This window comes from Pseudophryne corroboree, unplaced genomic scaffold (assembly GCF_028390025.1).
Source record: "Pseudophryne corroboree isolate aPseCor3 unplaced genomic scaffold, aPseCor3.hap2 scaffold_297, whole genome shotgun sequence".
Classification (NCBI taxonomy): Eukaryota; Metazoa; Chordata; class Amphibia; order Anura; family Myobatrachidae; genus Pseudophryne; species Pseudophryne corroboree.
The window spans coordinates 1-140,114 of NW_026969640.1; the positions used below are offsets into that span (position 1 = coordinate 1).

The following is a 140,114-nucleotide window of genomic DNA, read 5'->3' on the forward strand; positions in this document are numbered from 1 at the left end:
CTTTAAAATTTTCTTTCTAGTGTCCTTCGTTTGGGAGAAAAATGCAATGGTACAAGACAGCTTTTCCTTGCCAATATCTCTCTTTTGCAAAGAGCTGCGCATTGGAAAATTCAGGGCTATGTCGTGTAGATGATGGCCTAACAGGAGGCTTTAAAATGTTCTTTCTAGTGTCCTTCGTTTGGGAGAAAAATGCAATGGTACAAGACAGCTTTTCCTTGCCAATATCTCTCTTTTGCAAAGAGCTGCGCATTGGAAAATTCAGGGCTATGTCGTGTAGATGATGGCCTAACAGGAGGCTTTAAAATGTTCTTTCTAGTGTCCTTCGTTTGGGAGAAAAATGCAATGGTACAAGACAGCTTTTCCTTGCCAATATCTCTCTTTTGCAAAGAGCTGCGCATTGGAAAATTCAGGGCTATGTCGTGTAGATGATGGCCTAACAGGAGGCTTTAAAATGTTCTCTCTAGTGTCCTTCGTTTGGGAGAAAAATGCAATGGTACAAGACAGCTTTTCCTTGCCAATATCTCTCTTTTGCAAAGAGCTGCGCATTGGAAAATTCAGGGCAATGTCGTGTAGATGATGGCCTAACAGGAGGCTTTAAAATGTTCTTTCTAGTGTCCTTCGTTTGGGAGAAAAATGCAATGGTACAAGACAGCTTTTCCTTGCCAATATCTCTCTTTTGCAAAGAGCTGCGCATTGGAAAATTCAGGGCTATGTCGTGTAGATGATGGCCTAACAGGAGGCTTTAAAATTTTCTTTCTAGTGTCCTTCGTTTGGGAGAAAAATGCAAAGGTACAAGACAGCTTTTCCTTGCCAATATCTCTCTTTTGCAAAGAGCTACGCATTGGAAAATTCAGGGCTATGTCGTGTAGATGATGGCCTAACAGGAGGCTTTAAAATTTTCTTTCTAGTGTCCTTCGTTTGGGAGAAAAATGCAATGGTACAAGACAGCTTTTCCTTGCCAATATCTCTCTTTTGCAAAGAGCTGCGCATTGGAAAATTCAGGGCTATGTCGTGTAGATGATGGCCTAACAGGAGGCTTTAAAATTTTCTTTCTAGTGTCCTTCGTTTGGGAGAAAAATGCAAATGTACAAGACAGCTTTTCCTTGCCAATATCTCTCTTTTGCAAAGAGCTACGCATTGGAAAATTCAGGGCTATGTCGTGTAGATGATGGCCTAACAGGAGGCTTTAAATTTTTCTTTCTAGTGTCCTTCGTTTGGGAGAAAAATGCAATGGTACAAGACAGCTTTTCCTTGCCAATATCTCTCTTTTGCAAAGAGCTGCGCATTGGAAAATTCAGGGCTATGTCGTGTAGATGATGGCCTAACAGGAGGCTTTAAAATTTTCTTTCTAGTGTCCTTCGTTTGGGAGAAAAATGCAAAGGTACAAGACAGCTTTTCCTTGCCAATATCTCTCTTTTGCAAAGAGCTACGCATTGGAAAATTCAGGGCTATGTCGTGTAGATGATGGCCTAACAGGAGGCTTTAAAATTTTCTTTCTAGTGACCTTCGTTTGGGAGAAAAATGCAAAGGTACAAGACAGCTTTTCCTTGCCAATATCTCTCTTTTGCAAAGAGCTGCGCATTGGAAAATTCAGGGCTATGTCGTGTAGATGATGGCCTAACAGGAGGCTTTAAAATGTTCTTTCTAGTGTCCTTCGTTTGGGAGAAAAATGCAATGGTACAAGACAGCTTTTCCTTGCCAATATCTCCCTTTTGCAAAGAGCTGCGCATTGGAAAATTCAGGGCTATGTCGTGTAGATGATGGCCTAACAGGAGGCTTTAAAATTTTCTTTCTAGTGTCCTTCGTTTGGGAGAAAAATGCAAAGGTACAAGACAGCTTTTCCTTGCCAATATCTCTCTTTTGCAAAGAGCTACGCATTGGAAAATTCAGGGCTATGTCGTGTAGATGATGGCCTAACAGGAGGCTTTAAAATTTTCTTTCTAGTGACCTTCGTTTGGGAGAAAAATGCAAAGGTACAAGACAGCTTTTCCTTGCCAATATCTCTCTTTTGCAACGAGCTGCGCATTGGAAAATTCAGGGCTATGTCGTGTAGATGATGGCCTAACAGGAGGCTTTAAAATGTTCTTTCTAGTGTCCTTCGTTTGGGAGAAAAATGCAATGGTACAAGACAGCTTTTCCTTGCCAATGTCTCTCTTTTGCAAAGAGCTGCGCATTGGAAAATTCAGGGCTATGTCGTGTAGATGATGGCCTAACAGGAGGCTTTAAAATTTTCTTTCTAGTGTCCTTCGTTTGGGAGAAAAATGCAAAGGTACAAGACAGCTTTTCCTTGCCAATATCTCTCTTTTGCAAAGAGCTGCGCATTGGAAAATTCAGGGCTATGTCGTGTAAATGATGGCCTAACAGGAGGCTTTAAAATGTTCTTTCTAGTGTCCTTCGTTTGGGAGAAAAATGCAATGGTACAAGACAGCTTTTCCTTGCCAATATCTCTCTTTTGCAAAGAGCTGCGCATTGGAAAATTCAGGGCTATGTCGTGTAGATGATGGCCTAACAGGAGGCTTTAAATTTTTCTTTCTAGTGTCCTTCGTTTGGGAGAAAAATGCAATGGTACAAGACAGCTTTTCCTTGCCAATATCTCTCTTTTGCAAAGAGCTGCGCATTGGAAAATTCAGGGCTATGTCGTGTAGATGATGGCCTAACAGGAGGCTTTAAAATTTTCTTTCTAGTGTCCTTCGTTTGGGAGAAAAATGCAAAGGTACAAGACAGCTTTTCCTTGCCAATATCTCTCTTTTGCAAAGAGCTACTCATTGGAAAATTCAGGGCTATGTCGTGTAGATGATGGCCTAACAGGAGGCTTTAAAATTTTCTTTCTAGTGTCCTTCGTTTGGGAGAAAAATGCAAAGGTACAAGACAGCTTTTCCTTGCCAATATCTCTCTTTTGCAAAGAGCTACGCATTGGAAAATTCAGGGCTATGTCGTGTAGATGATGGCCTAACAGGAGGCTTTAAAATTTTCTTTCTAGTGACCTTCGTTTGGGAGAAAAATGCAAAGGTACAAGACAGCTTTTCCTTGCCAATATCTCTCTTTTGCAAAGAGCTGCGCATTGGAAAATTCAGGGCTATGTCGTGTAGATGATGGCCTAACAGGAGGCTTTAAAATGTTCTTTCTAGTGTCCTTCGTTTGGGAGAAAAATGCAATGGTACAAGACAGCTTTTCCTTGCCAATGTCTCTCTTTTGCAAAGAGCTGCGCATTGGAAAATTCAGGGCTATGTCGTGTAGATGATGGCCTAACAGGAGGCTTTAAAATTTTCTTTCTAGTGTCCTTCGTTTGGGAGAAAAATGCAAAGGTACAAGACAGCTTTTCCTTGCCAATATCTCTCTTTTGCAAAGAGCTGCGCATTGGAAAATTCCGGGCTATGTCGTGTAGATGATGGCCTAACAGGAGGCTTTAAAATGTTCTTTCTAGTGTCCTTCGTTTGGGAGAAAAATGCAATGGTACAAGACAGCTTTTCCTTGCCAATATCTCTCTTTTGCAAAGAGCTGCGCATTGGAAAATTCAGGGCTATGTCGTGTAGATGATGGCCTAACAGGAGGCTTTAAAATTTTCTTTCTAGTGTCCTTCGTTTGGGAGAAAAATGCAATGGTACAAGACAGCTTTTCCTTGCCAATATCTCTCTTTTGCAAAGAGCTGCGCATTGGAAAATTCAGGGCTATGTCGTGTAGATGATGGCCTAACAGGAGGCTTTAAAATTTTCTTTCTAGTGACCTTCGTTTGGGAGAAAAATGCAAAGGTACAAGACAGCTTTTCCTTGCCAATATCTCTCTTTTGCAAAGAGCTGCGCATTGGAAAATTCAGGGCTATGTCGTGTAGATGATGGCCTAACAGGAGGCTTTAAAATGTTCTTTCTAGTGTCCTTCGTTTGGGAGAAAAATGCAATGGTACAAGACAGCTTTTCCTTGCCAATATCTCTCTTTTACAAAGAGCTGCGCATTGGAAAATTCAGGGCTATGTCGTGTAGATGATGGCCTAACAGGAGGCTTTAAAATTTTCTTTCTAGTGTCCTTCGTTTGGGAGAAAAATGCAAAGGTACAAGACAGCTTTTCCTTGCCAATATCTCTCTTTTGCAAAGAGCTGCGCATTGGAAAATTCAGGACTATGTCGTGTAGATGATGGCCTAACAGGAGGCTTTAAAATTTTCTTTCTAGTGTCCTTCGTTTGGGAGAAAAATGCAATGGTACAAGACAGCTTTTCCTTGCCAATGTCTCTCTTTTGCAAAGAGCTGCGCATTGGAAAATTCAGGGCTATGTCGTGTAGATGATGGCCTAACAGGAGGCTTTAAAATTTTCTTTCTAGTGTCCTTCGTTTGGGAGAAAAATGCAAAGGTACAAGACAGCTTTTCCTTGCCAATATCTCTCTTTTGCAAAGAGCTGCGCATTGGAAAATTCAGGGCTATGTCGTGTAAATGATGGCCTAACAGGAGGCTTTAAAATGTTCTTTCTAGTGTCCTTCGTTTGGGAGAAAAATGCAATGGTACAAGACAGCTTTTCCTTGCCAATATCTCTCTTTTGCAAAGAGCTGCGCATTGGAAAATTCAGGGCTATGTCGTGTAGATGATGGCCTAACAGGAGGCTTTAAATTTTTCTTTCTAGTATCCTTCGTTTGGGAGAAAAATGCAATGGTACAAGACAGCTTTTCCTTGCCAATATCTCTCTTTTGCAAAGAGCTGCGCATTGGAAAATTCAGGGCTATGTCGTGTAGATGATGGCCTAACAGGAGGCTTTAAAATTTTCTTTCTAGTGTCCTTCGTTTGGGAGAAAAATGCAAAGGTACAAGACAGCTTTTCCTTGCCAATATCTCTCTTTTGCAAAGAGCTACTCATTGGAAAATTCAGGGCTATGTCGTGTAGATGATGGCCTAACAGGAGGCTTTAAAATTTTCTTTCTAGTGTCCTTCGTTTGGGAGAAAAATGCAAAGGTACAAGACAGCTTTTCCTTGCCAATATCTCTCTTTTGCAAAGAGCTACGCATTGGAAAATTCAGGGCTATGTCGTGTAGATGATGGCCTAACAGGAGGCTTTAAAATTTTCTTTCTAGTGACCTTCGTTTGGGAGAAAAATGCAAAGGTACAAGACAGCTTTTCCTTGCCAATATCTCTCTTTTGCAACGAGCTGCGCATTGGAAAATTCAGGGCTATGTCGTGTAGATGATGGCCTAACAGGAGGCTTTAAAATGTTCTTTCTAGTGTCCTTCGTTTGGGAGAAAAATGCAATGGTACAAGACAGCTTTTCCTTGCCAATGTCTCTCTTTTGCAAAGAGCTGCGCATTGGAAAATTCAGGGCTATGTCGTGTAGATGATGGCCTAACAGGAGGCTTTAAAATTTTCTTTCTAGTGTCCTTCGTTTGGGAGAAAAATGCAAAGGTACAAGACAGCTTTTCCTTGCCAATATCTCTCTTTTGCAAAGAGCTGCGCATTGGAAAATTCAGGACTATGTCGTGTAGATGATGGCCTAACAGGAGGCTTTAAAATTTTCTTTCTAGTGTCCTTCGTTTGGGAGAAAAATGCAATGGTACAAGACAGCTTTTCCTTGCCAATGTCTCTCTTTTGCAAAGAGCTGCGCATTGGAAAATTCAGGGCTATGTCGTGTAGATGATGGCCTAACAGGAGGCTTTAAAATTTTCTTTCTAGTGTCCTTCGTTTGGGAGAAAAATGCAAAGGTACAAGACAGCTTTTCCTTGCCAATATCTCTCTTTTGCAAAGAGCTGCGCATTGGAAAATTCAGGGCTATGTCGTGTAAATGATGGCCTAACAGGAGGCTTTAAAATGTTCTTTCTAGTGTCCTTCGTTTGGGAGAAAAATGCAATGGTACAAGACAGCTTTTCCTTGCCAATATCTCTCTTTTGCAAAGAGCTGCGCATTGGAAAATTCAGGGCTATGTCGTGTAGATGATGGCCTAACAGGAGGCTTTAAATTTTTCTTTCTAGTGTCCTTCGTTTGGGAGAAAAATGCAATGGTACAAGACAGCTTTTCCTTGCCAATATCTCTCTTTTGCAAAGAGCTGCGCATTGGAAAATTCAGGGCTATGTCGTGTAGATGATGGCCTAACAGGAGGCTTTAAAATTTTCTTTCTAGTGTCCTTCGTTTGGGAGAAAAATGCAAAGGTACAAGACAGCTTTTCCTTGCCAATATCTCTCTTTTGCAAAGAGCTACTCATTGGAAAATTCAGGGCTATGTCGTGTAGATGATGGCCTAACAGGAGGCTTTAAAATTTTCTTTCTAGTGTCCTTCGTTTGGGAGAAAAATGCAAAGGTACAAGACAGCTTTTCCTTGCCAATATCTCTCTTTTGCAAAGAGCTACGCATTGGAAAATTCAGGGCTATGTCGTGTAGATGATGGCCTAACAGGAGGCTTTAAAATTTTCTTTCTAGTGACCTTCGTTTGGGAGAAAAATGCAAAGGTACAAGACAGCTTTTCCTTGCCAATATCTCTCTTTTGCAACGAGCTGCGCATTGGAAAATTCAGGGCTATGTCGTGTAGATGATGGCCTAACAGGAGGCTTTAAAATGTTCTTTCTAGTGTCCTTCGTTTGGGAGAAAAATGCAATGGTACAAGACAGCTTTTCCTTGCCAATGTCTCTCTTTTGCAAAGAGCTGCGCATTGGAAAATTCAGGGCTATGTCGTGTAGATGATGGCCTAACAGGAGGCTTTAAAATTTTCTTTCTAGTGTCCTTCGTTTGGGAGAAAAATGCAAAGGTACAAGACAGCTTTTCCTTGCCAATATCTCTCTTTTGCAAAGAGCTGCGCATTGGAAAATTCAGGGCTATGTCGTGTAGATGATGGCCTAACAGGAGGCTTTAAAATGTTCTTTCTAGTGTCCTTCGTTTGGGAGAAAAATGCAATGGTACAAGACAGCTTTTCCTTGCCAATATCTCTCTTTTGCAAAGAGCTGCGCATTGGAAAATTCAGGGCTATGTCGTGTAGATGATGGCCTAACAGGAGGCTTTAAAATTTTCTTTCTAGTGTCCTTCGTTTGGGAGAAAAATGCAATGGTACAAGACAGCTTTTCCTTGCCAATATCTCTCTTTTGCAAAGAGCTGCGCATTGGAAAATTCAGGGCTATGTCGTGTAGATGATGGCCTAACAGGAGGCTTTAAAATTTTCTTTCTAGTGACCTTCGTTTGGGAGAAAAATGCAAAGGTACAAGACAGCTTTTCCTTGCCAATATCTCTCTTTTGCAAAGAGCTGCGCATTGGAAAATTCAGGGCTATGTCGTGTAGATGATGGCCTAACAGGAGGCTTTAAAATGTTCTTTCTAGTGTCCTTCGTTTGGGAGAAAAATGCAATGGTACAAGACAGCTTTTCCTTGCCAATATCTCTCTTTTACAAAGAGCTGCGCATTGGAAAATTCAGGGCTATGTCGTGTAGATGATGGCCTAACAGGAGGCTTTAAAATTTTCTTTCTAGTGTCCTTCGTTTGGGAGAAAAATGCAAAGGTACAAGACAGCTTTTCCTTGCCAATATCTCTCTTTTGCAAAGAGCTGCGCATTGGAAAATTCAGGACTATGTCGTGTAGATGATGGCCTAACAGGAGGCTTTAAAATGTTCTTTCTAGTGTCCTTCGTTTGGGAGAAAAATGCAATGGTACAAGACAGCTTTTCCTTGCCAATATCTCTCTTTTGCAAAGAGCTGCGCATTGGAAAATTCAGGGCTATGTCGTGTAGATGATGGCCTAACAGGAGGCTTTAAAATTTTCTTTCTAGTGTCCTTCGTTTGGGAGAAAAATGCAAAGGTACAAGACAGCTTTTCCTTGCCAATATCTCTCTTTTGCAAAGAGCTGCGCATTGGAAAATTCAGGGCTATGTCGTGTAGATGATGGCCTAACAGGAGGCTTTAAAATGTTCTTTCTAGTGTCCTTCGTTTGGGAGAAAAATGCAATGGTACAAGACAGCTTTTCCTTGCCAATATCTCTCTTTTGCAAAGAGCTGCGCATTGGAAAATTCAGGGCTATGTCGTGTAGATGATGGCCTAACAGGAGGCTTTAAAATTTTCTTTCTAGTGTCCTTCGTTTGGGAGAAAAATGCAATGGTACAAGACAGCTTTTCCTTGCCAATATCTCTCTTTTGCAAAGAGCTGCGCATTGGAAAATTCAGGGCTATGTCGTGTAGATGATGGCCTAACAGGAGGCTTTAAAATTTTCTTTCTAGTGTCCTTCGTTTGGGAGAAAAATGCAATGGTACAAGACAGCTTTTCCTTGCCAATATCTCTCTTTTGCAAAGAGCTGCGCATTGGAAAATTCAGGGCTATGTCGTGTAGATGATGGCCTAACAGGAGGCTTTAAAATTTTCTTTCTAGTGTCCTTCGTTTGGGAGAAAAATGCAAAGGTACAAGACAGCTTTTCCTTGCCAATATCTCTCTTTTGCAAAGAGCTGCGCATTGGAAAATTCAGGGCTATGTCGTGTAGATGATGGCCTAACAGGAGGCTTTAAAATGTTCTTTCTAGTGTCCTTCGTTTGGGAGAAAAATGCAATGGCACAAGACAGCTTTTCCTTGCCAATATCTCTCTTTTGCAAAGAGCTGCGCATTGGAAAATTCAGGGCTATGTCGTGTAGATGATGGCCTAACAGGAGGCTTTAAAATTTTCTTTCTAGTGTCCTTCGTTTGGGAGAAAAATGCAAAGGTACAAGACAGCTTTTCCTTGCCAATATCTCTCTTTTGCAAAGAGCTACGCATTGGAAAATTCAGGGCTATGTCGTGTAGATGATGGCCTAACAGGAGGCTTTAAAATTTTCTTTCTAGTGTCCTTCGTTTGGGAGAAAAATGCAAAGGTACAAGACAGCTTTTCCTTGCCAATATCTCTCTTTTGCAAAGAGCTGCGCATTGGAAAATTCAGGGCTATGTCGTGTAGATGATGGCCTAACAGGAGGCTTTAAAATTTTCTTTCTAGTGTCCTTCGTTTGGGAGAAAAATGCAAAGGTACAAGACAGCTTTTCCTTGCCAATATCTCTCTTTTGCAAAGAGCTGCGCATTGGAAAATTCAGGGCTATGTCGTGTAGATGATGGCCTAACAGGAGGCTTTATCTACACATGGGAGGCCAGAAGGCTGCCTAATACTGAAGCACCCCCAAACAACAAACCAAATGCAACAACTAGTGCAAGCATTCCTTGGGGAAGGCCTGCAGCAGATTGATTTGCATATGGTAATGCCATCCAAGCAGTGGGTCAAAGTTGGCTTCAACCCTCGTCTGCATATCAAAAAAGAGAAAAGGGGCGTGCAGGGCATGGCGGCCTTTTGCGGCGCTTGGATGACCCCTAGTTCGCATTAAACACCTCCACCCTCCTTCGGTGTGGGGCTCATGTTGGCTATGCCCCAGCCCCTGAAGCATTCAAGCTGATTTCTTGCAGCAGCTGGGCACTGTAACAGCTCCAGAGCTGCTCTGTAAGGCAAGTAAAAAAGGGTGTGGGCCCTGCAGCACTACCTGTAGTTTGCATTGTGCATTGGAAGGCACAAAGTAAGCAGACGGGAGAAGTCAGGATAGTGCACAAGGGCATAGAAGGGAGCGGCTCAAGAAAAGAGAAGGGGAAACAGACAGCAAACTAGGCTGGAGAGAGACCTGAGACAAAGAGATCTGAATTATACGAGAGCCGACCAGGGGAAACACAAATTATGCAGTCAAGTGTCCCACATTTGGGGAAATTGCAGGTGTAGCACACCCAGAGTGCAATGGGTGAGCCTTGCCCTGGGAGAAGCACCTTCATGATCATAGTATCTCACCTGGCAGGTAAGTAGGAGTTGGGCTAGAGCTGGGGAGGGTCGATGCTCGGGCACCCCCCTGTCAAGTGAAGGAGATCCAACTGAGGCAGCACTAGGGAACTCTTGAAAGAGGAACAAGGCTAGAGGAAGATCTGAGACAAAGAAATCTGACTTTTACCAGAGCTGACCAGAAGAAAGCACAAACACAGTCCCCCACTACCACAAATAATGCAGTCGAGTTTCCCACATTTGGGGAAATCACAGGGGTCAGCATACCCAGAATGCAATGAATGAACCTCACCCTGGGAGAACAATCTTCATGACCATGGTATCTCCTATGCAAAATAAGTATGATTTGGGATAGGGCTGGGGAGGGCCGCTGCCCAGGCACATCTCTGTCAAGTAAAGGAGATTCAACTGAGGCAGCACAAGGGAACTCTCATCTGGGGACAACAACTGCAGGGAGAACACATATTTTCAGATGAACATGGGAGGGCAGAAGGCTGCCTAATACTGAAGCACCCCCAAACAACAAACCAAATGCAACAACTAGTGTAAGCATTCCTGGGGGAAGGCCTGCAGCAGATGGATTTGCATATGGTGATGTCATCCAAGCAGTGGGTCAAAGTTGGCTTCAACCCTCGTCTGCATATGAAAAGAAAAAAGGGATGTGCAGGGCATGGCGTCCTTTTGTGGCGCTTGGATGACCCTTAATTCGCATTAAACATCTCCACCCTCCTTCGGTGTGGGGCTCATGTTGGCTATGCCCCAGCCCCTGAAGCATTCAAGATGATTTCTTGCAGCAGCTGGGCACTGTAACAGCTCCAGAGCTGTTCTGTAAAGCATGTAAAAGGGTGTGGGCCCTGCAGCACTACCTGTAGTATGCATTGTGCGTTGGAAGGCACAAAGTAAGCAGACGGGAGAGGTCAGGATAGTGCGCAAGGGCATAGAAGGGAGCGGCTCAAGAAAAGAGAAGTGGAAACAGACAGCAAACTAGGCTGGAGAAAGACCTGAGACAAAGAGATCTGAATTATACGAGAGCCGACCAGAGGAAACACAAATTATGCAGTCAAGTTTCCCACATTTGGGGAAATCGCAGGAGCAGCACACCCAGAGTGCAATGGGTGAGCCTTGCCCTGGGAGAAGCACCTTCCTGATCATAGTATCTCACCTGGCAGGTAAGTAGGAGTTGGGCTAGAGCTGGGGAGGGTCGCTGCTCGGGCACCCCCCTGTCAAGTGAAGGAGATCCAACTGAGGCAGCACAAGGGAACTCTCGAAAGAAGAACAAGGCTTGAGGAAGATCTGAGACAAAGAAATCTGACTTTTACCAGAGCTGAGCAGAGGAAAGCACAAACACAGTCCCCCACTACCACAAATAATGCAGTCGAGTTTCCCACATTTGGGGAAATCACAGGGGTCAGCATACCCAGAATGCAATGAATGAACCTCACCCTGGGAGAACAATCTTCATGACCATGGTATCTCCTATGCAAAATAAGTATGATTTGGGATAGGGCTGGGGAGGGCCGCTGCTCAGGCACATCTCTGTCAAGTAAAGGAGATTCAACTGAGGCAGCACAAGGGAACTCTCATCTGGGGACAACAACTGCAGGGAGAACACATATTTTCAGATGAACATGGGAGGGCAGAAGGCTGCCTAATACCGAAGCACCCCCAAACAACAAACCAAATGCAACAACTAGTGCAAGCATTCCTGGGGGAAGGCCTGCAGCAGATTGATTTGCATATGGTAATGCCATCCAAGCAGTGGGTCAAAGTTGGCTTCAACCCTCGTCTGCATATGAAAAGAGAAAAGGGGCGTGCAGGGCATGGCGGCCTTTTGCGGCGCTTGGGTGACCCTTAGTTCGCATTAAACACCTCCACCCTCCTTCGGTGTGGGGCTCATGTTGGCAATGCCCCAGCCCCTGAAGCATTCAAGCTGATTTCTTGCAGCAGCTGGGTACTGTAACAGCTCCAGAGCTGCTCTGTGAGGCAAGTAAAAGGGTGTGGGCCCTGCAGCACTACCTGTAGTTTGCATTGTGTGTTGGAAGGCACAAAGTAAGCAGACGGGAGAAGTCAGGATAGTGCGCAAGGGCATAGAAGGGAGCGGCTCAAGAAAAGAGAAGTGGAAACAGACAGCAAACTAGGCTGGAGAGAGACCTGAGACAAAGAGATCTGAATTATACGAGAGACGACCAGGGTAAACACAAATTATGCAGTCAAGTTTCCCACATTTGGGGAAATCACAGGGGCAGCACACCCAGAGTGCAATGGGTGAGCCTTGCCCTGGGAGAAGCACCTACATGATCATAGTATCTCACCTGGCAGGTAAGTAGGAGTTGGGCTAGAGCTGGGGAGGGTCGCTGCTCGGGTACCCCCCTGTCAAGTGAAGGAGATCCAACTGAGGCAGCACAAGGGAACTCTCGAAAGAGGAACAAGGCTAGAGGAAGATCTGAGACAAAGAAATCTGATTTTTACCAGAGTTGACCAGAAGAAAGCACAAACACAGTCCCCCACTACCACAAATAATGCTGTCGAGTTTCCCACATTTGGGGAAATCACAGGGGTCAGCATACCCAGAATGCAATGAATGAACCTCACCCTGGGAGAACAATCTTCATGACCATGGTATCTCCTATGCAAAATAAGTATGATTTGGGATAGGGCTGGGGAGGGCCGCTGCTCAGGCACATCTCTGTCAAGTAAAGAAGATTCAACTGAGGCAGCACAAGGGAACTCTCATCTGGGGACAACAACTGCAGGGAGAACACATATTTTCAGATGAACATGGGAGGGCAGAAGGCTGCCTAATACTGAAGCACCCCCAAACAACAAACCAAATGCAACAACTAGTGCAAGCATTCCTGGGGGAAGGCCTGCAGCAGATGGATTTGCATATGGTGATGTCATCCAAGCAGTGGGTCAAAGTTGGCTTCAACCCTCGTCTGCATATGAAAAGAAAAAAGGGATGTGCAGGGCATGGTGTCCTTTTGTGGCGCTTGGATGACCCCTCCTTCGGTGTGGGGCTCATGTTGGCTATGCCCCAGCCCCTGAAGCATTCAAGATGATTTCTTGCAGCAGCTGGGCACTGTAACAGCTCCAGAGTTGCTCTGTAAAGCATGTAAAAGGGTGTGGGCCCTGCAGCACTACCTGTAGTATGCATTGTGCGTTGGAAGGCACAAAGTAAGCAGACGGGAGAGGTCAGGATAGTGCGCAACTGCATAGAAGGGAGCGGCTCAAGAAAAGAGAAGTGGAAACAGACAGCAAACTAGGCTGGAGAAAGACCTGAGACAAAGAGATCTGAATTATATGAGAGCCGACCAGAGGAAACACAAATTATGCAGTCAAGTGTCCCACATTTGGGGAAATCGCAGGAGCAGCACACCCAGAGTGCAATGGGTGAGCCTTGCCCTGGGAGAAGCACCTTCCTGATCATAGTATCTCACCTGGCAGGTAAATAGGAGTTGGGCTAGAGCTGGGGAGGGTCGCTGCTCGTGCACCCCCCTGTCAAGTGAAGGAGATCCAACTGAGGCAGCACAAGGGAACTCTCGAAAGAAGAACAAGGCTAGAGGAAGATCTGAGACAAAGAAATCTGACTTTTACCAGAGCTGACCAGAGGAAAGCACAAACACAGTCCCCCACTACCACAAATAATGCAGTCGAGTTTCCCACATTTGGGGAAATCACAGGGGTCAGCATACCCAGAATGCAATGAATGAACCTCACCCTGGGAGAACAATCTTCATGACCATGGTATCTCCTATGCAAAATAAGTATGATTTGGGATAGGGCTGGGGAGGGCCGCTGCTCAGGCACATCTCTGTCAAGTAAAGGAGATTCAACTGAGGCAGCACAAGGGAACTCTCATCTGGGGACAACAACTGCAGGGAGAACACATATTTTCAGATGAACATGGGAGGGCAGAAGGCTGCCTAATACTGAAGCACCCCCAAACAACAAACCAAATGCAACTACTAGTACAAGCATTCCTGGGGGTAGGCCTGCAGCAGATGGATTTGCATATGGTGATGTCATCCAAGCAGTGGGTCAAAGTTGGCTTCAACCCTCATCTGCATATGAAAAGAGAAAAGGGGCGTGCAGGGCATGGCGGCCTTTTGCGGCGCTTGGATGACCCCTAGTTCGCATTAAACACCTCCACCCTCCTTCGGTGTGGGGCTCATGTTGGCTATGCCCCAGCCCCTGAAGCATTCAAGCTGATTTCTTGCAGCAGCTGGGCACTGTAACAGCTCCAGAGCTGCTCTGTAAGGCAAGTAAAAGGGTGTGGGCCCTGCAGCACTACCTGTAGTTCGCATTGTGCGTTGGAAGGCACAAAGTAAGCAGATGGGAGAAGTCAGGATAGTGCGCAAGGGCATAGAAGGGAGCGGCTCAAGAAAAGAGAAGTGGAAACAGACAGCAAACTAGGCTGAAGAGAGACCTGAGACAAAGAGATCTGAATTATATGAGAGCCGACCATGGGAAACACAAATTATGCAGTTAAGTTTCCCACATTTGGGGAAATCAAAGAAGCAGCACACCCAGAGTGCAATGGGTGAGCCTTGCCCTGGGAGAAGCACCTACATGATCATAGTATCTCACCTGGCAGGTAAGTAGGAGTTGGGCTAGAGCTGGGGAGGGTCGCTGCTCGGGCACCCCCCTGTCAAGTGAAGGAGATCCAACTGAGGCAGCACAAGGGAACTCTCGAAAGAAGAACAAGGCTAGAGGAAGATCTGAGACAAAGAAATCTGACTTTTACCAGAGCTGACCAGAGGAAAGCACAAACACAGTCCCCCACTACCACAAATAATGCAGTCGAGTTTCCCACATTTGGGGAAATCACAGGGGTCATCATACCCAGAAAGCAATGAATGAACCTCACCCTGGGAGAACAATCTTCATGACCATGATATCTCCTATGCAAAATAAGTATGATTTGGGATAGGGCTGGGGAGGGCCGCTGCTCAGGCACATCTCTGTCAAGTAAAGGCGATTCAACTGAGGCAGCACAAGGGAACTCTCATCTGGGGACAACAACTGCAGGGAGAACACATATTTTCAGATGAACATGGGAGGGCAGAAGGCTGCCTAATACTGAAGCACCCCCAAACAACAAACCAAATGCAACAACTAGTGCTAGCATTCCTGGGGGAAGGCCTGCAGCAGATGGATTTGCATATGGTGATGTCATCCAAGCAGTGGGTCAAAGTTGGCTTCAACCCTCGTCTGCATATGAAAAGAAAAAAGGGATGTGCAGGGCATGGCGGCCTTTTGCGGCGCTTGGATGACTTCTAATTCGCATTAAACACCTCCACCCTCCTTCGGTGTGGGGCTCATGTTGGCTATGCCCCAGCACCTGAAGCATTCAAGCTGATTTCTTGAAGCAGCTGGGCACTGTAACAGCTCCAGAGCAGCTCTGTAAGGCAAGTAAAAGGGTGTGGGCCCTGCAGCACTACCTGTAGTTCGCATTGTGCGTTGGAAGGCACAAAGTAAGCAGACGGGAGAAGTCAGGATAGTGCGCAAGGGCATAGAAGGGAACGGCTCAAGAAAAGAGAAGTGGAAACAGACAGCAAACTAGGCTGGAGAGAGACCTGAGACAAAGAGATCTGAATTATACGAGAGCCGACCAGAGAAAACACAAATTATGCAGTCAAGTGTCCCACATTTGGGGAAATCGCAGGAGCAGCACACCCAGAGTGCAATGGGTGAGCCTTGCCCTGGGAGAAGCACCTTCCTGATCATAGTATCTCACCTGGCAGGTAAGTAGGAGTTGGGCTAGAGCTGGGGAGGGTCGCTGCTCGGGCACCCCCCTGTCAAGTGAAGGAGATCCAACTGAGGCAGCACAAGGGAACTCTCGAAAGAAGAACAAGGCTAGAGGAAGATCTGAGACAAAGAAATCTGACTTTTACCAGAGCTGACCAGAGGAAAGCACAAACACAGTCCCCCACTACCACAAATAATGCAGTTGAGTTTCCCACATTTGGGGAAATCACAGGGGTCAGCATACCCAGAATGCAATGAATGAACCTCACCCTGGGAGAACAATCTTCATGACCATGGTATCTCCTATGCAAAATAAGTATGATTTGGGATAGGGCTGGGGAGGGCCGCTGCTCAGGCATATATCTGTCAAGTAAAGGAGATTCAACTGAGGCAGCACAAGGGAACTCTCATCTGGGGACAACAACTGCAGGGAGAACACATATTTTCAAATGAACATGGGAGGGCAGAAGGCTGCCTAATACTGAAGCACCCCCAAACAACAAACCAAATGCAACAACTAGTACAAGCATTCCTGGGGGAAGGTCTGCAGAAGACGGATTTGCATACAGTGATGTCATCCAAGCAGTGGGCCAAAGTTGGCTGGAACCCTCATCTGCATATGAAAAGAGAAAAGGGGTATGCAGGGCATGGCGGCCTTTTGCGGCGCTTGGATGACCCTTAGTTCGCATTAAACACCCCCACCCTCCTTCGGTGTGGGGCTCATGTTGGCAATGCCCCAGCCCCTGAAGCATTCAAGCTGATTTCTTGCAGCAGCTGGGCACTGTAACAGCTCCAGAGCTGCTCTGTAAGGCAACTAAAAGGGTGTGGGCCCTGCAGCACTACCTGTAGTTCGCATTGTGCGTTGGAAGGCACAAAGTAAGCAGACGGGAGAAGTCAGGATAGTGCGCAAGGGCATAGAAGGGAGCAGCTCAAGAAAAGAGAAGTGGAAACAGACAGCAAACTAGGCTGGAGAGAGACCTGAGACAAAGAGATCTGAATTATACGAGAGCCGACCAGAGGAAACACAAATTATGCAATCAAGTGTCCCACATTTGGGGAAATCGCAGGAGCAGCACACCCAGAGTGCAATGGGTGAGCCTTGCCCTGGGAGAAGCACCTTCCTGATCATAGTATCTCACCTGGCAGGTAAGTAGGAGTTGGGCTAGAGCTGGGGAGGGTCGCTGCTCGGGCACCCCCCTGTCAAGTGAAGGAGATCCAACTGAGGCAGCACAAGGGAACTCTCGAAAGAAGAACAAGGCTAGAGGAAGATCTGAGACAAAGAAATCTGACTTTTACCAGAGCTGACCAGAGGAAAGCACAAACACAGTCCCCCACTACGACAAATAATGCAGTCGAGTTTCCCACATTTGGGGAAATCACAGGGGTCAGCATACCCAGAATGCAATGAATGAACCTCTCCCTGGGAGAACAATCTTCATGACCATGGTATCTCCTATGCAAAATAAGTATGATTTGGGATAGGGCTGGGGAGGGCCGCTGCTCAGGCATATCTCTGTCAAGTAAAGGAGATTCAACTGAGGCAGCACAAGGGAACTCTCATCTGGGGACAACAACTGCAGGGAGAACACATATTTTCAAATGAACATGGGAGGGCAGAAGGCTGCCTAATACTGAAGCACCCCCAAACAACAAACCAAATGCAACAACTAGTACAAGCATTCCTGGGGGAAGGTCTGCAGAAGACGGATTTGCATACAGTGATGTCATCCAAGCAGTGGGCCAAAGTTGGCTGGAACCCTCATCTGCATATGAAAAGAGAAAAGGGGTATGCAGGGCATGGCGGCCTTTTGCGGCGCTTGGATGACCCTTAGTTCGCATTAAACACCCCCACCCTCCTTCGGTGTGGGGCTCATATTGGCAATGCCCCAGCCTTCAAGCTGATTTCTTGCAGCAGCTTGGCACTGTAACAGCTCCAGAGCTGCTCTGTAAGGCAAGTAAAAGGTTGTGGGCCCTGCAGCACTACCTGTAGTTTGCATTGTGCATTGGAAGGCACAAAGTAAGCAGACAGGAGTAGAAGTCAGGATAGTGCACAAGGGTATAGAAGGGAGGGGCTCAAAAAAAAAGAAGTGGAAACAGACAGCAAACTAGGCTGGAGAGAGACCTTAGACAAAGAGATCTGAATTATATGAAAGCCGACCAGTGGAAACACAAATTATGCTGTCAAGTTTCCCACATTTGGGGAAATCACAGGGGCAGCACACCCAGAGTGCAATGGATGAGCCTTGCCCTGGGAGAAGCACCTTCATGATCATAGTATCTCACCTGGCAGGTAAGTAGGAGTTGGGCTAGAGCTGGGGAGGGTCGCTGCTCGGGCACCCCCCTGTCAAGTGAAGGAGATCCAACTGAGGCAGCACAAGGGAACTCTCGAAAGAAGAACAAGGCTAGAGGAAGATCTGAGACAAAGAAATCTGACTTTTACCAGAGCTGACCAGAGGAAAGCACAAACACAGTCCCCCACTACCACAAATAATGCAGTCGAGTTTCCCACATTTGGGGAAATCACAGGGGTCAGCATACCCAGAATGCAATGAATGAACCTCACCCTGGGAGAACAATCTTCATGACCATGGTATCTCCTATGCAAAATAAGTATGATTTGGGATAGGGCTGGGGAGGGCCGCTGCTCAGGCACATCTCTGTCAAGTAAAGGAGATTCAACTGAGGCAGCACAAGGGAACTCTCATCTGGGGACAACAACTGCAGGGAGAACACATATTTTCAGATGAACATGGGAGGGCAGAAGGCTGCCTAATACTGAAGCACCCCCAAACAACAAACCAAATGCAACAACTAGTGCAAGCATTCCTGGGGGAAGGCCTGCAGCAGATGGATTTGCATATGGTGATGTCATCCAAGCAGTGGGTCAAAGTTGGCTTCAACCCTCGTCTGCATATGAAAAGAGAAAAGGGGCGTGCAGGGCATGGCGGCCTTTTGCGGCGCTTGGATGACCCCTAGTTCGCATTAAACACCTCCACCCTCCTTCGGTGTGGGGCTCATGTTGGCTATGCCCCAGCCCCTGAAGCATTCAAGCTGATTTCTTGCAGCAGCTGGGCACTGTAACAGCTCCAGAGCTGCTCTGTAAGGCAAGTAAAAGAGTGTGGGCCCTGCAGCACTACCTGTAGTTCGCATTGTGCGTTGGAAGGCACAAAGTAAGCAGACGGGAGAAGTCAGGATAGTGCGCAAGGGCATAGAAGGGAGCAGCTCAAGAAAAGAGAAGTGGAAACAGACAGCAAACTAGGCTGGAGAGAGACCTGAGACAAAGAGATCTGAATTATACGAGAGCCGACCAGAGGAAACACAAATTATGCAGTCAAGTGTCCCACATTTGGGGAAATCGCAGGAGCAGCACACCCAGAGTGCAATGGGTGAGCCTTGCCCTGGGAGAAGCACCTTCCTGATCATAGTATCTCACCTGGCAGGTAAGTAGGAGTTGGGCTAGAGCTGGGGAGGGTCGCTGCTCGGGCACCCCCCTGTCAAGTGAAGGAGATCCAACTGAGGCAGCACAAGGGAACTCTCGAAAGAAGAACAAGGCTAGAGGAAGATCTGAGACAAAGAAATCTGACTTTTACCAGAGCTGACCAGAGGAAAGCACAAACACAGTCCCCCACTACCACAAATAATGCAGTCGAGTTTCCCACATTTGGGGAAATCACAGGGGTCAGCATACCCAGAATGCAATGAATGAACCTCACCCTGGGAGAACAATCTTCATGACCATGGTATCTCCTATGCAAAATAAGTATGATTTGAGATAGGGCTGGGGAGGGCCGCTGCTCAGGCACATCTCTGTCAAGTAAAGGAGATTCAACTGAGGCAGCACAAGGGAACTCTCATCTGGGGACAACAACTGCAGGGAGAACACATATTTTCAGATGAACATGGGAGGGCAGAAGGCTGCCTAATACTGAAGCACCCCCAAACAACAAACCAAATGCAACAACTAGTGCAAGCATTCCTGGGGGAAGGCCTGCAGCAGATTGATTTGCATATGGTAATGCCATCCAAGCAGTGGGTCAAAGTTGGCTTCAACCCTCGTCTGCATATGAAAAGAGAAAAGGGGCGTGCAGGGCATGGCAGCCTTTTGCGGCGCTTGGATGACCCCTAGTTCGCATTAAACACCTTCACCCTCCTTCGGTGTGGGGCTCATGTTGGCTATGCCCCAGCACCTGAAGCATTCAAGCTGATTTCTTGCAGCAGCTGGGCACTGTAACAGCCCCAGAGCTGCTCTGTAAGGCAAGTAAAAGGGTGTGGGCCCTGCAGTACTACCTGTAGTTTGCATTGTGCAATGGAAAGCACAAAGTAAGCAGACGGGAGAAGTCAGGATAGTGCGCTAGGGCATAGAAGGGAGCGGCTCAAGAAAAGAGAAGTGGAAACAGACAGCAAACTAGGCTGGAGAGAGACCTGAGACAAAGAGATCTGAATTATACGAGAGCCGACCAGGGGAAAATCAAATTATGCAGTCAAGTTTCCCACATTTGGGGAAATCGCAGGAGCAGCACACCCAGAGTGCAATGGGTGAGCCTTGCCCTGGGAGAAGCACCTTCATGATCATAGTATCTCACCTGGCAGGTAAGTAGGAGTTGGGCTAGAGCTGGGGAGGGTTGCTGCTCGGGTACCCCCCTGTCAAGTGAAGGAGATCCAACTGAGGCAGCGCAAGGGAACTCTAGAAAAAAGAACAAGGCTAGAGGAAGATCTGAGACAAAGAAATCTGACTTTTACCAGAGCTGACCAGAGGAAAGCACAAACACAGTCCCCCACTACCACAAATAATGCAGTCGAGTTTCCCACATTTGTGGAAATCATAGGGGTCAGCATACCCAGAATGCAATGAATGAACCTCACCCTGGGAGAACAATCTTCATGACCATGGTATCTCCTATGCAAAATAAGTATGATTTGGGATAGAGCTGGGGAGGGCCACTGCTCAGGCACATCTCTGTCAAGTAAAGGAGATTCAACTGAGGCAGCACAAGGGAACTCTCATCTGGGGACAACAACTGCAGGGAGAACACATATTTTCAGATGAACATGGGAGGGCAGAAGGCTGCCTAATACTGAAGCACCCCCAAACAACAAACCAAATGCAACAACTAGTGCAAGCATTCTTGGGGGAAGGCCTGCAGCAGATGGATTTGCATATGGTGATGTCATCCAAGCAGTGGGTCAAAGTTGGCTTCAACCCTCGTCTGCATATGAAAAGAGAAAAGGGGCGTGCAGGGCATGGCGGCCTTTTGCGGCGCTTGGATGACCCCTAGTTCGCATTAAACACCTCCACCCTCCTTCGGTGTGGGGCTCATGTTGGCTATGCCCCAGCCCCTTAAGCATTCAAGCTGATTTCTTGCAGCAGCTGGGCACTGTAACAGCTCCAGAGCTGCTCTGTAAGGCAAGTAAAAGGGTCTCTGTGGCGCAATCAGTTAGTATGTACGGCTATTAACCAAAAGGTTGGTGGTTCAATCCCACCCAGGGACCTAATTGACCTTGTTATCAGATTTTGGTGATCTTAAAGTAGACAAGTCAAAATTTCAAACCCCCTGTTATGGTGTAGGGTACCTGGCCTTCTCTGATGTAAACAGAGTTAGATTTGATTCAGTAATTTTAAAAAAACATCTAGGAAGCACAATTTAGCAGTGGGTTGCAGAGAAAAAGAAATATGCTGGCAAAAAAATCAAATTGTGTGATTAAACAGCTCTTCATTTTCTGGCTTTATTTTTATGCTAACAAATTTGTTCTCTGAAAAGTGTCCACAAAGCCAAGTCTCTGATTAACACCTTTGTAGGGATGGTTTTTCACCTATTACTAAATTAAACTTGCTTCATTGGAAAGGCAGCAAGATGCATCCTCATTTCAATGTCTACTGAAATAATACAGGTTGACACCAGGAAACATTAACGCCACTGCATCCTTGCTGCTTTCTCATGTGGAAGTCTGTTTAATGTGAAAACAAGGTGATATCTAATTAGCACACAGGTAAGAAATTACGAAAATCTTTATTTAAGGGTGAAGATGTTTCTCACAAAATTGTTGCCCCAATGCATCATTGAAATTCAAGCTGGAAAGATGATTTTAATATATCACTTGTACATTTTGTATTGCTCTTCTGGTGACAATGTAGTTTTTTTTGTCAATTACCATTTTAATAATAGGGTAAAGAAAATTAAGTGGATTTTTGAAAGAAAACTATACTGTCAATATACTATTAAAACAAATTAAAATGGTAAAAGTTATTGTACTTTAAGTAAAAATAAAAGAGCAAAAATATCAATCCCAGTTTTGATTACTTAAATTAACAAAAAAAAATGCATATAGCAAAGGATAGTTTCAATCTGCCTACCTCTGGGTTATGGGTCCAGCATTCTTCCATTGCAGTACTCTGCTGCACATGTAAGTGCAAGAGATCCTGAAGCACTCACTCATCATGGGAAAGTACCAATGTGTTTATTCATTGGTTGATGGAAGAAACATCTTACAAAAACTCTCCAGATTATTGATTTTTTAATGTTTTTCTAGGAAACGTTCTAGATGTATGCTTATTAGCCTTTGTCAGTATGTACTGTTTGCAAAGTGTCTCTGTGGCGCAATTGGTTAGTGTGTTTGGTTTTTAACCAAAAGGTTGGTGGTTCAATCCCACCCAGGGATGTAATTGACCTTGTGATCAGATTTTGGAGATATTTAATTAGACAAGTCAAAATTTCAAACCTCCTCTTATGGTGTAGGGTACCTGGCCTTCTCTGATGTAATCAGAGTTAGATTTGATTCAGTGATTTTATAAAAACCAGCTAGGAAGCACAATTTAGCAGTGGGTTGCAGAGAAAAAAAATATGCTGGCAGAAAAATCCAATTGAGTGATTAAACAGCTCTTCATTTTCTGGCTTTATTTTTATGCTAACAAATTTGTTCTCTGAAAAGTGTCCACAAATCCAAGTCTCTGATTAACACCTTTGTAAGGATGGTTTTTCACCTATTACTAAATTAAACTTGCTTCATTGAAAAGGCAGCAAGATGCATCCTCATTTCAATGTCTACTGAAATAATACAGGTTGACACCAGGAAACATTAACGCCACTGCATCCTTGCTGCTTTCTCATGTGGAAGTCTGTTTAATGTGAAAACAAGGTGATATCTAATTAGCACACAGGTAAGGAATTAAGAAAATCTTTATTTAAGGGTGAAGATGTTTCTCACAAAATTGTTGACCCAATGCATCATTGAAATTCAAGCTGGAAAGATGAATTTAATATATCACTTGTACATTTTGTATTGCTCTTCTGGTGACAATGTAGTTTGTTTTTGTCAATTACCATTTTAATAATAGGGTAAAGAAAATGAAGTGGATTTTTGAAAGAAAACAATACTGTCAATATACTATTAAAACAAATTAAAATGGTAAAAGTTATTGTACTTTAAGTAAAAATAAAAGAGCAAAAATATCAATCCCAGTTTTGATTACTTAAATTAACAAAAAAAAATGCATATAGCAAAGGATAGTTTCAATCTGCCTACCTCTGGGTTATGGGCCCAGCATGCTTCCATTGCAGTACTCTGCTGCACATGTAAGTGCAAGAGATCCTGAAGCACTCACTCATCATGGGAAAGTACCAATGTGTTTCTTCGTTGGTTGATGGAAGAAACATCTTACAAAAACTCTCCAGATTATTGACTTTTTAAAGTTTTTCTAGGAAACGTTTTAGATGAATGCTTATTAGCCTTTGTCAGTATGTACTTTTTGCAAAGTGTCTCTGTGGCGCAATCGGTTAGTGTGTTTGGCTATTAACCAAAAGGTTGGTGGTTCAATCCCACCCAGGGACGTAATTAACCTTCTGATCAGATTTTGGTGATATTTATGTAGACAAGTCAAAATTTCAAACCTCCTCTTATGGTGTAGGGTACATGGCCTTCTCTGATGTAATCAGAGTTAGATTTGATTCAGTGATTTTATAAAAAACAGCTAGGAAGCACAATTTAGCAGTGGGTTGCAGAGAAAAAAAATATGCTGGCAGAAAAATCCAATCGAGTGATTAAACAGCTCTTCATTTTCTGGCTTTATTTTTATGCTAACAAATTTGTTCTCTGAAAAGTGTCCACAAAGCCAAGTCTCTGATTAACACCTTTGTAAGGATGGTTTTTCACCTATTACTAAATTAAACTTGCTTCATTGGAAAGGCAGCAAGATGCATCCTCATTTCAATGTCTACTGAAATAATACAAGTTGACACCAGGAAACATTAACGCCACTGCATCCTTGCTGCTTTCTCATGTGGAAGTCTGTTTAATGTGAAAACAAGGTGATATCAAATTAGCACACAGGTAAGGAATTAAGAAAATCTTTATTTAAGGGTGAAGATGTTTCTCACAAAATTGTTGACCCAATGCATCATTGAAATTCAAGCTGGAAAGATGATTTTAATATATCACTTGTACATTTTGTATTGCTCTTCTGGTGACAATGTAGTTTGTTTTTGTCAATTACCATTTTAATAATAGGGTAAAGAAAATGAAGTGGATTTTTGAAAGAAAACAATACTGTCAATATACTATTAAAACAAATTAAAATGGTACAAGTTATTGTACTTTAAGTAAAAATAAAAGAGACTAAAATTTCAATCCCAGTTTTGGATTACTTTAATTAACAAAAAAAAATGCATATAGCAGAGGATAGTTTCAATCTGCCTACCTCTGGGTTATGGGCCCAGCATGCTTCCATTGCAGTACTCTGCTGCACATGTAAGTTCAAGAGATCCTGAAGCACTCACTCATCATGGGAAAGTACCAATGTGTTTCTTCGTTGGTTGATGGAAGAAACATCTTACAAAAACTCTCCAGATTATTGACTTTTTAAAGTTTTTCTAGGAAACGTTTTAGATGAATGCTTATTAGCCTTTGTCAGTATGGACTTTTGCAAAGTGTCTCTGTGGCGCAATCAGTTAGTATGTACGGCTATTAACCAAAAGGTTGGTGGTTCAATCCCACCCAGGGACCTAATTGACCTTGTTATCAGATTTTGGTGATCTTTAAGTAGACAAGTCAAAATTTCAAACCCCCTGTTATGGTGTAGGGTACCTGGCCTTCTCTGATGTAATCAGAGTTAGATTTGATTCAGTGATTTTATAAAAACAGCTAGGAAGCACAATTTAGCAGTGGGTTGCAGAGAAAAAAAATATGCTGGCAGAAAAATCCAATTGAGTGATTAAACAGCTCTTTATTTTCTGGCTTTATTTTTATGCTAACAAATTTGTTCTCTGAAAAGTGTCCACAAAGCCAAGTCTCTGATTAACACCTTTGTAAGGATGGTTTTTCACCTATTACTAAATTAAACTTGCTTCATTGGAAAGGCAGCAAGATGCATCCTCATTTCAATGTCTACTGAAATAATACAGGTTGACACCAGGAAACATTAACGCCACTGCATCCTTGCTGCTTTCTCATGTGGAAGTCTGTTTAATGTGAAAACAAGGTGATATCTAATTAGCACACAGGTAAGGAATTAAGAAAATCTTTATTTAAGGGTGAAGATGTTTCTCACAAAATCGTTGCCCCAATGCATCATTGAAATTCAAGCTGGAAAGATGATTTTAATATATCGCTTGTACATTTTGTATTGCTCTTCTGGTGACAATGTAGTTTGTTTTTGTCAATTACCATTTTAATAATAGGGTAAAGAAAATTAAGTGGATTTTTGAAAGAAAACAATACTGTCAATATACTATTAAAACAAATTAAAATGGTAAAAGTTATTGTACTTTAAGTAAAAATAAAAGAGCCAAAATATCAATCCCAGTTTTGGATTACTTTAATTAACAAACAAAAAAATGCATATAGCAGAGGATAGTTTCAATCTGCCTACCTCTGGGTTATGGGCCCAGCATGCTTCCATTGCTGTACTCTGCTGCACATGTAAGTGCAAGAGATCCTGAAGCACTCACTCATCATGGGAAAGTACCAATGTGTTTCTTTGTTGGTTGATAGAAGAAACATCTTACAAAAACTCTCCAGATTATTGACTTTTTAAAGTTTTTCTTGGAAACGTTTTAGATGAATGCTTATTAGCCTTTGTCAGTATGAACTTTTGCAAAGTGTCTCTGTGGCGCAATCAGTTAGTGTGTACGACTATTAACCAAAAGGTTGGTGGTTCAATCCCACCCAGGGACCTAATTGACCTTGTTATCAGATTTTGGTGATCTTTAAGTAGACAAGTTAAATTTCATACCCCCTGTTATGGTGTAGGGTACCTGGCCTTCTCTGATGTAATCAGAGTTAGATTTGATTCAGTGATTTTATAAAAACATCTAGGAAGCACAATTTAGCAGTGGGTTGCAGAGAAAAAGAAATATGCTGGCAAAAAAATCAAATTGCGTGATTAAACAGCTCTTCATTTTCTGGCTTTATTTTTATGCTAACAAATTTGTTCTCTGAAAAGTGTCCACAAAGCCAAGTCTCTGATTAACACCTTTGTAGGGATGGTTTTTCACCTATTACTAAATTAAACTTGCTTCATTGGAAAGGCAGCAAGATGCATCCTCATTTCAATGTCTACTGAAATAATACAGGTTGACACCAGGAAACATTAACGCCACGGCATCCTTGCTGCTTTCTCATGTGGAAGTCTGTTTAATGTGAAAACAAGGTGATATCTAATTAGCACACAGGTAAGGATTTAAGAAAATCTTTATTTAAGGGTGAAGATGTTTCTCACAAAATCGTTGCCCCAATGCATCATTGAAATTCAAGCTGGAAAGATGATTTTAATATATCACTTGTACATTTTGTATTGCTCTTCTGGTGACAATGTAGTTTGTTTTTGTCAATTACCATTTTAATAATAGGGTAAAGAAAATTAAGTGGATTTTTGAAAGAAAACAATTCTGTCAATATACTATTAAAACAAATTAAAATGGTAAAAGTTATTGTACTTTAAGTAAAAATAAAAGAGCCAAAATATCAATCCCAGTTTTGGATTACTTTAATTAACAAAAAAAAAAAAAAGCATACAGCAGAGGATAGTTTCAATCTGCCTACCTCTGGGTTATGGGTCCAGCATGCTTCCATTGCAGTACTCTGCTGCACATGTAAGTGCAAGAGATCCTGAAGCACTCACTCATCATGGGAAAGTACCAATGTGTTTCTTCGTTGGTTGATGGAAGAAACATCTTACAAAAACTCTCCAGATTATTGACTTTTTAAAGTTTTGCTAGGAAACGTTTTAGATGAATGCTTATTAGCCTTTGTCAGTATGGACTTTTGCAAAGTGTCTCTGTGGCGCAATCAGTTAGTATGTACGGCGATTAACCAAAAGGTTGGTGGTTCAATCCCACCCAGGGACCTAATTGACCTTGTTATCAGATTTTGGTGATCTTTAAGTAGACAAGTCAAAATTTCAAACCCACTGTTATGGTGTAGGGTACTTGGCCTTCTCTGATGTAATCAGATTTGATTCAGTGATTTTATAAAAACAGCTAGGAAGCACAATTTAGCAGTGGGTTGCAGAGAAAAAAAATATGCTGGCAGAAAAATCCAATTGAGTGATTAAACAGCTCTTTATTTTCTGGCTTTATTTTTATGCTAACAAATTTGTTCTCTGAAAAGTGTCCACAAAGCCAAGTCTCTGATTAACACCTTTGTAAGGATGGTTTTTCACCTATTACTAAATTAAACTTGCTTCATTGGAAAGGCAGCAAGATGCATCCTCATTTCAATGTCTACTGAAATAATACAGGTTGACACCAGGAAACATTAACGCCACTGCATCCTTGCTGCTTTCTCATGTGGAAGTCTGTTTAATATGAAAACAAGGTGATATCTAATTAGCACACAGGTAAGGAATTAAGAAAATCTTTATTTAAGGGTGAAGATGTTTCTCACAAAATCGTTGCCCCAATGCATCATTGAAATTCAAGCTGGAAAGATGATTTTAATATATCACTTGTACATTTTGTATTGCTCTTCTGGTGACAATGTAGTTTGTTTTTGTCAATTACCATTTTAATAATAGGGTAAAGAAAATGAAGTGGATTTTTGAAAGAAAACAATACTGTCAATATACTATTAAAACAAATTAAAATGGTAAAAGTTATTGTACTTTAAGTAAAAATAAAAGAGACAAAATATCAATCCCAGTTTTGGATTACTTTAATTAACAAACAAAAAAATGCATATAGCAGAGGATAGTTTCAATCTGCCTACCTCTTGGTTATGGGCCCAGCATGCTTCCATTGCAGTACTCTGCTGCACATGTAAGTGCAAGAGATCCTGAAGCACTCACTCATCATGGGAAAGTACCAATGTGTTTCTTCGTTGGTTGATGGAAGAAACATCTTACAAAAACTCTCCAGATTATTGACTTTTTAAAGTTTTTCTAGGAAACGTTTTAGATGAATGCTTATTAGCCTTTGTCAGTATGAACTTTCGCAAAGTGTCTCAGTGGCGCAATCAGTTAGTATGTACGGCTATTAACCAAAAGGTTGGTGGTTCAATCCCACCCAGGGACCTAATTGACCTTGTTATCAGATTTTGGTGATCTTTAAGTAGACAAGTCAAATTTCATACCCCCTGTTATGGTGTAGGGTACCTGGCCTTCTCTGATGTAATCAGAGTTAGATTTGATTCAGTGATTTTATAAAAACATCTAGGAAGCACAATTTAGCAGTGGGTTGCAGAGAAAAAGAAATATGCTGGCAAAAAAATCAAATTGCGTGATTAAACAGCTCTTCATTTTCTGGCTTTATTTTTATGCTAACAAATTTGTTCTCTGAAAAGTGTCCACAAAGCCAAGTCTCTGATTAACACCTTTGTAGGGATGGTTTTTCACCTATTACTAAATTAAACTTGCTTCATTGGAAAGGCAGCAAGATGCATCCTCATTTCAATGTCTACTGAAATAATACAGGTTGACACCAGGAAACATTAACGCCACTGCATCCTTGCTGCTTTCTCATGTGGAAGTCTGTTTAATGTGAAAACAAGGTGATATCTAATTAGCACACAGGTAAGGAATTAAGAAAATCTTTATTTAAGGGTGAAGATGTTTCTCACAAAATCGTTGCCCCAATGCATCATTGAAATTCAAGCTGGAAAGATGATTTTAATATATCACTTGTACATTTTGTATTGCTCTTCTGGTGACAATGTAGTTTGATTTTGTCAATTACCATTTTAATAATAGGGTAAAGAAAATTAAGTGGATTTTTGAAAGAAAACAATACTGTCAATATACTATTAAAACAAATTAAAATGGTAAAAGTTATTGTACTTTAAGTAAAAATAAAAGAGCCAAAATATCAATCCCAGTTTTGGATTACTTTAATTAACAAACAAAAAAATGCATATAGCAGAGGATAGTTTCAATCTGCCTACCTCTTGGTTATGGGCCCAGCATGCTTCCATTGCAGTACTCTGCTGCACATGTAAGTGCAAGAGATCCTGAAGCACTCACTCATCATGGGAAAGTACCAATGTGTTTCTTCGTTGGTTGATGGAAGAAACATCTTACAAAAACTCTCCAGATTATTGACTTTTTAAAGTTTTTCTAGGAAACGTTTTAGATGAATGCTTATTAGCCTTTGTCAGTATGAACTTTTGCAAAGTGTCTCTGTGGCGCAATCAGTTAGTATGTACGGCTATTAACCAAAAGGTTGGTGGTTCAATCCCACCCAGGGACCTAATTGACCTTGTTATCAGATTTTGGTGATCTTTAAGTAGACAAGTCAAATTTCATACCCCCTGTTATGGTGTAGGGTACCTGGCCTTCTCTGATGTAATCAGAGTTAGATTTGATTCAGTGATTTTATAAAAACATCTAGGAAGCACAATTTAGCAGTGGGTTGCAGAGAAAAAGAAATATGCTGGCAAAAAAATCAAATTGCGTGATTAAACAGCTCTTCATTTTCGGGCTTTATTTTTATGCTAACAAATTTGTTCTCTGAAAAGTGTCCACAAAGCCAAGTCTCTGATTAACACCTTTGTAGGGATGGTTTTTCACCTATTACTAAATTAAACTTGCTTCATTGGAAAGGCAGCAAGATGCATCCTCATTTCAATGTCTACTGAAATAATACAGGTTGACACCAGGAAACATTAACGCCACTGCATCCTTGCTGCTTTCTCATGTGGAAGTCTGTTTAATGTGAAAACAAGGTGATATCTAATTAGCACACAGGTAAGGAATTAAGAAAATCTTTATTTAAGGGTGAAGATGTTTCTCACAAAATCGTTGCCCCAATGCATCATTGAAATTCAAGCTGGAAAGATGATTTTAATATATCACTTGTACATTTTGTATTGCTCTTCTGGTGACAATGTAGTTTGTTTTTGTCAATTACCATTTTAATAATAGGGTAAAGAAAATTAAGTGGATTTTTGAAAGAAAACAATACTGTCAATATACTATTAAAACAAATTAAAATGGTAAAAGTTATTGTACTTTAAGTAAAAATAAAAGAGCCAAAATATCAATCCCAGTTTTGGATTACTTTAATTAACAAAAAAAAAAAAAAGCATACAGCAGAGGATAGTTTCAATCTGCCTACCTCTGGGTTATGGGTCCAGCATGCTTCCATTGCAGTACTCTGCTGCACATGTAAGTGCAAGAGATCCTGAAGCACTCACTCATCATGGGAAAGTACCAATGTGTTTCTTCGTTGGTTGATGGAAGAAACATCTTACAAAAACTCTCCAGATTATTGACTTTTTAAAGTTTTGCTAGGAAACGTTTTAGATGAATGCTTATTAGCCTTTGTCAGTATGGACTTTTGCAAAGTGTCTCTGTGGCGCAATCAGTTAGTATGTACGGCTATTAACCAAAAGGTTGGTGGTTCAATCCCACCCAGGGACCTAATTGACCTTGTTATCAGATTTTGGTGATCTTTAAGTAGACAAGTCAAAATTTCAAACCCATTGTTATGGTGTAGGGTACTTGGCCTTCTCTGATGTAATCAGATTTAGATTTGATTCAGTGATTTTATAAAAACAGCTAGGAAGCACAATTTAGCAGTGGGTTGCAGAGAAAAAAAATATGCTGGCAGAAAAATCCAATTGAGTGATTAAACAGCTCTTTATTTTCTGGCTTTATTTTTATGCTAACAAATTTGTTCTCTGAAAAGTGTCCACAAAGCCAAGTCTCTGATTAACACCTTTGTAAGGATGGTTTTTCACCTATTACTAAATTAAACTTGCTTCATTGGAAAGGCAGCAAGATGCATCCTCATTTCAATGTCTACTGAAATAATACAGGTTGACACCAGGAAACATTAACGCCACTGCATCCTTGCTGCTTTCTCATGTGGAAGTCTGTTTAATATGAAAACAAGGTGATATCTAATTAGCACACAGGTAAGGAATTAAGAAAATCTTTATTTAAGGGTGAAGATGTTTCTCACAAAATCGTTGCCCCAATGCATCATTGAAATTCAAGCTGGAAAGATGATTTTAATATATCACTTGTACATTTTGTATTGCTCTTCTGGTGACAATGTAGTTTGTTTTTGTCAATTACCATTTTAATAATAGGGTAAAGAAAATGAAGTGGATTTTTGAAAGAAAACAATACTGTCAATATACTATTAAAACAAATTAAAATGGTAAAAGTTATTGTACTTTAAGTAAAAATAAAAGAGACAAAATATCAATCCCAGTTTTGGATTACTTTAATTAACAAAAAAAAATGCATATAGCAGAGGATAGTTTCAATCTGCCTACCTCTGGGTTATGGGCCCAGCATGCTTCCATTGCAGTACTCTGCTGCACATGTAAGTGCAAGAGATCCTGAAGACATACATAAACATGTACATACGTGTATTTGTGTATACATGTATATACATGAGTGTGTGTGCATATATATATATATATATACAGCCAGTTCCCAGGAACAAAAGTCCTCCCCCGCTTCCGCTAAGTCCACAGCATGACGCTGGGGCTCCACTGGTGGAGCCAGGTGCGGTGGGGGCCCATCTCAAGTGCTTCAGCAATCAGTGGGCTTGCTCACAGGTGGATCCCTGGATTCTACAAGTAGTGTCTCAGGGATTCAAGTTGGAATTCGAGACGTCTCCCCCTCGCCGTTTCCTAAAATCTGCCTTGCCAACATCTCCCTTGGACAGGGAGGCTGTGATAGAGGCAAATTCACAAGCTGTATTTGCAGCAGGTGATAGTCAAGGTACCCCTCCTTCAACAAGGAAGGGGTTACTATTCCACAATGTTTGTGGTACCGAAACCGGACGGTTCGGTGAGACCCATTTTAAATTTTAAATCTTTGAACACGTATATAAAACGGTTCAAGTTCAAGATGGAATCGCTCAGGGCGGTTATCTCAAGCCTGGAGGAAGGGGATTACATGGTATCACTGGACATCAAGGATGCTTACCTGCATGTCCCCATTTACTCTCCTCACCAGGAGTACCTCAGATTTGTGGTACAGGACTGTCATTACCAATTCCAGACGCTGCCGTTTGGTCTGTCCACGGCACCGAGGGTGTTTACCAAGGTAATGGCCGAGATGATGATACTCCTGCGAAAAAAGGGAGTTATAATTATCCTGTACTTGGACGATCTCCTGATAAAGGCGAGGTCCAAGGAACAGTTGTTGATCGGAGTAGCACTTGCTCGGCAGGTGCTACAACAGCACGGCTGGATCCTGAATATTCCAAAGTCGCAGCTGGTTCCTGCAACACGTCTATTGTTCCTGGGGATGGTTCTGGACACAGAACAGAAAAGGGTGTTTCTCCCGGAGGAGAAGGACAAGGAGTTGTCATCGCTAGTCAGAGACCTCCTAAGACCAAAACAGGTGTCGGTGCACCACTGCACGCGAGTCCTGGGAAAGATGGTAGCTTCTTACGAAGCAATTCCGTTCGGAAGGTTCCATGCACGGATCTTTCAGTGGGATCTGTTGGACAAGTGGTCCGGATCGCATCTTCAGATGCATCAGAGGATAACCCTGTCTGCAAGGACCAGGGTGTCTGTACTGTGGTGGCTGCAGAGTGCTCATCTTCTGGAGGGCCGCAGATTCGGCATACAGGACTGGGTCCTGGTAACCACGGACGCCAGCCTTCGAGGCTGGGGAGCAGTCACACAGGGAAGAAATTTCCAGGGACTATGGTCAAGCCAGGAAATGTCCCTACACATAAATATTCTGGAACTAAGAGCTATTTACAATGCCCTAAGTCAGGCAAGACCCCTGCTTCAAAGTCAGCCAGTACTGATTCAGTCAGACAACATCACGGCGGTCGCCCATGTAAACCGACAAGGCGGCACGAGAAGCAGGATGGCGATGGCAGAAGCCACGAAGATTCTCCGATGGGCGGAAAATCACGTGTTAGCACTGTCGGCAGTGTTTATTCCGGGAGTGGACAACTGGGAAGCAGACTTCCTCAGTAGATACGACCTCCACCCGGGAGAGTGGGGACTTCATCCAGAAGTCTTCCGGCTGATTACAAACCGATGGGAATGGCCACAGGTGGACATGATGGCGTCCCGCCTCAACAAAAAGCTAGAAAACTATTGTGCCAGGTCAAGGGACCCTCAGGCGATAGCGTTGGACGCTCTAGTGACACCGTGGGTGTACCGGTCGGTTTATGTGTTTCCTCCTCTTCCTCTCATACCAAGGGTGCTGAGGATAATAAGAAGGAGAAGAGTAAGAACTATACTCATTATTCCGGATTGGCCAAGAAGAGCTTGGTACCCAGAACTTCAAGAAATGATCTCGGAGGACCCATGGCCTCTACCGCTCAGACAAGACCTGCTGCAGCAGGGGCCTTGTCTGTTCCAAGACTTACCGTGGCTGCATTTGACGGCATGGCTGTTGAACACCGGATCCTGAAGGAAAAGGGCATTCCGGAGGAAGTCATTCCTACGCTGATCAAAGCCAGGAAGGACGTGACCGCAAAACATTATCACCACATATGGCGAAAATATGTTGCTTGGTGTGAGGACAGGAAGGCCCCAACGGAGGAATTTCAACTGGGTTGATTCCTGCACTTCCTACAGTCAGGGGTGAATATGGGCCTCAAATTGGGGTCCATTAAGGTCCAGATTTCGGCTCTGTCGATTTTCTTCCAAAAAGAACTGGCTTCCCTGCCGGAAGTTCAGACTTTTGTTAAAGGAGTGCTGCATATTCAGCCTCCTTTTGTGCCTCCAGTGGCACCTTGGGATCTCAACGTGGTGTTGGATTTCCTTAAATCACATTGGTTTGAGCCACTTAAAACCGTGGAGTTAAAATATCTCACGTCGAAAGTGGTCATGCTATTGGCCCTGGCTTCGGCCAGGCGTGTGTCAGAGTTGGCGGCTTTGTCATGTAAAAGCCCTTATGTGATTTTCCATATGGATAGGGCGGAATTAAGGACTCATCCCCAATTTCTGCCTAAGGTGGTTTCAGCGTTTCATTTGAACCAACCTATTGTGGTGCCTGCGGCTACTCGGAACTTGGAGGATTCCAAGTTGCTGGATGTAGTCAGGGCCCTGAAAATTTATGTTTCCAGAATGGCTGGAGTCAGGAAAACTGACTCGCTGTTTATCCTCTACGCACCAAACAAGATGGGTGCTCCTGCTTCAAAGCAGACTATTGCTCGCTGGATATGTAGCACAATTCAGCTTGCACATTCTGCGGCGGGACTGCCGCATTCTAGATCAGTAAAAGCCCATTCCACGAGGAAGGTGGGCTCTTCTTGGGCGGCTGCCCGAGGGGTCTCTGCTTTACAACTTTGCCGAGCTGCTACTTGGTCGGGGTCAAACACATTTGCAAGATTTTACAAGTTTGACACCCTGGCTGAGGAGGACCTGGAGTTCGCTCATTCGGTGCTGCAGAGTCATCTGCACTCTCCCTTTGATATAATCCCCATGGTCCTTACGGAGTCCCTTGAGGAGGGGTCAAGGAACCCCTAAAGCCAGGTTTCTGAGGAAATTCCCGAAAAAATGCCCTCTTGAGCCTCGGGGCATGAAGATCCTTATCCAGGACCCAAGACCTTTCCTCCGGACCATAGCCTTTCCAGTGAACCAGAAAATACAGCCGATCCCGGGACAATTTGGAATCGAGAACCTTCTCTACCAAGAACTCCTGTTGTCCCTGTACATCCACTGGAGATCTACCCTGAGAGATCTTCCGAGGAAATCTACTGGAAGAAACGTATTGTTTCAACAGGGAACAATGAAACGTATTTCCAATCCTGAGAGATCTTGGTAAACGTAACCGAAAGGCAACTGGGTTGACTCTTTTAATAATAAGAAATGGCCCAATAAATTTGGGTCCCAGTCTAGCTGAGGATTGTCGAAGCCTGATGTTGCGAGTCGACAACCACACCCTATCTCCCACCTTAAAAGTGCAAGGACGTCGGAGCCTGTCAGAAAATTTCTTCTCTCGAAAGGCCGCTTTTCTGAGAGCAAGGTGTACCTTTTTCCAAATGGCTCTGAGATGGGAGGTTAAGGTAAGCGAGGAGACTGAGGAATGATGAAAAAAAGAATTAGCTCTGGGGTGAAAACCAAAAACTGAAAAGAATGGAGACTCTTTAGTGGAGGAATGACAAGAATTATTGTAAGCAAATTCAGCCAACGGAAGAAACTCGGACCAATCATTCTGGAGTTTGGCTGAATACAAGCGCAAATATTGTTTCAATGATTGGTTAACTCGTTCGGTTTGCCCGTTGGATTGTGGGTGGTAACCGGATGTTAACGACAATTTCATCTTCAATGAGGCACAAAAACATTTCCAGAATTGTGCGATGAATTGTGGACCCCGATCAGAAACAATATCAGTAGGCAACCCATGAAGCCTGAATACATGGCGGAGAAACAAAACTGCCAACCCTTGGGCAGAAGGCAATCGGGGAAGAGCAATAAAATGAGCCATTTTACTAAAACGGTCCACTACCACCCATATGACTCGGAATCCGGCTGAAAGGGGAAGGTCAACCACAAAATCCATGGAAATATGAGACCACGGCCTGAGAGGAACATTTAAGGGCATAAGTTGCCCGATGGGCAAGGAACGGGGAACCTTATGCTGTGCACAAACCTGACATGAATAAACAAATTCCTTGACGTCTTTAGAAAGACCAGGCCACCATACTGAGCGAGAGACTAACTCCAATGTCTTAGAGACTCCTGGATGCCCTGAAACTTTGTTATCATGGAATTCCGTTAAAACAGTAACTCTCAAAAACTCAGGGACGTAAAGACGACCAGCAGGAGTAATTCTAGGAGCTTGGTGTTGAAGCTGTTTTAACTGGGTAAATAAATCTTGTGTGAGGCCCGCCCAGATGACCGAAGATGGAAGTATGGGGGTAACAGGATTGTTATTGTGAACCGGAAGAAAGCTATGTGACAGGGCATCAGCCTTAGTATTCTTGGAACCAGGCCTGAAAGTGATTATAAATTTGAAACGCGTAAAAAATAATGCCCAATGTGCCTGCCGGGCATTAAGCCGCTTAGCCGATTCAATGTATTGCAGGTTCTTATGGTCAGTCAATACCGAAATAGTATGTTTTGCTCCCTCCAGCCAATGCCTCCACTCCTCGAAAGCCCATTTTACCGCCAGAAACTCCCGATTACCAACGTCATAGTTGGATTCAGCGGAGGAGAATTTCCTGGACATAAAGGCACAAGGATGTAACTCCAGAGACTCCGGATCCTTTTGAGAAAGGATAGCCCCCACTCCAACCTCCGAGGCATCAACCTCCACCACAAAGGGCAATTCCGGATTAGGATGTCTAAGGACTGGAGCCGAGACAAAGGCTTGTTTCAAGGCCCGGAAGGACAACTCAGCTTCACGCGACCAGTTGGTAGGATCCGCTCCTTTCTTTGTCAGAGCTACAATGGGAGCAACCAGGTCAGAAAAAGAATGAATGAACCTCCTATAATAATTCGCAAACCCTAAAAAACGCTTAATAGCTTTTAAATTGGTGGGTTGCGCCCAACTAAGGATGGCCTGGAGTTTCTTTGGTTCCATGGAAAATCCCTGAGGGGAAATTATGTACCCTAAAAAAGATACTTCCGTGACATGAAACTCAAACTTCTCCAGCTTGGCATATAAATGATTCTCACATAACTTTTGAAGAACCAGACGCACCTGGGTAACATGTTGTTCCATTGATTTAGAAAAAATCAGGATGTCGTCTAAGTAAACGACCACGAATTTCCCTAGGAAGTCACGGAGCACATCGTTAATGAGGTCTTGAAAAACTGCCGGAGCATTGGACAGGCCGAACGGCATCACCAGGTATTCGTAGTGACCCGACTGAGTACTGAAGGCCGTTTTCCACTCATCTCCAGATTTAATTCGGATGAGGTTGTACGCTCCTCTAAGGTCAATTTTAGAAAAAATCACAGCAGAACGTAACTGATCAAAGAGTACAGAAATCAACGGCAAAGGATAGGTGTTTTTAACTGAGATCTTATTCAGGGCTCTAAAATCAATGCAAGGTCTAAGCGAGCCATCCTTTTTCTCCACAAAGAAGAAGCCTGCACTTAAAGGAGATTTTGATGGTCTAATAAATCCTTTCTCAAGGCTCTCCTTTACATAATCATTCATAGCCGCAGTTTCTGGCCCGGATAATGCATATAATCTTCCCTTTGGCAATGCGGCACCAGGAATTAACTCAATAGCACAATCATAAGGCCGATGGGGAGGCAGAATGTCCGCATTGCCTTTGGAGAAAACATCAGCAAACTCCTGGTATTCCACCGGAATGAGTTCTGGAATGATAGCTGCTACTCTGACTGGAAACGTGATACATTCCTTATCACAAAAAGTACCCCAATGTGAAATCTCCCCCGACCGCCAATCAATGGTGGGATTATGAAAGGCCAGCCAAGGGTGACCCAGAACAACTGGAACTGCTGGGCAATGTGTAAGAAAGAACTCGATTTTCTCAGAATGTAGAGCTCCTACTGTAAGTAGTACAGGGGGTGTACGGAGAGAAATAATCCCATTAGACAGCGGACTCCCATCTAAGCCATGCATGGTGACACACCTACCCAAAGGTAACTGAGGAATGCCTAAGGCCTTAGCCCAAGTTAAATCCATAAAGTTTCCTGCAGCTCCACTGTCGACAAAAGCCGACACCGAAGAACTGAGGCTGCCAAAGGAAACTTTAACTGGGACTAAAAGGGAGTTATTTGAGGAGATAAGCTGCAGACCTAGGTGAACCCCCTCACAATTCACCTGGTCAAAGCGTTTCCCGACTTGTTCGGACAATTACGAGCAAAATGTCCCTTACCCCCACAGTACAGACAAAGACCAGAATTTTGCCTTCTGGCTCTTTCTTCAGGAGACAGCCGGGAGAGATCCATCTGCATGGTCTCCTCTACGTCTTCAGGAATGGAATATACACACGGACTTGACCTTACAGGTGCTCCTTTTTCAGCCCTCCGCTCTCTGAGACGACGATCAATCTTAATAGAAAGCTCCATGAGTTTATCAAGAGTCTCAGGAGCGGGGTACTGAAGGAGACTGTCTTTTATAGACTCTGATAAGCCGAGGCGAAACTGACTGCGCAGGGCTGGGTCATTCCAGCCACAGTCGTTCGACCAACGGCGAAACTCCGTACAATAAACCTCTGCAGGATTTCTACCCTGTCTGAGAGCGCGCAACTGACTTTCAGCGGACGCCTCTCTATCAGGGTCATCATACAAGAGCCCTAAAGACTCAAAAAAAGCGTCAACTGACAACAATGCCGGATCCTCTGCTCTTAAACCAAATGCCCAGGTCTGAGGATCCCCCTGGAGCAAAGAAATAATAAACCCGACCCGCTGAGATTCAGTACCCGAGGAAGTCGGTCTTAAACGAAAATAAAGTTTACAGGATTCTTTAAAATTAAAAAACTCTTTTCTATCACCAGAAAAACGGTCAGGCAAATGCATCTTTGGTTCAGGGACTACCCTTGGGGAAGCTCGCAAAAGATCTTCCTGCGACTTCACCCGAAGAGAAAGATCCTGAACCATCTGAGTAAGTTCTTGAATCTGGCTGACTAAGAGCTGACCAGGATTTGGCCCTAAACCTGTTGGATTCATGAGGCCGATAAACTCTCACAAAACTGAATGAGAAAAAATTAAACCCCGTTTAATTTTAAGTTTTGGTATGGCCGGTAATAATGTTATGATTCCAGCACTCTGGTCAGAGAAGATCTTATGGCAAGGACTGGAGCACTGGAACGGAATGCTGGGGAAGGGAGCAGGACAGGAAAATAGCCCCTGGCGCCCTAACTCTGTTGTCTCACCCGTGTTGTCAGAAATCCCCTGCGAGACTATGGTTTCTTGAGCCCTTGGCAGCCGCGTTTGAAGGGCGGATTATGTCTGCCCAACTTCGATGCCCCCCGGTCTTAATGAGAGACAAAGGGAAACCCGAGACAGGGTGATAACAAGAGGCCCTCTAACTAAACAACCAGGCCCGGGGCTAAGCAAACTCAAAACTATAATATGTGCGGAGAAACCGCCAGGAAAAAGGACAACCAAAATATCCACTTGTCCAATTCTCCTAACCGGCACCGCCAAGTACCAGAGAGGACTTGTGGAAGCGGAACCCTCCGCAAATGCTCCAAACACAAAATATAAAAGGTAAAGCGGCTGAGCCGCAACACACGGCAGAGCCGCAACTCACGAACACCACTGGATACAAAACGGTGATCAGTCAGGACTCCAGGGAACCAAACGACCTCTTGGGATGAGATGACAACTCCCGAATACCGGACTTCTGCGGACTGGAATGACCGGATACAGCAGGACTGGAAACAGACTCTCAGCAAACAAAGGCAGCATGCAGGAAGCTATTACCGGCGTCTGTGAGAAGCCCTGGGAGTGTATTTAACAAGGAGTCCTCCAATCAGCTGCTAAAGGCTGATTAGAATAAATGCCGTGCAGCTGCCTTGCTGCACGGCCAGAGAGCAGGTGAATATCTTAATTTCCTAAAGCCTAGCAACGGGGAACGCGGTCCGCCAGTGGCGTCCCCGTTGCTAGGGTCTGTGCGGCTCAGCGCGCCCGTCGTCTAGCGTTGCTAGGGAGCCGGTGGCTGTACGTGCACGGCGTCTCTAGTTGCTAGGCGCCGGGCAGCGCAGACCATCAAGCGGACCCCGGCGCCTAACAGTATGACTCCCAAAAACAACAACCGCGTCATTGGGACCAACTGCGATTTTGGCAAGTTTAGGAGCCAACCATGTTGTTGAAGAACTGTCAGGGAGAGTGCAATGTTTTGCACCAACTGGTCCCTGGATCTCGCCTTTATCAGGAGATCATCCAAGTACGGGATAATTGTGACTCCTTGCTTGCGAAGGAGAACCATAATTTCCGCCATCACCCTGGTGAAAATCCTCGGAGCCGTGGACAGACCAAACGGCAATGTCTGAAATTGGTAATGACAATCCTGAATTGCAAACCTTAGGTAGCTTGAGGCAGTGGATAAATGGGAACATGTAAGTAGGCATCCTTTATGTCTACCAAAACCATGAAATCTCCGTCCTCCGGACTGGAGATCACTGCCCTGAGAAATTCCATCTTGAAATTGAATTTCTTTAGGAAGAAATTGAGGGATTTCAGATTTAAGATTGGTCTGACTGAGCCGTCCGGCTTCGGGACCACGAAGAGGCTTGAAAAAAACCTTCTCCCTGCTGACTAAGGCCAATTTGAACAATCCGTGAGGGGGAACGTCTTGAAACCCCAGTTTGTACCCTTGGGACACTATTTGTAAAACCCACGAGTCCAGGTCCGAATGAATCCAGAACTGACTGAAGAGTTTTAGACGTGCCCCCACTGGTGTGGGCTCCTGCAAGAAAGCCCCAGTGTCATGCAGTGGATTTGGCAGAAGCAGAGGACAATCTCTGGTCCTGCGATCTTGAAGAGGCTACAGACCTCTTCCTTTTCCTTCCTCTACCTGCAAAGAAAGGGGAATCTTAACTTCTTGCATATCTATTGGGCCAAAATGACTGCGGTAGATAATGATGCGTCTTCATCCGTTGAGAGGGAACATAGGGCAAGAAGGTTGACTTACCATTGAAATGAGGATGCATCTTGCTGCCTTTCCAATGAAGCAAGTTTAATTTAGTAATAGGTGAAAAACCATCCTTACAAAGGTGTTAATCAGAGACTTGGCTTTGTGGACACTTTTCAGAGAACAAATTTGTTAGCATAAAAATAAAGCCAGAAAATGAAGAGCTGTTTAATCACTCAATTGGATTTTTCTGCCAGCATATTTTTTTTCTCTGCAACCCACTGCTAAATTGTGCTTCCTAGCTGTTTTTATAAAATCACTGAATCAAATCTAACTCTGATTACATCAGAGAAGGCCAGGTACCCTACACCATAACAGGGGGTTTGAAATTTTGACTTGTCTACTTAAAGATCACCAAAATCTGATAACAAGGTCAATTAGGTCCCTGGGTGGGATTGAACCACCAACCTTATGGTTAATAGCCGTACATACTAACTGATTGCGCCACAGAGACACTTTGCAAAAGTCCATACTGACAAAGGCTAATAAGCATTCATCTAAAATGTTTCCTAGAAAAACTTTAAAAAGTCAATAATCTGGAGAGTTTTTGTAAGATGTTTCTTCCATCAACCAACGAAGAAACACATTGGTACTTTCCCATGATGAGTGAGTGCTTCAGGATCTCTTGCACTTACATGTGCAGCAGAGTACTGCAATGGAAGCATGCTGGGCCCATAACCCAGAGGTATGCAGATTGAAACTATCCTCTGCTATATGCATTTTTTTTTGTTAATTAAAGTAATCCAAAACTGGGATTGATATTTTGTCTCTTTTATTTTTACTTAAAGTACAATAACTTTTACCATTTTAATTTGTTTTAATAGTATATTGACAGTATTGTTTACTTTCAAAAATCCACTTCATTTTCTTTACCCTATTATTAAAATGGTAATTGACAAAAACAAACTACATTGTCACCAGAAGAGCAATACAAAATATACAAGTGATATATTAAAATCATCTTTCCAGCTTGAATTTCAATGATGCATTGGGGCAACGATTTTGTGAGAAACATCTTCACCCTTAAATATTTTCTTAATTCCTTACCTGTGTGCTAATTAGATATCACCTTGTTTTCACATTAAACAGACTTCCACATGAGAAAGCAGCAAGGATGCAGTGGCGTTAATGTTTCCTGGTGTCAACCTGTATTATTTCAGTAGACATTGAAATGAGGATGCATCTTGCTGCCTTTCCAATTAAGCAAGTTTAATTTAGTAATAGGTGAAAAACCATCCCTACAAAGGTGTTAATCAGAGACTTGGCTTTGTGGACACTTTTCAGAGAACAAATTTGTTAGCATAAAAATAAAGCCAGAAAATGAAGAGCTGTTTAATCACTCAATTGGATTTTTCTGCCAGCATTTTTCTTTTTCTCTGCAACCCACTGCTAAATTGTACTTCCTATCTGTTTTTTTATAAAATCACTTAATCAAATCTAACTCTGATTACATCAGAGAAGGCCAGGTACCCTACACCATAAGAGGGGGTTTGAAACTTTGACTTGTCTACTTAAAGATCACCAAAATCTGATAACAAGGTCAATTACGTCCCTGGGTGGGATTGAACCACCAACCTTTTGGTTAATAACCGAACACACTAACCGATTGCGCCACAGAGACACTTTGCAAAAAGCACATACTGACAAAGGCTAATAAGCATTCATCTAGAACGTTTCCTAGAAAAACTTTAAAAAGTCAATAATCTGGAGAGTTTTTGTAAGATGTTTCTTAAATCAACCAACGAAGAAACATATTGGTACTTTCCCATGATGAGTGAGTGCTTCAGGATCTCTTGCACTTACATGTGCAGCAGAGTACTGCAATGGAAGCATGCTGGGCCTATAACCCAGAGGTAGGCAGATTGAAACTATCCTCTGCTATATGCATTTTTTTTGTTAATTAAAGTAATCCAAAACTGGGATTGATATTTTAGCTCTTTTATTTTTACTTAAAGTACAATAACTTTTACCATTTTAATTTGTTTTAATAGTATATTGAGAGTATTGTTTTCTTTCAAAAACCCACTTAATTTTCTTTACCCTATTATTAAAATGGTAATTGACAAAAACAAACTACATTGTCACCAGAAGAGCAATACAAAATGTACAAGTGATATATTAAAATCATCTTTCCAGCTTGAATTTCAATGATGCATTGGGGCAACGATTTTGTGAGAAACATCTTCACCCTTAAATATTTTCTTAATTCCTTACCTGTGTGCTAATTAGATATCACCTTGTTTTCACATTAAACAGACTTCCACATGAGAAAGCAGCAAGGATGCAGTGGCGTTAATGTTTCCTGGTGTCAACCTGTATTATTTCAGTAGACATTGAAATGAGGATGCATCTTGCTGCCTTTCCAATTAAGCAAGTTTAATTTAGTAATAGGTGAAAAACCATCCCTACAAAGGTGTTAATCAGAGACTTGGCTTTGTGGACACTTTTCAGAGAACAAATTTGTTAGCATAAAAATAAAGCCAGAAAATGAAGAGCTGTTTAATCATCAATAGGATTTTTCTGCCAGCATTTTTCTTTTTCTCTGCAACCCACTGCTAAATTGTACTTCCTATCTGTTTTTTTTATAAAATCACGTAATCAAATCTAACTCTGATTACATCAGAGAAGGCCAGGTACCCTACACCATAAGAGGGGGTTTGAAATTTTGACTTGTCTACTTAAAGATCACCAAAATCTGATAACAAGGTCAATTACGTCCCTAGGTGGGATTGAACCACCAACCTTTTGGTTAATAGCCGAACACACTAACCAATTGCGCCACAGAGACACTTTGCAAAAAGTACGTACTGACAAAGGCTAATAAGCATTCATCTAAAACGTTTCCTAGAAAAACTTTAAAAAGTCAATAATCTGGAGAGTTTTTGTAAGAATTTTCTTAAATCAACCAACGAAGAAACACATTGGTACTTTCCCATGATGAGTGAGTGCTTCAGGATCTCTTGCACTTACATGTGCAGCAGAGTACTGCAATGGAAGCATGCTGGGCCCATAACCCAGAGGTAGGCAGATTGAAACTATCCTCTGCTATATGCATTTTTTTTTGTTAATTAAAGTAATCCAAAACTGGGATTGATATTTTAGCTCTTTTATTTTTACTTAAAGTACAATAACTTTTACCATTTTAATTTGTTTTAATAGTATATTGACAGTATTGTTTTCTTTCAAAAATCCACTTAATTTTCTTTACCCTATTATTAAAATGGTAATTGACAAAAACAAACTACATTGTCACCAGAAGAGCAATACAAAATGTACAAGTGATATATTAAAATCATCTTTCCAGCTTGAATTTCAATGATGCATTGGGGCAACGATTTTGTGAGAAACATCTTCACCCTTAAATAAAGATTTTCTTAATTCCTTACCTGTGTGCTAATTAGATATCACCTTGTTTTCACATTAAACAGACTTCCACATGAGAAAGCAGCAAGGATGCAGTGGCGTTAATGTTTCCTGGTGTCAACCCGTATTATTTCAGTAGACATTGAAATGAGGATGCATCTTGCTGCCTTTCCAATGAAGCAAGTTTAATTTAGTAATAGGTGAAAAACCATCCCTACAAAGGTGTTAATCAGAGACTTGGCTTTGTGGACACTTTTCAGAGAACAAATTTGTTAGCATAAAAATAAAGCCAGAAAATGAAGAGCTGTTTAATCACTCAATTGGATTTTTCTGCCAGCATATTTTTTTTTCTGCAACCCACTGCTAAATTGTGCTTCCTAGCTGTTTTTTATAAAATCACTTAATCAAATCTAACTCTGATTACATCAGAGAAGGCCAGGTAACCTACATCATAAGAGGGAGGTTGAAATTTTGACTTGTCTACTTAAAGATCACCAAAACCTGATAACAAGGTCAATTACGTCCCTGGGTGGGATTGAACCACCAACCTTTTGGTTAGTAGCCAAACACACTAACTGATTGTGCCACAGAGACACTTTGCAAAAGTGCTTACTGACAAAGGCTAATAAGCATTCATCTAGAACGTTTCCTAGAAAAACTTTAAAAAGTCAATAATCTGGAGAGTTTTTGTAAGATGTTTCTTAGATCAACCAACGAAGAAACACCTTGGTACTTTCCCATGATGAGTGAGTGCTTCAGGATCTCTTGCACTTACATGTGCAGCAGAGTACTGCAATGGAAGCATGCTGGGCCCATAACCCAGAGGTAGGCAGATTGCAACTATCCTGTGCTATATGCATTTTTTTTTTAATTAAAGTAATCCAAAACTGGGATTGATATTTTAGCTCTTTTATTTTTACTTAAAGTACAATAACTTTTACCATTTTAATTTGTTTTAATAGTATATTGACAGTATTGTTTTCTTTCAAAAATCCACTTAATTTTCTTTACCCTATTATTAAAATGGTAATTGACAAAAACAAACTACATTGTCACCAGAAGAGCAATACAACATGTACAAGTGATATATTAAAATCATCTTTCCAGCTTGAATTTCAATGATGCATTGGGGCAACGATTTTGTGAGAAACATCTTCACCCTTAAATATTTTCTTAATTCCTTTCCTGTGTGCTAATTAGATATCACCTTGTTTTCACATTAAACAGACTTCCACATGAGAAAGCAGCAAGGATGCAGTGGCGTTAATGTTTCCTGGTGTCAACCTGTATTATTTCAGTAGACATTGAAATGAGGATGCATCTTGCTGCCTTTCCAATGAAGCAAGTTTAATTTAGTAATAGGTGAAAAACCATCCCTACAAAGGTGTTAATCAGAGACTTGGCTTTGTGGACCCTTTTCAGAGAACAAATTTGTTAGCATAAAAATAAAGCCAGAAAATGAAGAGCTGTTTAATCACTCAATTGGATTTTTCTGCCAGCATTTTTCTTTTTCTCTGCAACCCACTGCTAAATTGTACTTCCTATCTGTTTTTTTATAAAATCACTTAATCAAATCTAACTCTGATTACATCAGAGAAGGCCAGGTACCCTACACCATAAGAGGGGGTTTGAAATTTTGACTTGTCTACTTAAAGATCACCAAAATCTGATAACAAGGTCAATTACGTCCCTGCTTGGGATTGAACCACCAACCTTTTGGTTAATAGCCAAACACACTAACCGATTGCGCCACGGAGACACTTTGCAAAATGTACATACTGACAAAGGCTAATAAGCATTCATCTAGAACGTTTCCTAGAAAAACTTTCAAAAGTCAATAATCTGGAGAGTTTTTGTAAGAATTTTCTTAAATCAACCAATGAAGAAACACATTGGTACTTTCCCATGATGAGTGAGTGCTTCAGGATCTCTTGCACTTACATGTGCAGCAGAGTACTGCAATGGAAGCATGCTGGGCCTATAACCCAGAGGTAGGCAGATTGAAACTATCCTCTGCTATATGCATTTTTTTTGTTAATTAAAGTAATCCAAAACTGGGATTGATATTTTAGCTCTTTTATTTTTACTTAAAGTACAATAACTTTTACCATTTTAATTTGTTTTAATAGTATATTGACAGTATTGTTTTCTTTCAAAAATCCACTTAATAGTATCTCACCTGGCAGGTAAGTATGAGTTGGGCTAGAGCTGGGGAGGGTCGCTGCTCGGGCACCCCCCTGTCAAGTGAAGGAGATCCAACTGAGGCAGCACAAAGGAACTCTTGAAAGAAGAACAAGGCTAGAGGAAGATCTGAGACAAAGAAATCTGACTTTTACCAGAGCTGACCAGAGGAAAGCACAAACACAGTCCCCCACTACCACAAATAATGCAGTCGAGTTTCCCACATTTGGGGAAATCACAGGGGTCAGCATACCCAGAATGCAATGAATGAACCTCACCCTGGGAGAACAATCTTCATGACCATGGTATCTCCTGTGCAAAATAAGTATGATTTGAGATAGGGCTGGGGAGGGCCGCTGCTCAGGCACATCTCTGTCAAGTAAAGGAGATTCAACTGAGGCAGCACAAGGGAACTCTCATCTGGGGACAACAACTGCAGGGAAAACACATATTTTCAGATGAACATGGGAGGGCAGAAGGCTGCCTAATACTGAAGCACCCCCAAACAACAAACCAAATGCAACAACTAGTGCAAGCATTCCTGGGGGAAGGTCTGCAGAAGACGGATTTGCATACGGTGATGTCATCCAAGCAGTGGGCCAAAGTTGGCTGGAACCCTCGTCTGCATATGAAAAGAGAAAAGGGGTATGCAGGGCATGGCGGCCTTTTGCGGCGCTTGGATGACCCCTCGTTCGCATTAAACACCCCCACCCTCCTTCAGTGTGGGGCTCATGTTGGCTATGCCCCAGCCCCTGAAGCATTCAAGCTGATTTCTTGCAGCAGCTGGGCACTGTAACAGCTCCAGAGCTGCTCTGTAAGGCAAGTAAAAGGGTGTGGGCCATGCAGCACTACCTGTAGTTCGCATTGTGCGTTGCAAGGCACAAATTAAGCATACGGGAGAAGTCAGGATAGTGCGCAAGGGCATAGAAGGGAGCGGCTCAAGAAAAGAGAAGTGGAAACAGACAGCAAACTAGGCTGGAGAGAGACCTGAGACAAAGAGATCTCAATTATACGAGAGCCGACCAGGGGAAACACAAATTATGCAGTCAAGTTTCAGACATTTGGGGAAATCACAGTAGCAGCACACCGAGAGTGCAACGGGTGAGCCTTGCCCTGGGAGAAGCAACTTCATGATCATAGTATCTCACCTGGCATTTAAGTAGGAGTTGGGCTAGAGCTGGGGAGGGTCGCTGCTCGGGCACCCCCCTGTCAAGTGAAGGAGATCCAACTGAGGCAGCACAAGGGAACTCTCGAAAGAAGAACAAGGCTAGAGGAAAATCTGAGACAAAGAAATCTGACTTTTACCAGAGCTGACCAGAGGAAAGCACAAACACAGTCCCCCACTACCACAAATAATGCAGTCGAGTTTCCCTCATTTGGGGAAATCACAGGGGTCAGCATACCCAGAATGCAATGAATGAACCTCACCCTGGGAGAACAATCTTCATGACCATAGTATCTCCTATGCAAAATAAGTATGATTTGGGATAGGGCTGGGGAGGGCCGCTGCTCAGGCACATCTCTGTCAAGTAAAGAAGATTCAACTGAGGCAACACAAGGGAACTCTCATCTGGGGACAACAACTCCAGGGAGAACACATATTTTCAGATGAACATGGGAGGGCAGAAGGCTGCCTAATACTGAAGCACCCCCAAACAACAAACCAAATGCAACAACTAGTGCAAGCATTCCTGGGGGAAGGCCTGCAGCAGATGGATTTGCATATGGTGATGTCATCCAAGCAGTGTGTCAAAGTTGGCTTCAACCCTCGTCTGCATATGAAAAGAGAAAAGGGGCGTGCAGGGCATGGCGGCCTTTTGCGGCGCTTGGATGACCCCTAGTTCGCATTAAACATCTCCACCCTCCTTCGGTGTGGGGCTCATGTTGGCTATGCCCCAGCCCCTGAAGCATTCAAGCTGATTTCTTGCAGCAGCTGGGCACTGTAACAGCTCCAGAGCTGCTCTGTAAGGCAAATAAAAGGGTGTGGGCCCTGCAGCACTACCTGTAGTTCGCATTGTGCGTTGGAAGGCACAAATTAAGCAGACGGGAGAAGTCAGGATAGTGCGCAAGGGCATAGAAGGGAGCGGCTCAAGAAAAGAGAAGTGGAAACAGACAGCAAACTAGTCTGGAGAGAGACCTGAGACAAAGAGATCTGAATTATACGAGAGCCGACCAGGGGAAACACAAATTATGCAGTCAAGTTTCCCACATTTGGGGAAATCGCAGGAGCAGCACACCCAGAGTGCAATGGGTGAGCCTTGCCCTGGGAGAAGCACCTTCCTGATCATAGTATCTCACCTGGCAGGTAAGTAGGAGATGGGCTACAGCTGGGGAGGGTTGCTGCTCGGGCACCCCCCTGTCAAGTGAAGGAGATCCAACTGAGGCAGCACAAGGGAACTCTCGAATGAAGAACAAGGCTAGAGGAAGATCTGAGACAAAGAAATCTGACTTTTACCAGAGCTGACCAGAGGAAAGAACAAACACAGTCCCCCACTACCACAAATAATGCAGTCGAGTTTCCCACATTTGGGGAAATCACAGGGGTCAGCATTCCCAGAATGCAATGAATGAACCTCACCCTGGGAGAGCAATCTTCATGACCATGGTATCTCCTATGCAAAATAAGTATGTTTTTGGATAGGGCTGGGGAGGGCCGCTGCTCAGGCACATCTCAGTCAAGTAAAGGAGATTCAATTGAGGCAGCACAAGGGAACTCTCATCTGGGGACAACAACTGCAGGGAGAACACATATTTTCAGATGAACATGGGAGGGCAGAAGGCTGCCTAATACTGAAGCACCCCCAAACAACAAACCAAAAGCAACAACTAGTAGAAGCATTCCTGGGGGAAGGTCTGCAGAAGACGGATTTGCATACGGTGATGTCATCCAAGCAGTGGGCCAAAATTGGCTGGAACCCTCATCTGCATATGAAAAGAGAAAAGGGGTATGCAGGGCATGGCGGCCTTTTGCGGCGCTTGGATGATCCCTAGTTCGCATTAAACACCCCCACCCTCCTTCGGTGTGGGGCTCATGTTGGCCATGCCCCAGCCCCTGAAGCATTCAAGCTGATTTCTTGCAGCAGCTGGGCACTGTAACAGCTCCAGAGCTTCTCTGTAAGGCAAGTAAAAGGGTGTGGGCCCTGCAGCACTACCTGTAGTTTGCATTGTGCATTGTAAGACACAAAGTAAGCAGACGGGAGGAGAAGTCATTATAGTGCACAAGGGTATTGAAGAGAGGGGCTCAAGAAAAAAGAAGTGGAAACAGACAGCAAACTAGGCTGGAGAGAGACCTGAGACAAAGAGATCTGAATTATATGAGAGCCGACCAGGGGAAACACAAATTATGCTGTCAAGTTTTCCACATTTGGGGAAATCGTAGGGGCAGCACACCCAGAGTGCAATGGGTGAGCCTTGCCCCGGGAGAAGCACCTTCCTGATCATAGTATCTCACCTGGCAGGTAAGTAGGAGTTGGGCTAGAGCTGGGGAGGGTCGCTGCTCGGGCACCCCCCTGTCAAGTGAAGGAGATCCAACTGAGGCAGCACAAGGGAACTCTCGAAAGAAGAACAAGGCTAGAGGAATATCTGAGACAAAGAAATCTGACTTTTACCAGAGCTGACCAGAGGAAAGCACAAACACAGTCCCCCACTACCACAAATAATGCAGTCGAGTTTCCCACAATTGGGGAAATCACAGGGGTCAGCATACCCAGAATGCAATGAATGAACCTCACCCTGGGAGAACAATCTTCATGACCATGGCATCTCCTATGCAAAATAAGTATGATTTGGGATAGGGCTGGGGAGGGCCGCTGCTCAGGCACATCTCTGTCAAGTAAAGGAGATTCAACTGAGGCAGCACAAGGGAACTCTCATCTGGGGACAACAACTGCAGGGAGAACACATATTTTCAGATGAACATGGGAGGGCAGAAGGCTGCCTAATACTGAAGCACCCCCAAACAACAAACCAAATGCAACAACTAGTGCAAGCATTCCTGGGGGAATGCCTGCAGCAGATGGATTTGCATATGGTGATGTCATCCAAGCAGTGAGTCAAAGTTGGCTTCAACCCTCGTCTGCATATGAAAAGAGAAAAGGGGCATGCAGGGCATGGCGGCCTTTTGCGGCGCTTGGATGACCCCTAGTTCGCATTAAACACCTCCACCCTCCTTCGGTGTGGGGCTCATGTTGGCTATGCCCCAGCCCCTGAAGCATTCAAGCTGATTTCTTGCAGCAGCTGGGCACTGTAACAGCTCCAGAGCTGCTCTGTAAGGCAAGTAAAAGGGTGTGGGCCCTGCAGCACTACCTGTAGTTTGCATTGTGCGTTGGAAGGCACAAATTAAGCAGGCGGGAGAAGTCAGGATAGTGCGCAAGGGCATAGAAGGGAGCGGCTCAAGAAAAGAGAAGTGGAAACAGACAGCAAACTAGGCTGGAGAGAGACCTGAGACAAAGAGATCTGAATTATATGAGAGCCGACCAGGGGAAACACAAATTATGCAGTCAAGTTTCCCACATTTGGGGAAATCGCAGGAGCAGCACACCCAGAGTGAAATGGGTGAGCCTTGCCCTGGGAGAAGCACCTTCATGATCATAGTATCTCACCTAGCAGGTAAGTAGGAGTTGGGCTAGAGCTGGGGAGGGTCGCTGCTCGGGCACCCCCCTGTCAAGTGAAGGAGATACAACTGAGGCAGCACAAGGAAACTCTCGAAAGAAGAACAAGGCTAGAGGAAGATCTGAGACAAATAAATCTGACTTTTACCAGAGCTGACCAGAGGAAAGAACAAACACAGTCCCCCACTACCACAAATAATGCAGTCGAGTTTCCCACATTTGGGGAAATCATAGGGGTCAGCATACCCAGAATGCAATGAATGAACCTCACCCTGGGAGAACAATCTTCATGACCATGGTATCTCCTATGCAAAATAAGTATGATTTGGGATAGGGCTGGGGAGGGCCGCTGCTCAGGCACATCTCTGTCAAGTAAAGGAGATTCAACTGAGGCAGCACAAGGGAACTCTCATCTGGGGACAACAACTGCAGGGAGAACACATATTTTCAGATGAACATGGGAGGGCAGAAGGCTGCCTAATACTGAAGCACCCCCAAACAACAAACCAAATGCAACAACTAGTGCAAGCATTCCTGGGGGAAGGCCTGCAGCAGATGGATTTGCATATGGTGATGTCATCCAAGCAGTGGGTCAAAGTTGGCTTCAACCCTCGTCTGCATATGAAAAGAGAAAAGGGGTATGCAGGGCATGGCGGCCTTTTGAGGCGCTTGGATGACCCCTAGTTCGCATTAAACACCCCCACCCTCCTTCGGTGTGGGGCTCATGTTGGCTATGCCCCAGCCCCTGAAGCATTCAAGCTGATTTCTTGCAGCAGCTGGGCACTGTAACAGCTCCAGAGCTGCTCTGTAAGGCAAGTAAAAGGGTGTGGGCCCTGCAGCACTACCTGTAGTTCGCATTGTGCATTGTAAGGCACAAAGTAAGCAGACGGGAGGAGAAGTCAGGATAGTGCACAAGGGTATAGAAGGGAGGGGCTCAAGAAAAAAGAAGTGGAAACAGACAGCAAACTAGGCTGGAGATAGACCTGAGACAAAGAGATCTGAATTATACGAGAGCCGACCAGAGGAAACACAAATTATGCAGTCAAGTGTCCCACATTTGGGGAAATCACAGGAGCAGCACACCCAGAGTGCAATGGGTGAGCCTTGCCCTGGGAGAAGCACCTTCCTGATCATAGTATCTCACCTGGCAGGTAAGTATGAGATGGGCTAGAGCAGAGGAGGGTCGCTGCTCGGGCACCCCCCTGTCAAGTGAAGGAGATCCAACTGAGGCAGCACAAGGGAACTCTCGAAAGAAGAACAAGGCTAGAGGAAGATCTGAGACAAAGAAATCTGACTTTTACCAGAGCTGACCAGAGGAAAGCACAAACACAGTCCTCCACTACCACAAATAATGCAGTCGAGTTTCCCACATTTGGGGAAATCATAGGGGTCAGCATACCCAGAATGCAATGAATGAACCTCACCCTGGGAGATCAATCTTCATGACCATGGTATCTCCTATGCAAAATAAGTATGATTTGGGATAGGGCTGGGGAGGGCCGCTGCTCAGGCACATCTCTGTCAAGTAAAGGAGATTCAACTGAGGCAGCACAAGGGAACTCTCATCTGAGGACAACAACTGCAGGGAGAACACATATTTTCAGATGAACATGGGAGGGCAGAAGGCTGCCTAATACTGAAGCACCCCCAAACAACAAACCAAATGCAACAACTAGTACAAGCATTCCTGGGGGAAGGTCTGCAGAAGACGGATTTGCATACGGTGATGTCATCCAAGCAGTGGGCCAAAGTTGGCTGGAACCCTCATCTACATATGAAAAGAGAAAAGGGGTATGCAGGGCATGGCGGCCTTTTGCGGCGCTTGGATGACCCCTAGTTCGCATTAAACACCCCCACCCTCCTTCGGTGTGGGGCTCATGTTGGCCATGACCCCAGCCCCTGAAGCATTCAAGCTGATTTCTTGCAGCAGCTGGGCACTGTAACAGCTCCAGAGCTGCTCTGTAAGGCAAGTAAAAAGGTGTGGGCCCTGCAGCACTACCTGTAGTTTGCATTGTGCATTGGAAGGCACAAAGTAAGCAGACGGGAGGAGAAGTCAGGATAGTGCACAAGGGTATAGAAGGGAGGGGCTCAAGAAAAAAAAAAGTGGAAACAGACAGCAAACTAGGCTGGAGAGAGACCTGAGACAAAGAGATCTGAATTATATGAGAGCCGACCAGGGGAAACACAAATTATGCAGTCAAGTTTCCCACATTTGCGGAAATCGCAGGAGCAGCACACCAAGAGTGCAATGGGTGAGCCTTGCCCTGGGAGAAGCAACTTCATGATCATAGTATCTCACCTGGCAGGTAAGTATGAGTTGGGCTAGATCTGGGGAGGGTCGCTGCTCAGGCACCCCCCTGTCAAGTGAAGGAAATCCAACTGAGGAAGCACAAGGGAACTCTTGAAAGAAGAACAAGGCTAGAGGAAGATCTGAGACAAAGAAATCTGACTTTTACCAGAGCTGACCAGAGGAAAGCACAAACACAGTCCTCCACTACCACAAATAATGCAGTTGAGTTTCCCACATTTGGGGAAATCATAGGGGTCAGCATACCCAGAATGCAATGAATGAACCTCACCCTGGGAGATCAATCTTCATGACCATGGTATCTCCTATGCAAAATAAGTATGATTTGGGATAGGGCTGGGGAGGGCCGCTGCTCAGGCACATCTCTGTCAAGTAAAGGAGATTCAACTGAGGCAGCACAAGGGAACTCTCATCTGGGGACAACAACTGCAGGGAGAACACATATTTTCAGATGAACATGGGAGGGCAGAAGGCTGCCTAATACTGAAGCACCCCCAAACAACAAACCAAATGCAACAACTAGTGCAAGCATTCCTGGGGGAAGGCCTGCAGCAGATGGATTTGCATATGGTGATGTCATCCAAGCAGTGAGTCAAAGTTGGCTTCAACCCTCGTCTGCATATGAAAAGAGAAAAGGGGCATGCAGGGCATGGCGGCCTTTTGCGGCGCTTGGATGACCCCTAGTTCGCATTAAACACCTCCACCCTCCTTCGGTGTGGGGCTCATGTTGGCTATGCCCCAGCCCCTGAAGCATTCAAGCTGATTTCTTGCAGCAGCTGGGCACTGTAACAGCTCCAGAGCTGCTCTGTAAGGCAAATAAAAGGGTGTGGGCCCTGCAGCACTACCTGTAGTTTGCATTGTGCGTTGGAAGGCACAAATTAAGCAGACGGGAGAAGTCAGGATAGTGCGCAAGGGCATAGAAGGGAGCGGCTCAAGAAAAGAGAAGTGGAAACAGACAGCAAACTAGGCTGGAGAGAGACCTGAGACAAAGAGATCTGAATTATACGAGAGCCGACCAGGGGAAACACAAATTATGCAGTCAAGTTTCCCACATTTGGAGAAATCGCAGGAGCAGCACACCCAGAGTGAAATGGGTGAGCCTTGCCCTGGGAGAAGCACCTTCATGATCATAGTATCTCACCTAGCAGGTAAGTAGGAGTTGGGCTAGAGCTGGGGAGGGTCGCTGCTCGGGCACCCCCCTGTCAAGTGAAGGAGATACAACTGAGGCAGCACAAGGAAACTCTCGAAAGAAGAACAAGGCTAGAGGAAGATCTGAGACAAAGAAATCTGACTGTTACCAGAGCTGACCAGAGGAAAGAACAAACACAGTCCCCCACTACCACAAATAATGCAGTCGAGTTTCCCACATTTGGGGAAATCATAGGGGTCAGCATACCCAGAATGCAATGAATGAACCTCACCCTGGGAGATCAATCTTCATGACCATGGTATCTCCTATGCAAAATAAGTATGATTTGGGATAGGGCTGGGGAGGGCCGCTGCTCAGGCACATCTCTGTCAAGTAAAGGAGATTCAACTGAGGCAGCACAAGGGAACTCTCATCTGGGGACAACAACTGCAGGGAGAACACATATTTTCAGATGAACATGGGAGGGCAGAAGGCTGCCTAATACTGAAGCACCCCCAAACAACAAACCAAATGCAACAACTAGTACAAGCATTCCTGGGGGAAGGTCTGCAGAAGACGGATTTGCATACGGTGATGTCATCCAAGCAGTGGGCCAAAGTTGGCTGGAACCCTCATCTATATATAAAAAAGAGAAAAGGGGTATGCAGGGCATGGCGGCCTTTTGCGGCGCTTGGATGACCCCTAGTTCACATTAAACACCTCCACCCTCCTTCGGTGTGGGGCTCATGTTGGCTATGCCCCAGCCCCTGAAGCATTCAAGCTGATTTCTTGCAGAAGCTGGGCTCTGTAACAGCTCCAGAGCTGCTCTGTAAGGCAAATAAAAGGTTGTGGGACCTGCAGCACTACCTGTAGTTCGCATTGTGCGTTGCAAGGCACAAAGTAAGCAGACGGGAGAAGTCAGTATAGTGCGCAAGGGCATAAAAGGGAACGGCTCAAGAAAAGAGAAGTGGAAACAGACAGCAAACTAGGCTGGAGAGAGACCAGATGCAAAGAGATCTGAATTATACGAGAGCCGACCAGAGGAAACACAAATTATGCAGTCAAGTGTCCCACATTTTGGGAAATCACAGGAGCAGCACACCCAGAGTGCAATGGGTGAGCCTTGCCTTGGGAGAAGCACCTTCCTGATCATAGTATCTCACCTGGCAGGTAAGTAGGAGTTGGGCTAGAGCTGGGGAGGGTCGCTGCTCGGGCACCCCCCTGTCAAGTGAAGGAGATCCAACTGAGGCAGCACAAGGGAACTCTCGAAAGAAGAACAAGGCTAGAGCAAGATCTGAGACAAAGAAATCTGACTTTTACCAGAGCTGACCAGAGGAAAGCACAAACACAGTCCCCCACTACCACAAATAATGCAGTCGAGTTTCCCACAATTGGGGAAATCACAGGGGTCAGCATACCCAGAATGCAATGAATGAACCTCACCCTGGGAGAACAATCTTCATGACCATGGCATCTCCTATGCAAAATAAGTATGATTTGGGATAGGGCTGGGGAGGGCCGCTGCTCAGGCACATCTCTGTCAAGTAAAGGAGATTCAACTGAGGCAGCACAAGGGAACTCTCATCTGGGGACAACAACTGCAGGGAGAACACATATTTTCAGATGAACATGGGAGGGCAGAAGGCTGCCTAATATTGAAGCACCCCCAAACAACAAACCAAATGCAACAACTAGTACAAGCATTCCTGGGGGAAGGTCTGCAGAAGACGGATTTGCATACGGTGATGTCATCCAAGCAGTGGGCCAAAGTTGTCTGGAACCCTCATCTGCATATGAAAAGAGAAAAGGGGTATGCAGGGCATGGCGGCCTTTTGAGGCGCTTGGATGACCCCTAGTTCGCATTAAACACCCCCACCCTCCTTCGGTGTGGGGCTCATGTTGGCTATGCCCCAGCCCCTGAAGCATTCAAGCTGATTTCTTGCAGCAGCTGGGCACTGTAACAGCTCCAGAGCTGCTCTGTAAGGCAAGTAAAAGGGTGTGGGCCCTGCAGCACTACCTGTAGTTCGCATTGTGCATTGTAAGGCACAAAGTAAGCAGACGGGAGGAGAAGTCAGGATAGTGCACAAGGGTATAGAAGGGAGGGGCTCAAGAAAAAAGAAGTGGAAACAGACAGCAAACTAGGCTGGAGAGAGACCTGAGACAAAGAGATCTGAATTATACGAGAGCCGACCAGGGGAAACACAAATTATGCAGTCAAGTTTCCCACATTTGGAGAAATCGCAGGAGCAGCACACCCAGAGTGAAATGGGTGAGCCTTGCCCTGGGAGAAGCACCTTCATGATCATAGTATCTCACCTAGCAGGTAAGTAGGAGTTGGGCTAGAGCTGGGGAGGGTCGCTGCTCGGGCACCCCCCTGTCAAGTGAAGGAGATACAACTGAGGCAGCACAAGGAAACTCTCGAAAGAAGAACAAGGCTAGAGGAAGATCTGAGACAAAGAAATCTGACTGTTACCAGAGCTGACCAGAGGAAAGAACAAACACAGTCCCCCACTACCACAAATAATGCAGTCGAGTTTCCCACATTTGGGGAAATCATAGGGGTCAGCATACCCAGAATGCATGAATGAACCTCACCCTGGGAGATCAATCTTCATGACCATGGTATCTCCTATGCAAAATAAGTATGATTTGGGATAGGGCTGGGGAGGGCCGCTGCTCAGGCACATCTCTGTCAAGTAAAGGAGATTCAACTGAGGCAGCACAAGGGAACTCTCATCTGGGGACAACAACTGCAGGGAGAACACATATTTTCAGATGAACATGGGAGGGCAGAAGGCTGCCTAATACTGAAGCACCCCCAAACAACAAACCAAATGCAACAACTAGTACAAGCATTCCTGGGGGAAGGTCTGCAGAAGACGGATTTGCATACGGTGATGTCATCCAAGCAGTGGGCCAAAGTTGGCTGGAACCCTCATCTATATATGAAAAGAGAAAAGGGGTATGCAGGGCATGGCGGCCTTTTGCGGCGCTTGGATGACCCCTAGTTCACATTAAACACCTCCACCCTCCTTCGGTGTGGGGCTCATGTTGGCTATGCCCCAGCCCCTGAAGCATTCAAGCTGATTTCTTGCAGAAGCTGGGCTCTGTAACAGCTCCAGAGCTGCTCTGTAAGGCAAATAAAAGGTTGTGGGACCTGCAGCACTACCTGTAGTTCGCATTGTGCGTTGCAAGGCACAAAGTAAGCAGACGGGAGAAGTCAGTATAGTGCGCAAGGGCATAAAAGGGAACGGCTCAAGAAAAGAGAAGTGGAAACAGACAGCAAACTAGGCTGGAGAGAGACCTGATGCAAAGAGATCTGAATTATACGAGAGCCGACCAGAGGAAACACAAATTATGCAGTCAAGTGTCCCACATTTTGGGAAATCACAGGAGCAGCACACCCAGAGTGCAATGGGTGAGCCTTGCCTTGGGAGAAGCACCTTCCTGATCATAGTATCTCACCTGGCAGGTAAGTAGGAGTTGGGCTAGAGCTGGGGAGGGTCGCTGCTCGGGCACCCCCCTGTCAAGTGAAGGAGATCCAACTGAGGCAGCACAAGGGAACTCTCGAAAGAAGAACAAGGCTACAGCAAGATCTGAGACAAAGAAATCTGACTTTTACCAGAGCTGACCAGAGGAAAGCACAAACACAGTCCCCCACTACCACAAATAATGCAGTCGAGTTTCCCACAATTGGGGAAATCACAGGGGTCAGCATACCCAGAATGCAATGAATGAACCTCACCCTGGGAGAACAATCTTCATGACCATGGCATCTCCTATGCAAAATAAGTATGATTTGGGATAGGGCTGGGGAGGGCCGCTGCTCAGGCACATCTCTGTCAAGTAAAGGAGATTCAACTGAGGCAGCACAAGGGAACTCTCATCTGGGGACAACAACTGCAGGGAGAACACATATTTTCAGATGAACATGGGAGGGCAGAAGGCTGCCTAATATTGAAGCACCCCCAAACAACAAACCAAATGCAACAACTAGTACAAGCATTCCTGGGGGAAGGTCTGCAGAAGACGGATTTGCATACGGTGATGTCATCCAAGCAGTGGGCCAAAGTTGTCTGGAACCCTCATCTGCATATGAAAAGAGAAAAGGGGTATGCAGGGCATGGCGGCCTTTTGAGGCGCTTGGATGACCCCTAGTTCGCATTAAACACCCCCACCCTCCTTCGGTGTGGGGCTCATGTTGGCTATGCCCCAGCCCCTGAAGCATTCAAGCTGATTTCTTGCAGCAGCTGGGCACTGTAACAGCTCCAGAGCTGCTCTGTAAGGCAAGTAAAAGGGTGTGGGCCCTGCAGCACTACCTGTAGTTCGCATTGTGCATTGTAAGGCACAAAGTAAGCAGACGGGAGGAGAAGTCAGGATAGTGCACAAGGGTATAGAAGGGAGGGGCTCAAGAAAAAAGAAGTGGAAACAGACAGCAAACTAGGCTGGAGAGAGACCTGAGACAAAGAGATCTGAATTATATGAGAGCCGACCAGGGGAAACACAAATTATGCAGTCAAGTTTCCCACATTTGCGGAAATCGCAGGAGCAGCACACCAAGAGTGCAATGGGTGAGCCTTGCCCTGGGAGAAGCAACTTCATGATCATAGTATCTCACCTGGCAGGTAAGTAGGAGTTGGGCTAGATCTGGGGAGGGTCGCTGCTCGGGCACCCCCCTGTCAAGTGAAGGAAATCCAACTGAGGAAGCACAAGGGAACTCTTGAAAGAAGAACAAGGCTAGAGGAAGATCTGAGACAAAGAAATCTGACTTTTACCAGAGCTGACCAGAGGAAAGCACAAACACAGTCCTCCACTACGACAAATAATGCAGTTGAGTTTCCCACATTTGGGGAAATCATAGGGGTCAGCATACCCAGAATGCAATGAATGAACCTCACCCTGGGAGATCAATCTTCATGACCATGGTATCTCCTATGCAAAATAAGTATGATTTGGGATAGGGCTGGGGAGGGCCGCTGCTCAGGCACATCTCTGTCAAGTAAAGGAGATTCAACTGAGGCAGCACAAGGGAACTCTCATCTGGGGACAACAACAGCAGGGAGAACACATATTTTCAGATGAACATGGGAGGGCAGAAGGCTGCCTAAATCTGAAGCACCCCCAAACAACAAACCAAATGCAACAACTAGTGCAAGCATTCCTGGGGGAAGGCCTGCAGCAGATGGATTTGCATATGGTGATGTCATCCAAGCAGTGAGTCAAAGTTGGCTTCAACCCTCGTCTGCATATGAAAAGAGAAAAGGGGCATGCAGGGCATGGCGGCCTTTTGCGGTGCTTGGATGACCCCTAGTTCGCATTAAACACCTCCACCCTCCTTCGGTGTGGGGCTCATGTTGGCTATGCCCCAGCCCCTGAAGCATTCAAGCTGATTTCTTGCAGCAGCTGGGCACTGTAACAGCTCCAGAGCTGCTCTGTAAGGCAAATAAAAGGGTGTGGGCCCTGCAGCACTACCTGTAGTTTGCATTGTGCGTTGGAAGGCACAAATTAAGCAGACGGGAGAAGTCAGGATAGTGCTCAAGGGCATAGAAGGGAGCGGCTCAAGAAAAGAGAAGTGGAAACAGACAGCAAACTAGGCTGGAGAGAGACCTGAGACAAAGAGATCTGAATTATACGAGAGCCGACCAGGGGAAACACAAATTATGCAGTCAAGTTTCCCACATTTGGAGAAATCGCAGGAGCAGCACACCCAGAGTGAAATGGGTGAGCCTTGCCCTGGGAGAAGCACCTTCATGATCATAGTATCTCACCTAGCAGGTAAGTAGGAGTTGGGCTAGAGCTGGGGAGGGTCGCTGCTCGGGCACCCCCCTGTCAAGTGAAGGAGATACAACTGAGGCAGCACAAGGAAACTCTCGAAAGAAGAACAAGGCTAGAGGAAGATCTGAGTCAAAGAAATCTGACTTTTACCAGAGCTGACCAGAGGAAAGAACAAACACAGTCCCCCACTACCACAAATAATGCAGTCGAGTTTCCCACATTTGGGGAAATCATAGGGGTCAGCATACCCAGAATGCAATGAATGAACCTCACCCTGGGAGATCAATCTTCATGACCATGGTATCTCCTATGCAAAATAAGTATGATTTGGGATAGGGCTGGGGAGGGCCGCTGCTCAGGCACATCTCTGTCAAATAAAGGAGATTCAACTGAGGCAGCACAAGGGAACTCTCATCTGGGGACAACAACTGCAGGGAGAACACATATTTTCAGATGAACATGGGAGGGCAGAAGGCTGCCTAATACTGAAGCACCCCCAAACAACAAACCAAATGCAACAACTAGTACAAGCATTCCTGGGGGAAGGTCTGCAGAAGACGGATTTGCATACGGTGATGTCATCCAAGCAGTGGGCCAAAGTTGGCTGGAACCCTCATCTATATATGAAAAGAGAAAAGGGGTATGCAGGGCATGGCGGCCTTTTGCGGCGCTTGGATGACCCCTAGTTCGCATTAAACACCCCCACCCTCCTTCGGTGTGGGGCTCATGTTGGCCATGCCCCAGCCCCTGAAGCATTCAAGCTGATTTCTTGCAGCAGCTGGGCACTGTAACAGCTCCAGAGCTGCTCTGTAAGGCAAGTAAAAAGGTGTGGGCCCTGCAGCACTACCTGTAGATTGCATTGTGCATTGGAAGGCACAAAGTAAGCAGACGGGAGGAGAAGTCAGGATAGTGCACAAGGGTATTGACGGGAGGGGCTCAAGAAAAAAGAAGTGGAAACAGACAGCAAACTAGGCTGGAGAGAGACCTGAGACAAAGAGATCTGAATCATATGAGAGCCGACCAGGGGAAACACAAATTATGCAGTCAAGTTTCCCACATTTGCGGAAATCGCAGGGGCAGCACACCCAGAGTGCAATGGGTGAGCCTTGCCCTGGGAGAAGCAACTTCATGAGCATAGTATCTCACCTGGCAGGTAAGTAGGAGTTGGGCTAGAGCTGGGGAGGGTCGCTGCTCGGGCACCCCCCTGTCAAGTGAAGGAAATCCAACTGAGGCAGCACAAGGGAACTCTCGAAAGAAGAACAAGGCTAGAGGAAAATCTGAGACAAAGAAATCTGACTTTTACCAGAGCTGACCAGAGGAAAGCACAAACACAGTCCCCCACTACCACAAATAATGCAGTCGAGTTTCCCACATTTGGGGAAATTACAGGGGTCAGCATACCCAGAATGCAATGAATGAACCTCACCCTGGGAGAACAATCTTCATGACCATGGTATCTCCTATGCAAAATAAGTATGATTTGGGATCAGTGGCGTAACTAGAAATTTTTCTCCCCCAAGCCAAAAAATTCTTTGGCGCTCCCCACAATTGGCACTATTAAAGGGATAAATGTGCGCGCGCCGCAAAATAGGGTGTGTGGCTTCGTTGGGATGGGCGTGGCTTTACTGTTCCAGTGGGACCTGTTGGACAAGTGGTCCGGATCCCACCTACACACGCACCGGAGGATAATCCTGTCTTCCAAGACCAGAATCTCACTCCATTGGTGGCTGCACAGTTCTCACCTCCTAGAGGGGCGAAGGTTCGGGATCCAGGACTGGATCCTAGGGACCATGGATGCAGCCCTCCGAGGCTGGGGAGCAGTCACACAGGGGGAAAACGTCCAAGGAAGATGGTCAAGTCGGGAAAGTTGTCTCCACATAAATGTTCTGGAGTTAAGGGCCATTTAATAACTGCAGACACAGTACGCACTGGGACGGGTGCCCAGCATCCTCTACGGACTAAGAGAAAAGGATTTACCGGTAGGTATTAAAATCCTATTTTCTCTAACGTCCTAGAGGATTCTTGGGACTCCGTAAGGACCATGGGGATAGACGGGCTCCGCAGGAGACATGGGCACTTTAAGAAAGACTTTAGTTCTGGGTGTGCACTGGCTCCTCCCTCTATGCCCCTCCTCCATACCTCAGTTTGATACTGTGCCCAGTGGAGACTGGGTGCTTTTCAGGAGCTCTCCTGAGCTTTCTGACAGAAAGTATTTTGCTAGGTTTTTAATTTTCAGGGAGCACTGCTGGCAACAGACTCCCTGCATCGAGGGACTGAGGGGGGAGAAGCAGCCCTACTCTCCGAGTTGCAAGGTCCTGCTTCTTAAGCTACTGGACACCATTAGCTCCAAAGGGATTAGCTCCAAAGGGATTGGTACGCAGGATCTCACCCTCGCCGTCCGTCCCCCTCGCAGAGCCGGAAGATAGAAGCCGGGTGAGTATGAGAAGAAAAGAAGACTTCAGAGGCGGCAGAGGACTTCATGATCTTCATTGAGGTAACGCACAGCACTGCAGCTGTGCGACATTGCTCCCATACACCTCACATACTCCGGTCACTGTAAGGGTGCAGGGCGCAGGGGGGGCGCCCTGGGCTGCAATATAAACCTCTTTTTGGCAAAAATATAACATATATACAGCTGGGCACTGTATATATGTATGAGCCCCCGCCAATTGTACAGTTTAAACTGGACAGAAGCCCGCCGCCGAGGGGGCGGGGCTTCTCCCTCAGCAATCACCAGCGCCATTTTTTCTCCACAGCACCGCTGAGAGGAAGCTCCCCGGACTCTCCCCTGCTTATACCACGGTAGACAAGAGGGTTGAAAAGAGAGGGGGGGGGCACATAATTCGGCGCAAATTACATACAGCAGCGCTACTGTGCAAACATTAAGTTACTGTGCTATTCCTGGGTTATATAGCGCTGGGGTATGTGCTGGCATACTCTCTCTCTGTCTCTCCAAAGGGCCTTGTGGGGGAAATGTCTTCAGTAAAAGTATTCCCTGTGTGTGTGGTGTGTCGGTACGCGTGTGTCGACATGTCTGAGGAAGAAGGCTATATTAGAGAGGAGCGGGAGCAAATGAACGTGGTGTCTCCGCCGACACCTGACTGGATGGATATGTGGAATGTTTTAAATGCTAGTGTAAACTCATTGCACAAAAGATTAGACAAGGCTGAAGCTTTGCGACAGTCAGGGTTTCAACCCATGCCTGATCCTATGTCGCAGGGACTGTCAGGGTCTCATAAGCGCCCACTATCCAGATTGTTGACACAGATACCGACACGGATTCTGACTCCATTGTCGATTACGATGATGCAAAGTTACAGCCAAAATTGGCAAAATACATTTGATATATGATTATGGCAATAAAAAATGTTTTGCACATCACAGAGGAGCCCCCTATCCCTGACAAGAGGGTACATATGTACAAGGTAAAGAAGCCTGAGGTAACCTTTCCCCCCTCACACGAGCTAAACGAGTTATGTGAAAAAGCTTGGGAATCCCCTGCAGATTTCCAAAAGGATTCTTATGGCGTATCCTTTCCCATCAACGGATAGGTTACGATGGGAATCCTCCCCTTGGGTGGACAAAGCATTAACACGCTTATCCAAGAAGGTAGCCCTCCCGTCCCAGGATACGGCTTCCCTCAAAGAGTCTGCTGACCGCAAACAGGAGATTACCCTGAAGTCCATTTATACACATTCAGGTACCTTACTCAGACCGGCAATTGCGTCGGCCTGGGTGTGTAGTGCTGTAGCGGCATGGACGGATACCCTAGATAAGGCTACTATTTTATTGCCCCTGGGGCATATAAGAGATGCTGTCCTATATATGTGTGTATGCAAACTACAGGTGGTGCTGCAGGGCTCACACCCTTTTACTTGTCTTGTAGAGCAACTCTGGAGCTGTTACTGGGTCCAGCTGCTGCAAGAAATCAGCTTGAATGCTTCAGGGGCTTGGGCATGGCCAACATGAGCCCCACACTGATGGGGGTGTATAAAGCGATCTAGGGGTCATCCAAGCGCAACCCCACAAAGGCCGCCATGCCCTGCGTGACCATTTTCTCTTTTCATATGCAGACGAGGGTTGCAGCCAACTATGCCCATTGCTTGGATGACATCACCATATGCGAATCCATCTGCTGCAGGCCTTCCCCAAGGAATGCTTGCACTAGCTGTTGCATTTGGTTTGTTGTTTGGGGGGTGCTTCAGTATTAGGCAGCCTTCTGCCCTCCCACATTCGTCTGAAAATGTGTTCTCCCTGCAGTTGTTGTCCCCAGATGAGAGTTCCCTTGTGCTGCCTCAGTTGAATCTCCTTTACTTGACGGAGGTGTGCCTGAGCAGCGGCCCTCCCCAGCCCTATCTCAAATCATACTTATTTTGCATAGGTGATACCATGGTCATGAAGATTGTTTTCCCAGGGTGAGGTTCATTCATTGCATTCTGGGTATGCTGACCTCTGTGATTTCCCCAAATGTGGGAAACTCGACTGCATAATTTGTGGTAGGGGGGGGACTGCATTTGTGCTTTCCCCTGGTTGGCTCTGGTATAATTCAGATCTCTTTGTCTCAGGTCTCTCTCCAGCCTAGTTTGCTGTCTGTTTCCACTTCTCTTTTCTTGAGCCCCTCCCTTCTATGCCCTTGCGCACTATCCTGACTTCTCCCGTCTGCTTACTTTGTGCCTTCCAACGCACAATGCGAACTACAGGTAGTGCTGCAGGGCCCACGCCCTTTTACTTGCCTTGCAGAGCAGCTCTGGAGCTGTTACAGTGCCCAGCTGCTGCAAGAAATCAGCTTGAATGCTTCAGGGGCAGGGGCATGGCCAACATGAGCCCCACACCGAAGGAGGGTGGGGGTGTTCAATGCGAACTAGGGGTCATGCAAGCGCCCCTTTTCTCTTTTCATATGCAGATGAGGGTTCCAGCCAACTTTGGCCTACTGCTTGGATGACATCACCGTATGCAAATCCGTCTGCTGCAGACCTTTCCCCAGGAATGCTTGCACTAGTTGTTGCATATGGATTGATGTTTGTGGGTGCTTCAGTATTAGGCAGCCTTCCGCCCTCTCATGTTTATCTGAAAATATGTGGTCTCCCTGTAGTTGTTGTCCCCAGACAAGAGTTTTCTTGTGCTTCCTCAGTTGAATCTCCTCAACTTGACGGGGGTGTGCCCGAGCAGCCGCCCTCCACAGCCCTATCTCAACACATGCTTTTCTTGCGTATGAGATCTCTTGATCATGAAGATAGTTCTCACAGGGTGAGGTTCATCCATTACATTTTAAAGTAGGAAGGTACAAATTACATATTCAAATTACATATATGTGCTGGATTCAAATGTTTTCCCCCCTTCCTTTCTCAATTGTGCCCATCAGCAGCTATTCTAATGTTGCTGCCAATGGGTGTGACACATTCATTTCTTCTGTGGGGTACACTGGACTCCACAAGGATTCACATTGGGGTGTAGAGTAGGATCTTGATCTGAGGCACCAACAGGCTCAAAGCTTTTGACTGTTCCCAAGATGCTCAGCGCCCCCTCCTCTATAACCTCGCTTCCATGAACAGGGAGCTCAGTTTGTAGTTGGTGCCTTCAGTAGCAGGCCACTTAACAGGGGGCTGCCTCAGGCAGCCTATTCTTAGCTATTAATTTTGACAAGAAAAGAAGAACTTTTTTTATAAGAATCTACAAGGGCTGCAGCAGGCTAGGTCTAATAGACATCTTTACTGCAGCTCCATCACTCCCAGCGGCGCAGTATACTCCCGTGCCCTGGTTGCTGGGTCACTGCAGCGGAGGCTCCGGTTTCTTCCTAAGGTCAGTCACACACACACTGCCCTCCAGGGGTATCCCCAGGTAAGCTAGCTCTCAGATGCTGTAGGTGCCATTACCATGTGGCCTTACACTGGGAATTTAACCCAGATATATATATGTAATTATTTATGTGGTGGGTGTGGGGTGCAGTGGCCCCTGTGTCGGTATGGGTGGGCTGCTGCAGGTCGGCACACCCTAACACTTTATTAACACTTATTATTTTTCCTATCACTTTGTATATATTATTTTAATCACACCACTTACATAGCACTTCTGTGCTTCTTATTAACCCCTATTAATTTTCACCTGTGTGCTGACCTGGGGTGGCCGACCTGTGCCGACATTGTGGGGTCCTGCGCCCCGGGCCCATACCTAGTATTAGGGACCCCCAGTGACGGAGAAGCCTTGTCGATCGGCCTGGGGGCTTAACCCTATATCTGCAGATATACGCAACTAAGATCTCCGTATTATCTGACCATTATTATATAGCAATATTATTCACTCGGTGTGCATTAGGGAACACAGTTTTTTTCCTACACAGAATTACCCCTCCCCTTTTAGCACCTGAGTGACATTACAATCTGATTGAGCAGCTTTCCACCTTGTGTATTGTATATAGAGAGGCACAAATGGGTCAGCATTAGGAGGGATTGCTGACTCTAGTAGTGCCATAGGGGAAGGCAGGGGTATCCCCAGGTAAGCTGGCTCTCAGATGCTGTAGGTGCCATTACCATGTGGCCTTACACTGGGAATTTAACCCAGATATATATATGTAATTATTTATGGGGTGGGTGTGGGGTGCAGTGGCCCCTGTGTCGGTATGGGTGGGCTGCTGCAGGTCGGCACACCCTAACACTTTATTAACACTTATTATTTTTCCTATCACTTTGTATATATTATTTTAATCACACCACTTACATAGCACTTCTGTGCTTCTTATTAACCCCTATTAATTTTCACCTGTGTGCTGACCTGGGGTGGCCGACCTGTGCCGACATTGTGGGGTCCTGCGCCCCGGGCCCATACCTAGTATTAGGGACCCCCAGTGACGGAGAAGCCTTGTCGATCGGCCTGGGGGCTTAACCCTATATCTGCAGATATACGCAACTAAGATCTCCGTATTATCTGACCATTATTATATAGCAATATTATTCACTCGGTGTGCATTAGGGAACACAGTTTTTTTCCTACACAGAATTACCCCTCCCCTTTTAGCACCTGAGTGACATTACAATCTGATTGAGCAGCTTTCCACCTTGTGTATTGTATATAGAGAGGCACAAATGGGTCAGCATTAGGAGGGATTGCTGACTCTAGTAGTGCCATAGGGGAAGGCAGGGGTATCCCCAGGTAAGCTGGCTCTCAGATGCTGTAGGTGCCATTACCATGTGGCCTTACACTGGGAATTTAACCCAGATATATATATGTAATTATTTATGGGGTGGGTGTGGGGTGCAGTGGCCCCTGTGTCGGTATGGGTGGGCTGCTGCAGGTCGGCACACCCTAACACTTTATTAACACTTATTATTTTTCCTATCACTTTGTATATATTATTTTAATCACACCACTTACATAGCACTTCTGTGCTTCTTATTAACCCCTATTAATTTTCACCTGTGTGCTGACCTGGGGTGGCCGACCTGTGCCGACATTGTGGGGTCCTGTGCCCCGGGCCCATACCTAGTATTAGGGACCCCCAGTGACGGAGAAGCCTTGTCGATCGGCCTGGGGGCTTAACCCTATATCTGCAGATATACGCAACTAAGATCTCCGTATTATCTGACCATTATTATATAGCAATATTATTCACTCGGTGTGCATTAGGGAACACAGTTTTTTTCCTACACAGAATTACCCCTCCCCTTTTAGCACCTGAGTGACATTACAATCTGATTGAGCAGCTTTCCACCTTGTGTATTGTATATAGAGAGGCACAAATGGGTCAGCATTAGGAGGGATTGCTGACTCTAGTAGTGCCATAGGGGAAGCCAGGGGTATCCCCAGGTAAGCTGGCTCTCAGATGCTGTAGGTGCCATTACCATGTGGCCTTACACTGGGAATTTAACCCAGATATATATATGTAATTATTTATGGGGTGGGTGTGGGGTGCAGTGGCCCCTGTGTCGGTATGGGTGGGCTGCTGCAGGTCGGCACACCCTAACACTTTATTAACACTTATTATTTTTCCTATCACTTTGTATATATTATTTTAATCACACCACTTACACAGCACTTCTGTGCTTCTTATTAACCCCTATTAATTTTCACCTGTGTGCTGACCTGGGGTGGCCGACCTGTGCCGACATTGTGGGGTCCTGCGCCCCGGGCCCATACCTAGTATTAGGGACCCCCAGTGACGGAGAAGCCTTGTCGATCGGCCTGGGGGCTTAACCCTATATCTGCAGATATACACAACTAAGATCTCCGTATTATCTGACCATTATTATATAGCAATATTATTCACTCGGTGTGCATTAGAGAACACAGTTTTTTTCCTACACAGAATTACCCCTCCCCTTTTAGCACCTGAGTGACATTACAATCTGATTGAGCAGCTTTCCACCTTGTGTATTGTATATAGAGAGGCACAAATGGGTCAGCATTAGGAGGGATTGCTGACTCTAGTAGTGCCATAGGGGAAGCCAGGGGTATCCCCAGGTAAGCTGGCTCTCAGATGCTGTAGGTGCCATTACCATGTGGCCTTACACTGGGAATTTAACCCAGATATATATATGTAATTATTTATGGGGTGGGTGTGGGGTGCAGTGGCCCCTGTGTCGGTATGGGTGGGCTGCGGCAGGTCGGCACACCCTAACACTTTATTAACACTTATTATTTTTCCTATCACTTTGTATATATTATTTTAATCACACCACTTACACAGCACTTCTGTGCTTCTTATTAACCCCTATTAATTTTCACCTGTGTGCTGACCTGGGGTGGCCAACCTGTGCCGACATTGTGGGGTCCTGCGCCCCGGGCCCATACCTAGTATTAGGGACCCCCAGTGACGGAGAAGCCTTGTCGATCGGCCTGGGGGCTTAACCCTATATCTGCAGATATACACAACTAAGATCTCCGTATTATCTGACCATTATTATATAGCAATATTATTCACTCGGTGTGCATTAGAGAACACAGTTTTTTTCCTACACAGAATTACCCCTCCCCTTTTAGCACCTGAGTGACATTACAATCTGATTGAGCAGCTTTCCACCTTGTGTATTGTATATAGAGAGGCACAAATGGGTCAGCATTAGGAGGGATTGCTGACTCTAGTAGTACCATAGGGGAAGCCAGGGGTATCCCCAGGTAAGCTGGCTCTCAGATGCTGTAGGTGCCATTACCATGTGGCCTTACACTGGGAATTTAACCCAGATATATATATGTAATTATTTATGGGGTGGGTGTGGGGTGCAGTGGCCCCTGTGTCGGTATGGGTGGGCTGCTGCAGGTCGGCACACCCTAACACTTTATTAACACTTATTATTTTTCCTATCACTTTGTATATATTATTTTAATCACACCACTTACATAGCACTTCTGTGCTTCTTATTAACCCCTATTAATTTTCACCTGTGTGCTGACCTGGGGTGGCCGACCTGTGCCGACATTGTGGGGTCCTGTGCCCCGGGCCCATACCTAGTATTAGGGACCCCCAGTGACGGAGAAGCCTTGTCGATCGGCCTGGGGGCTTAACCCTATATCTGCAGATATACGCAACTAAGATCTCCGTATTATCTGACCATTATTATATAGCAATATTATTCACTCGGTGTGCATTAGGGAACACAGTTTTTTTCCTACACAGAATTACCCCTCCCCTTTTAGCACCTGAGTGACATTACAATCTGATTGAGCAGCTTTCCACCTTGTGTATTGTATATAGAGAGGCACAAATGGGTCAGCATTAGGAGGGATTGCTGACTCTAGTAGTGCCATAGGGGAAGCCAGGGGTATCCCCAGGTAAGCTGGCTCTCAGATGCTGTAGGTGCCATTACCATGTGGCCTTACACTGGGAATTTAACCCAGATATATATATGTAATTATTTATGGGGTGGGTGTGGGGTGCAGTGGCCCCTGTGTCGGTATGGGTGGGCTGCGGCAGGTCGGCACACCCTAACACTTTATTAACACTTATTATTTTTCCTATCACTTTGTATATATTATTTTAATCACACCACTTACACAGCACTTCTGTGCTTCTTATTAACCCCTATTAATTTTCACCTGTGTGCTGACCTGGGGTGGCCAACCTGTGCCGACATTGTGGGGTCCTGCACCCCGGGCCCATACCTAGTATTAGGGACCCCCAGTGACGGAGAAGCCTTGTCGATCGGCCTGGGGGCTTAACCCTATATCTGCAGATATACACAACTAAGATCTCCGTATTATCTGACCATTATTATATAGCAATATTATTCACTCGGTGTGCATTAGAGAACACAGTTTTTTTCCTACACAGAATTACCCCTCCCCTTTTAGCACCTGAGTGACATTACAATCTGATTGAGCAGCTTTCCACCTTGTGTATTGTATATAGAGAGGCACAAATGGGTCAGCATTAGGAGGGATTGCTGACTCTAGTAGTACCATAGGGGAAGCCAGGGGTATCCCCAGGTAAGCTGGCTCTCAGATGCTGTAGGTGCCATTACCATGTGGCCTTACACTGGGAATTTAACCCAGATATATATATGTAATTATTTATGGGGTGGGTGTGGGGTGCAGTGGCCCCTGTGTCGGTATGGGTGGGCTGCTGCAGGTCGGCACACCCTAACACTTTATTAACACTTATTATTTTTCCTATCACTTTGTATATATTATTTTAATCACACCACTTACATAGCACTTCTGTGCTTCTTATTAACCCCTATTAATTTTCACCTGTGTGCTGACCTGGGGTGGCCGACCTGTACCGACATTGTGGGGTCCTGCGCCCCGGGCCCATACCTAGTATTAGGGACCCCCAGTGACGGAGAAGCCTTGTCGATCGGCCTGGGGGCTTAACCCTATATCTGCAGATATACGCAACTAAGATCTCCGTATTATCTGACCATTATTATATAGCAATATTATTCACTCGGTGTGCATTAGGGAACACAGTTTTTTTCCTACACAGAATTACCCCTCCCCTTTTAGCACCTGAGTGACATTACAATCTGATTGAGCAGCTTTCCACCTTGTGTATTGTATATAGAGAGGCACAAATGGGTCAGCATTAGGAGGGATTGCTGACTCTAGTAGTGCCATAGGGGAAGCCAGGGGTATCCCCAGGTAAGCTGGCTCTCAGATGCTGTAGGTGCCATTACCATGTGGCCTTACACTGGGAATTTAACCCAGATATATATATGTCATTATTTATGGGGTGGGTGTGGGGTGCAGTGGCCCCTGTGTCGGTATGGGTGGGCTGCTGCAGGTCGGCACACCCTAACACTTTATTAACACTTATTATTTTTCCTATCACTTTGTATATATTATTTTAATCACACCACTTACATAGCACTTCTGTGCTTCTTATTAACCCCTATTAATTTTCACCTGTGTGCTGACCTGGGGTGGCCGACCTGTACCGACATTGTGGGGTCCTGCGCCCCGGGCCCATACCTAGTATTAGGGACCCCCAGTGACGGAGAAGCCTTGTCGATCGGCCTGGGGGCTTAACCCTATATCTGCAGATATACACAACTAAGATCTCCGTATTATCTGACCATTATTATATAGCAATATTATTCACTCGGTGTGCATTAGAGAACACAGTTTTTTTCCTACACAGAATTACCCCTCCCCTTTTAGCACCTGAGTGACATTACAATCTGATTGAGCAGCTTTCCACCTTGTGTATTGTATATAGAGAGGCACAAATGGGTCAGCATTAGGAGGGATTGCTGACTCTAGTAGTGCCATAGGGGAAGCCAGGGGTATCCCCAGGTAAGCTGGCTCTCAGATGCTGTAGGTGCCATTACCATGTGGCCTTACACTGGGAATTTAACCCAGATATATATATGTAATTATTTATGGGGTGGGTGTGGGGTGCAGTGGCCCCTGTGTCGGTATGGGTGGGCTGCGGCAGGTCGGCACACCCTAACACTTTATTAACACTTATTATTTTTCCTATCACTTTGTATATATTATTTTAATCACACCACTTACACAGCACTTCTGTGCTTCTTATTAACCCCTATTAATTTTCACCTGTGTGCTGACCTGGGGTGGCCAACCTGTGCCGACATTGTGGGGTCCTGCGCCCCGGGCCCATACCTAGTATTAGGGACCCCCAGTGACGGAGAAGCCTTGTCGATCGGCCTGGGGGCTTAACCCTATATCTGCAGATATACACAACTAAGATCTCCGTATTATCTGACCATTATTATATAGCAATATTATTCACTCGGTGTGCATTAGAGAACACAGTTTTTTTCCTACACAGAATTACCCCTCCCCTTTTAGCACCTGAGTGACATTACAATCTGATTGAGCAGCTTTCCACCTTGTGTATTGTATATAGAGAGGCACAAATGGGTCAGCATTAGGAGGGATTGCTGACTCTAGTAGTACCATAGGGGAAGCCAGGGGTATCCCCAGGTAAGCTGGCTCTCAGATGCTGTAGGTGCCATTACCATGTGGCCTTACACTGGGAATTTAACCCAGATATATATATGTAATTATTTATGGGGTGGGTGTGGGGTGCAGTGGCCCCTGTGTCGGTATGGGTGGGCTGCTGCAGGTCGGCACACCCTAACACTTTATTAACACTTATTATTTTTCCTATCACTTTGTATATATTATTTTAATCACACCACTTACATAGCACTTCTGTGCTTCTTATTAACCCCTATTAATTTTCACCTGTGTGCTGACCTGGGGTGGCCGACCTGTGCCGACATTGTGGGGTCCTGTGCCCCGGGCCCATACCTAGTATTAGGGACCCCCAGTGACGGAGAAGCCTTGTCGATCGGCCTGGGGGCTTAACCCTATATCTGCAGATATACGCAACTAAGATCTCCGTATTATCTGACCATTATTATATAGCAATATTATTCACTCGGTGTGCATTAGGGAACACAGTTTTTTTCCTACACAGAATTACCCCTCCCCTTTTAGCACCTGAGTGACATTACAATCTGATTGAGCAGCTTTCCACCTTGTGTATTGTATATAGAGAGGCACAAATGGGTCAGCATTAGGAGGGATTGCTGACTCTAGTAGTGCCATAGGGGAAGCCAGGGGTATCCCCAGGTAAGCTGGCTCTCAGATGCTGTAGGTGCCATTACCATGTGGCCTTACACTGGGAATTTAACCCAGATATATATATGTAATTATTTATGGGGTGGGTGTGGGGTGCAGTGGCCCCTGTGTCGGTATGGGTGGGCTGCGGCAGGTCGGCACACCCTAACACTTTATTAACACTTATTATTTTTCCTATCACTTTGTATATATTATTTTAATCACACCACTTACACAGCACTTCTGTGCTTCTTATTAACCCCTATTAATTTTCACCTGTGTGCTGACCTGGGGTGGCCAACCTGTGCCGACATTGTGGGGTCCTGCACCCCGGGCCCATACCTAGTATTAGGGACCCCCAGTGACGGAGAAGCCTTGTCGATCGGCCTGGGGGCTTAACCCTATATCTGCAGATATACACAACTAAGATCTCCGTATTATCTGACCATTATTATATAGCAATATTATTCACTCGGTGTGCATTAGAGAACACAGTTTTTTTCCTACACAGAATTACCCCTCCCCTTTTAGCACCTGAGTGACATTACAATCTGATTGAGCAGCTTTCCACCTTGTGTATTGTATATAGAGAGGCACAAATGGGTCAGCATTAGGAGGGATTGCTGACTCTAGTAGTACCATAGGGGAAGCCAGGGGTATCCCCAGGTAAGCTGGCTCTCAGATGCTGTAGGTGCCATTACCATGTGGCCTTACACTGGGAATTTAACCCAGATATATATATGTAATTATTTATGGGGTGGGTGTGGGGTGCAGTGGCCCCTGTGTCGGTATGGGTGGGCTGCTGCAGGTCGGCACACCCTAACACTTTATTAACACTTATTATTTTTCCTATCACTTTGTATATATTATTTTAATCACACCACTTACATAGCACTTCTGTGCTTCTTATTAACCCCTATTAATTTTCACCTGTGTGCTGACCTGGGGTGGCCGACCTGTACCGACATTGTGGGGTCCTGCGCCCCGGGCCCATACCTAGTATTAGGGACCCCCAGTGACGGAGAAGCCTTGTCGATCGGCCTGGGGGCTTAACCCTATATCTGCAGATATACGCAACTAAGATCTCCGTATTATCTGACCATTATTATATAGCAATATTATTCACTCGGTGTGCATTAGGGAACACAGTTTTTTTCCTACACAGAATTACCCCTCCCCTTTTAGCACCTGAGTGACATTACAATCTGATTGAGCAGCTTTCCACCTTGTGTATTGTATATAGAGAGGCACAAATGGGTCAGCATTAGGAGGGATTGCTGACTCTAGTAGTGCCATAGGGGAAGCCAGGGGTATCCCCAGGTAAGCTGGCTCTCAGATGCTGTAGGTGCCATTACCATGTGGCCTTACACTGGGAATTTAACCCAGATATATATATGTAATTATTTATGGGGTGGGTGTGGGGTGCAGTGGCCCCTGTGTCGGTATGGGTGGGCTGCTGCAGGTCGGCACACCCTAACACTTTATTAACACTTATTATTTTTCCTATCACTTTGTATATATTATTTTAATCACACCACTTACATAGCACTTCTGTGCTTCTTATTAACCCCTATTAATTTTCACCTGTGTGCTGACCTGGGGTGGCCGACCTGTACCGACATTGTGGGGTCCTGCGCCCCGGGCCCATACCTAGTATTAGGGACCCCCAGTGACGGAGAAGCCTTGTCGATCGGCCTGGGGGCTTAACCCTATATCTGCAGATATACGCAACTAAGATCTCCGTATTATCTGACCATTATTATATAGCAATATTATTCACTCGGTGTGCATTAGGGAACACAGTTTTTTTCCTACACAGAATTACCCCTCCCCTTTTAGCACCTGAGTGACATTACAATCTGATTGAGCAGCTTTCCACCTTGTGTATTGTATATAGAGAGGCACAAATGGGTCAGCATTAGGAGGGATTGCTGACTCTAGTAGTGCCATAGGGGAAGGCAGGGGTATCCCCAGGTAAGCTGGCTCTCAGATGCTGTAGGTGCCATTACCATGTGGCCTTACACTGGGAATTTAACCCAGATATATATATGTAATTATTTATGGGGTGGGTGTGGGGTGCAGTGGCCCCTGTGTCGGTATGGGTGGGCTGCTGCAGGTCGGCACACCCTAACACTTTATTAACACTTATTATTTTTCCTATCACTTTGTATATATTATTTTAATCACACCACTTACATAGCACTTCTGTGCTTCTTATTAACCCCTATTAATTTTCACCTGTGTGCTGACCTGGGGTGGCCGACCTGTACCGACATTGTGGGGTCCTGCGCCCCGGGCCCATACCTAGTATTAGGGACCCCCAGTGACGGAGAAGCCTTGTCGATCGGCCTGGGGGCTTAACCCTATATCTGCAGATATACGCAACTAAGATCTCCGTATTATCTGACCATTATTATATAGCAATATTATTCACTCGGTGTGCATTAGGGAACACAGTTTTTTTCCTACACAGAATTACCCCTCCCCTTTTAGCACCTGAGTGACATTACAATCTGATTGAGCAGCTTTCCACCTTGTGTATTGTATATAGAGAGGCACAAATGGGTCAGCATTAGGAGGGATTGCTGAATCTAGTAGTGCCATAGGGGAAGCCAGGGGTATCCCCAGGTAAGCTGGCTCTCAGATGCTGTAGGTGCCATTACCATGTGGCCTTACACTGGGAATTTAACCCAGATATATATATGTAATTATTTATGGGGTGGGTGTGGGGTGCAGTGGCCCCTGTGTCGGTATGGGTGGGCTGCTGCAGGTCGGCACACCCTAACACTTTATTAACACTTATTATTTTTCCTATCACTTTGTATATATTATTTTAATCACACCACTTACATAGCACTTCTGTGCTTCTTATTAACCCCTATTAATTTTCACCTGTGTGCTGACCTGGGGTGGCCGACCTGTGCCGACATTGTGGGGTCCTGCGCCCCGGGCCCATACCTAGTATTAGGGACCCCCAGTGACGGAGAAGCCTTGTCGATCGGCCTGGGGGCTTAACCCTATATCTGCAGATATGCGCAACTAAGATCTCCGTATTATCTGACCATTATTATATAGCAATATTATTCACTCGGTGTGCATTAGGGAACACAGTTTTTTTCCTGATAGGTAATAGAGCCTGATTCAGGTTGGATTGCAATCGCAATAAGCAATCTAACTGCAAAAATTGCTAAGAGCATACGCATGCGCCTGCATTTTCTGCGGCACCCCGCAGATAATGCGATCGCCTCTAACTGTCAATCGGTGCTGGGGGGGGGGGGGTCAGCAACACTCCGTTTCTAAGTCGGAGATGGAGCGGTGCGTGGGCAGGGCTTCAAAATGGGGTCGGCAACGGAGAAACAGGAGGCGTGGTCAGAGCGGCTGCATGACATCACATGCAGCAGCTGCGATCACAAAAATGGTGGCGGCTTCCTGCGCACACATACAGTCTGCACCAACTGGAGGCTAACCCATTTTTTATGATCACGCTGAACTGCACTGCGACTGCAATTTCAGCGTGGTCAAGAAGGGAGGCGGCATGCTGGGTGGCCCCAGCATGTGAACCAAAGGATTGCAAATTCTGTTACTTAGCGGAATTTGCAATCCTTACTGAATTAGGCCCATTGATTACAAAATTTATTTGTAAATATTTGAAGTTTTTCTTCAGGGACTAACACAAAAGATGCTTGGGGCTACTAACACATGGGTAAGCCACGTAAAGCTTTCCATGGGTCAGTGGCATCACAATGGGGTTGCGGCCCACACCCGAGTGTCACCCGCCAAGGGGGGTGACACCAAAGTGCCGGCTCCTCTTCAGTGACAGAATATGGGTGTTTCACTGTGACATTACGTGCAACACCCAGTTTCTGTCACTGTGCAGGAGCCAGCACCACTCACACACTAGTCCCCGGGTGCAGCCCCCAACCCCCGGGATACCCGGAGCAACAAAATGGAGATTCAGGCCAACAGGCCACACCCCTACCTATGAGACCATGCCTCCTTTTTACCATTGCGCTGCTTATCTGCGCGCACTGCATTACAATCTCCCTCGCTGCCTCTCTGGGTGTCACCAATGATAGTGACACCTTTGCCATGCTTGTAGCAGCTGGTCCTAAGATCTACGCCTCCAGCCCTGAGTGTTTGCCCTTGTGACTTGTTGATCATCATAGCGAAGCAGATTCTTACAGAAAACTGCAGGGGCTTAGATTGAAAAGAAAAACATTGACGAACCCATCATTTCAGCAACAGGGTCTGCCACACGGCTGACTGAAATGACTGGGTGGTTTGGGCCCCCACCAAAAAAGAAGCAATCAATCTCTCCTTGCACAAACTGGCTCTACAGAGGCAAGATGTCCACCTCATCATCCTCCGATTCCTCACCCCTTTCACTGTGTACATCGCCCTCCTCACAGATTATTAATTCGTCCCCACTGGAATCCACCATCTCAGATCCCTGTGTACTTTCTGGAGGCAATTGCTGGTGAATGTCTCCACGGAGGAATTGATTATAATTCATTTTGATGATCATCATCTTCTCCACATTTTCTGGAAGTAAGCTCGTACACCGATTGCTGACAAGGTGAGCGGCTGCACTAAACACTCTTTTGGAGTACACACTGGAGGGAGGGCAACTTAGGTAGAATAAAGTAAGTTTGTCCAAGGGCCTCCAAATTGCCTCTTTTTCCGGCCAGTATACATACGGACTGTCTGACGTGCCTACCTGGATGCGGTCACTCATATAATCCTCCACCATTCTTTCAAAGGTGACAGAATCATATGCAGTGACAGTAGACGACATGTCAGTAATCGTTGCCAGGTCCTTCAGTCCGGACCAGATGTCAGCACTCACTCCAGACTGCCCTGCATCACCGCCAGCGGGTGGGCTCGGAATTCTTAGCCTTTTCCTCGCACCCCCAGTTGCGGGAGAATGTGAAGGAGGAGCTGTTGACGGGTCACGTTCCGCTTGACTTGACAATTTTCTCACCAGCAGGTCTTTGAACCTCTGCAGACTTGTGTCTGCCGGAAAGAGAGATACAATGTAGGTTTTAAATCTAGGATCGAGTACGGTGGCCAAAATGTATTGCTCTGATTTCAACAGATTGAATCCTGGTTAAGCGAATTAAGGGCTCCATCCACAAGTCCCACATGCCTAGCGGAATCGCTCTGTTTTAGCTCCTCCTATAATGTCTCCAGCTTCTTCTGCAAAAGCCTGATGAGGGGAATGACCTGACTCAGGCTGGCAGTGTCTGAACTGACTTCACGTGTGGCAAGTTCAAAGGGTAGCAGAACCTTGCACAACGTTGAAATCATTCTCCACTGCGCTTGAGTCAGGTGCATTCCCCCTACTTTGCCTATATCGTGAGTAGATGTATAGGCTTGAATGGCCTTTTGCTGCTCCTCCATCCTCTGAAGCATATAGAGGGTTGAATTCCACCTCGTTACCACCTCTTGCTTCAGAAGATGGCAGGGCAGGTTCAGGAATGTTTGGTGGTGCTCCAGTCTTCGGCACGCGGTGGCTGAATGCAGAAAGTGGCCCGCAATTCTTCGGGCCACCGACAGCATCTCTTGCACGCCCCTGTAATTTTTTAAATAATTCTGCACCACCAAATTCAATGTATGTGCAAAACATGGGACGTGCTGGAATTTGCCCAGATGTAATGTACGCACAATATTGGTGGCGTTGTCCGATGTCACAAATCCCCAGGAGAGTCCAATTGGGGTAAGCCATTCTGCGATGATGTTCCTCAGTTTCCGTAAGAGGTTGTCAGCTGTGTGCCTCTTAGGGAAAGCGGTGATACAAAGCGTAGCCTGCCTAGGAACGAGTTGGCATTTGCGAGATGCTGCTACTGGTGCCGCCGCTGCTGTTCTTGCTGCGGGAGGCAATACATCTACCCAGTGGGCTGTCACAGTCATATAGCCCTGAGTCTGCCCTGCTCCACTTAACCACGGACATGTGGACTAGTGGACATTGGGTACAACTGCATTTTTTAGGACACTGGTGACTCTTTTTTGAGGTCTGTATACATTTTCGGTATCGCCTGCCTAGAGAAATGGAACCTAGATGGCATTTGGTACCGGGGACACAGTACCTCAATCAAGTCTCTAGTTGCCTCTGAATTAACGATGGGTACCGGAACCACGTTTCTCACCACCCAGGCTGACAAGACCTGAGTTATCCGCTTTGCAGCAGGATGACTGCTGTGATATTTCATCTTCCTCGCAAAGGACTGTTGGACAGTCAATTGCCTACTGGAAGTAGTACAAGTGGTCTTCCGACTTCCCCTCTGGGATGACGATCGACTCCCAGCAGCAACAACAGCAGCGCCAGCAGCAGTAGGCGTTACACTCAAGGATGCATCGGAGGAATCCCAGGCAGGAGAGGACTCGTCAGACGTGCCAGTGACATGGCCTGCAGGACTATTGGCTTTCCTGTCTAAGGAGGAAATTGACACTGAGGGAGTTGGTGGTGTGGTTTGCAGGAGCTTGGTTACAAGAGGAAGGGATTTAGAGGTCAGTGGACTGCTTCCGCTGTCATCCAAAGTTTTTGAACTTGTCACTGACTTATGATTAATGCGCTGCAGGTGACGTATAAGGGAGGATGTTCTGAGGTGGTTAACGTCCTTACCCCTACTTATTACAGCTTGACAAAGGCAACACATGGCTTGACACCTGTTGTCCGCATTTGTGTACAGGATGCATACCTTCATGTTCCCATTTATCCATCTCATCAGGCGTACCTCAGATTTGCGGTACAGGACTGTCATTGCCAATTTCAGACGTTGCTGTTTGGTCTCTCCACGGCCCAGAGAATTTTCACCAAGGTAATGGCGGAAATGATGGTTCTCCTGCGCAAGCAAGGTGTCACAATTATCCCGTACTTGAGCGATCTCATAAAAGCGAGATCAAGAGAGCAGTTGCTGAACAGCGTATCACTTTCACTGGATTTTCGGCTGGATTTTCAATATCCCAAAGTCGCAGTTGGTTCCTACGACTCGTCTGTCTTTCTTGGGCATGATTCTGGACACAGACCAGAAGAGGGTTTATCTCCCGATAGAAAAGGCCCAGGAACTCATGACTCTTGTCAGGAACCTATTGAAACCAAAACTTGTGTCAGTGCATCACTGCACTCGAGTCCTGGGAAAGATGGTGGCATCATACGAAGCCATTCCATTCGGCAGGTTCCATGCGAGGACTTTCCAATGGGACCTACTGGACAAGTGGTCCGGGTCACATTTACAGATGCATTGGTTGATCACCCTGTCCCCCAGGGTCAGGGTATCACTCCTGTGGTGGCTGCAGAGTGCTCACCGTCTCGAGTGATGCAGATTCGGCATTCAGGACTGGATCCTGGTGACCACAGATGCAAGCCTCCAAGGTTGGGGAGCAGTCACACAGGGAAGAAATTTCCAAGGTCTTTGGTCAAGTCAAGAGACTTGTCTTCACATCAACATCCTGAAACTAGGGGCCATATACAATGCCCTACGTCAAGCGGAGACCTTACTTTGCGACCAACCGGTTCTGATCCAGTCAGACAACATCACCGCAGTGGCTCATGTAAACCGCCAAGGCGGCACAAGGAGCAGAGTGGCGATGGCACAAGCCACCAGAATTCTTCGCTGGGTGGAGAATCACGCAAGCGCACTGTCAGCAGTGTTCATTCTCGGAGTGGACAACTGGGAAGCAGACTTCCTCAGCAGACACAACCTACATCCGGGAGAGTGGGGACTTCATCAGGAAGTCTTTGCACAGATTACAAGTTGGTGGGAACTGCCACAGATAGACATGATGGCGTCCCGGCTCAACAAAAAGCTACATAGGTATTGCGCAAGGTCAAGAGACCCTCAGGCAGTAGCTGTAGACGCCCTAGTGACACCGTGGGTGTTCCGGCCGATCTATGTATTTCCTCCTCTTCCTCTCATACCCAAGGTGTTGAGGATAATAAGACAAAGAGGAGTGAGAACAATCCTCATTGTTCCAGATTGGCCACGGAGGACCTGGTATCCGGATCTGCAGGAAATGCTCACAGAAGATCCGTGGCCTCTTCCTCTAAGACAGGACCTGTTGCATCAGGGGCCCTGTCTGTTCCAAGACTTACCGCGGCTGCGTTTCACGGCATGGTGGTTGAATGCCGGATCCTAGCAGTGAAAGGCATTCCGGTTGAGGTCATCCCTACGCTGATAAAGGCTAGGAAGGATGTAACGTCAAAACATTACACCGTATATGGCGAAATTATGTTTCTTGGTGTGAGGCCAGGAATGCTCCTATGGAAGAATTCCATCTGGGCCGTTTCCTTCACTTCCTACAAACTGGAGTGAATTTGGGCCTAAAATTAGGCTCTATTAAGGTCCAGATTTCGGCCTTATCCATTTTCTTTCAAAAAGAATTGGTTTCTCTTCCAGAAGTTCAGACTTTTGTAAAAGGAGTGCTGCATATTCAGCCTCCTTTTGTGCCTCCGGTGGCACCTTGGGACCTTAACGTGGTGTTAAGTTTTCTAAAATCACACTGGTTTGAACCACTTAAAACGGTGGAGTTAAAATATCTCACGTGGAAGGTGGTCATGTTATTAGCCTTGGCTTCGGCTAGGCGAGTGTCGGAATTAGCAGCTTTGTCACATAAAAGCCCATATTTGGTGTTCCATGTGGATAGAGCGGAATTGCGGACCCGTCCTCAATTCCTACCAAAAGTGGTCTCATCTTTTCATATGAACCAACCTATTGTGGTGCCTTTGGCTACGCGTGACTTGGAGGATTCCGAGTTACTTGATGTGGTCAGGGCTTTGAAAATTTACGTGGCCAGGACGGCTAGAGTCAGGAAAACTGAAGCGCTGTTTGTCCTGTATGCAACCAACAAGATTGGTGCCCCTGCTTCAAAGCAGGCTATTGCTCGCTGGATTTGTAACACAATTCAGCAAGCGCATTCTATGGCTGGATTGCAGTTACCGAAATCGGTCAAGGCCCATTCCACGAGGAAAGTGGGCTCTTCTTGGGCGGCTGCCCGAGGGGTCTCGGCACTACAGCTGTGTCGAGCTGCTACTTGGTCAGGTTCAAACACCTTTTCAAAATACTATAAGTTTGATACCCTGGCTGAGGAGGAACTCATGTTTGCTCAATCGGTGCTGCAGAGTCATCCGCACTCTCCCGCCCGTTTTGGAGCTTTGGTATAATCCCCATGGTCCTTACGGAGTCCCCAGCATCCTCTAGGACGTTAGAGAAAATAAGATTTTAAACCTACCGGTAAATCTTTTTCTCGTAGTCCGTAGAGGATGCTGGGCGCCCGTCCCAAGTGCGGACTACTTCTGCAATACTTGTATATAGTTATTGCTTCAATAAGGGTTATGTTATAGTTGCATCGGTCCTGTACTGATGCTACAGTATGTTGTTTTTTCGTACTCATTTCTGTGTAGTTTATCACAAGTTATACGGTGTGATTGGTGTGGCTGGTATGAATCTTGCCCTGGATTAACAAAATCCTTTTCTCGTACTGTCAGTCTCCTCTGGGCACAGTTTCTCTAACTGTGGCATAGAGGGGCATAGAGGGAGGAGCCACTGCACACCCAGAACTAAAGTCTTTCTTAAAGTGCCCATGTCTCCTGCGGAGCCCGTTTATCCCCATGGTCCTTACGGAGTCCCCAGCATCCTCTACGGACTACGAGAAAAAGATTTACCGGTAGGTTTAAAATCTTATTTTCTACTTTATTCTTTTCTATCCTAGTTTATTACGACCAACTCTCATCCAAGGAGTTTGACATTCTACTACCTGCATGCAATTTAAATTGCTTAAATTGTTTATATGGTTGATTTGTACTTCACAATCCATAATCTGCAACTTGGATGTACTTGTGTCATTGAAAATCTTATAATAAAAATGTTTATATATTGAAATAAAAAGTTATAAGACATATGCATTCAATATTTGAAGAAACAAAATAAAATAAAGCTATGTATTGGGTTTCACTAACAAGCACATTGGAAGACTTGACTACTGTTAAAAAACATGCATTACATGGTATAGAGCCACAAACCACAATGTAGTAAAATAAAAACAAACTTACATGTTTATCAAACCTATGTGAGGCTTACATTGATAGTACAAGATCAACACTCTATCAACTGTGCAAACTAGACTGCACATAAATGCCATAAAATTTATCTGAGATTTTAGTAAATAAGGCCTGTTGCTGTCCGGGTCACACAGCCGTCACGGCCCGCCCCCATACGGTCCGGTCATGTCTGCGTTGTCCTGACTGTGCCCCCAAAATGGCGGCACAACGCCGCTGGCCCGACTCCTCCTGCCCAGTGACCGCCTCTGCCTGTCAATCAGGCAGAGGCGCTCACTGGGCAGAGATGCTGATCGCATCTCTGGCATGTGCCGGTGCACTGTGGCACCAGCACACACGCACTTCAGACCTGATCTCCTGTTGTGTGAATATGCACAGCAGGGATCAGGTCTTAATTAGGCCCTATATACAGCTGTCAGTAAAGCAGGGATGTGCTGCTGCCAGTGAGGCAGGGATGTGCTGCTGTCAGTGAAGCAGTGATGTGCTGCTGTCAGTGAAGCAGTGATGTGCTGCTGTCAGCGAGGCAGTGATGTGCTGCTGTCAGCGAGGCAGGGATGTGCTGCTATAAGTGAGGCAGGGATGTGCTGCCGTCAATGAGGCAGGGATGTGCTGCCGTCAATGTTGCAGGGATGTGCTGCTGTCAACGTTGCAGGGATGTGCTGCTGTCAGTGAAGCAGGAATGTGCTGCTGCAGTGAGGCAGAGATATGCTGCCCACTATCTCCCTATCACCCCTGCCTGAGTCACACACTTTCCCTTTCACCCCTGCCTCAGTTACCCACTATCTCCCAGTCACCGCTGCCTCAGTCAACCACTATACCTGCGACCCCTGCCGCAGTCACCCACTATCCCTGTCACCCCTGCCTCAGTCACCCACTGTCACCCTATCACCCCTGCTTCAGTCACCCACTATCCCTGTCAACCCTGCCTCAGTCTCTTACTGTCCCTGTCACCCCTGCCACAGTCATCCACTATCTCCCTATCATCCCTGCCTTATTCATTTATTATCCCTGTCACCCACTTTCTTCCCATACTTACCCAACCCCTTCCTATCACCCCTCCCTCAGTAACCCACTATCTCCCTGTCACCCCTGCCTCAGTCACCCACTATCATTGTCACCCCTGCATCAGTCACCCACTATCTCCCAGTCACCCCGGCTTCAGTCACCCACTATCTCCCACTCATACATGCTTCAGTCACCCACTATCTCCCAGTCATCCCTGCCTCAGTCACCTACTGACACCAGTGCAGATATTTCTGCTGCAGCCTCTCCACTCTCCAGCGTGAACTTCCTGACGACTGAGGAAATCCGCTTCCCAGTTGAGGACTCCGGGAATGAACACTGCCGATATTGCTGGCAGATGACGTTCTACCCAACTGAGGATTTTTTTATACTTCCAGCTTTGCCATGCAGTTTCGAGTGCCGCCTTGATGATTTGTGTACACTACCATGGTGGCGTTGTCCGATTGTACTTGAACAGGCCTGTTCTGTACTAGAGGCAGGGCCAGTATCAATGAATTGAACACTGCCCGCAATTCCAGAATGTTTATCGGGAGGAGAGATTCCTCTCTGGTCTACCGATGGTGAAGGGTCGTCATCACGGCCATGACCTTGGTGAATTTCCGAGGTGCCGTGGCCAAACCAGAAGGCAGGACCTGAAATCCAAAAACTAACCAGGCACAACACTGCTTAGCTTCCAACATCAGATGAGATTGGACATATCCAGTGTGATGCGGCTGTAGATGATTTTTGCTGTTTCTAACTTCTACATCAATGAATAAGTTTCAAAATAGAATGCATCAAGAGAACGGTGTTGGTAGTATAAAACTACCTATAGCACCTGGTATTCCCAGGTGGTCTCACATCCAAGAACAAACCAGGCCTAAGATCAGGTAATATTGGGCATATACAGTGTGGTGTGGCTGTAGATGAGCTTAGTGGTTTCTGTTAGAGTTCTTCTACTTCTAACTACTAGTACATAAATGAATAAGCGGCCGGTTTATTAAACCTGGTGGAATGATAATTTGCATGGTGATAAAGTACCAGCCAATCAGCTCCTAATTGCCATGTCACACGCTGGGTTTGAAAAATGACAGCTAGGAGCTGACTGGCTGGTACTTTATCACCTTGCACTTTATCAGTTCACCAGGCTTAATAGATCTGCCCCAATGTTTCAAAATGGAATGCATCAAGAGAATGGTGTTGGTATTGTAAAAATACACACAGCTCCTGGTATTTCCTTGTGGTCTCCCATCCAAGTACTAAAACCAGGACCAACACTGCTCAGCTTCCATGATCAGGAGAGATTGGGCAAATCCAGTGTGCTGTGGCTGTAGATGAGCTGGTGGTTTCTGTTAGAGCTTTTCTACTTCTAACTTCTGGTACATAAAAGAATACGTGTAAAAATTAAATGTACCAAGAAAAGGGTGTTGGTAGTTTAAAAACACCTAAAGAATCTGATAATACATGGATGGGAGACTGCTTGGTAGTAACAAAGTCCAATACTGCTTTGCTTCAAAGATCAAATGAGATTGGGCATATCCAGTGTGGTGTGGCTTTAGATAAGCTTTGTGGTTTCTGTTAGAGCTCTTCTACTTCTAACTACTGGTACATTAATGAATATGTATAAGGTTGTAGTTTATCCAATAAGCCTTTACTACCTTACCTTCCCCCCCCCCTCCCCTCCTTATAGCTTCCTTTGTTCTCTCCTCCTCGTGTGTGCGTTATTTGTTTTCTCATACGTCCTAGAGGATGCTGGGATCACATTAAGAACCATGGGGTATAGACGGGATCCGCAGGAGACATGGGCACTTTAAGACTTTCAAAGGGTGTGAACTGTCTCCTCCCTCTATGCTCCTCCTCCAGACTCCAGTTTTAGAATTGTGCCCAGTGAGACTGGATGCACTACAGGGGAGCTCTACTGAGTTTCTCTGAAAAGACTTATGTTAGTTTTTCTTATTTTCAGGGAGGCTGCTGGCAACAGTCTCCCTGCTTCGTGGGACTTAGGGGAGAGAAGTATGACCAACTTCTAGTGAGTTCAATGGCTCTACTTCTGGCAGACAGGACACCATTAGCTCCTGAGGGTGCTGATCGCTGGGTACGCCTAGATGCCCACTCCCGTAGCCTGCCATCACCCCCTTACAGAGCCAGAAGTCAGAAGACAGGCGAGTAGCAGAAGAACAGATGGCATTCTGAGGTACCACGCAGCGAGCGGAATGCTGTGCGCCATGCTCTCACACAAACACAGGCACTGCAGGGTGCAGGGCGTGGGGGGGGCACCCTGGGCAGCATAAATTCCTCACAAAAGGCTGGCAAAAGTGGACATTAGTGCCTGGGCACTGTCCTTACCCCGCCAGCGTAATTAATTATTTGTTTCTGAACGGGACAGAAGCGTGCCATTACAGCGGCGGGGCTTCTTCCTCACCAGCACACCTATAGAGCGTTACAAGTCTATCACTATAGAGTTTATTATTTCCAGACTGTGTACTTTTGACGCTGGGTTGTGAGCTGAAAAATCCCATCTGTCCCTCTGACAGATTTACTGTAGGTCTATCCCCCATAAGCCGATGTGTCTGTGGGTACTTGGTACATGTGTGTCAACATGTCGGTGGCTGAATGTTTTTCCCAAGAGGAAACTATATTAGGAATGCAGACATATGATGGTGGCCCTGTTGGCACCACCAATAACTGACTGGGTGAAAGTTTCAGTAATATCAGAGTGAGGTTGGATAAATCTGTGTCCCAGACACAGACGTAGAGAAAAGATGTGAGGTTCATGGCTATGCTTCTTTTCCCTCAGGCCCCGCAAAAATTTTATTTTGCCCAGTTACTACACACTGATACTGACTCGGATACTGATTCCTATGTCGACCATAATATTTCCTGATTAGATCCAATATTGGCAAGGAGCATTCAGTACATGATTGTGGATATTAAGGACATATTAACTAGAGATGAGCGGGTTCGGTTTCTCTGAATCCGAACCCGCCAGAACTTCATGGTTTTTTTCACGGGTCCGAGCAGACTCGGATCTTCCCGCCTTGCTCGGTTAACCCGAGCGCGCCCGAACGTCATCATGACGCTGTCGGATTCTCGCGAGGCTCGGATTCTATCGCGAGACTCGGATTCTATATAAGGAGCCGCGCGTCGCCGCCATTTTCACACGTGCATTGAGATTGATAGGGAGAGGACGTGGCTGGCGTCCTCTCCATTTAGATTATAAGAGACTGAGAGAGATTTACTGGAGCTGACTAGGAGGAGTACTGTTACTGTAGAAGTGTAGAGACTGAGTGGAGAGAGTTTACTAGTGAGGACAGTGCAGTTTACTTTATAATCCGTTCTCTGCCTGAAAAAAGCGATACACAGCACACAGTGACTCAGTCACATACCATATCTGTGTGCACTGCTCAGGCTCAGGCCAGTGTGCTGCATCATCTATTATCTATATATAATATTATATATATCTGTCTGACTGCTCAGCTCACACAGCTTATAATTGTGGGGGAGACTGGGGAGCACTACTGCAGTGCCAGTTATAGGTTATAGCAGGAGCCAGGAGTACATAATATATTATATAGTGAGTGACCACCAGACACACAGTGCAGTTTATTTAATATATCCGTTCTCTGCCTGAAAAAAGCGATACACACAGTGACTCAGTCAGTCACATACCATATCTGTGTGCACTGCTCAGGCTCAGGCCAGTGTGCTGCATCATCTATTATCTATATATAATATTATATATATCTGTCTGACTGCTCAGCTCACACAGCTTATAATTGTGGGGGAGACTGGGGAGCACTACTGCAGTGCCAGTTATAGAGATCCTGAAGCACTCACTCATCATGGGAAAGTACCAATGTGTTTCTTCATTGGTTGATGGAAGAAACATCTTACAAAAACTCTCCAGATTATTGACTTTTTAAAGTTTTTCTAGGAAACGTTCTTGATGAATGCTTATTAGCCTTTGTCAGTATGTACTTTTTGCAAAGTGTCTCTGTGGTGCAATTGGTTAGTGTGTAAGGCTATTAACCAAAAGGTTGGTGGTTCAATCCCACCCCGGAACGTAATTGACCTTGTGATCAGATTTTGGTGATATTTAAGTAGACAAGTCAAAATTTCAAACCCCCTCTTATTGTGTAGGGTACCTGGCCTTCTCTGATGTAATCAGAGTTAGATTTAATTCAGTGATTTTATAAAAAAAAGCTAGGAAGCACAATTTAGCAGTGGGTTGCAGAGAAAAAAAATATGCTGGCAGAAAAATCCAATTGAGTGATTAAACAGCTCTTTATTTTCTGGCTTTATTTTTATGCTAACAAATTTGTTCTCTGAATAGTGTCCACAAAGCCAAGTCTCTGATTAACACCTTTGTAAGGATGGTTTTTCACCTATTACTAAATTAAACTTGCTTCATTGGAAAGGCAGCAAGATGCATCCTCATTTCAATGTCTACTGAAATAATACAGGTTGACACCAGGAAACATTAACGCCACTGCATCCTTGCTGCTTTCTCATGTGGAAGTCTGTTTAATGTGAAAACAAGGTGATATCTAATTAGCACACAGGTAAGGAATTAAGAAAATCTTTATTTAAGGGTGAAGATGTTTCTCACAAAATCGTTGCCCCAATGCATCATTGAAATTCAAGCTGGAAAGATGATTTTAATATATCACTTGTACATTTTGTATTGCTCTTCTGGTGACAATGTAGTTTGTTTTTGTCAATTACCATTTTAATAATAGGGTAAAGAAAATGAAGTGGATTTTTGAAAGAAAACAAAACTGTCAATATACTATTAAAACAAATTAAAATTGTAAAAGTTATTGTACTTTAAGTAAAAATAAAAGAGCCAAAATATCAATCCCAGTTTTGGAATACTTTAATTAACAAACAAAAAAATGCATATAGCAGAGGATAGTTTCAATCTGCCTACCTCTGGGTTATGGGCCCAGCATGCTTCCATTGCTGTACTCTGCTGCACATGTAAGTGCAAGAGATCCTGAAGCACTCACTCATCATGGGAAAGTACCAATGTGTTTCTTCGTTGGTTGATAGAAGAAACATCTTACAAAAACTCTCCAGATTATTGACTTTATTAAGTTTTTCTAGGAAACGTTTTAGATGAATGCTTATTAGCCTTTGTCAGTACGTACTTTTGCAAAGTGTCTCTGTGGCGCAATCAGTTAGTGTGTATGGCTATTAACCAAAAGGTTGGTGGTTCAATCCCACCCAGGGATGTAATTGACCTTGTTATCAGATTTTGGTGATATTTAAGTAGACAAGTCAAAATTTCAAACCTCCTCTTATTGTGTAGGGTACCTGGCCTTCTCTGATGTAATCAGAGTTAGATTTGATTCAGTGATTTTATAAAAACATCTAGGAAGCACAATTTAGCAGTGGGTTGCAGAGAAAAAGAAATATGCTTGCAAAAAAATCAAATTGCTTGATTTAACAGCTCTTAATTTTCTTGCTTTATTTTTATGCTAACAAATTTGTTCTCTGAAAAGTGTCCACAAAGCCAAGTCTCTGATTAACACCTTTGTAGGGATGGTTTTTCACCTATTACTAAATTAAACTTGCTTCATTGGAAAGGCAGCAAGATGCATCCTCATTTCAATGTCTACTGAAATAATACAGGTTGACACCAGGAAACATTAACGCCTCTGCATCCTTGCTGCTTTCTCATGTGGAAGTCTGTTTAATGTGAAAACAAGGTGATATCTAATTAGCACACAGGTAAGGAATTACGAAAATCTTTATTTAAGGGTGAAGATGTTTCTCACAAAATTGTTGCCCCAATGCATCATTGAAATTCAAGCTGGAAAGATGATTTTAATATATCACTTGTACATTTTGTATTGCTCTTCTGGTGACAATGTAGTTTTTTTTGTCAATTACCATTTTAATAACAGGGTAAAGAAAATTAAGTGGATTTTTGAAAGAAAACTATACTGTCAATATACTATTAAAACAAATTAAAATGGTAAAAGTTATTGTACTTTAAGTAAAAATAAAAGAGCAAAAATATCAATCCCAGTTTTGATTACTTAAATTAACAAAAAAAATGCATATAGCAGAGGATAGTTTCAATCTGCCTACCTCTGGGTTATGGGTCCAGCATGCTTCCATTGCAGTACTCTGCTGCACATGTAAGTGCAAGAGATCCTGAAGCACTCACTCATCATGGGAAAGTACCAATGTGTTTCTTCGTTAGTTGATGGAAGAAACATCTTACAAAAACTCTCCAGATTATTGATTTTTTAATGTTTTTCTAGGAAACGTTCTAGATGTATGCTTATTAGCCTTTGTCAGTAGGCACTTTTTGCAAAGTGTCTCTGTGGCGCAATCGGTTAGTGTGTTCGGCTATTAACCGAAAGGTTGGTGGTTCAATCCCACCCAGGAACCTAATTAAACTTGTGATCAGATTTTGGTGATATTTAAGTAGACAAGTCAAAATTTCAAACCCCCTCTTATGGTGTAGGGTACATGGCCTTCTCTGATGTAATCAGAGTTAGATTTGATTCAGTGATTTTATAAAAAACAGCTAGGAAGCACAATTTAGCAGTGGGTTGCAGAGAAAAAAAATATGCTGGCAAAAAAAATCCAATTGAGTGATTAAACAGCTCTTCATTTTCTGGCTTTATTTTTATGCTAACAAATTTGTTCTCTGAAAAGTGTCCACAAAGCCAAGTCTCTGATTAACACCGTTGTAGGGATGGTTTTTCACCTATTACTAAATTAAACTTGCTTCATTGGAAAGGCAGCAAGATGCATCCTCATTTCAATGTCTACTGAAATAATACAGGTTGACACCAGGAAACATTAACGCCACTGCATCCTTGCTGCTTTCTCATGTGGAAGTCTGTTTAATGTGAAAACAAGGTGATATCTAATTATCACACAGGTAAGGAATTAAGAAAATATTTATTTAAGGGTGAAGATGTTTCTCACAAAATCGTTGCCCCAATGCATCATTGAAATTCAAGCTGGAAAGATGATATTAATATATCACTTGTACATTTTGTATTGCTCTTCTGGTGACAATGTAGTTTGTTTTTGTCAATTACCATTTTAATAATAGGGTAAAGAAAATGAAGTGGATTTTTGAAAGAAAACAATACTGTCAATATACTATTAAAACAAATTAAAATGGTAAAAGTTATTGTACTTTAAGTAAAAATAAAAGAGACAAAATATCAATCCCAGTTTTGGATTACTTTAATTAACAAAAAAAAATGCATATAGCAGAGGATAGTTTCAATCTACCTATCTCTGGGTTATGGGCCCAGCATGCTTCCATTGCAGTACTCTGCTGCACATGTAAGTGCAAGAGATCCTGAAGCACTCACTCATCATGGGAAAGTACCAATGTGTTTCTTCATTGGTTGATGGAAGAAACATCTTACAAAAACTCTCCAGATTATTGACTTTTTAAAGTTTTTCTAGGAAACGTTCTTGATGAATGCTTATTAGCCTTTGTCAGTATGTACTTTTTGCAAAGTGTCTCTGTGGTGCAATTGGTTAGTGTGTAAGGCTATTAACCAAAAGGTTGGTGGTTCAATCCCACCCCGGAACGTAATTGACCTTGTGATCAGATTTTGGTGATATTTAAGTAGACAAGTCAAAATTTCAAACCCCCTCTTATTGTGTAGGGTACCTGGCCTTCTCTGATGTAATCAGAGTTAGATTTGATTCAGTGATTTTATAAAAAACAGCTAGGAAGCACAATTTAGCAGTGGGTTGCAGAGAAAAAAAATATGCTGGCAAAAAAAATCCAATTGAGTGATTAAACAGCTCTTCATTTTCTGGCTTTATTTTTATGCTAACAAATTTGTTCTCTGAAAAGTGTCCACAAAGCCAAGTCTCTGATTAACACCTTTGTAGGGATGGTTTTTCACCTATTACTAAATTTAACTTGCTTCATTGGAAAGGCAGCAAGATGCATCCTCATTTCAATGTCTACTGAAATAATACAAGTTGACACCAGGAAACATTAACGCCACTGCATCCTTGCTGCTTTCTCATGTGGAAGTCTGTTTAATGCGAAAACAAGGTGATATCTAATTAGCACACAGGTAAGGAATTAAGAAAATCTTTATTTAAGGGTGAAGATGTTTCTCACAAAATCGTTGCCCCAATGCATCATTGAAATTCAAGCTGGAAAGATGATTTTAATATATCACTTGTACATTTTGTATTGCTTTTCTGGTGACAATGTAGTTTGTTTTTGTCAATTACCATTTTAATAACAGGGTAAAGAAAATTAAGTGGATTTTTGAAAGAAAACAATACTGTCAATATACTATTAAAACAAATTAAAATGGTAAAAGTTATTGTACTTTAAGTAAAAATAAAAGAGCCAAAATATCAATCCCAGTTTTGGATTACTTTAATTAAAAAAAAAAAGCATACAGCAGAGGATAGTTTCAATCTGCCTACCTCTGGGTTATGAACCCAGCATGCTTCCATTGCTGTACTTTGCTGCACATGTAAGTGCAAGAGATCCTGAAGCACTCACTCATCATGGAAAAGTACCAATGTGTTTCTTCGTTGGTTGATGGAAGAAACATCTTACAAAAACTCTCCAGATTATTGACTTTTTAAAGTTTTTCTAGGAAACGTTTTAGATGAATGCTTATTAGCCTTTGTCAGTATGCACTTTCGCAAAGTGTCTCTGTGGCGCAATCAGTTAGTGTGTACGGCTATTAACAAAAAGGTTGGTGGTTCAATCCCACCCAGGGATGTAATTGATCTTGTTATCAGCTTTTGGTGATCTTTAAGTAGACAAGTCAAAATTTCAAACCCCCTCTTATGGTGTAGGGTACCTGGCCTTCTCTGATGTAATCAGAGTTAGATTTGATTCATTGATTTTATAAAAACAGCGAGGAAGCACAATTTAGCAGTGGTTTGCAGAGAAAAAAAATATGCTGGCAGAAAAATCCAATTGAGTGATTAAACAGCTCTTCATTTTCTGGCTTTATTTTTATGCTAACAAATTTGTTCTCTGAAAAGTGTCCACAAAGCCAAGTCTCTGATTAACACCTTTGTAAGGATGGTTTTTCACCTATTACTAAATTAAACTTGCTTCATTGGAAAGGCAGCAAGATGCATCCTCATTTCAATGTCTACTGAAATAATACAAGTTGACACCAGGAAACATTAACGCCACTGCATCCTTGCTGCTTTCTCATGTGGAAGTCTGTTTAATGCGAAAACAAGGTGATATCTAATTATCACACAGGTAAGGAATTAAGAAAATCTTTATTTAAGGGTGAAGATGTTTCTCACAAAATCGTTGCCCCAATGCATCATTGAAATTCAAGCTGGAAAGATGATTTTAATATATCACTTGTACATTTTGTATTGCTCTTCTGGTGACAATGTAGTTTGTTTTTGTCAATTACCATTTTAATAATAGGGTAAAGAAAATGAAGTGGATTTTTGAAAGAAAACAATACTGTCAATATACTATTAAAACAAATTAAAATGGTAAAAGTTATTGTACTTTAAGTAAAAATAAAAGAGCCAAAATATCAATCCCAGTTTTGGATTACTTTAATTAACAAAAAAAAAGCATATAGCAGAGGATAGTTTCAATCTGCCTACCTCTGGGTTATGGGCCCAGCATGCTTCCATTGCTGTACTCTGCTGCACATGTAAGTGCAAGAGATCCTGAAGCACTCACTCATCATGGGAAAGTACCAATGTGTTTCTTCGTTGGTTGATGGAAGAAACATCTTACAAAAACTCTCCAGATTATTAACTTTTTAAAGTTTTTCTAGGAAACGTTTTAGATGAATGCTTATTAGCCCTTGTCAGTATATACTTTTGCAATGTGTCTCTGTGGCGCAATCAGTTAGTGTGTACGGCTATTAACCAAAAGGTTGGTGGTTCAATCCCACCCAGGTACGTAATTGACCTTGTTATCAGATTTTGGTGATCTTTAAGTAGACAAGTCAAAATTTCAAACCCCCTGTTATGGTGTAGGGTACCTGGCCTTCTCTGATGTAATCAGAGTTAGATTTGATTCAGTGATTTATAAAAACAGCTAGGAAGCACAATTTAGCAGTGGGTTGTAGAGAAAAAGAAACATGCTGGCAGAAAAATCCAATTGAGTGATTAAACAGCTCTTCATTTTCTGGCTTTATTTTTATGCTAACAAATTTGTTCTCTGAAAAGTGTCCACAAAGCAAAGTCTCTGATTAACACCTTTGTAGGGATGGTTTTTCACCTATTACTAAATTAAACTTGCTTCATTGGAAAGGCAGCAAGATGCATCCTCATTTCAATGTCTACTGAAATAATACAAGTTGACACCAGGAAACATTAACGCCACTGCATCCTTGCTGCTTTCTCATGTGGAAGTCTGTTTAATGTGAAAACAAGGTGATATCTAATTAGCACACAGGTAAGGAATTAAGAAAATCTTTATTTAAGGGTGAAGATGTTTCTCACAAAATCGTTGCCCCAATGCATCATTGAAATTCAAGCTGGAAAGATGATTTTAATATATCACTTGTACATTTTGTATTGCTCTTCTGGTGACAATGTAGTTTGTTTTTGTCAATTACCATTTTAATAATAGGGTAAAGAAAATGAAGTGGATTTTTGAAAGAAAACAAAACTGTCAATATACTATTAAAACAAATTAAAATGGTAAAAGTTATTGTACTTTAAGTAAAAATAAAAGAGCCAAAATATCAATCCCAGTTTTGGAATACTTTAATTAACAAACAAAAAAATGCATATAGCAGAGGATAGTTTCAATCTGCCTACCTCTGGGTTATGGGCCCAGCATGCTTCCATTGCTGTACTCTGCTGCACATGTAAGTGCAAGAGATCCTGAAGCACTCACTCATCATGGGAAAGTACCAATGTGTTTCTTCGTTGGTTGATAGAAGAAACATCTTACAAAAACTCTCCAGATTATTGACTTTATTAAGTTTTTCTAGGAAACGTTTTAGATGAATGCTTATTAGCCTTTGTCAGTATGTACTTTTGCAAAGTGTCTCTGTGGCGCAATCAGTTAGTGTGTATGGCTATTAACCAAAAGGTTGGTGGTTCAATCCCACCCAGGGATGTAATTGACCTTGTTATCAGATTTCGGTGATATTTAAGTAGACAAGTCAAAATTTCAAACCCCCTCTTATTGTGTAGGGTACCTGGCCTTCTCTGATGTAATCAGAGTTAGATTTGATTCAGTGATTTTATAAAAACATCTAGGAAGCACAATTTAGCAGTGGGTTGCAGAGAAAAAGAAATATGCTTGCAAAAAAATCAAATTGCTTGATTTAACAGCTCTTAATTTTCTTGCTTTATTTTTATGCTAACAAATTTGTTCTCTGAAAAGTGTCCACAAAGCCAAGTCTCTGATTAACACCTTTGTAGGGATGGTTTTTCACCTATTACTAAATTAAACTTGCTTCATTGGAAAGGCAGCAAGATGCATCCTCATTTCAATGTCTACTGAAATAATACAGGTTGACACCAGGAAACATTAACGCCACTGCATCCTTGCTGCTTTCTCCTGTGGAAGTCTGTTTAATGTGAAAACAAGGTGATATCTAATTAGCACACAGGTAAGGAATTACGAAAATCTTTATTTAAGGGTGAAGATGTTTCTCACAAAATTGTTGCCCCAATGCATCATTGAAATTCAAGCTGGAAAGATGATTTTAATATATCACTTGTACATTTTGTATTGCTCTTCTGGTGACAATGTAGTTTTTTTTGTCAATTACCATTTTAATAACAGGGTAAAGAAAATTAAGTGGATTTTTGAAAGAAAACTATACTGTCAATATACTATTAAAACAAATTAAAATGGTAAAAGTTATTGTACTTTAAGTAAAAATAAAAGAGCAAAAATATCAATCCCAGTTTTGATTACTTAAATTAACAAAAAAAATGCATATAGCAAAGGATAGTTTCAATCTGCCTACCTCTGGGTTATGGGTCCAGCATGCTTCCATTGCAGTACTCTGCTGCACATGTAAGTGCAAGAGATCCTGAAGCACTCACTCATCATGGGAAAGTACCAATGTGTTTCTTCGTTGGTTGATGGAAGAAACATCTTACAAAAACTCTCCAGATTATTGATTTTTTAATGTTTTTCTAGGAAACGTTCTAGATGTATGCTTATTAGCCTTTGTCAGTAGGCACTTTTTGCAAAGTGTCTCTGTGGCGCAATCGGTTAGTGTGTTCGGCTATTAACCGAAAGGTTGGTGATTCAATCCCACCCAGGGACCTAATTAAACTTGTGATCAGATTTTGGTGATATTTAAGTAGACAAGTCAAAATTTCAAACCCCCTCTTATGGTGTAGGGTACATGGCCTTCTCTGATGTAATCAGAGTTAGATTTGATTCAGTGATTTTATAAAAAAACAGCTAGGAAGCACAATTTAGCAGTGGGTTGCAGAGAAAAAAATATGCTGGCAGAAAAATCCAATCGAGTGATTAAACAGCTCTTCATTTTCTGGCTTTATTTTTATGCTAACAAATTTGTTCTCTGAAAAGTGTCCACAAAGCCAAGTCTCTGATTAACACCTTTGTAAGGATGGTTTTTCACCTATTACTAAATTAAACTTGCTTCATTGGAAAGGCAGCAAGATGCATCCTCATTTCAATGTCTACTGAAATAATACAAGTTGACACCAGGAAACATTAACGCCACTGCTTCCTTGCTGCTTTCTCATGTGGAAGTCTGTTTAATGTGAAAACAAGGTGATATCTAATTAGCACACAGGTAAGGAATTAAGAAAATCTTTATTTAAGGGTGAAGATGTTTCTCACAAATTTGTTGACCCAATGCATCATTGAAATTCAAGCTGGAAAGATGATTTTAATATATCACTTGTACATTTTGTATTGCTCTTCTGGTGACAATGTAGTTTGTTTTTGTCAATTACCATTTTAATAATAGGGTAAAGAAAATGAAGTGGATTTTTGAAAGAAAACAATACTGTTAATATACTATTAAAACAAATTAAAATGGTAAAAGTTATTGTACTTTAAGTAAAAATAAAAGAGACAAAATATCAATCCCAGTTTTGGATTACTTTAATTAACAAAAAAAAATGCATATAGTAGAGGATAGTTTCAATCTGCCTACCTCTGGGTTATGGGCCCAGCATGCTTCCATTGCAGTACTCTGCTGCACATGTAAGTGCAAGAGATCCTGAAGCACTCACTCATCATGGGAAAGTACCAATGTGTTTCTTCGTTGGTTGATGGAAGAAACATCTTACAAAAACTCTCCAGATTATTGACTTTTTAAAGTTTTTCTAGGAAACGTTTTAGATGAATGCTTATTAGCCTTTGTCAGTATGGACTTTTGCAAAGTGTCTCTGTGGCGCAATCAATTAGTATGTACGGCTATTAACCATAAGGTTGGTGGTTCAATCCCACCCAGGGACCTAATTTCCCTTGTTATCAGATTTTGGTGATCTTTAAGTAGACAAGTCAAAATTTCAAACCCCCTGTTACGGTGTAGGGTACCTGGCCTTCTCTGATGTAATCAGAGTTAGATTTGATTCAGTGATTTTATAAAAACAGCTAGGAAGCACAATTTAGCAGTGGGTTGCAGAGAAAAAAAATATGCTGGCAGAAAAATCCAATTGAGTGATTAAACAGCTCTTCATTTTCTCGCTTTATTTTTATGCTAACAAATTTGTTCTCTGAAAAGTGTCCACAAAGCCAAGTCTCTGATTAACACCTTTGTAAGGATGGTTTTTCACCTATTACTAAATTAAACTTGCTTCATTGGAAAGGCAGCAAGATGCATCCTCATTTCAATGTCTACTGAAATAATACAAGTTGACACCAGGAAACATTAACGCCACTGCATCCTTGCTGCTTTCTCATGTGGAAGTCTGTTTAATATGAAAACAAGGTGATATCTAATTAGCACACAGGTAAGGAATTAAGAAAATCTTTATTTAAGGGTGAAGATGTTTCTCACAAAATCGTTGCCCCAATGCATCATTGAAATGCTAGCTGGAAATATGATTTTAATATATCACTTGTACATTTTGTATTGCTCTTCTGGTGACAATGTAGTTTGTTTTTGTCAATTACCATTTTAATAATAGGGTAAAGAAAATGAAGTGGATTTTTGAAAGAAAACAATACTGTCAATATACTATTAAAACAAATTAAAATGGTAAAAGTTGTTGTACTTTAAGTAAAAATAAAAGAGCCAAAATATCAATCCCAGTTTTGGATTACTTTAATTAACAAAAAAAAATGCATATAGCAGAAGATAGTTTCAATCTGCCTACCTCTGGGTTATGGGCCTAGCATGCTTCCATTGCTGTACTCTGCTGCACATGTAAGTGCAAGAGATCCTGAAGCACTCACTCATCATGGGAAAGTACCAATGTGTTTCTTCGTTGGTTGATGGAAGAAACATCTTACAAAAACTCTCCAGATTATTGACTTTTTAAAGTTTTTCTAGGAAACGTTTTAGATGAATGCTTATTAGCCTTTGTCAGTATGTACTTTTGCAAAGTGTCTCTGTGGCGCAATCAGTTAGTGTGTACGGCTATTAACCAAAAGGTTGGTGGTTCAATCCCACCCAGGGACGTACTTGACCTTGTTATCAGATTTTGGTGATCTTTAAGTAGACAAGTCAAATTTCATACCCCCTGTTATGGTGTAGGGTACCTGGCCTTCTCTGATGTAATCAGAGTTAGATTTGATTCAGTGATTTTATAAAAACATCTAGGAATCACAATTTAGCAGTGGGTTGCAGAGAAAAAGAAATATGCTGGCAAAAAAATCAAATTGCGTGATTAAACAGCTCTTCATTTTCTGGCTTTATTTTTATGCTAACAAATTTGTTCTCTGAAAAGTGTCCACAAAGCCAAGTCTCTGATTAACACCTTTGTAGGGATGGTTTTTCACCTATTACTAAATTAAACTTGCTTCATTGGAAAGGCAGCAAGATGTATCCTCATTTCAATGTCTACTGAAATAATACAGGTTGACACCAGGAAACATTAACGCCACTGCATCCTTGCTGCTTTCTCATGTGGAAGTCTGTTTAATGTGAAAACAAGGTGATATCTAATTAGCACACAGGTAAGGAATTAAGAAAATCTTTATTTAAGGGTGAAGATGTTTCTCACAAAATTGTTGACCCAATGCATCATTGAAATTCAAGCTGGAAAGATGATTTTAATATATCACTTGTACATTTTGTATTGCTCTTCTGGTGACAATGTAGTTTGTTTTTGTCAATTACCATTTTAATAATAGGGTAAAGAAAATGAAGTGGATTTTTGAAAGAAAACAATACTGTCAATATACTATTAAAACAAATTAAAATGGTAAAAGTTATTGTACTTTAAGTAAAAATAAAAGAGACAAAATATCAATCCCAGTTTTGGATTACTTTAATTAACAAAAAAAATGCATATAGCAGAGGATAGTTTCAATCTGCCTACCTCTGGGTTATGGGCCCAGCATGCTTCCATTGCAGTACTCTGCTGTACATGTAAGTGCAAGAGATCCTGAAGCACTCACTCATCATGGGAAAGTACCAATGTGTTTCTTCGTTGGTTGATGGAAGAAACATCTTACAAAAACTCTCCAGATTATTGACTTTTTAAAGTTTTTCTAGGAAACGTTTTAGATGAATGCTTATTAGCCTTTGTCAGTATGGACTTTCGCAAAGTGTCTCTGTGGCGCAATCAGTTAGTATGTACGGCTATTAACCATAAGGTTGGTGGTTCAATCCCACCCAGGGACCTAATTGACCTTGTTATCAGATTTTGGTGAACTTTAAGTAGACAAGTCAAAATTTCAAACCCCATGTTATGGTGTAGGGTACCTGGCCTTCTCTGATGTAATCAGAGTTAGATTTGATTCAGTGATTTTATAAAAACAGCTAGGAAGCACAATTTAGCAGTGGGTTGCAGAGAAAAAAAATATGCTGGCAGAAAAATCCAATAGAGTGATTAAAAAGCTCTTCATTTTCTGGCTTTATTTTTATGCTAACAAATTTGTTCTCTGAAAAGTGTCCACAAAGCCAAGTCTCTGATTAACACCTTTGTAAGGATGGTTTTTCACCTATTACTAAATTAAACTTGCTTCATTGGAAAGGCAGCAAGATGCATCCTCATTTCAATGGTAAGTCAACCTTCTTGCCCTATGTTCCCTGTCAACGGATGAAGACGCATCATTATCTACCGCAGTCATTTTGGCCCAATAGATATGCAAGAATTTTAGATTCCCCTTTCTTTGCAGGTAGAGGAAGGAAAAGGAAGAGGTCTGTAGCCTCTTCAAGATCGCAGGACCAGAGATTGTCCTCTGCTTCTGCCAAATCCACTGCATGACACTGGGGCTTTCTTGCAGGAGCCCACACCAGTGGGGGCACGTCTAAAACTCTTCAGTCAGTTCTGGATTCATTCGGACCTGGACTCGTGGGTTTTACAAATAGTGTCCCAAGGGTACAAACTGGGGTTTCAAGACGTTCCCCCTCACCGATTGTTCAAATTGGCCTTAGTCAGCAGGGAGAAGGTTTTTATTCAAGCCTCTTCGTGGTCCCGAAGCCGGACGGCTCAGTCAGACCAATCTTAAATCTGAAATCCCTCAATTTCTTCCTAAAGAAATTCAATTTCAAGATGGAATTTCTCAGGGCAGTGATCTCCAGTCCGGAGGACGGAGATTTCATGGTTTTGGTAGACATAAAGGATGCCTACTTATATGTTCCCATTTAGCCACTGCCTCAAGCTACCTAAGGTTTGCAATTCAGGATTGTCATTACCAATTTCAGACATTGCCGTTTGGTCTGTCCACGGCTCCGAGGATTTTCACCAGGGTGATGGCGGAAATTATGGTTCTCCTTCGCAAGCAAGGAGTCACAATTATCCCATACTTGGATGATCTCCTGATAAAGGCGAGATCCAGGGACCAGTTGGTGCAAAACATTGCACTCTCCCTGACAGTTCTTCAACAACATGGTTGGCTCCTAAACTTGCCAAAATCGCAGTTGGTCCCAATGACGCGGTTGTTGTTTTTGGGAGTCATACTGTTAGGCGCCAGGGTCCGCTTGATGGTCTGCGCGGCCCGGCGCCTAGCAACTAGAGACGCCGTGCACGTACAGCCGCCGGCTCCCTAGCAACGCTAGACGCCGGGCGCGCTGAGCCGCACGGACCCTAGCAACGGGGACGCCACTGGCGGACCGCGTTCCCCATTGCTAGGCTTTAGGAAATTAAGATATTCACCTGCTCTCTGGCCGTGCAGCAAGGCAGCTGCACGGCATTTATTCTAATCAGCCTTTAGCAGCTGATTGGAGGACTCCTTGTTAAATACACTCCCAGGGCTTCTCACAGACGCCGGTAATAGCTTCCTGCATGCTGCCTTTGTTTACTGAGAGTCTGTTTCCAGTCCTGCTGTATCCGGTCATTCCAGTCCGCAGAAGTCCGGTATTCGGGAGTTGTCATCTCATCCCAAGAGGTCGTTTGGTTCCCTGGAGTCCTGACTGATCACCGTTTTATATCCAGTGGTGTTCGTGAGTTGCGGCTCTGCCGTGTGTTGCGGCTCAGCCGCTTTACCTTTTATATTTTGTGTTTGGAGCATTTGCGGAGGGTTCCGCTTCCACAAGTCCTCTCTGGTACTTGGCGGTGCCGGGTAGGAGAATTGGACAAGTGGATATTTTGGTTGTCCTTTTTCCTGGCGGTTTCTCCGCACATATTATAGTTTTGAGTTTGCTTAGCCCCTGGCCTGGTTGTTTAGTTAGAGGGCCTCTTGTTATCACCCTGTCTCAGGTTTCCCTTTGTCTCTCATTAAGACCGGGGGGCATCGAAGTTGGGCAGACATAATCCGCCCTTCAAACGCGGCTGCCAAGGGCTCAAGAAACCATAGTCTCGCAGGGGATTTCTGACAACACGGGTGAGACAACAGAGTTAGGGCGCCAGGGGCTATTTTCCTGTCCTGCTCCCTTCCCCAGCATTCCGTTCCAGTGCTCCAGTCCTTGCCATAAGATCTTCTCTGACCAGAGTGCTGGAATCATAACATTATTACCGGCCATACCAAAACTTAAAATTAAACGGGGTTTAATTTTTGCTCATTCAGTTTTGTGAGAGTTTATCGGCCTCATGAATCCAACAGGTTTAGGGCCAAATCCTGGTCAGCTCTTAGTCAGCCAGATTCAAGAACTTACTCAGATGGTTCAGGATCTTTCTCTTCGGGTGAAGTCGCAGGAAGATCTTTTGCGAGCTTCACCAAGGGTAGTCCCTGAACCAAAGATGCATTTGCCTGACCGTTTTTCTGGTGATAGAAAAGAGTTTTTTTAATTTTAAAGAATCCTGTAAACTTTATTTTCGTTTAAGACCGACTTCCTCGGGTACTGAATCTCAGCGGGTCGGGTTTATTATTTCTTTGCTCCAGGGGGATCCTCAGACCTGGGCATTTGGTTTAAGAGCAGAGGATCCGGCATTGTTGTCAATTGACGCTTTTTTTGAGTCTTTAGGGCTCTTGTATGATGACCCTGATAGAGAGGCGTCCGCTGAAAGTCAGTTGCGCTCTCTCAGACAGGGTAGAAATCCTGCAGAGGTTTATTGTACGGAGTTTCGCCGTTGGTCGAACGACTGTGGCTGGAATGACCCAGCCCTGCGCAGTCAGTTTCGCCTCGGCTTATCAGAGTCTATAAAAGACAGTCTCCTTCAGTACCCCGCTCCTGAGACTCTCGATAAACTCATGGAGCTTTCTATTAAGATTGATCGTCGTCTCAGAGAGCGGAGGGCTGAAAAAGGAGCACCTGTAAGGTCAAGTCCGTGTGTATATTCCATTCCTGAAGACGTAGAGGAGACCATGCAGATGGGTCTCTCCCGGCTGTCTCCTGAAGAAAGAGCCAGAAGGCAAAATTCTGGTCTTTGTCTGTACTGTGGGGGTAAGGGACATTTTGCTCGTAATTGTCCGAACAAGTCGGGAAACGCTTTGACCAGGTGAATTGTGAGGGGGTTCACCTAGGTCTGCAGCTTATCTCAACGAATAACTCCCTTTTAGTCCCAGTTAAAGTTTCCTTTGGCAGCCTCAGTTCTTTGGTGTCGGGTTTTGTTGACAGTGGAGCTGCAGGAAACTTTATGGATTTAACTTGGGCTAAGGCCTTAGGCATTCCTCAGTTACCTTTGGGTAGGTGTGTCACCATGCATGGCTTAGATGGGAGTCCGCTGTCTAATGGGATTATTTCTCTCCGTACACCCCCTGTACTACTTACAGTAGGAGCTCTACATTCCGAGAAAATCGAGTTCTTTCTTACACATTGCCCAGCAGTTCCAGTTGTTCTGGGTCACCCTTGGCTGGCCTTTCATAATCCCACCATTGATTGGCGGTCGGGGGAGATTTCACATTGGGGTACTTTTTGTGATAAGGAATGTATCACGTTTCCAGTCAGAGTAGCAGCTATCATTCCAGAACTCATTCCGGTGGAATACCAGGAGTTTGCTGATGTTTTCTCCAAAGGCAATGCGGACATTCTGCCTCCCCATCGGCCTTATGATTGTGCTATTGAGTTAATTCCTGGTGCCGCATTGCCAAAGGGAAGATTATATGCATTATCCGGGCCAGAAACTGCGGCTATGAATGATTATGTAAAGGAGAGCCTTGAGAAAGGATTTATTAGACCATCAAAATCTCCTTTAAGTGCAGGCTTCTTCTTTGTGGAGAAAAAGGATGGCTCGCTTAGACCTTGCATTGATTTTAGAGCCCTGAATAAGATCTCAGTTAAAAACACCTATCCTTTGCCGTTGATTTCTGTACTCTTTGATCAGTTACGTTCTGCTGTGATTTTTTTCTAAAATTGACCTTAGAGGAGCGTACAACCTCATCCGAATTAAATCTGGAGATGAGTGGAAAACGGCCTTCAGTACTCAGTCGGGTCACTACGAATACCTGGTGATGCCGTTCGGCCTGTCCAATGCTCCGGCAGTTTTTCAAGACCTCATTAACGATGTGCTCCGTGACTTCCTAGGGAAATTCGTGGTCGTTTACTTAGACGACATCCTGATTTTTTCTAAATCAATGGAACAACATGTTACCCAGGTGGGTCTGGTTCTTCAAAAGTTATGTGAGAATCATTTATATGCCAAGCTGGAGAAGTGTGAGTTTCATGTCACGGAAGTATCTTTTTTAGGGTACATAATTTCCCCTCAGGGATTTTCCATGGAACCAAAGAAACTCCAGGCCATCCTTAGTTGGGCGCAACCCACCAATTTAAAAGCAATTAAGCGTTTTTTAGGGTTTGCGAATTATTATAGGAGGTTCATTCATTCTTTTTCTGACCTGGTTGCTCCCATTGTAGCTCTGACAAAGAAAGGAGCGGATCCTACCAACTGGTCGCGTGAAGCTGAGTTGTCCTTCCGGGCCTTGAAACAAGCCTTTGTCTCGGCTCCAGTCCTCAGACTTCCTAATCCGGAATTGCCCTTTGTGGTGGAGGTTGATGCCTCGGAGGTTGGAGTGGGGGCTATCCTTTCTCAAAAGGATCCGGAGTCTCTGGAGTTACATCCTTGTGCCTTTATGTCCAGGAAATTCTCCTCCGCTGAATCCAACTATGACGTTGGTAATCGGGAGTTACTGGCGGTAAAATGGGCTTTCGAGGAGTGGAGGCATTGGCTGGAGGGAGCAAAACATACTATTTCGGTATTGACTGACCATAAGAACCTGCAATAGATTGAATCGGCTAAGCGGCTTAATGCCCGGCAGGCACGTTGGGCATTATTTTTTACGCGTTTCAAATTTATAATCACTTTCAGGCCTGGTTCCAAGAATACTAAGGCTGATGCCCTGTCACATAGCTTTCTTCCGGTTCACAATAACAATCCTGTTACCCCCATACTTCCATCTTCGGTCATCTGGGCGGGCCTCACACAAGATTTATTTACCCAGTTAAAACAGCTTCAACACCAAGCTCCTAGAATTACTCCTGCTGGTCGTCTTTACGTCCCTGAGTTTTTGAGAGTTACTGTTTTAACGGAATTCCATGATAACAAAGTTTCAGGGCATCCAGGAGTCTCTAAGACATTGGAGTTAGTCTCTCGCTCAGTATGGTGGCCTGGTCTTTCTAAAGACGTCAAGGAATTTGTTTATTCATGTCAGGTTTGTGCACAGCATAAGGTTCCCCGTTCCTTGCCCATCGGGCAACTTATGCCCTTAAATGTTCCTCTCAGGCCGTGGTCTCATATTTCCATGGATTTTGTGGTTGACCTTCCCCTTTCAGCCGGATTCCGAGTCATATGGGTGGTAGTGGACCGTTTTAGTAAAATGGCTCATTTTATTGCTCTTCCCCGATTGCCTTCTGCCCAAGGGTTGGCAGTTTTGTTTCTCCGCCATGTATTCAGGCTTCATGGGTTGCCTACTGATATTGTTTCTGATCGGGGTCCACAATTCATCGCACAATTCTGGAAATGTTTTTGTGCCTCATTGAAGATGAAATTGTCGTTAACATCCGGTTACCACCCACAATCCAACGGGCAAACCGAACGAGTTAACCAATCATTGAAACAATATTTGCGCTTGTATTCAGCCAAACTCCAGAATGATTGGTCCGAGTTTCTTCCGTTGGCTGAATTTGCTTACAATAATTCTTGTCATTCCTCCACTAAAGAGTCTCCATTCTTTTCAGTTTTTGGTTTTCACCCCAGAGCTAATTCTTTTTTTCATCATTCCTCAGTCTCCTCGCTTACCTTAACCTCCCATCTCAGAGCCATTTGGAAAAAGGTGCACCTTGCTCTCAGAAAAGCGGCCTTTCGAGAGAAGAAATTTTCTGACAGGCTCCGACGTCCTTGCACTTTTAAGGTGGGAGATAGGGTGTGGTTGTCGACTCGCAACATCAGGCTTCGACAATCCTCAGCTAGACTGGGACCCAAATTTATTGGGCCATTTCTTATTATTAAAAGAGTCAACCCAGTTGCCTTTCGGTTACGTTTACCAAGATCTCTCAGGATTGGAAATACGTTTCATTGTTCCCTGTTGAAACAATACGTTTCTTCCAGTAGATTTCCTCGGAAGATCTCTCAGGGTAGATCTCCAGTGGATGTACAGGGACAACAGGAGTTCTTGGTAGAGAAGGTTCTCGATTCCAAATTGTCCCGGGATCGGCTGTATTTTCTGGTTCACTGGAAAGGCTATGGTCCGGAGGAAAGGTCTTGGGTCCTGGATAAGGATCTTCATGCCCCGAGGCTCAAGAGGGCATTTTTTCGGGAATTTCCTCAGAAACCTGGCTTTAGGGGTTCCTTGACCCCTCCTCAAGGGGGGGTACTGTTAGGCGCCGGGGTCCGCTTGATGGTCTGCGCGGCCCGGCGCCTAGCAACTAGAGATGCCGTGCACGTACAGCCGCCGGCTCCCTAGCAACGCTAGACGCCGGGCGCGCTGAGCCGCACGGACCCTAGCAACGGGGACGCCACTGGTGGACCGCGTTCCCCGTTGCTAGGCTTTAGGAAATTAAGATATTCACCTGCTCTCTGGCCGTGCAGCAAGGCAGCTGCACGGCATTTATTCTAATCAGCCTTTAGCAGCTGATTGGAGGACTCCTTGTTAAATACACTCCCAGGGCTTCTCACAGATGCCGGTAATAGCTTCCTGCATGCTGCCTTTGTTTGCTGAGAACCACAGAGAGAAGCGCTGTCACTAAAGTATTAATATATTTTATTAAAAATGACCTTATTCATATATAAAAATTATGAGAAAACCTAAACATCCTGTGACTTTAAAAAATATTTTAGCAGCAACACATCAAAACATGTAACAATTTGTATTCCTCACTAAGGTCTCCTTTGGAACAATGTATCAATCTACCCTTTATATAATGTATAGTAACTCTTGTGATTAACAGGAATTCCTTAGAGTAAGCTCCACGCGTGGGCTGATTGAAACACTTGAAACCATATATTGGTAGAGGGTTTAAAAGTTCATCCGTGATGTATATAGGGATTATTCACATTGATGTCATCCGCTCCATTATTTGTGAAATCCCTATTTAGCTCTTATTTCTCAATAATGCCGTCCAGAATTGATCAGCTTTTCTTATGAAGCTTATAATTGCACAATAACAGATTAAGCATGTGACGCTATTTTGGAGTCTGTTATTATACTTAACCCAACTTATGCAATGGGCAACAATTGTGTTATGTCCGTAGGGCGCCGGCTGCCCGCTCTGGGACACTGCAATAGAATGTGCAGGGCTTGTGAGAAATAATAGATAAAATGCTCACAGTCTCATTCAGATCGGCATAAAAATTCAAAGACTGTAATGCTCTCTCACCACTTTCCATCAAGCTTCACCTGGAGCATACTGCTAGCTGTCATAAGCTGAATCTCCGTTTGGTGCGGTGAGCCAAATGCCGAACAGATGCTGGGTGAGGCGCTGAGCGGCGGATGCTGTCGGGGACGTGCTGCAGAAATCAGTCTCTGTTCGTGATGGTTAGCTGGATGCCATGCAGAATGTCGGGCAATGTAATCAGACGGATTGCTTGACGCGTTTCTCAGCCTCAATCCTGGGGCTGTTTCCTCAGAAGTACCGCCTCTAGAGCCCCTGGTCTCCTTTATACTCCTCTGCTTCCTTAATTGGCAATACACCTGTCTGTTGGTAATCACTTGTAATCAGAAGGAGCTCAGCTGCCATCATTTAATTTAATCTATTAATGACTTGCAGACTCCTATTCAAGCAGTGGCAGTCAAAAAATTTCTTATACATATATATATTAACACATTTGCAGAGAAACAAAGGAGAGTGGACTCGAATTATTTAAAATACACTTAAATGAACTATTAAAAAACAATAATATAAAAACCAATGTCTCATAGCCAGAAGTTACTTTAAATCACGATTAAACAATAACGATACTCTCAATCATTATGTTTATAAATCTTTCATAAACCTCCTAATTTTTATTACTCTTATGAGAATGATGCTCATGGAATTTTTATTACCCTTAAAACCAAGAAGCTCTTTTAACCATATATTAATGCCAGATTGACCATTCAAATCTGTAGAAATCCATGAATATAGACAGTAAAATTACGCAACCTAATACCAAATAATCTCTAAATCTTAAAGTATTTCAAAAAAACTCTTAAATCTAGATCCAAATAAGATCATTTTAGTCAGAATACAATTGATGCAGTTATATTTCTTTGTAGATTTGTTTGCTGAGAGTCTGTTTCCAGTCCTGCTGTATCAGGTCATTCCAGTCCGCAGAAGTCCGGTATTCGGGAGTTGTCATCTCATCCCAAGAGGTCGTTTGGTTCCCTGGAGTCCTGACTGATCACCGTTTTATATCCAGTGGTGTTCGTGAGTTGCGGCTCTGCCGTGTGTTGCGGCTCAGCCGCTTTACCTTTTATATTTTGTGTTTGGAGCATTTGCGGAGGGTTCCGCTTCCACAAGTCCTCTCTGGTACTCGGCGGTGCCGGGTAGGAGAATTGGACAAGTGGATATTTTGGTTGTCCTTTTTCCTGGCGGTTTCTCCGCACATATTATAGTTTTGAGTTTGCTTAGCACCTGGCCTGGTTGTTTAGTTAGAGGGCCTCTTGTTATCACCCTGTCTCGGGTTTCCCTTTGTCTCTCATTAAGACCGGGGGGCATCGAAGTTGGGCAGACATAATCCGCCCTTCAAACGCGGCTGCCAAGGGCTCAAGAAACCATAGTCTCGCAGGGGATTTCTGACAACACGGGTGAGACAACAGAGTTAGGGCGCCAGGGGCTATTTTCCTGTCCTGCTCCCTTCCCCAGCATTCCGTTCCAGTGCTCCGGTCCTTGCCATAAGATCTTCTCTGACCAGAGTGCTGGAATCATAACACATACTGGACACAGAAGAGGTTTTCTTCCAGTGGAAAGGCTATGGAGATCCAGAGTCTGGTCAAACAAATTCTGAAACCAGCAAGAGTGTTAATCCATCAATGCATTCAGTTGCTGGGGAAGATGGTTGTGGCCTACGAGGCCATTCAGTTTGGCAGGTTCCATGCCAGAGTGTTCCAGTGGGACCTGTTGGACAATTGGTCCGGATCCCACCTACACATGCACCGGAGGATAATCCTGTCTTCCAAGACCAGAATCTCACTCCATTGGTGGCTGCACAGTTCTCACCTCCTAGAGGGGCGATGGTTCGGGATCCAGGACTGGATCCTAGGGACCACAGATGCAACCCTCCGAGGCTGGGGAGCAGTCACACAGGGGGAAAACGTCCAAGGAAGATGGTCAAGTCAGGAAAGTTGTCTCCACATAAATGTTCTGGAGTTAAGGGCCATTTAATAACTGCAGACACAGTACACACTGGGACGGGTGCCCAGCATCTTCAACAGACTAAGAGAAAAGGATTTACCGGTAGGTATTAAAATCCTAGTTTCTCTAACGTCCTAGAGGATGCTGGGGACTCCGTAAGGACCATGGGGATAGACGGGCTCCACAGAGTTCATGATCTTCACTGAGGTAGCGCACAGCACTGCAGCTGTGCGCCATTGCTCCCATACACCTCACATACTCCGGTCACTGTAAGGGTGCAGGGCGCAGGGGGGGCGCCCTGGGCAGCAATATAAACCTCTTTTTGGCAAAAATATAACATATATACAGCTGGGCACTGTATATATGTATGAGCCCCCACCAATTTTACAGTTTAAGCGGGACAGAAGCCCGCCGCCGAGGGGACGGGGCTTCTCCCTCAGCACTCACCAGCGCCATTTTTTCTCCTCAGCACCACTGAGAGGAAGCTCCCCGGACTCTCCCCTGCTTATACCACGGTAGAGAAGAGGGTTGAAAAGAGAGGGGGGGCACATAATTCGGCGCAAATTACATACAGCAGCGCTACTGGACAAACATTAAGTTACTGTGTTATTCCTGGGTTATATAGCGCTGGGGAGTGTGCTGGCATACTCTCTCTCTGTCTCTCCAAAGGGCCTTGTGGGGAAACTGTCTTCAGAAAAAGTATTCCCTGTGTGTGTGGTGTGTCGGTACACGTGTGTCGACATGTCTGAGGAAGAAGGCTATATTACAGAGGAGCGGGAGCAAATGAATGTGGTGTCTCCGCTGACACCTGATTGGATGGATATGTGGAATGTTTTAAATGCTAGTGTAAACTCATTGTACAAAAGATTAGACAAGGCTGAAGCTTTGGGACAGTCAGGGACTCAACCCATGCCTGATCCTATGTTGCAGGGACTGTCAGGGTCTCATAAGCGCCCACTATCCCAGATTGTTGACACAGATACCGACACGGATTCTGACTCCAGTGTCGATTACGATGATGCAAAGTTACAGCCAAAATTGGCAAAATCCATTCGATATATGATTATGGCAATAAAAGATGTTTTGCACATCACAGAGGAACCCCCTGTCCCTGACAAGAGGGTACATATGTACAAGGGAAAGAAGCCTGAGGTAACCTTTGAGGGGGTCACACGAGCTGAACGAGTTATGTGAAAAAGCTTGGGAATCTCCAGATAAAAGACTGCAGATTTCCAAAAGGATTCTTATGGCGTATCCTTTTCCATCAACGGATAGGTTACGATGGAAATCCTCCCGTAGGATGGACAAAGCATTAACACGCACAGCTACAGTTGGAAAATCAAATTTTTTACCTTATGTTCCCTCACAGCATAAGAAAGCTCCGCATTATCAAATGCAGTCCTTTCGGTCACAAAGAAACAAGAAAGTGCGAGGTGCGTCCTTTCTTGCCAGAGGTAGGGGCAGAGGAATAAAGCTGCACAACACAGCTAGTTCCCAGGAACAGAAGTCCTCCCCGGCCTCTACAAAATCTACCTCATGACGCTGGGGCTCCACTGGCAGAGTCCGGTCCATGTGATGTCATGCAGCTGCTCTGACCACGCCTCCTGTTTCTCCGTTGCCGACCCCATTTTGAAACCGTGCCCCCGCACCGCTCCATCTCCGACTTGGAAATGGAGTGTTGTTGACCCCCCTCCCCCCCCCCCCCCTTCACCGATTCACAGGCAGAGGTGATCGCATTATCTGCGGGGTGCCGCAGAAAATGCAGGCGGATGCGTATGCTCTTAGCAGTTTTTGCAGTTGGATTGCGATCCAACCTGAATCAGGCCCCATTACCTATCACAATGCACTGCGGGTAGTACAAAATGGGGTTAATATAGGAGAAAAAACCCCAGAGCTGTGCTCCTTAACTGTCCCTGGTGGCTAGTGGAGCGGCTGCCCAGTAATCAGTGTCCACGCCAGTGCGCACACGGCCCGCCTGCATCAGCGGCCTCGTGATCCCGGAGGGCGGTGTGTGTGTGACTGACCTTAGGAAGAAACCGGAGCCTCCGCTGCAGTGACCCAGCAACCGGGGCACGGGAGTATACTGCGCCACTGGGAGTGATGGAGCTGCAGTAAAGAGGTCTATTAGACCTAGCCTGCTGCAGCCCTTGTAGATTCTTATAAAAAAAGTTATTCTTTTCTTGCCAAAATTAATAGCTAAGAATAGGCTGCCTGAGGCAGCCCCCTGTTAAGTGGCCTGCTACTGAAGGCACCAACTACAAACTGAGCTCCCTGTTCATGGAAGCGAGGTTATAGAGGAGGGGGCGCTGAGCATCTTGGGAACAGTCAAAAGCTTTGAGCCTGTGGGTGCCTCAGATCAAGATCCTACTCTGGTGTACATACAATGTGAATCCTTGTGGAGTCCAGTGTACCCCACAGAAGAAATGAATGCGTCACACCCATTGGCAGCAACATTAGAATAGCTGCTGATGGGCACAATTGAGAAAGGAAGGGGGGAAAACATTTGAATCCAGCACATGTAATTTGAATATGTAATTTGTACCTTCCTACTTTAAAATGTAATGGATGAAACTCACCCTGTGAGAACTATCTTCATGATCAAGAGATCTCATATGCAAGATAAGTATGTGTTGGGATAGGGCTGTGGAGGGCGGCTGCTCGGGCACACCCCTGTCAAGTTAAGGAGATTCAACTGAGGAAGCACAAGGGAACTCTCATCTGGGAACAACAACTGCAGGGAGAACACATTTTCAGACGAATGTGGGAGGGCAGAAGGCTGCCTAATACTGAAGCACCCCCAAACAACAAACCAAATGCAACAACTACTGCAAGCATTCCTGGGGGAAGGCCTGCAGCAGATGGATTTGCATATAGTGATGTCATCCAAGCAGTGGGCATAGTTGGCTGCAACCCTCGTCTGCATATGAAAAGAGAAAAGGGTCACGCAGGGCATGGCGGCCTTTGTGGGGTTGCGCTTGGATGACCCCTAAATCGCTTTATACACCCCCACCCCCCATCAGTGTGGGCTCATGTTGGCCATGCCCCAGCCCCTGAAGCATTCAAGCTGATTTCTTGCAGCAGCTGGACCCAGAAACAGCTCCAGAGTTGCTCTACAAGACAAGTAAAAGGGTGTGAGCCCTGCAGCACCACCTGTAGTTTGCATACACACATATATAGGACAGCATCTCTTATATGCCCCAGGGTCAATAAAATAGTATCCTTATCTAGGGTATCCATCCCCTCAGATAAGGTATCCGTCCATGCCGCTACAGCACTACACACCCAGGCCGACGCAATTGCCGGTCTGAGTAAGGTACCTGAATGTGTATAAATGGACTTCAGGGTAATCTCCTGTTTGCGGTCAGCAGACTCTTTGAGGGTAGCCGTATACTGGGACGGGAGGGCTACCTTCTTGGATAAGCGTGTTAATGCTTTGTCCACCCTAGGGGAGGATTCCCATCATAACCTATCCATTGATGGGAAAGGATACGCCATAAGAATCCTTTTGGAAATCTGCAGTCTTTTATCTGGAGATTCCCAAGCTTTTTCACATAACTCGTTCAGCTCGTGTGACCCCCTCAAAGGTTACCTCAGGCTTTTTCACCTTGTACATATGTACCCTCTTGTCAGGGACAGGGGGTTCCTCTCTGATGTGCAAAACATCTTTTATTGCCATAATCATATATCGAATGGATTTTGCCAATTTTGGCTGTAACTTTGCATCATCGTAATCGACACTGGAGTCAGAATCCGTGTCTGTATCTGTGTCAACAATCTGGGATAGTGGGCGCTTATGAGACCCTGACAGTCCCTGCAACATAGGATCAGGCATGGGTTGAGACCCTGACTGTCCCAAAGCTTCAGCCTTGTCTAATCTTTTGTGCAATGAGTTTACACTAGCATTTAAAACATTCCACATATCCATCCAATCAGCTGTCGGCGGAGACACCACATTCATTTGCTCCTGCTCCTCTCTAATATAGCCTTCTTCCTCAGACATGTCGACACACGTGTACCGACACACCACACACACAGGGAATGCTTTTTCTGAAGACAGTTTCCCCACAAGGCCCTTTGGAGAGACAGAGAGAGAGTATGCCAGCACACACCCCAGCGCTATATAACCCAGGAATACACAGTAACTTAATGTTTGCCCAGTAGTACTGCAGCATGTAATTTGCGCCAAATTATGTGCCCCCCCCCCTCTTTTCAACTCTCTTGCCTACCGTGGTATAAGCAGGGGAGAGTCCGGGGAGCTTCCTCTCAGCGGTGCTGTGAAGAAAAAATGGCGCTGGTGAGTGCTGAGGGAGAAGCCCCGCACCCTCGGCGGCAGGCTTCTGTCCCGCTTAAACTGTAAAATTGGCGGGGGCTCAAACATATATACAGTGCCCCGCTGTATATGTGTTATATTTTTGCCAAAAAGAGGTTTATATTGCTGCCCAGGGTGCCCCCCCCCCCCCCTGCGCCCTGCACCCTTACAGTGACCGGAGTGTGTGAGGTGTATTGGAGCAATGGCGCACAGCTGCAGTGCTGTGCGTTACTTCAGTGAAGATCATGAAGTCTTCTGCCGCCTCTGAAGTCTTCTTTTCTTCTCATACTCACCCGGCTTCTATCTTCCGGCTCTGCAAGGGGGACGGAGGCGCGGCTCTGGGACGGACGGCGAGGGTGAGATCCTGCGTACCAATCCCTCTGGAGCTAATGGTGTCCAGTAGCCTAAGAAGCAGGACCTTGCAACTCAGAGAATAGGGCTGCTTCTCTCCCCTCAGTCCCTCGATGAGGGAGTCTGTTGCCAGCAGTGCTCCCTGAAAATTAAAAACCTAACAAAATACTTTCTGTCAGAAAGCTCAGGAGAGCTCCTGAAAAGCACCCAGTCTCCACTGGGCACAGTATCAAACTGAGGTCTGGAGGAGGGGCATAGAGGGAGGAGCCAGTGCACACCCAGAACTAAAGTCTTTCTTAAAGTACCCATGTCTCCTGCGGAGCCTATCTATCCCCATGGTCCTTACGGAGTCCCCAGCATACTCTAGGACGTTAGAGAAAATAGGATTTTAATACCTACCGGTAAATCCTTTTCTCTTAGTCCGTAGAGGATGCTGGGCACCCGTCCCAGTGTGTACTGTGTCTGCAGTTATTAAATGGCCCTTAACTCCAGAACATTTATGTGGAGAAAACTTTCCTGACTTGACCATCTTCCTTGGATGTTTTCCCCCTGTGTGACTGCTCCCCAGCCTCGGAGGGTTGCATCCATGGTCCCTAGGATCCAGTCCTGGATCCCGAACCATCGCCCCTCTAGGAGGTGAGAACTGTGCAGCCACCAATGGAGTAAGATTCTGGTCTTGGAAGACAGGATTATCCTCCGGTGCATGTGTAGGTGGGATCCGGACCACTTGTCCAACAGGTCCCACTGGAACACTCTGGCATGGAACCTGCCAAACTGAATGGCCTCGTAGGCCGCAACCATCTTCCCCAGCAACAGAATGCATTGATGGATTAACACTCTTGCTGGTTTCAGAATTTGTTTGACCAGACTCTGGAACTCCATAGCCTTTCCACTGGAAGAAAGCCTCTTCTGTGTCCAGTATTACTCCCAGAAACAACAACCGCGTCATTGGGGCCAACTGCGATTTTGGCAAGTTTAGGAGCCAACCATGTTGTTGAAGAACTGTCAGGGAGAGTAGATGTTTTGCACCAACTGGTCCCTGGATCTCGCCTTTATCAGGAGATCATCCAAGTACGGCATAATTGTGACTCCTTGCTTGCGAAGGAGAACCATCATTTCCACCATCACCCTGGTGAAAATCCTCGGAGCCGTGGACAGACCAAACGGCAACGTCTGAAATTGGTAATGACAATCCTGAATTGCAAACCTCAGGTAGCTTCATGCAGTGGCTAAACGGGAACATGTAATTAGGCATCCTTATGTCTATTAAAACCATGAAATCTCCTTCCTCCGGACTGGAGATCCCTACCCTGAGAGATTCCATCTTGAAATTGAATTTCTTTAGGTAGAAATTGAGGGATTTCAGATTTAAGATTGGTCTGACTGAGCCGTCCGGCTTCGGGAGCACGAAGAGGCTTGAATAAAAACCTTCTCCCTGCTGACTAAGGCCGATTTGAACAATCGGTGAGGGGGAACGTCTTGAAACCCCAGTTTGTACCCTTGTGACACTATTTGTAAAACCCACGAGTCCAGGTCCAAATTAATCCAGAACTGACTGAAGTGTTTTAGACGTGCCCCCACTGGTGTGGGCTCCTGCAAGAGAGCCCCAGCGTCATGCAGTGGATTTGGCAGAAGCAGAGGACGATCTCTGCTCCTGCGATCTTGAAGAGGCTACAGACCTCTTCCCTCTTCTCCTTCCTCTACCTGCAAAGAAAGGGGAATCTTAACTTCTTGCATATCTATTGGGACAAAATGACTGCGTTAGACAATGATGCGTCTTCATCCGTTGAGAGGGAACATAGGGCAAGAAGGTTGACTTACCTGCGGGAGCTGCCGAGATCAAATTAACTAAATGGTTGAAAATCTCTGTGCTACAGTATCCCCCTCACCGATTGTTCAAATCAGCCTTAGTCAGCAGGGAGAAGGTTTTAATTCAAGCCTCTTCGTGGTCCCGAAGCCGGATGGCTCAGTCAGACCAATCTTAAATCTGAAATCCCTTAATTTCTACCTAAAGAAATTCAATTTCAAGATGGAATCTCTCAGGGTAGTGATCTCCAGTCCGGGGGATAAAGGAGATTTCATGGTTTTGGTAGACATAAAGGATGCCTACTTATATGTTCCCATTTAGCCACTGCATCAAGCTACCTGAGGTTTGCAATTCAGGATTGTCATTACCAATTTCAGACGTTGCCGTTTGGTCTGTCCACGGCTCCGAGGATTTTCACCAGGGTGATGGCGGAAATGATGGTTCTCCTTCGCAAGCAAGGAGTCACAATTATCCCGTACTTGGATGATCTCCTGATAAAGGCGAGATCCAGGGACCAGTTGGTGCAAAACATCTACTCTCCCTGACAGTTCTTCAACAACATGGTTGGCTCCTAAACTTGCCAAAATCGCAGTTGGTCCCAATGACGCGGTTGTTGTTTTTGGGAGTGATACTGGACACAGAAGAGGTTTTCTTCTAGTGGAAAGGCTCTGGAGATCCAGAGTCTGGTCAAACAAATTCTGAAACCAGCAAGAGTGTTAATCCATCAATGCATTCAGTTGCTGGGGAAGATGGTTGCGGCCTACGAGGCCATTCAGTTTGGCAGGTTCCATGCCAGAGTGTTCCAGTGGGACCTGTTGGACAAGTGGTCCGGATCCCACCTACACATGCACCGGAGGATAATCCTGTCTTCCAAGACCAGAATCTCACTCCATTGGTGGCTGCACAGTTCTCACCACCTAGAGGGGCGATGGTTCGGGATCCAGGACGGGATCCTAGGGACCACGGATGCAACCCTCCGAGGCTGGAGAGCAGTCACACAGGGGGAAAACATCCAAGGAAGATGGTCAAGTCTTCCTTGGATGTTTTCATCTCCACATAAATGTTCTGGAGTTAAGGGCCATTTAATAACTGCAGACACAGTACGCACTGGGACGGGTGCCCAGCATCCTCTACGGACTAAGAGAAAAGGATTTACCGGTAGGTATTAAAATCCTATTTTCTCTAACGTCCTAGAGGATGCTGGGGACTCCGTAAGGACCATGGGGATAGACGGGCTCCGCAGGAGACATGGGCACTTTAAGAAAGACTTTAGTTCTGGGTGTGCACTGGCTCCTCCCTCTATGCCCCTCCTCCAGAACTCAGTTTGATACTGTACCCAGTGGAGACTGGATGCTTTTCAGGAGCTCTCCTGAGCTTTCTGACAGAAAGTATTTTGTTAGGTTTTTAATTTTCAGGGAGCACTGCTGGCAACAGACTCCCTCATCGAGGGACTGAGGGGAGAGAAGCAGCCCTACTCTCTGAGTTGCAAGGTCCTGCTTCTTAGGCTACTGGACACCATTAGCTCCAGTGGGATTGGTACGCAGGATCTCACCCTCGCCGTCCGTCCCAGATCCGCGCCGCCGTCCCCCTCGCAGAGCCGGAAGATAGAAGCCGGGTGAGTATGAGAAGAAAAGAAGACTTCAGAGGCGGCAGAAGACTTCATGATCTTCACTGAGGTAACGCACAGCACTGCAGCTGTGCGCCTTTGCTCCCATACACCTCACATACTCCGGTCACTGTAAGGGTGCAGGGCGCAGGGGGGGCGCCCTGGGCAGCAATATAAACCTCTTTCGCAAAAATATAACATATATACAGCTGGGCACTTTATATATGTATAAGCCCCCACCAATTTTACAGTTTAAGCGGGACAGAAGCCCGCCTCCGAGGGGGCGGGGCTTCTCCCTCAGCACTCACCAGCGCCATTTTTTCTCCACAGCACCGCTGAGAGGAAGCTCCCCGGACTCTACCCTGCTTATACCACGTTAGACAAGAGGGTTGAAAAGAGGGGTGGGGGGGGGGGCACATAATTCGCAAATTACATACAGCAGCACTACTGGGCAAACATTAAGTTACTGTTTTATTCCTGGGTTATATAGCGCTGGGGGGTGTGCTGGCATTCTCTCTCTCTGTCTCTCCAAAGGGCCTTGTGGGGAAACTGTCTTCAGAAAAAGCATTCCCTGTGTGTGTAGTGTGTCGGTACACGTGTGTCGACATGTCTGAGGAAGAAGGCTATATTAGAGAGGAGCGGGAGCAAATGAATGTGGTGTCTCCGCCGACAGCTGATTGGATGGATATTTTAAATGCTAGTGTAAACTCATTGCACAAAAGATTAGACAAGGCAGAAGCTTTGGGTCAGTCAGGGTTTCAACCCATGCCTGATCCTATGTTGCAGGGACTGTCAGGGTCTCATAAGCGCCCACTATCCCAGATTGTTGACACAGATACCGACACGGATTCTGACTCCAGTGTCGATTACGATGATGCAAAGTTACAGCCAAAATTGGCAAAATCCATTCGATTTATGATTATGGCAATAAAAGATGTTTTGCACATCACAGAGGAACCCCCTGTCGCTGACAAGAGGGTACATATGTACAAGGGAAAGAAGCCTGAGGTAACCTTTCCCCCCTCACACGAGCTGAACGAGTTATGTGAAAAAGCTTGGGAATCTCCAGATAAAAGACTGCAGATTTCCAAAAGGATACTTATGGCGTATCCTTTCCCATCAACGGATAGGTTACGATGGGAATCCTCCCCTAGGGTGGACAAAGCATTAACACGCTTATCCAAGAAGGTAGCCCTCCCGTCCCAGGATACGGCTACCCTCAAAGAGTGTGCTGACCGCAAACAGGAGATTACACTGAAGTCCATTTATACACATTCAGGTACCTTACTCAGACCGGCAATTGCGTCGGCCTGGGTGTGTAGTGCTGTAGCGGCATGGACAAATACCTTATCTGAGGGGATGGATAGCCTAGACAAGGATACTATTTTATTGACCCTGGGGCATATAAGAGATGCTGTCCTATATATGTGTGTATGCAAACTACAGGTGGTGCTGCAGGGTGCTGCACACCCTTTTACTTGTCTTGTAGAGCAGCTCTGAAGCTGTTACAGTGCCCAGCTGCTGCAAGAAATCAGCTTGAATGCTTCAGGGGCTTGGGCATGGCCAACATGAGCCCCACACCGAAGGAGGGTGGGGGTGTTTAATGCAAACTTGGGGTTATACAAGCGCCGCAAAAGGCCGCCATGCCCTGCATGCCCCTTTTCTCTTTTCATATACAGATGAGGGTTCCAGCCAACTTTGGCCCACTGCTTGGATGACATCACCGTATGCAAATCCGTCTGCTGCAGACCTTCCCCCAGGAATGCTTGCAATAGTTGTTGCATATGGTTTAATGTCTGAGGGTGCTTCAGTATTAGGCAGCCTTCCGCCCTCCCATGTTCATCTGAAAAGATGTGGTCTCCCTGCAGTTGTTGTCCCCAGACGAGAGTTCCCTTGTGCTTCCTCAGTTAAATCTCCTTAACTTGACAGGGGGGTGCCCGAGCAGCCGCCCTCCCCAGCCCTATTCCAACACATACTTATCTTGCATATGAGATCTCTTGATCATGAAGATAGTTCTCACAGGTTGAGGTTCATCCTGGCCCCGCTCCCCGCTGGAGAGCGCTGATGGGGACAGCAGCGGGGCTTCAGCAGAAGGGTGAGTATGTGTGGCCAGAGACCTCCCTTCCCATGTGCAGGCCTGCAGAGTCTGCCACGCAGGATGGGGCATGTGGCACTCTCCCTCCCAGGGGCTCTTCCAGATGTAGCTCCTCAGCAGTATTTTTCCCGGGCTGCGCGGCGCTCTCCCCGACTGGCATCCGCCCTGGAACACTGCCTTCCTCAACGCAACATCAGCAGGGGGCCCTGGCCTCATCACCATCCCAGGTCTTTCTCATGTATGTATCATGTATGTGTGTGTGATATATGTATGAATCATATATGTTTGTGATAGATACACATATATATATATATATATATATGTGTATCTATCTATCTATCTATCTATCTATCTATCTATCTATCTATCGTATGTGTGTGTATATATATGTATCTATCTATCTTGTATGTATGTGTTCTATCTATCTATCTATCTATCTATCTATCTATCGTGTGTGTGATATATGTATGTATCTATCATGTATGTGTTATATGTATGTATCACACCTTCCTCTATACATATACATACATACATACATACATACATACATACATACACACACCTATATCTGTACGTACACTGACATACACACACCAACATCTATACATAAACACGCTGACCCCTAAACGTACACCAACGTACCCACACCTGCATCTATACCTACACATGCTGACACGTGGACGTACACCGGCTTACCCACATGTGAATCTATACATACATGTGCTGACACCTGGACATACACTGATGTACCCACACCTAACATCTATACATACACATGCTAACACCTGGACGTATACAGACGTACCCACATTTGCATCCATGCATATATAGATGTAGGTGTGTGTACGTCAGTGTACGTCCAGGTGTCAACGCGTGTATGTATAGATGCAGGTGTGGGTACGTCTGTGTATGTCCAGGTGTCAGAATGTGTATGTATAGATGCAGGTGTGGGAAGGTCAGTGTAGGTTCAGGTGTCAGCGCGTGTATGTATAGATGCAGGTGCTTGTATGTCCAGATGTCAGTGCATGTATGTATAGATGCAAGTGTGGGTACGTCGGTGTATGTCCATTTGTCAGCGCGTGTATATATAGATGCAGGTGCTTGTATGTTGGTGTATGTCCAGGTGTCAGCATGTGTATGTATAGATGCAGGTGTGGGAATGTTGGTGTATGTCCAGGTGTCAGGGCGTGTATGTATGGATATTAGGTGTGGGTACATCAGTGTATGTCCAGGTGTTAGCGCATGTATGTATAGATGCAGGATAATAATCACACAGCGTGCCCCCCACCAACCACAAACCTCCCCAACCCCCCTGTATGACATAAACACCGCTAATTCCACTTACACACAATAATTTCAGTTTGCGACCAGGAGCCGGCAATGTATGTGCACCCAAATGAAGCCACTGTACATGCCCTGCAGGCTGCTATGTACTGCACAGGTGCAACAAATGTAAATGCCCTATCTTTAAAATGGGGCATATTTTACTAAATTAAAAAAACCTGTAACTTTCTGTAAAACCTTAACCCCAAAAGGCACTACACTAACATCGGGGTGTAGAGTTGGATCTTGATCCAAGGCACCAACAGGCTAAAGCTTTGACTGTTCCCAGGATGCCTTGCACCGCCTCCTCTATAACCCTGCCCAGTGGCGTAACTAGACCTTTGTGGGCCCCATAGCAAAATTCTGAATGGGCCCACCAGCACTCAACAAGAATGAGTGGCGTTTGGGGTCAGAAAAGTAGAGGGGAAGGGGTCTGACAGAGTAGGGGGCAGGACATGAATGAATAGAAACTGAGGTGTCCATTATATAAAGAAATACAGTATGTGTGTCTGTGTGTATATCACACACACACACATATAAGGGAAATTCAAATGCCCTCAATTATTGCGCCCATTACACTCTGGTTTAGGTGCACAAAGCACCTAAACCTGAATAAAGTAATGGGCGCGATCATGAAAAGACACCGTTTGGTTGCCCAAATGGGTCTCTTTGCACACATTTCAGCTTGTTTCCCCTGGGGGTAGCGAGCTGAAATAAACATGTCGCACCCGTTGGCAGCAACATTAGAATAGCTGCTGACGGGCACGATTGAGGGAGGAAAGGGACATTTGAATCCAGCCCATAGATGCAATGTGAATATGTAATTTGTACCTTCCTATCTTAAAATGTATATAGTAGTGTTTACACTAGAGGTCTTTCCGAACCCCCTAATCCTAACATTGTAATTTGCTTTAGGGCGCACCTCCAATTAGTCTAGTGTTTCGTATTTTCACATTAAATACTTTCTTGCATTGGTTGGTTAAAGATTAGATCGTATATTTTTCTAGATATAGCTGTGCATAGTCTACAAGGCTACATGCTTCTCCCCTAACTAGAGATGTGCAGCGGGCATTTTTCGTGTTTCATGTTTTGGTTTTGGTTTCGGATCCGCAGTTGTGTTTTGGATACGGACGCGTTTTGGCAAAACCACCCTTTCGGATTTTGTATTCGGGTGATTTTTTTTAAAAACCTCAAACAGCTAAAATCATAGAATTTGGGGGTAATTTTGATCCTATAGTATTAAGCTCAATAACCTGGTCTGAATAAGCCTCAATGTCTATTCACGGGAGACAGAGGGGCTGGGGCATGGCCAGCAGCTCACAGAGCACCTATAATGACAAAAATGGGAGACATGGCTCATGATCGCGATATACCTGCGAAGGTACGCCCTCTACTGATTGACAGGCAGAGGCATTCGCATTTTCTGCGGGGCACCCGGAGAAAATGTAGGCACACGCACAGGATGGACCCTGCGTATATGCCCCCATCCTCTTCATAGGTTTTGCGGTTGGAACGCGTATTACGATCCAAACTGAATTAGGCCCTATGTCTTATATACACGAGCAGTGTGAAAACATCAATCGATGGGGGTAATTCCAAGATGATCGCAGCAGGAATTTTGTTAGCAGTTGGGCAAAACCATGTGTACTGCAGGGGAGGCAGATATAACATGTGCAGAAAGAGTTAGATTTGGGTGAGTTATTTTGTTTCTGTGCAGGGTAAATACTGACTGCTTTATTTTTACACTGCAAATTAGATTGCAGATTGAACACACCACACCCAAATCTAACTCTCTCTGCACATGTTAAATCTGCCTTCCCTGCAGTGCACATAGGTGGTCATTCCGAGTTGTTCGCTCTGTAATTTTCTTCGCATCGCAGCGATTTTCCGCTTAATGCGCATGCGCAATGTTCACACTGCGACTGCGCCAAGTAAATTTGCTATGCAGTTAGGAATATTACTCACGGTTTTTTCATCGTTCTGGTGATCGTAATGTGATTGACAGGAAGTGGGTGTTTCTGGGCGGAAACAGGCCGCTTTAGGTGCGTGTGGGAAAAAATGCTACCGTTTCTGGGAAAAACGCGGGAGTGGCTGGAGAAACGGAGGAGTGTCTGGGCGAACGCTGGGTGTGTTTGTGACGTCAAACCAGGAACGACAAGCACTGAACTGATCGCACTGGCAGAGTAAGTCTCGAGCTACTCAGAAACTGCACAGAGATGTCTTATCGCAATATTGCAAATCTTTCGTTCGCAATTTTAAGATGCTAAGATTCACTCCCAGTAGGCGGCAGCTTAGCGTGTGCAATGCTGCTTAAAGCAGCTTGCGAGCGAACAACTCGGAATGAGGGCCATGGGGGGTAATTCTGAGTTGATCGCAGCAGGATTTTTGTTAGCAGTTGGGCAAAACCATGTGCACTGCATTTACGAACAGATGATTTTTTTATATAAATTTTAAAATGTTAGTAAATGTGTGTGTTTTTTTCAACCTGGAAGCCCAACATCGATTAAGATCGATCTTAAATAGACCCCTGGGTTTTAAGGATAACCATGGTTGAGTCCAATGGTTAATTCACATTGACCGAAGTTCTAATTAAGTCACCTGTGCTCAAGCATGATATCCTTAAAATCTGGATTGCAATGACAGCATTTTGGAACTATGCCTAAGGGTTTAATTTTTACATTTATCCACTGACAATAAATCTACCTACAATATCCCTGTAACTGTTATGATTACAGTATTTCACTAAATAATTTAATTTGCTGAACCTTCTGTAAAAAGAAATATTAAGATGCTGTAATTCCCAGATGCAGCAAATTTGTTAGCTAGTGGGCAAAACCATGTGCACTGCAGGGATGGGGGGGGGGGGGGCAGATATAACATTTGCAGAGAGATTTAGGTGGGTTATATTGTTTGTGTGCAGGGTAAATACTGGCTGTTTTGTTTTTACACTGCAATTTAGATTTCAGTTTGAACACACCGCACCAAAATCTAACTCTCTCTGCACATATTATACCCCCCCCCCCTGCAGTGTACATGGTTTTAGCTAATAAATTTGCTGCTGTGATCAGATCTGAGTTAAGCCCTATGTATTTGGCACTGGCGAAGGGTTAGAGGCCTTGCTGTAGAGCTCACACCTTTCTTATCATGCATTGTAATATTTCCTATGTCCTGATGTTGTGCTCTCTGCTCCATCCAAGTAAACAGCAATGTAGCATGGCTATCAAAGAGCGTGAAGATTGCAGATTTCCTGGGATTAATGCTAAGGAATGCTATTCCAGAGGCTGCTGCTTTAATTCAAGTGTCACTGGGGTTAAATGGTGTTTTTACCTTAAAAACACAGGTAGAGTATATAGTACAGTGGTAAAGTGGGAGCATGTAGTGCTATTGATTACAGATTTGATGGAGCTTAAACATGGATAAGGTCCATGGCTCTAAGAGTTTATCTTGTGTATCCTTTATTCTTAGTCATGGTCAGATAAGATTAGAAAATACCATTTAAGTGGAAATTTCCTGCTAGCTGTTTTTCAGTTTGCTCAACTGTCTGATTAACGGGTCCTAAAAAAGGACCAAAGGAGCTAAATTGCCCTGTGATCTAGCTAAATTGCCCCAGTTAAAAAAAAAAAAAACTAAGCTGCTGTAATTCCTGGATGTTTCCTTACTGCATCAACAGGAAGTGACAAGAAACAATGTAATGTGGAACCGTACAGCAGAAGGGATTGCGGCTACCCCACAATAAGTGCAGCGGAATGTAAGAAGAGGAATTGTTGCTTTGACTGCAGCATTCCCGGGGTTAACTGGTGTTTCTTCAAGTCACAAGGTATGGAGCTGCTGTATAGTTACTCGCAAGTCAGTAGTTGTATGATGCTCACACCTGTTAAGCTGGATACACACAGAATGCCCCACACAGGGGGTGAAATGAGCGCCCCCCCCCACCCCCCGTATGCTCAGCACACATCACGCTGTGCTGAGCGGGTGGAGAGATGTGTGCTGAGCAGTTCGCTCAGCACACATCTCTCCCCAAAATCGGGCCGTGAATACGGACCTTTAAACTGGATCCACACTTAGATTATCTGTCCAATTTTTTTTTCTAGTTGAAACAAAATTATGCTAATATGTGGCAGCAAATGACAATTGACCATTTGCTCACAAACACTGGAAAACATCCAAAAATGGTCATTTAGATAAATTGGTTAAATCCATTTCATTTAGCTAATTTATCCAAACTACCTTTATTGTATCTTTGTGGGTGAATGATGTGTGGGTCAGTGTTGAGGGTGGTGGAGGAGATGGGTAATAGGCACAGCAGGGTGTGGACAGTCAAATAGTGTGCTTAGAGGTTCAGAGTCATTGTATGAGACTCTGGCAACAGTGACTTGATGAGTCTGGTGTCCATAGGGTGGGACGCATTAACCTTTTTATGCTATTGAAATAGTTCTCCTCCTGACCGACGCAGTTCCTTGCTCCGAGGTTGGTGTATTGTCCTGTTGCAGCGCCTCTCCACTGTGGTCACAGTGAGCTGTGTGGTGTTGCTGGCGCATGCCAATCTCCCCCCAACCTCCCTCTTGCATTTCAGACCTACGTACGCATGATGGGATCTTGTATGATATGCGCGTGTGCTGTAGAGATGAAAGTGGGGGTGAGGAGGCAGATCGTGAGATGGGGAAACTTTGTGGACTGTTAGCGAAGGGGAGCACTGGGCAATCTGAGTTGCAAAGAGGGCAGCAGAAGAGGTTATTGCATGTGCACTGGTGACAGGTCCATCCTTGGTGGCCAGCCTCAGTGGTAAAGGGGTACATGAGCTAGTGTCCCTTGGCCAGCCATGTACCATGGCCACCTCCCTACCTCCTATATATTCTCCTTGATCTGTCACTTTGTTACGGTCTGCTGCTGGCACTGGTGTATCGTCCTGCAGTTGCCGTCTCCGCCCATTGCTGTGACTTCCCCCAGAGTTAGCCACACAGAGTGACAGATCTGGGAAAATATATAGGAGATCATTACTTTCACTTGCAGCCTACCTTATTTTTTGCAGCCTAGCATGCTCCTGACCCCTTCTCTCACTAATACTTATACAACATTCATGAACTCATCTTAAGGTTTCTTTATTATTCAGTCACACTGTCTTGGATCCAAACCATTTCCTGTGGCATTGCAGTCAAACAATTGAGCTATTTACCCTTGCATAGAAAGGTATAATCTAAGCTAGAGAATTCTATTTGGAGCTCACCTTGTACTTTGTGAAGAAATAATCAGCTTTGTGGCTGAGCAGATATATGGAGTGTGTGGCTGCACACTGCATTGATCTGCTGAGTTGCAATGCTAATAATTTTTTTTTTTTTGCAAAGTACCAATAGCTTCATTGTGAAGGTGGAAAGAAGGGTGTTACGGCATGGAATGTACAAACTGCGAGACCCTGCTGGTAGCGCCTTTGTCTATTTAGTAGGAAGGGCACGTAACAGCCGGGGGGCAATGGAGGAAGCCCCTTTAGGGCTGGAGCCCGGCGGCAACTGACTCCGTTGTCTCTGGCAGTTCCGCCCCTGGACTAGAGGAATGGTCAAGAACATGGCAACATTTAATGCCAAAAAATGCAAAATCATACACGTCTCAAAAATGCAAAGGCTAACTATAATATTAAGGGCATTATAATGGCAAGAGGAAAGCTATCTAAGTATTACTATTTCAGGTAAGCAATGTAACAAAGCAATAGGAAAGGCAAGTCAGATGCTTGTTTGCATAGGTTAAAGAACCAGTAGCAGAAAAAAGTAATACAGGTTGAGTATCCCATATCCAAATATTCCGAAATACGGAAAATTCCGAAATACGGACTTTTTTGAGTGAGACTGAGATAGTGAAACCTTTGTGTTTTGATGGCTCAGTGTACACAAACTTTGTTTAATACTCAAAGTTATTAAAAGTATTGTATTAAATGAACTTCAGACTGTGTGTATAAGGTGTATATGAAACATAAATGAATTCTGTGAATGTACACACACTTTGTTTAATGCACAAAGTTATAAAAAATATTGGCTAAAATGACCTTCAGGCTGTGTGTATAAGGTGTATATGAAACATAAATGCCTTCTGTGCTTAGATTTAGGTCCCATCACCATAATATCTCGTTATGGTATGCAATTATTCCAAAATACAGAAAAATCCGATATCCAAAATTCCTCTGGTCCCAAGCATTTTGGATAAGGGATACTCAACCTGTAATGCCACTGTATAGGTCCTTGGTACAGCCACATTTAGAATCCTGTGTTCAGTTCCAGAAGCCATATCTCCAGAAGGCTGTAAATACATTAGGGCAACTAAAATTGTGCATGGCCTACATCACAAAACTTACCTGGAAATACAAAAAAATGTTGATGTGTATAGTTTGGAGAAGGGAAGAGGGAACATACAGTAATAGAAACATTTAAATATATAGGGAGGAATGTAATAGGGTGTGAGAATCAGAAAGTGAGAGATTTTGTGTTTTTTCCTGTTGTTTTTTTTTGTTTTTGTTTGTTTTTAAAGTGGCAATCCTTTACATGGCAAAACCAGGTTGATATTTGCCATGTAAAGGATTGCCACCATGGGCATGTGTAGAAGGGGCACTGCTACTGTTGGCATTATGTGTGTAAGCTGCACTGATATGGTGGTTATGTGTATAAAGGGCACTGCGACTGTGGGTATTATTATTATTATTATTACATGCGGTGTAATGACAATAAGATAGTGCTACTGTGTGGCGTATTTTGATTTGGGGTGCTATTGTGTGGCCATGCCCCTTCCTTGTGATACCACACCTTCTTTTTTTAAGGAGCGCACTGTCCCTTTATTAAGTATTGGAGAGAGGGCCCAAATTAATAGTTTGCAGGGAGGCGCCAAACACCCTAGCACTGGCCCTTTGGTAGGGGACAGGATTTGCTTCTGCTTGTGCACATATGTTATGATTGCCAGCCAACAGCACTGGTTTTGCCTATAACACTAACTATAAATATTTTGAATTGGTCCTGGACCACCAATCCAAGGCACCCCTGCAAGTGTCCTGAGGCACCCCAGGGTGCAGTTTAAGAAACCACTGGTCTAGTGAGTACCCAGGATAATTATTGTAGCTGGTCTGCGGGTAACAGCTCTCAGATCCACTTCTAGAAAAAATGCAGCAATGTAATTTGAGTGACAAACTGCAGAGATGAACCCTTTCTGTGACTGCTGCACAGGGATCACACAAACTCTATTCATAGGGCTGACTTCACTTAGGGGAGATGTTCTCACCCCGCAAAGAAGTGCGAGTATATACCGCACTTACGGTACCATTGGATTTACAGATATTTTCTTGCAATACACTATGGGGGTCATTCTGAGTTGATTGCTCGCTAGCAGTTTTTAGCAGCCATGCAAACGCATTGTCGCTGCCCACTGGAGAGTGTATATTCACTTTGGAGAAGTGCGAATACTTGAGTAGCAGAGCGCCTGCAAAATCGTTTCAAAATAAGACCAGCACTGTAGTTACACTTCGTGTGCGTTGATTCTAACAACCGAGGGACGGCTTTTGATGTCACACACCCATCCAGCGAATGCCCAGCCACGTCTGCATTTCTTCTGCCACGCCTGCATTTTTCCAAGCACTCCCTGAAAACGGTCAGTTGACACCCAGAAACGCCCTCTTTCTGTCAATCTCCTTGTGGCCTGTTCTGTGATTGGAATAATCGCTAGAACTAGTGCAAAACCACAATGGACTTTGTACCCGTACGATGCGCATGCACATTACGGAGCATGCGCATGCACAGATTAGCCATTTTTTTTCAACGGATTGCTACGCAGCGAACAACGGCAGCATGCGATCAACTCGGAATGACCCCCTATATACATAGAAACATGGATTTTTACTGCAGGAATTATGGTTAGTTTAGGGGTATCGGTTAGGGTCAACAGAGGTGTAGCTAGGGGTCCAAGCGCCCCTGGCAAAGTAAGGCACTGGCGCCCCCCCTATCGATAAAGCATTGCAGTCCATTGGCGGTTACCATGTTGGAGCCACAGCAACTGACCCCCTCCCCCACACGCTGCCCTACATCATCGGCTGGGATTCACTGTTGGTGTGAAGCCACTGGGAACAGTCTGGTAGCATTAGCAGAAGTCTTTGTCATAGATAGGGAAGGCAGAAGGTTAACTAGCTAATAGCAGTCTGTTGGCAGCAGAGGCTGGGCGGGGGGCTGAGAATGAGCCAACGCTGATCAGTGTCCAGTCTGCTCAGACAAAAATATTTTGTGATCAGGGCTGGTTCTAGACCAAAGGAGCCAATGGCAAAAATTTCCTTTGGCACCCCCCCCCCCCCCACACACACACATACACACACACACACACACACCAAAAAAGAACATATCCCAGTTTAACATAACGCTATGTGGTGCAAGGTGTGGAGCTGGTCACTTGTATCAGACCTCTGACATTTGCCTTTTCACCCATATTGCATACTTTTTCTTGCAGGTTGTGTCTTAATTCAAGAAGTGTTCTAAGTACTTCAGCTTAGTATCTTTACTGACCCCTCTTTACCCCACACTACATAACTGACCCCTCTATACCCTACACTACATCACTGACCTTTCTATAACCATCACTGCATTACTGACCCCTCTATACAGTATACTGACCTCTATATACCTGCTAGTACATCCCTGATGCCCATATTCCCTACGCTACATCCCTGACGCCTCTATTCCCTACGCTACATCCCTGACGCCTCTATTCCCTATGCTACATCCCTGACGCCTCTATACCCTACGCTACATCCCTGATGCCTCTATTCCCTACGCTACATTCCTGATGCCTCTATAACCTACGCTACATCCCTGACGCCTCTATACCCTACGCTACATCCCTGACGCCTCTATACAGTACAATGCATTACTGATCCCTCTAGACCATACATCCTCATTACATCAGAGAGATAGTGAAACACTGGAAAAAATAAGGATAAAGTGGACTACAGAAACTGATGCTCTAAACAAAGGAGAGAGAGAGAGAGAAAAGCACAAGGGAAAGTGGGCAATCGGAACACCATAGAGAGAGGAGAGATAGAAATGCCTGAAAAAGTAAAGGGGGTTGGGTATGGCATCCGGCGCTCGGGATTCCAGCAGTCACATGATACCTAATCCTAATCCTCTGGGGGGGTGGCGGATAGGGCTAACCCTCAGGGGGTGGCAGCTAGGACTAACCCCCCCCCCCCCCCTCCTAGTGCCTTCCCTAACACCCGCTCCCCCGGTCCTAACCCTCCCTCCAATACTCGCCTTCGGGATGTTGGCTGTCTGTGTGCCGGCACCAGTCTCCCAAGTGGTGTCAGGATTCCAACATCGGTCAAATGACCGCCGGTATACCGTCTGCCGGGATGGTAAATGTATCCTGAGGACAGGTAGTGAGTGTGGAGGGATAGGTGGTTCAGTAAAATGTAACAGCTCAAACTGCGATCATTCACTGATAAATTGATTTATAGCTCTCCCTTTTTAACCATTGCAGTCATAAAAGCAATGTTTTTTAAACTTTTAAATAAAGCTTGTTAGCATCCCCAGCACACTGTATATGCTGGGAGATGTAGTTCTCAATATGAAAACATTTAATTACTGTATGAACTCTAATTCCCCAACTGAAACCTCTCACAAACACACACTCCTAAATCTAGTACACACACACACACACACACACACACACACACACACACACACACACACACACACACACACACACACACATTTCCCCAGTACTGACAACTCTCATCACTTCCACACACTGACAACTCCCTCCTGCTCCTCTCCCCACTGACACTGACAGCTCCCTCACAGTCACACACATCCTCCACCCCCCCACCCCCCCCACACACACACTGATAGCACACATGCACAAATCCCCCCCTCCTCGACACTAACTGTCACGGACTGCTTGGGCAGCAGGGGGCAGGCTCTGACTTGAAGTGCTGAAATTCAACAGCTCTCTCGAACTTGCAAGGCATGGCTGTGCAGCGGTCTCCAGCCATCTCCTTGCCCACTGTGTAATTTGTGGCGTTCTCTGATGTTCCCCGCTCTGCCTCTACAACCGGCACATAATGTACAGCAGTGGTGACTCCTGAGTATGGGCCTGGAGAACTCCGCCTACCGGGGGGTAGGGATTAATAATTTCAAAGGGGCAGAGCTAGGAGTGAAGCAGTGGACAGCAGTTGAGGGGCGTTTCAAATAGAGATGAGCGGGTTCGGTTTCTCTGAAACCGAACCCGCACGAACTTCATGTTTTTTTCACGGGTCCGAGCAGACTCGGATCCTCCCGCCTTGCTCGGTTAACCCGAGCGCGCCCGAACGTCATCATGACGCTGTCGGATTCTCGCGAGACTCGGATTCTCTATAAGGAGCCGCGCGTCGCCGCCATTTTCACACGTGCATTGAGATTGATAGGGAGAGGACGTGGCTGGCGTCCTCTCCATTAGAAATTAGATTAGAAGAGAGAGAGAGATTGTGCAGAGTCAGACAGAGTTTACCACAGTGACCAGTGCAGTTGTTGTTAGTTAACTTTTATTTATTTTAATATAATATATCCGTTCTCTGCTATATCCGTTCTCTGCCTGAAAAAAAACGATACACAGCAGCAGCCAGTCACACAGTGTGACTCAGTCTGTGTGCACTCAGCTCAGCCCAGTGTGCTGCACATCAATGTATAAAAGGCAAAGCTTATAATAATTGTGGGGGAGACTGGGGAGCACTGCAGGTTGTTATAGCAGGAGCCCCCAGGAGTACATAATATTATATTAATTTAAAATTAAACAGTGCACACTTTTGCTGCAGGAGTGCCACTGCCAGTGTGACTAGTGGTGACCAGTGCCTGACCACCAGTATAGTAGTATATTGTTGTATGTATTGTATACTATCTCTTTATCAACCAGTCTATATTAGCAGCAGACACAGTACAGTGCGGTAGTTCACGGCTGTGGCTACCTCTGTGTCGGCAGTCGGAACTCGGCAGGCAGTCCGTCCATCCATAATTGTATTACAATATATACCACCTAACCGTGGTATTTTTTTTTCTTTCTTTATACCGTCGTCATAGTGTCATACTAGTTGTTACGAGTATACTACTATCTCTTTATCAACCAGTGTACAGTGCGGTAGTTCACGGCTGTGGCTACCTCTGTGTCGGCAGTCGGCAGGCAGTCCGTCCATCCATAATTGTATTATTATTATAATATATACCACCTAACCGTGGTTTTTTTTTCATTCTTTATACCGTCGTCATAGTGTCATACTAGTTGTTACGAGTATACTACTATCTCTTTATCAACCAGTGTACAGTGCGGTAGTTCACGGCTGTGGCTACCTCTGTGTCGGCAGTCGGCAGGCAGTCCGTCCATCCATAATTGTATTATTATTATAATATATACCACCTAACCGTGGTTTTTTTTTCATTCTTTATACCGTCGTCATAGTGTCATACTAGTTGTTACGAGTATACTACTATCTCTTTATCAACCAGTGTACAGTGCGGTAGTTCACGGCTGTGGCTACCTCTGTGTCGGCAGTCGGCAGGCAGTCCGTCCATCCATAATTGTATTATTATTATAATATATACCACCTAACCGTGGTTTTTTTTTCATTCTTTATACCGTCGTCATAGTGTCATACTAGTTGTTACGAGTATACTACTATCTCTTTATCAACCAGTGTACAGTGCGGTAGTTCACGGCTGTGGCTACCTCTGTGTCGGCAGTCGGCAGGCAGTCCGTCCATCCATAATTGTATTATTATTATAATATATACCACCTAACCGTGGTTTTTTTTTCATTCTTTATACCGTCGTCATAGTGTCATACTAGTTGTTACGAGTATACTACTATCTCTTTATCAACCAGTGTACAGTGCGGTAGTTCACGGCTGTGGCTACCTCTGTGTCGGCAGTCGGCAGGCAGTCCGTCCATCCATAATTGTATTATTATTATAATATATACCACCTAACCGTGGTTTTTTTATACCACCTAACCGTGGCAGTCCGTCCATAATTGTATACTAGTATCCAATCCATCCATCTCCATTGTTTACCTGAGGTGCCTTTTAGTTCTGCCTATAAAATATGGAGAACAAAAAAGTTGAGGTTCCAAAATTAGGGAAAGATCAAGATCCACTTCCACCTCGTGCTGAAGCTGCTGCCACTAGTCATGGCCGAGACGATGAAATGCCAGCAACGTCGTCTGCCAAGGCCGATGCCCAATGTCATAGTACAGAGCATGTCAAATCCAAAACACCAAATATCAGAAAAAAAAGGACTCCAAAACCTAAAATAAAATTGTCGGAGGAGAAGCGTAAACTTGCCAATATGCCATTTACCACACGGAGTGGCAAGGAACGGCTGAGGCCCTGGCCTATGTTCATGGCTAGTGGTTCAGCTTCACATGAGGATGGAAGCACTCAGCCTCTCGCTAGAAAACTGAAAAGACTCAAGCTGGCAAAAGCACCGCAAAGAACTGTGCGTTCTTTGAAATCCCAAATCCACAAGGAGAGTCCAATTGTGTCGTTTGCGATGCCTGACCTTCCCAACACTGGACGTGAAGAGCATGCGCCTTCCACTATTTGCATGCCCCCTGCAAGTGCTGGAAGGAGCACCCGCAGTCCAGTTCCTGATAGTCAGATTGAAGATGTCAGTGTTGAAGTACACCAGGATGAGGAGGATATGGGTGTTGCTGGCGCTGGGGAGGAAATTGACCAGGAGGATTCTGATGGTGAGGTGGTTTGTTTAAGTCAGGCACCCGGGGAGACACCTGTTGTCCGTGGGAGGAATATGGCCGTTGACATGCCAGGTGAAAATACCAAAAAAATCAGCTCTTCGGTGTGGAGGTATTTCACCAGAAATGCGGACAACAGGTGTCAAGCCGTGTGTTCCCTTTGTCAAGCTGTAATAAGTAGGGGTAAGGACGTTAACCACCTCGGAACATCCTCCCTTATACGTCACCTGCAGCGCATTCATAATAAGTCAGTGACAAGTTCAAAAACTTTGGGTGACAGCGGAAGCAGTCCACTGACCAGTAAATCCCTTCCTCTTGTAACCAAGCTCACGCAAACCACCCCACCAACTCCCTCAGTGTCAATTTCCTCCTTCCCCAGGAATGCCAATAGTCCTGCAGGCCATGTCACTGGCAAGTCTGACGAGTCCTCTCCTGCCTGGGATTCCTCCGATGCATCCTTGCGTGTAACGCCTACTGCTGCTGGCGCTGCTGTTGTTGCCGCTGGGAGTCGATGGTCATCCCAGAGGGGAAGTCGTAAGCCCACTTGTACTACTTCCAGTAAGCAATTGACTGTTCAACAGTCCTTTGCGAGGAAGATGAAATATCACAGCAGTCATCCTACTGCAAAGCGGATAACTGAGTCCTTGACAACTATGTTGGTGTTAGACGTGCGTCCGGTATCCGCCGTTAGTTCACAGGGAACTAGACAATTTATTGAGGCAGTGTGCCCCCGTTACCAAATACCATCTAGGTTCCACTTCTCTAGGCAGGCGATACCGAGAATGTACACGGACGTCAGAAAAAGACTCACCAGTGTCCTAAAAAATGCAGTTGTACTCAATGTCCACTTAACCACGGACATGTGGACAAGTGGAGCAGGGCAGGGTCAGGACTATATGACTGTGACAGCCCACTGGGTAGATGTATGGACTCCCGCCGCAAGAACAGCAGTGGCGGCACCAGTAGCAGCATCTCGCAAACGCCAACTCTTTCCTAGGCAGGCTACGCTTTGTATCACCGCTTTCCAGAATACGCACACAGCTGAAAACCTCTTACGGCAACTGAGGAAGATCATCGCGGAATGGCTTACCCCAATTGGACTCTCCTGTGGATTTGTGGCATCGGACAACGCCAGCAATATTGTGTGTGCATTAAATATGGGCAAATTCCAGCACGTCCCATGTTTTGCACATACCTTGAATTTGGTGGTGCAGAATTTTTTAAAAAACGACAGGGGCGTGCAAGAGATGCTGTCGGTGGCCAGAAAAATTGCGGGACACTTTCGGCGTACAGGCACCACGTACAGAAGACTGGAGCACCACCAAAAACTACTGAACCTGCCCTGCCATCATCTGAAGCAAGAAGTGGTAACGAGGTGGAATTCAACCCTCTATATGCTTCAGAGGTTGGAGGAGCAGCAAAAGGCCATTCAAGCCTATACAATTGAGCACGATATAGGAGATGGAATGCACCTGTCTCAAGTGCAGTGGAGAATGATTTCAACGTTGTGCAAGGCTCTGATGCCCTTTGAACTTGCCACACGTGAAGTCAGTTCAGACACTGCCAGCCTGAGTCAGGTCATTCCCCTCATCAGGCTTTTGCAGAAGAAGCTGGAGGCATTGAAGAAGGAGCTAACACGGAGCGATTCCGCTAGGCATGTGGGACTTGTGGATGCAGCCCTTAATTCGCTTAACAAGGATTCACGGGTGGTCAATCTGTTGAAATCAGAGCACTACATTTTGGCCACCGTGCTCGATCCTAGATTTAAAGCCTACCTTGGATCTCTCTTTCCGGCAGACACAGGTCTGCTGGGGTTGAAAGACCTGCTGGTGACAAAATTGTCAAGTCAAGCGGAACGCGACCTGTCAACATCTCCTCCTTCACATTCTCCCGCAACTGGGGGTGCGAGGAAAAGGCTCAGAATTCCGAGCCCACCCGCTGGCGGTGATGCAGGGCAGTCTGGAGCGACTGCTGATGCTGACATCTGGTCCGGACTGAAGGACCTGACAACGATTACGGACATGTCGTCTACTGTCACTGCATATGATTCTCTCAACATTGATAGAATGGTGGAGGATTATATGAGTGACCGCATCCAAGTAGGCACGTCACACAGTCCGTACTTATACTGGCAGGAAAAAGAGGCAATTTGGAGGCCCTTGCACAAACTGGCTTTATTCTACCTAAGTTGCCCTCCCACAAGTGTGTACTCCGAAAGAGTGTTTAGTGCCGCCGCTCACCTTGTCAGCAATCGGCGTACGAGGTTACATCCAGAAAATGTGGAGAAGATGATGTTCATTAAAATGAATTATAATCAATTCCTCCGCGGAGACATTGACCAGCAGCAATTGCCTCCACAAAGTACACAGGGAGCTGAGATGGTGGATTCCAGTGGGGACGAATTGATAATCTGTGAGGAGGGGGATGTACACGGTGATATATCGGAGGGTGAAGATGAGGTGGACATCTTGCCTCTGTAGAGCCAGTTTGTGCAAGGAGAGATTAATTGCTTCTTTTTTGGGGGGGGTCCAAACCAACCCGTCATATCAGTCACAGTCGTGTGGCAGACCCTGTCACTGAAATGATGGGTTGGTTAAAGTGTGCATGTCCTGTTTTGTTTATACAACATAAGGGTGGGTGGGAGGGCCCAAGGATAATTCCATCTTGCACCTCTTTTTTCTTTTCTTTTTCTTTGCATCATGTGCTGATTGGGGAGGGTTTTTTGGAAGGGACATCCTGCGTGACACTGCAGTGCCACTCCTAGATGGGCCCGGTGTTTGTGTCGGCCACTAGGGTCGCTAATCTTACTCACACAGCTACCTCATTGCGCCTCTTTTTTTCTTTGCGTCATGTGCTGTTTGGGGAGGGTTTTTTGGAAGGGACATCCTGCGTGACACTGCAGTGCCACTCCTAGATGTGCCCGGTGTTTGTGTCGGCCACTAGGGTCGCTAATCTTACTCACACAGCTACCTCATTGCGCCTCTTTTTTTCTTTGCGTCATGTGCTGTTTGGGGAGGGTTTTTTGGAAGGGACATCCTGCGTGACACTGCAGTGCCACTCCTAGATGGGCCCGGTGTTTGTGTCGGCCACTAGGGTCGCTTATCTTTCTCACACAGCTACCTCATTGCGCCTCTTTTTTTCTTTGCGTCATGTGCTGTTTGGGGAGGGTTTTTTGGAAGGGACATCCTGCGTGACACTGCAGTGCCACTCCTAGATGGGCCCGGTGTTTGTGTCGGCCACTAGGGTCGCTTATCTTTCTCACACAGTCAGCTACCTCATTGCGCCTCTTTTTTTCTTTGCGTCATGTGCTGTTTGGGGAGGGTTTTTTGGAAGGGACATCCTGCGTGACACTGCAGTGCCACTCCTAGATGGGCCCGGTGTTTGTGTCGGCCACTAGGGTCGCTTATCTTTCTCACACAGTCAGCTACCTCATTGCGCCTCTTTTTTTCTTTGCGTCATGTGCTGTTTGGGGAGGGTTTTTTGGAAGGGACATCCTGCGTGACACTACAGTGCCACTCCTAGATGGGCCCGGTGTTTGTGTCGGCCACTAGGGTCGCTTATCTTTCTCACACAGTCAGCTACCTCATTGCGCCTCTTTTTTTCTTTGCGTCATGTGCTGTTTGGGGAGGGTTTTTTGGAAGGGACATCCTGCGTGACACTGCAGTGCCACTCCTAGATGGGCCAGGTGTTTGTGTCGGCCACTAGGGTCGCTAATCTTACTCACACAGCTACCTCATTGCGCCTCTTTTTTTCTTTGCGTCATGTGCTGTTTGGGGAGGGTTTTTTGGAAGGGACATCCTGCGTGACACTGCAGTGCCACTCCTAGATGGGCCCGGTGTTTGTGTCGGCCACTAGGGTCGCTTATCTTACTCACACAGCGACCTCGGTGCAAATTTTAGGACTAAAAATAATATTGTGAGGTGTGATGTGTTCAGAATAGGCTGAAAATGAGTGTAAATTATGTTTTTTGAGGTTAATAATACTTTTGGATCAAAATTACCCCCAAATTCTATGATTTAAGCTGTTTTTTAGGGTTTTTTGAAAAAAACACCCGAATCCAAAACACACCCGAATCCGACAAAAAAAATTCGGTGAGGTTTTGCCAAAACGCGGTCGAACCCAAAACACGGCCGCGGAACCGAACCCAAAACCAAAACACAAAACCCGAAAAATTTCCGGCGCTCATCTCTAGTTTCAAACTGTAACAGGGTTGGGACAATTTCAGTATCCTTCCCTCACCGTCTAATTGGTCAGTCCCACGCTGATTGCCATGGCGCCCTTTCGAGACTGCAGAACTCTATCCCTTAGCCACGGTTGGCACAGCTGGATGGTGCCCCTGGCAAGTGCCATCCTGGCCAAGGGGTAGATACGCCCCTGAGGGTCAGGGCCAGCAACAGAAATCTCGGGGCCCAGTACACTGATATCTCTGGGGCCCCCTCAACCCCCCCTTAACTTGGCAGAGGGATCTTTAAAAAAAATGGAGCCTTTGACTCGGACCGTCAGTGAGGCCGGCAGGTGGTTTTCATACTGGGCTATCCAGCTCTTCGGTGGCGGTGGCAGGGACATTCAGAAAAGGGCCAGCACAGCAAAATGCATAATAATGGCAATACAGTATGGACCACAGGGACTGGACAAAGTGATGGGGTAAAAGGAGGGGGGAGTGTTTAGTTGGCCTGTTAATTGTTTTCCTGCTTAAATTGAGCAGTTGGTGGATACACTTTAAAAAGCAATATTGGCACTGTGGCCCCATTATTTCTGTTCTTAATACTTGGAGCCCTGAACAAGTGTCCCCTTTGTCCCCCCTGTCACCGGGCCTGTTCAGGCGTTACCTATGGAGAAGCTGCGACATGACATCCTAGGACACGATACTGCACCATGCATCACCATTATATTTCAGTGTGCCTTGTCAATATTTAAATCTTGTTCTGTGTGACGTGAGTTGTAAATGGTTGAAAATCTCTGTGCTACAGTATCGTCACCATGTAGTTATAACAACACCGCAAAACCACCAAAAGACGTGTTTTGGTAGAGGGACTGCTGGAGGGGCCCATTGGGGCCCCCAGTTTGCTACCCCACCCCAGTATACCTGTGCTGTAGCCAGTGGAAGGGGCACTATCTTCCCGGTGATCTCTTCGGGAAGATGGTGCCGCACATAGAAAGCAAAGACTCTGGCTGCACTCTCCTGCCCTCGCTCTAAGCAAGGTGATCGGGCCACAAAAGGACCCCTGTCGGACCTCGGCCTGTGGGCCACAAAAGGATGCATTGGGGGCGGCATGCGGCCCATGGGTTTGACACCCCTGCCCTAGAGTATCAAAATTTGTTTCACGGCACCCCTAGGCCAAAGTTTTTTTTATTGAGAAATTCAGAAAAAAATATAAAATTAAGTAAATTGTGTTTATAGCATGTCATCCTCAGGTTCAGTTATGTTGTGAGGGAATGGTTTTGCCACTTTAATAAAGTATAAATAATTTTAATTGGTCCTGGACCACCAAACTATGCTACCAGTGCAAGAACCCCAGTTTGGAAACTACTGCCATAAAATAAACCTTTTTTGTTTTTTTTAAACTACATGTAATACACCTTAGATCTCAGTTCCTAAAAGGTTTTAAACCCTTGCATACAGTAAACTACACATATTTAAAAATCCTACACCGGGCACAAGTGCTCACGGGCCAATTTCATGGCAGTTTGGGATAGGAGGGCATTGTGGATTCACCAAGGGAATGCTGATGCTGACTCCAAGAAGAAAGGGAGTCTCTTCCCTATGAAGGTGAAGCCTTGTTTGGCGACGGCCTAGTTAATTTGATCTCGGCAGCTCCCGCAGGTAAGTCATCCTTCTTGCCCTATGTTCCCTCTCAACGGATGAAGACGCATCATTATCTGACGCAGTCATTTCGGCCCAATAGATATGCAAGAAGTTAAGATTCCCCTTTCTTTGCAGGTAGAGGAAGGAAAAGAGGGAAGAGGTCTGTAGCCTCTTCAAGATCGCAGGAGCAGAGATCGTCCTCTGCTTCTGCCAAATCCACTGCATGACGCTGGGGCTCTCTTGCAGGAGCCCGCACCAGTGGGGGGCACGTCTAAAACTCTTCAGTCAGTTCTAGATTCATTCGGACCTGGACTCGTGGGTTTTACAAATAGTGTCCCAAGGGTACAAACTGGGGTTTCAAGACGTTCCCCCTCACCGATTGTTCAAATCAGCCTTAGTCAGCAGGGAGAAGGTTTTTATTCAAGCCTCTTCGTGGTCCCGAAGCCGGACGGCTCAGTCAGACCAATCTTAAATCTGAAATCCCTTAATTTCTACCTAAAGAAATTCAATTTCAAGATGGAATCTCTCAGGGTAGTGATCTCCAGTCCGGGGGATAAAGGAGATTTCATGGTTTTGGTAGACATAAAGGATGCCTACTTATATGTTCCCATTTAGCCACTGCATCAAGCTACCTGAGGTTTGCAATTCAGGATTGTCATTACCAATTTCAGACATTGCCGTTTGGTCTGTCCACGGCTCCGAGGATTTTCACCAGGGTGATGGCGGAAATGATGGTCCTTCTTCGCAAGCAAGGAGTCACAATTATCCCGTACTTGGATGATCTCCTGATAAAGGCGAGATCCAGGGACCAGTTGGTGCAAAACATCTACTCTCCCTGACAGTTCTTCAACAACATGGTTGGCTCCTAAACTTGCCAAAATCGCAGTTGGTCCCAATGACGCGGTTGTTGTTTTTGGGAGTGATACTGGACACAGAAGAGGTTTTCTTCTAGTGGAAAGGCTCTGGAGATCCAGAGTCTGGTCAAACAA

At 45.0% G+C, this 140,114-nt stretch overlaps 42 non-coding genes and 7 pseudogenes across 42 annotated transcripts; 2 read left to right on the top strand and 47 right to left on the bottom strand.

Moving 5' to 3' along the window:
• Positions 1–9,580: 9,580 nt before the first annotated feature.
• LOC135015665 (U1 spliceosomal RNA) lies at positions 9,581–9,743 on the bottom strand. Its single transcript, XR_010213879.1, has one exon. It is a non-coding gene; the product is annotated as a U1 spliceosomal RNA (small nuclear RNA).
• A 152-nt stretch (positions 9,744–9,895) lies between these two features.
• Positions 9,896–10,059, bottom strand: LOC135015734 (U1 spliceosomal RNA). The gene has a single exon (XR_010213929.1). It is a non-coding gene; the product is annotated as a U1 spliceosomal RNA (small nuclear RNA).
• A 671-nt stretch (positions 10,060–10,730) lies between these two features.
• LOC135015646 (U1 spliceosomal RNA) lies at positions 10,731–10,893 on the bottom strand. The gene has a single exon (XR_010213863.1). It is a non-coding gene; the product is annotated as a U1 spliceosomal RNA (small nuclear RNA).
• Positions 10,894–11,045: 152 nt separating this feature from the next.
• LOC135015715 (U1 spliceosomal RNA) lies at positions 11,046–11,209 on the bottom strand. The gene has a single exon (XR_010213909.1). It is a non-coding gene; the product is annotated as a U1 spliceosomal RNA (small nuclear RNA).
• A 671-nt stretch (positions 11,210–11,880) lies between these two features.
• Positions 11,881–12,043, bottom strand: LOC135015680 (U1 spliceosomal RNA). Its single transcript, XR_010213891.1, has one exon. It is a non-coding gene; the product is annotated as a U1 spliceosomal RNA (small nuclear RNA).
• Positions 12,044–12,195: 152 nt separating this feature from the next.
• LOC135015633 (U1 spliceosomal RNA) lies at positions 12,196–12,359 on the bottom strand. Its single transcript, XR_010213851.1, has one exon. It is a non-coding gene; the product is annotated as a U1 spliceosomal RNA (small nuclear RNA).
• Positions 12,360–13,005: 646 nt separating this feature from the next.
• LOC135015677 (U1 spliceosomal RNA) lies at positions 13,006–13,168 on the bottom strand. The gene has a single exon (XR_010213888.1). It is a non-coding gene; the product is annotated as a U1 spliceosomal RNA (small nuclear RNA).
• A 152-nt stretch (positions 13,169–13,320) lies between these two features.
• On the bottom strand, positions 13,321–13,484 carry LOC135015716 (U1 spliceosomal RNA). The gene has a single exon (XR_010213910.1). It is a non-coding gene; the product is annotated as a U1 spliceosomal RNA (small nuclear RNA).
• Positions 13,485–14,164: 680 nt separating this feature from the next.
• On the bottom strand, positions 14,165–14,318 carry LOC135015683 (U1 spliceosomal RNA; annotated as a pseudogene).
• A 152-nt stretch (positions 14,319–14,470) lies between these two features.
• Positions 14,471–14,634, bottom strand: LOC135015643 (U1 spliceosomal RNA). The gene has a single exon (XR_010213860.1). It is a non-coding gene; the product is annotated as a U1 spliceosomal RNA (small nuclear RNA).
• A 671-nt stretch (positions 14,635–15,305) lies between these two features.
• LOC135015648 (U1 spliceosomal RNA) lies at positions 15,306–15,468 on the bottom strand. The gene has a single exon (XR_010213865.1). It is a non-coding gene; the product is annotated as a U1 spliceosomal RNA (small nuclear RNA).
• Positions 15,469–15,620: 152 nt separating this feature from the next.
• On the bottom strand, positions 15,621–15,784 carry LOC135015711 (U1 spliceosomal RNA). Its single transcript, XR_010213905.1, has one exon. It is a non-coding gene; the product is annotated as a U1 spliceosomal RNA (small nuclear RNA).
• Positions 15,785–16,455: 671 nt separating this feature from the next.
• On the bottom strand, positions 16,456–16,618 carry LOC135015663 (U1 spliceosomal RNA). Its single transcript, XR_010213877.1, has one exon. It is a non-coding gene; the product is annotated as a U1 spliceosomal RNA (small nuclear RNA).
• A 152-nt stretch (positions 16,619–16,770) lies between these two features.
• LOC135015620 (U1 spliceosomal RNA) lies at positions 16,771–16,934 on the bottom strand. The gene has a single exon (XR_010213838.1). It is a non-coding gene; the product is annotated as a U1 spliceosomal RNA (small nuclear RNA).
• Positions 16,935–17,599: 665 nt separating this feature from the next.
• Positions 17,600–17,762, bottom strand: LOC135015690 (U1 spliceosomal RNA). Its single transcript, XR_010213895.1, has one exon. It is a non-coding gene; the product is annotated as a U1 spliceosomal RNA (small nuclear RNA).
• A 152-nt stretch (positions 17,763–17,914) lies between these two features.
• Positions 17,915–18,078, bottom strand: LOC135015717 (U1 spliceosomal RNA). Its single transcript, XR_010213911.1, has one exon. It is a non-coding gene; the product is annotated as a U1 spliceosomal RNA (small nuclear RNA).
• Positions 18,079–18,749: 671 nt separating this feature from the next.
• LOC135015654 (U1 spliceosomal RNA) lies at positions 18,750–18,912 on the bottom strand. The gene has a single exon (XR_010213870.1). It is a non-coding gene; the product is annotated as a U1 spliceosomal RNA (small nuclear RNA).
• A 152-nt stretch (positions 18,913–19,064) lies between these two features.
• On the bottom strand, positions 19,065–19,228 carry LOC135015718 (U1 spliceosomal RNA). The gene has a single exon (XR_010213912.1). It is a non-coding gene; the product is annotated as a U1 spliceosomal RNA (small nuclear RNA).
• Positions 19,229–19,927: 699 nt separating this feature from the next.
• On the bottom strand, positions 19,928–20,062 carry LOC135015687 (U1 spliceosomal RNA; annotated as a pseudogene).
• A 152-nt stretch (positions 20,063–20,214) lies between these two features.
• LOC135015630 (U1 spliceosomal RNA) lies at positions 20,215–20,378 on the bottom strand. Its single transcript, XR_010213848.1, has one exon. It is a non-coding gene; the product is annotated as a U1 spliceosomal RNA (small nuclear RNA).
• Positions 20,379–23,217: 2,839 nt separating this feature from the next.
• On the top strand, positions 23,218–23,291 carry TRNAN-AUU (transfer RNA asparagine (anticodon AUU)). Its single transcript has one exon. It is a non-coding gene; the product is annotated as a tRNA-Asn (tRNA).
• A 21,029-nt stretch (positions 23,292–44,320) lies between these two features.
• On the bottom strand, positions 44,321–44,394 carry TRNAS-ACU (transfer RNA serine (anticodon ACU)). Its single transcript has one exon. It is a non-coding gene; the product is annotated as a tRNA-Ser (tRNA).
• Positions 44,395–46,146: 1,752 nt separating this feature from the next.
• LOC135015725 (U1 spliceosomal RNA) lies at positions 46,147–46,310 on the bottom strand. Its single transcript, XR_010213920.1, has one exon. It is a non-coding gene; the product is annotated as a U1 spliceosomal RNA (small nuclear RNA).
• Positions 46,311–47,296: 986 nt separating this feature from the next.
• On the bottom strand, positions 47,297–47,460 carry LOC135015728 (U1 spliceosomal RNA). Its single transcript, XR_010213922.1, has one exon. It is a non-coding gene; the product is annotated as a U1 spliceosomal RNA (small nuclear RNA).
• Positions 47,461–48,131: 671 nt separating this feature from the next.
• On the bottom strand, positions 48,132–48,294 carry LOC135015656 (U1 spliceosomal RNA). The gene has a single exon (XR_010213872.1). It is a non-coding gene; the product is annotated as a U1 spliceosomal RNA (small nuclear RNA).
• Positions 48,295–48,446: 152 nt separating this feature from the next.
• Positions 48,447–48,610, bottom strand: LOC135015641 (U1 spliceosomal RNA). Its single transcript, XR_010213858.1, has one exon. It is a non-coding gene; the product is annotated as a U1 spliceosomal RNA (small nuclear RNA).
• Positions 48,611–49,305: 695 nt separating this feature from the next.
• LOC135015691 (U1 spliceosomal RNA) lies at positions 49,306–49,447 on the bottom strand (annotated as a pseudogene).
• Positions 49,448–49,599: 152 nt separating this feature from the next.
• On the bottom strand, positions 49,600–49,763 carry LOC135015613 (U1 spliceosomal RNA). Its single transcript, XR_010213832.1, has one exon. It is a non-coding gene; the product is annotated as a U1 spliceosomal RNA (small nuclear RNA).
• A 692-nt stretch (positions 49,764–50,455) lies between these two features.
• LOC135015692 (U1 spliceosomal RNA) lies at positions 50,456–50,597 on the bottom strand (annotated as a pseudogene).
• Positions 50,598–50,749: 152 nt separating this feature from the next.
• Positions 50,750–50,913, bottom strand: LOC135015738 (U1 spliceosomal RNA). Its single transcript, XR_010213934.1, has one exon. It is a non-coding gene; the product is annotated as a U1 spliceosomal RNA (small nuclear RNA).
• A 674-nt stretch (positions 50,914–51,587) lies between these two features.
• LOC135015653 (U1 spliceosomal RNA) lies at positions 51,588–51,750 on the bottom strand. The gene has a single exon (XR_010213869.1). It is a non-coding gene; the product is annotated as a U1 spliceosomal RNA (small nuclear RNA).
• A 152-nt stretch (positions 51,751–51,902) lies between these two features.
• Positions 51,903–52,066, bottom strand: LOC135015740 (U1 spliceosomal RNA). Its single transcript, XR_010213936.1, has one exon. It is a non-coding gene; the product is annotated as a U1 spliceosomal RNA (small nuclear RNA).
• A 697-nt stretch (positions 52,067–52,763) lies between these two features.
• LOC135015703 (U1 spliceosomal RNA) lies at positions 52,764–52,905 on the bottom strand (annotated as a pseudogene).
• A 152-nt stretch (positions 52,906–53,057) lies between these two features.
• LOC135015731 (U1 spliceosomal RNA) lies at positions 53,058–53,221 on the bottom strand. The gene has a single exon (XR_010213926.1). It is a non-coding gene; the product is annotated as a U1 spliceosomal RNA (small nuclear RNA).
• Positions 53,222–53,892: 671 nt separating this feature from the next.
• Positions 53,893–54,055, bottom strand: LOC135015694 (U1 spliceosomal RNA). Its single transcript, XR_010213896.1, has one exon. It is a non-coding gene; the product is annotated as a U1 spliceosomal RNA (small nuclear RNA).
• A 152-nt stretch (positions 54,056–54,207) lies between these two features.
• On the bottom strand, positions 54,208–54,371 carry LOC135015637 (U1 spliceosomal RNA). The gene has a single exon (XR_010213854.1). It is a non-coding gene; the product is annotated as a U1 spliceosomal RNA (small nuclear RNA).
• A 672-nt stretch (positions 54,372–55,043) lies between these two features.
• LOC135015671 (U1 spliceosomal RNA) lies at positions 55,044–55,206 on the bottom strand. Its single transcript, XR_010213883.1, has one exon. It is a non-coding gene; the product is annotated as a U1 spliceosomal RNA (small nuclear RNA).
• A 152-nt stretch (positions 55,207–55,358) lies between these two features.
• Positions 55,359–55,522, bottom strand: LOC135015614 (U1 spliceosomal RNA). Its single transcript, XR_010213833.1, has one exon. It is a non-coding gene; the product is annotated as a U1 spliceosomal RNA (small nuclear RNA).
• A 674-nt stretch (positions 55,523–56,196) lies between these two features.
• Positions 56,197–56,359, bottom strand: LOC135015695 (U1 spliceosomal RNA). The gene has a single exon (XR_010213897.1). It is a non-coding gene; the product is annotated as a U1 spliceosomal RNA (small nuclear RNA).
• Positions 56,360–56,511: 152 nt separating this feature from the next.
• On the bottom strand, positions 56,512–56,674 carry LOC135015645 (U1 spliceosomal RNA). The gene has a single exon (XR_010213862.1). It is a non-coding gene; the product is annotated as a U1 spliceosomal RNA (small nuclear RNA).
• A 671-nt stretch (positions 56,675–57,345) lies between these two features.
• LOC135015672 (U1 spliceosomal RNA) lies at positions 57,346–57,508 on the bottom strand. The gene has a single exon (XR_010213884.1). It is a non-coding gene; the product is annotated as a U1 spliceosomal RNA (small nuclear RNA).
• Positions 57,509–57,660: 152 nt separating this feature from the next.
• On the bottom strand, positions 57,661–57,824 carry LOC135015615 (U1 spliceosomal RNA). The gene has a single exon (XR_010213834.1). It is a non-coding gene; the product is annotated as a U1 spliceosomal RNA (small nuclear RNA).
• Positions 57,825–58,519: 695 nt separating this feature from the next.
• On the bottom strand, positions 58,520–58,661 carry LOC135015705 (U1 spliceosomal RNA; annotated as a pseudogene).
• A 152-nt stretch (positions 58,662–58,813) lies between these two features.
• On the bottom strand, positions 58,814–58,977 carry LOC135015625 (U1 spliceosomal RNA). Its single transcript, XR_010213843.1, has one exon. It is a non-coding gene; the product is annotated as a U1 spliceosomal RNA (small nuclear RNA).
• A 671-nt stretch (positions 58,978–59,648) lies between these two features.
• LOC135015696 (U1 spliceosomal RNA) lies at positions 59,649–59,811 on the bottom strand. Its single transcript, XR_010213898.1, has one exon. It is a non-coding gene; the product is annotated as a U1 spliceosomal RNA (small nuclear RNA).
• A 152-nt stretch (positions 59,812–59,963) lies between these two features.
• On the bottom strand, positions 59,964–60,127 carry LOC135015638 (U1 spliceosomal RNA). Its single transcript, XR_010213855.1, has one exon. It is a non-coding gene; the product is annotated as a U1 spliceosomal RNA (small nuclear RNA).
• Positions 60,128–60,822: 695 nt separating this feature from the next.
• LOC135015699 (U1 spliceosomal RNA) lies at positions 60,823–60,964 on the bottom strand (annotated as a pseudogene).
• Positions 60,965–61,116: 152 nt separating this feature from the next.
• LOC135015622 (U1 spliceosomal RNA) lies at positions 61,117–61,280 on the bottom strand. Its single transcript, XR_010213840.1, has one exon. It is a non-coding gene; the product is annotated as a U1 spliceosomal RNA (small nuclear RNA).
• A 2,887-nt stretch (positions 61,281–64,167) lies between these two features.
• On the top strand, positions 64,168–64,332 carry LOC135015708 (U1 spliceosomal RNA). Its single transcript, XR_010213903.1, has one exon. It is a non-coding gene; the product is annotated as a U1 spliceosomal RNA (small nuclear RNA).
• Positions 64,333–140,114: the final 75,782 nt, after the last annotated feature.